General features: G+C 40.9%; 5 protein-coding genes across 16 annotated transcripts; 1 reads left to right on the top strand and 4 right to left on the bottom strand.

Moving 5' to 3' along the window:
* Nucleotides 1-34828: 34828 nt before the first annotated feature.
* Nucleotides 34829-56245, bottom strand: LOC141939482 (protein-lysine methyltransferase METTL21E-like). Of its 6 annotated transcripts, none has more exons than XM_074859311.1 (6): nucleotides 56068-56245; nucleotides 54319-54403; nucleotides 50125-50216; nucleotides 41668-41825; nucleotides 39048-39165; nucleotides 34829-38111 (listed from the first exon to the last, which is right to left on the bottom strand). In XM_074859311.1, the coding sequence occupies exons 3-6, from the start codon at nucleotides 50141-50143 to the stop codon at nucleotides 37687-37689; spliced, it is 720 nt and encodes a 239-aa protein (XP_074715412.1). In that variant the 5' UTR covers nucleotides 50144-50216; nucleotides 54319-54403; nucleotides 56068-56245; the 3' UTR covers nucleotides 34829-37686. The 6 variants fall into 6 exon arrangements, with proteins under 6 accessions (XP_074715412.1, XP_074715414.1, XP_074715410.1 ...); XM_074859313.1 differs by lacking the exon at nucleotides 50125-50216 and adding an exon at nucleotides 44742-44914 and having other exon boundaries at nucleotides 56068-56244; XM_074859309.1 differs by lacking the exon at nucleotides 50125-50216 and adding an exon at nucleotides 55286-55394 and having other exon boundaries at nucleotides 56068-56244.
* Nucleotides 56246-58012: 1767 nt separating this feature from the next.
* Nucleotides 58013-72300, bottom strand: ERCC5 (ERCC excision repair 5, endonuclease). The gene is made up of 16 exons (XM_074859315.1): nucleotides 72193-72300; nucleotides 71656-71771; nucleotides 70871-71046; nucleotides 70241-70356; nucleotides 70033-70125; nucleotides 69137-69197; nucleotides 68054-68197; nucleotides 66920-67127; nucleotides 65694-66644; nucleotides 65060-65292; nucleotides 64562-64681; nucleotides 63912-64125; nucleotides 62117-62261; nucleotides 61103-61305; nucleotides 59982-60064; nucleotides 58013-58669 (listed from the first exon to the last, which is right to left on the bottom strand). Exons 2-16 carry the CDS (start codon nucleotides 71741-71743, stop codon nucleotides 58124-58126), a joined length of 3381 nt encoding a protein of 1126 aa, XP_074715416.1. The 5' UTR covers nucleotides 71744-71771; nucleotides 72193-72300; the 3' UTR covers nucleotides 58013-58123.
* Nucleotides 72301-73289: 989 nt separating this feature from the next.
* BIVM (basic, immunoglobulin-like variable motif containing) lies at nucleotides 73290-89588 on the bottom strand. 4 transcript variants are annotated; one of them, XM_074859318.1, is made up of 11 exons: nucleotides 89572-89588; nucleotides 87573-88172; nucleotides 85989-86115; nucleotides 84977-85072; nucleotides 84765-84869; nucleotides 82821-82915; nucleotides 81431-81563; nucleotides 78691-78762; nucleotides 77738-77821; nucleotides 75719-75815; nucleotides 73290-74800 (listed from the first exon to the last, which is right to left on the bottom strand). In XM_074859318.1, the coding sequence occupies exons 2-11, from the start codon at nucleotides 88060-88062 to the stop codon at nucleotides 74510-74512; spliced, it is 1590 nt and encodes a 529-aa protein (XP_074715419.1). In that variant the 5' UTR covers nucleotides 88063-88172; nucleotides 89572-89588; the 3' UTR covers nucleotides 73290-74509. The 4 variants fall into 4 exon arrangements, with proteins under 4 accessions (XP_074715419.1, XP_074715417.1, XP_074715418.1 ...); XM_074859316.1 differs by lacking the exon at nucleotides 89572-89588 and adding an exon at nucleotides 89461-89571; XM_074859317.1 differs by lacking the exon at nucleotides 89572-89588 and adding an exon at nucleotides 88996-89261.
* Nucleotides 89589-92857: 3269 nt separating this feature from the next.
* POGLUT2 (protein O-glucosyltransferase 2) lies at nucleotides 92858-104580 on the top strand. Of its 3 annotated transcripts, XM_074859322.1 has the most exons (11): nucleotides 93133-93222; nucleotides 94014-94188; nucleotides 95383-95588; nucleotides 95994-96199; nucleotides 96950-97027; nucleotides 100827-100999; nucleotides 101986-102223; nucleotides 102809-103018; nucleotides 103379-103468; nucleotides 104007-104111; nucleotides 104330-104580. In XM_074859322.1, exons 3-11 carry the CDS (start codon nucleotides 95507-95509, stop codon nucleotides 104345-104347), a joined length of 1200 nt encoding a protein of 399 aa, XP_074715423.1. In that variant the 5' UTR covers nucleotides 93133-93222; nucleotides 94014-94188; nucleotides 95383-95506; the 3' UTR covers nucleotides 104348-104580. The 3 variants fall into 3 exon arrangements, with proteins under 3 accessions (XP_074715421.1, XP_074715422.1, XP_074715423.1); XM_074859320.1 differs by lacking the exon at nucleotides 94014-94188 and having other exon boundaries at nucleotides 92858-93222; XM_074859321.1 differs by lacking the exon at nucleotides 94014-94188 and having other exon boundaries at nucleotides 92858-93222; nucleotides 95417-95588.
* Nucleotides 104581-106608: 2028 nt separating this feature from the next.
* On the bottom strand, nucleotides 106609-113384 carry TEX30 (testis expressed 30). Of its 2 annotated transcripts, none has more exons than XM_074859324.1 (5): nucleotides 113356-113384; nucleotides 111309-111539; nucleotides 109843-109894; nucleotides 108155-108360; nucleotides 106609-106966 (listed from the first exon to the last, which is right to left on the bottom strand). In XM_074859324.1, exons 1-5 carry the CDS (start codon nucleotides 113371-113373, stop codon nucleotides 106793-106795), a joined length of 681 nt encoding a protein of 226 aa, XP_074715425.1. In that variant the 5' UTR covers nucleotides 113374-113384; the 3' UTR covers nucleotides 106609-106792. The 2 variants fall into 2 exon arrangements, with proteins under 2 accessions (XP_074715425.1, XP_074715426.1); XM_074859325.1 differs by lacking the exon at nucleotides 113356-113384 and adding an exon at nucleotides 112654-113341.
* Between the last annotated feature and the right edge of the window lie 27147 nt (nucleotides 113385-140531).

A 140531-nucleotide genomic window follows, 5' to 3' on the forward strand; every position in this document is an offset into this window, starting at 1 on the left:
CCAGTCTTACATAATTTTTTCCATTCTCTCTAGTGTGTTCTGGCACTCAACCACTTCTGTGTTTTCTCCCATGCTTTGAAATTTGCTGATGCCATATCAGGTGTAATTAGAAGATGTTTGCATATGACACAGTGCAACAGATTGACTTTCCCGTAAACCTTCCTCCTTCATGCTCTGAATTCTCAAACTGAATACATAGGACCTCCTTAATAATAGTGAGGCTGACAGTCATGTAGGTAATGAATCCTAGTACTTAGAAGAAGTACTAAATCGTTTTTAACTTGATAATACCTTTGTGAAAGGATATTCACTTTCTGATAAAATATAAAAAAGTTGAAGACTAACATTTAATGTATTATTTGTATATTTTGTGTGTCAAAAAAAGGAATATTAGATAGCAGTATTTATGCAGAGAAAACATGTCAGATTTAATCTTGATCTCCTACTGGTATGAAAGAGAAGACTATGTAACTACATTAAAACTGAAACCTTCACCTGCTATACCTCTATCTCACAGTAACTGTAACAGTTTACATCATCCCCCAAAATATCTCACTTGACAAAGATGACTCGTTTGATGTAACAATCTAGTTTTCTACAAAAAGAGGGCAAAATAATTACAAAAGGCTGCATTTACAAAAGTTCCATTTGTCAGGTATTGTTGCTCCTTTTAAAACTTGTACAGGGATGCACAAAGCATCAGATATTAGCAAAACAGGTATGGTACAAACACTTGCCTTGTCATTCTGGAAAATTACTAATCCACCATGAACATGGTGGAAGGTTTTCCCACAACCTGCTTTTAGGCACTCACTTAGCATTTCCAACCAAGTCTACTTTTCCTAAGCTCCCTATATGAACAATGGGGTGATAAAGTTATTGCCATGTTGAAGCTCACCCAGTTTCACTCCAGAGCCCTAGTTAGTGGGAGAAATACCTTCATTTCTGACTGCCACAGGCTTTGCTTCTGTACATGCCATGTAGCTCCGTCACTGAGGAAACAAGTCTTGTCAAGATACCATGAGACAGTTGTATTCCTGTATGCAACCTCAGAGCACTCTATATTTCTGCTTTATATCACACCCTAAAGTAGCCTCTCTCTCTAAAGGAAGTTTATACTTAGACTGAGAGGGAGACTGCTTCCTAAGCTAGGCTGAGTACCTAAAGTTTTAGTACCCAAAGTTAGAAAGTGTGAACTATCCCTGAGTTTCAAGAGAGATTTTCAGAGTCCATTCAGAAATTATATAGAGAAAGCATAGAATTAATTTGAAGCTTCATTCTACAAAATTATTCTTTACGTATTATTACTTCTTCCTCTCATGGATGCATGAAAAAAGAATACATTTTGGAGCAAATTTCTGACGTTCACTTTAAGGATATATTGTCAAGCTAATCATTACATGAGTTCCAGCAATACTGCCTGTGCTGTACTATTCTGATTTCATCAACTGTTAACTCTATAAAATCAAAAAGGGATAAAGTTCAAGATAATCACTGATAAATGAGTACTGCATTGTGAAATAAAATAGTACTATAGCTACTGTTCATTGGAATTTAGAGAATTTAGAGGTCAGAACTGCCCAAGGTTTACCTTCTCAGATACATTACAAGCATTGCCTTTGATCCAAGTAAAGTGCTTAGGGACTGTATCAGTTTGTACTATTCACAGTGGTAAGTAGATAAAAAGCATGAGAATCTTAATTTAGCCTCACTGCACATCAGGTAGTTACAAATACAACACCCCAGTGCCCTAACCTCATCAAAAAGTGCTTTAAATGAGCTAATTAAAAAAGAACAGTCCTACCTCATTTGTTGGCTTTCATACCCATGAGAAATGGAACTTGATGCATCAGCCCCTGGGATGAAAACTAACATTTTGTTGTGTGGATTCAATGAGACACAGCTGATGCCTGGGTCAGCTTGAAGCAGAACAAGGGAAGAGGAGGCAGCGTCTGGGTTCCCGGGCAACCATGGTGCCAGGTATTCATCTGGTTGCAGGTACATTGGTATATACTAAGAGGAACTAACAAGGAGTCTGTAATTCCAAATTAGTAAGAATAGGAGAAGGTAACCATTGCATGAGGTTTAAATGAGATGATCTGGAGTTTCTAGGGAAATCATTTTTCTGCCTATTGACCATGGTCCTTAACTGAGAAGTTCCTAGGTCTAGAAGCAAGCTTCAAAGTTCCTTCAAAATAAAAACTCAGAGTTTGGATTAAATCTGAGGTTTTAGAGGAAGTTATACAGAGTGTCTAAGGCATCTCTGATTTGCTGAGGAGTCAAGACCTCAGAGTTTTCATTTGGACAGGGGTAAGCAACAACCTTAGCGCATGTCAGAAATGTCTCTCTTCCTATAAGGCCTTAATATTCCTTCTTGTGACTTTCTTGACTTTTACTTTGAACCCAGATGCTTAAACAGTAGTTTGAGGTTATAAGACAGACATCTCTATGCTTGAGCTCTGACTCTACTTTCATCCCTGTAGTTTTTTATTATCACGGTAAAAATATCTAACAGTAACTGATGCCTATCAGGCACTCATTAGTAGCCAGTACAGAGGTCTGTGGCCCCTACAAATTATAAATGTACTAATCTGGGTATAGCGAATATTAACTTGCCTTTATCATGAATATAAGCACTAAAATAGTTTAACTGGCAACAATATTTAAGTGTTTTGTAACATGGTGATGGCATGGTCAGACACAATGTGGAACCATTTTACCTCAAGTATGCAAGCAAGATCACCACAGGGGCAAAGAAAGATAGAAGTTATTGAATGTAGGATGAATATGTGACAAAAAGCTCCTAGACAAAGAACAAGATAAGCACAAAGGACAGCAAGTAGGCAGGACATCCTCCCAAATACACAAGAAGGATAACTGGTAAAACCAAAAACGAGATAAACGGCATCAGGAGCAGAGAAGACCGCTTTCTGGGGGAAGAGAAGGGGCAATAGCAGAAAAACACGAGGCATAAGCAAAGCAAATTGTAGAAGACAAGCCCACCTTAACCCTGACATGTCTCATGGGTGAGATCTCAAGCCTGATTGATCACTTCAACCTTGGTGACAAAGGACCATCAGCGACCATAGCCATCCATATTAACTACATCGTATCAGCTTCCTGGTATTGCATAGTCACAGCTAATTCAGGATGGGTGTTAAAGACTAACAGGCTTGTATACAAAAAGATGATGATTTTTATTGTGTAAGATTTAGACATTATAGAGAAGTATGATGTTAATTAATTAATTTAGTAAATTTCAATGTTTAAAGCTGGCCTGATTTTTCAGTCTTCTAAACACTGCTACCACAGTGATCTTTAATTCCCTAATGGATATATGTTCATTTGCAATGCTGTCTTTGCCTTTGGCTTTATCCTATTCCATGAAGTAGGCAGGAATGTTACCATTAAACTAAATGGAAGCAGATCCAGACTGACATTGTTCTCCAGTATGTTAGGTAATGCTCACTTTTCCTTTACTTTAGCCATCTTCTCTCTCACACACATACTGATTCTCAGGCCTCTTTTTTTCTCACTTCTAAAAAGGATGTTCTTTTCTCTCACTCAAGTAAAAATTTCTCCATTTCTCTTTATTTTTTGAGTACATATATTTTTCATGAAAGACTTCAGAGAAGCCACCTATACACATGAGTACATTGATGTCTTTTATTTAGCCACAGATCCCATAGAAACAGGTGGGTGGAGTACAAACCCCAGCCAAGATGTATAAACCAGCAGAGATGAATCACACTGTGAAGGTGAAGATTTCTCCTCATTAACTGGAAAGGAAGTCCAGGCACTTAACTTTGAGGTGACTCAAGCTGGCGAAACAAGTGCTGCCCAGAGCAAAGAGCTGATGAACATTGCTTCATAATGCTGTCAGAAGTTCAAGGCTCCTGTTTAAGTGCAGGATAATGCAGGAACTGGAGTGAGCTGAGTAGGTTTATGATGGATCTCTTAATTTTCTCCCCAAGTTTCTTGCTTCCAGGAAACACTGGAGAACTGAACTTAATTGGTAATTGTAAATGGTAACTGAGTAATTGGTGCTGGAAAATATGAGACACTGAGACCGATAGATTGCATGACACTGATGATAAACAGCATGAAGCAAAATAATTTCCTGTTGGGTAGAAATGCCCTGATATCTTATATGTGACAAAAATCAACCGGGCCATATAATCTTGCTATCATTGCCACAGAAATGCATCTGAATTGCTTTGATACTACTCTGCTTTCATCACAAAGAGATTTGTCTGTTGTAAAAAACATGCATGTCTTTGTAGCAGAACTTCCTACTAGGGTTGTAAATTGCCTCTTCTAATTATATTTTTGTAGCTTGCCACAAACCCACATTTCACTTGACTTGAGAAACTAAGAAGTTTCAGTAAAATGCAATCCTTTTTTTCCTCTAAAGATGTAGAAACATATATCTAGCTCAGAAAAGCAGTAAACAGTACAGCATTTGTGTACCTGATAAAGGGTAAATAGGTGAACTAATTTCTCTTATTCTCCTTCAGCAGCATAATGACATAGCAAACGTGGTATTCAATTTCACTGAAATGCTAAACCATCTCATATTTCATGACCCTCAACTCTGCTTAAAGTATGCTCTATAAAACAAGCTTTTGCTGATACACACATCTAGAAGTGTAATGAAATGAAATTCTACACTGTATGCTCAGTTCTCTCCTCAAGGAAAATGACAAATTTTAATGCAGCAAGGGACAACTCTGGAATGGTGCAACATTTATCTGCTTAAAGTAGACTAAAAACAGAAAAGCTACTGTTATGCTTACCTCAGCAGAAAAGACAGGGCCAGAAGCAAATAACTTTTGGGTCTGATCAAAAGCACCCAAAGCAATAAGTATTGCCGTAATATACACACTCTGAAAAGCAAGAAGTCAGACATAGTGGGATTCATCCTAACCTGATTTTTCCAATGTCTACAATGTACATCTAAGCTAGTTATCCCAAGTGCCTAGTTAGCAGATATATTTTCAGACATGATTTGTCCAATCTCTGCTTGATGTCTTATTTAGGATAGGAGATGCTTGTTCCTCCCTTGTTTAGCCTGGATATGCTTGTTCCTCCCTGTTGCCTATAAAAGAAGTTGACCTGAGGAACTGTCATAGTTTAACCTCAGTCAGCACCTAAGCACCATGCAGATGCTTGCTCTCTCCTCCCCCCTCCCAGTGGGATGGGGAGGAGAATCAGAAAAAAAGTAAAACTCATGGGTTGAGATAAGAAATGTTTAATAACTAAAATAAAATAAATACAATAATAACAGTAACAATAAAAAATAAAATTATAATAATGATTGTAATGAAAAGGAATATAATAAAAAGAAGAGAGAAATAAAACCCGAGACAAGTGATTCACAATGTAATTTCTCACCACCCACTGGCCAATGCCCAAGCAGCGATCCGCCCCTCCTGGCCAACTCCTCCCAGTTTATATACTGAACATGATGTTCTATGGTATGGAATATCCCTTTGACTAGTTCAGGTCAGCTGTCCTGGCCATGCCCCCTCTCAGTTTCTTGTGCACCTGCTCGCTGGCAGAACGTGGGAAACTGAAAAATCCTTAACTTAGGATAAGCACTACTTAGCAACAACTAAAACATCAGTGTGTTATCAACATTGTTCTCCCACTGAATCCAAAACACAGCACTGCACCAGCTACTAGGAAGAAAATTAACTCTAGCCCAGATGAAGCTAGGACAGGAACCCAGCCATAGATGTCTCCACAGTACACATGTATACCTGATCCCCTCATGACACTGAAGTTACTCTGTATATTTTAATTTGTCATTCTTGCCTTCTCACAGGCAGTATTCTTGAAACAATGCAAAGTCCAGAGAGAATGGCAATTTGGGAAGGCATTTCATCTTGGATCATTGGTGACAATTAACCAGTGACACAGTCTGTCAGTGCAAAGTGGTTTACAGGATCACAAATCTCTTTACATACACTGCTCTCCAAGGACAGTGGAGGATCTGGAGCTCAGTGATGCTTACCATATGTTCATTCAAAATAAAGTTCAGAGTGACCATAAAACTAGCATGCCCTCTTTGGTGTTACCAGAGCGCTAAAATTAGTGCTGAGTTTCATCTTCTTAACAAATGTATAAATATTTATACACACCTCATCAGCATTTTTATCCCATCTGAGATTTTCTCTAAATGGCTTTTAGGTCACTTTTAAATACAATGTTGTATTTCAAGGGCTGTCTCATAATAGAAACACATTAACAAACAATCTGAGTGCTGTCTCTGTTCCACTGATACTAGGTGAGAATTGATCTATTAATACACAATACATGAAGCCAAATTTAAGTTTTAATTTGCTTTGTTCCTTAACAGGTAGAAGAGCACTCTGGAAGAGCCCACTAATCAATGCATTTTATGTTTACCAACAAAAACAAGAATGCATGAGTAGAGGGTCTTCAATTTCTAGAATTAGTGCCAACATCTCAGAGCTTCCAAGCTCTGAGAGTTGGTCTGTAGACTTGAAGCTCATGATTTACTTCCTTCTTAGGAACTAGGTACTACTAGCGACCTAGTAGTACTTCCTAGGCAGTACTAGGTACTACTTACTAGTACTACTACTAACACTAGTGCTACCTGGGTACTACTTACTGCAGGTAAGAAGTGCAGAAAACCAGGGGAGGCAACAACTGCATTATGTTGGGTCAGAGAGCTGGACGATATGTAGCACCTTTCAAGGGCATAAATTTCTCTGAGAGGACTCTGGGCAGGGTCTGATGATCATAAGAAGTTGTTAAGTCTGAAGAACAGCAGTGGAGGAGATTTTGCCTGGGAGTGGTGACCTCTTTTTGCAGAAGGTTCTCTATCAGGTTATTGTCCATAGAGCTTGTCTTCTGGGGGGTTGGTATCAAAGTAAATCCTGTGACAAGAAAGTATGCCTTGCTGGGATGAAATTTCCAACACACAAGAGAGAAGCAAGACAGAGGAAAGAATTCCTCAGCAGTCGTTATCTCTTCCCTTTCACACACTCCAGGTGGCCTTTTTCTCTGTTCAACTTTTTATTTTTTTCTTTTTAAACAATGAGACTATGTACTGAAGTTTCTGTCAGCTTTGTGCTACCATTACAGTGTCTAAAGTCCCAAGAGGGAATGGAGTGCCAAAAGTTAATTTATGCGAGTTCATTGGCCCAAGGTTTCTTCCCCTCTTGTATGCACAGGACTGACCTTTCCCAGAAGCTGGCTTGACTTACGCCTGGCCTGTTGTCACTACCTCCTTGATTTTCTGGTTCTCCATGCTGCAGCTGTATTTTTCACCACGTTTCTGGTTCCAGCAGCAGCCTCACCCCATGCACTAAATTCACAAGCAGTATCTTAGCATTCAGAAGGGTAAAGCATAAACGTCAGGTTGTCACATAAACTCAATAAATGCTTGTGGTTCAGCAGCAAAGGCCAGACGTGTAGACAGAACCTCAGTGGACAATGACTACTGTAACACCCTTCATGTTGGGATCATGTCAGGCCAGGGCAAGGTACAGCCCCCACAACATTGCAGTCATGAGGGTGCTGCTTGCTAGAGCATAGGAAGGGGTTTCTTTTCCCAGGACACGGTGGTAAAGGAGCATTAGTTTGCATGTGTCTCTCCATCATTGTGCAGTCAGGATATAACCATGACACACATTCAAATTGGCAAATAACACCAAAGCCACAGATATTTATGTCTTAAAGACAACAGCATGATCAAAATGCTTAAATAAAAACGTGTTTGCATCACGAGTCACCATGAAACAGCTTCCAAGCAGAGTGCACTAACTCTGTATAACTCCAGCAAAAAGATAGTTTCAGGGCCCAAGTTAGCAATCTGGCACCAGCTCAAGGTTGCCTTGAAAGTTATCTTTTCAGTGTTAATTTATCCCAAGCACATCCTTGAAGACAAGAGGGTTAAAATGTCAAAAGCCAGGGAACTCAAAAGGTGGCATTCTAGACCTCCTGCAAGTAAAGGATGTTTTATACAGATTTGCAAAGGGATATTCTGGGATTCCACTCTGAAAATTTCCACAGTTAAATGGAGAGGAAAAAAAGATGCAGAAAAACTTCCTTGACAAAAAGAAAGTATTTTGAAAAATGAGGACGTTGTGTGGTAGGAATATTCTTCTCTTCACACTCCTTTCTTTCTTTCACACCAACTTCTTACACATGCTTGTCAATTTATGTCTAAAATTATATAGTAAATATTGTATATCATGATTTTCTCTCCTTTATTCTTAAGTATCTGTCCCTCCTGTAGTTGCTGAATACATGTGTTGATAGTTACAAATAATTTTGTAAATGTCATTGTAATATAGACATTTAAATATCTGACTATTCTTTAGCTATAATAACCATCAAATAGCTATTTCAACTTTCCACCAAACTGAGTTTTAGTGTCCATACTTTTGTATATAAACGTCTGTACATCTGTTTTACATTTCAGGTTATTTATATGTATTAATAATAAATCCATTATAAAAATAATTCAAAACACAAGGCAATTTCACAAATAGTGGTTAGGTGTTTCTTAGTGATAAAATATCAATTACATCAAAATTAATAATAAGGAAATTGTTAATATACAGTAATAAACAGATGTGTACCTCAAAGTTAGAAGCTGATAGACTAGAAATTATTGAATATCTAAAATTAAAATGCCAAAGCTGGATCAACTAAATAATGAGAAATTGATTGACTCAATTACCTCAGAGGAAATGAGTTCAGCAGTATAGAAATAAGCAACTGGGTCGATAGGTATCAAATAGAATATTTTATAGATTTTTTGAGAGAGCGAGCAGTCGTTCAGATGAGGAGTACATCATGGAGTAATGCATGGCTGATGACATGAACACCTACAGTTGTGATTCATAAGATGAGTAAGCTAGAACCTTATTCAGAGTGACATTTGTCCTGCTTAATTAATTAATTATGCATCAAAATCCTATCAGGTAGCTTAAAACAGGTCACAGATAAACTAATTCATAGAGATCGGGTTGATTTCCTCCATGGCCAATTTATGGCTGATAATTGTGTAAATTTTCTAATTTAATACAGCAAGTAAATAAATTAAACATCCCCTCTACAGCAATCCCTGTTGATACACAGAACGCCTTTAAAAGGCAATTTACTCAAGTTCCCAAATGAATTGAATTCCCAAGGTCTCTTACTAATACTTTATTACTACAGTTTAATGTCACTGCATCTGTTTTTTCTAGTGTTTGCCAATTCATACAGCAAAGATGTGGGGAGACCATTTGTCCCTCCCTCTGTAGACATTCGTCTCGCAGCTAGATAGGATCAGCACTGAGGGAAGCAGTCCTTCCCCCCTAGACTCCTTGTTTATTCCCTGTGTAGCTAATGGAGAGAAATAGGTGATTCTTAAAGCCTCAGCAGTCCTGGCTGCTTAGGCTATCTTAGGTTACCCCTGCCTTTTGTCTGTGGAGCTGGGAAGCTCTACAATGACGGCTGCTCATTATTTCACACACAGACACATTCCTGAGGATGGAGCTGTGCTATGCGCCAATCCTTGTCAAAACAAGCCAGCAAAACAATACCTCTGAAAAATGTGCTGTCGTCCTGACATTTGCTCTCCAGAGGAAAAAAAAGGGAAAGGGAATAAAAACAAACAGCCAGACTTGCAAGCCTGCTGAAGGAGGTGGCGCATCTTGTGGCCAGCAGCCCGACAGTTACAGCCTCCACTTTAGGGGTGTGCAGATCCCACATAAGGGATCACCCTGCTTCGGGAGAGCTTCCTAATGACCAAGCCGTGGGCTGTTCTTGATGGTGTTGTAATCCCTCTTGTTGATGCCTCTCTGCTTTGTGTAATATTCTGAAATACTCAAAGCATAATGAGAATGACTCAGTAAAAAGGAAACTTAAGCCCAAATCCCCTCTCTAAACCAGTTTTTTCTTGGATTATATTTACAAAGGTAGTAGCATCAGCAGAAAAGGCTGAGGTAGCATTGTCAGAGGACTCTTGTGTTCACCCCACATCCCTGGGAAGGACAAGATCTTTAAGCAGGGGAAGAAGGTGAACCCTTGTCTGCAGCATCCTGAGCAAGGCAGAGGTGCAGCCCCAGCGCAGGGAGGCCAGCCCTGCCTCCAGCAAGCTGACATCTGCTCCAAGGCACTGAGTGAATAAAAAAAAAAAAAAAAAGCAGCAAAGAGAAGAAGTGTTAAGTGACATGGGATACGACAGCTTCAGTCTACCAGCCAACCCATCATCATCAGGGACAAACAGGCTTCTAATCAGGATTTGAAGAATAAAAAGAATAAGACTTTGAATGACTATCAACAGGCAAACCGCAGGGGTATGAGGAAGATGAGGCAGCACATTTCTCCTCTGGCAATGTGGTGTCTGTCCCCTTTTGCTCCTGTCATATGAAAACATCACCCAGCAGACAAATGTGGGAGCAACCATTTAAAAAAGATCAAAGTAAACTCCTCTGACTTTTCCTTAGAACTTCCTGTCATTTTTATGTAACCCAGTCTTTTGGCAAACTGAGACAAATATCCTGAATTATTTTCAGTCACCTTGAAACAGTAGGGGGTTTTTTGTAAATACGTTATTCAGAGAAAAACACTTTGCCTGGGTCTAATCAGAAACTAATTAGAATCAGCATATGCTTTTCTGCACAGTTACCGTGTCATCTGGAACAGTTAGATGTACAAACCCAGATCTAATCAAACTGAGATGCTTAACGTTGGGAGCATTATTATCTGAAGAGTCTTCCGCAGTCAACAGAAAAAGAAATAGCAACATGATTCAACTTACCTAGTATCCTGAACTATCCTCTAAAAATGGTTATTGGTCCCCCTTGATTATAGAGGGTGTGATTGAGAGAATGGTTATTGAGAGTGTGATTTAGTTGCCTGAGCACTGGTAGCCAGCACTATTTTGGATGCCCCAGAGTAGCCACCTGGCCTGCACCAGCCCCTTTGGAAGAGCACAGATCTCTCCTAAGTCCCGTGGCATATCTGCCAGGCCCAAGCAGGTGTCTCAGGTACCATGAAGTATCCCAAATGGCACTTATGAGTTGCACCTTAACCACTTCTGGGTGCTTCAGATAAGGCCTGAAGTCATAAAAGGTGAGCCTGGGTGGCTGGGACACTGCTGTATCTGCAAGTGAAAAGTAACAGGAGTGGCAAAAGCTGAAGCCATGGCTGGGCTGAGAGCCAAGGAGTGAGGAAGCTGCTACAGAGCAAGCCATGAGTGCAGAACTCCATTTGTTCTTGAGTGAGGGACTATGTGTTATGAGGAGATTGCTCAGACACTATCATTATAAAGCTTATGTGTGAAACTCTTTGCCTGAACCCACTCCTAATATACATGTCATGAAGCCATCACACACATATACACACAAATCCCACTTTTCTGCATCATTTTTTTATTCTACACCTATTTACATTATCACAGTTCTATAAATTACACTTAGAGAGACAAGGAACCAAAGCAAAAGCCAGAATTTGCAAAACTGAAAACTTTGGTCACCACAAAATTCTCTCTTAAATTTTCTTGCCCGTTTGATAAACTTCCCACTTGTCCTTTTGATGTTTTCTTCTGGATAGAGCTAAACATTTTCCTGTATCATAAAAAAAATTCTTCAGCTTTATCATTAATCATAGAACTAAGACATTCATATGAAACAATTCATTTTATGACAACACACTAGGCTTTTAAAAGGAGATATGAGAGGTTTTCCATCTTATGAGGATCAATGTTGTTGTACAACCAAGAGAAATTTCAGTCCATTTTTCAAACCATCTGAAGTCCCATGTATTGAAGAAAAATCATTCAGCAAATATAGTTTCAATTCAAGTGGTAATTTATGATTCTATATGACTGCAATGAAATTTGTAACACTGGCCACCAAAGTTTATCACCAAGACTTTTTCAAGCAAAATACAAGTCTCCCACCCTAACTGCAGGTTTTAATTTAAACAAATGTGCAAGATAGGACAGATTATTTTCACAACTGAAAACCGTTCACCTGATTTACACTCAGTAGATAATGATGCATAGCTGAACATGTTCAACCACTGAATAATTTCAAAGTGTACTGTGAACAGCCCCATCCTCCTGCAATACAATCCAGTTTAAGGAGTCTAAGGCAGGTTCCTGAGCTGGAAACCAAGGCTGTCTGCACAGAGAAGCAGCATCTCTTTCAATGGACTGTCCATGCTGATTCCTAATTTGAGCACCTATAGTAGATATCTAAAGTCAGATCCTGGAATAACCCCTACTTTGTGTAATTCTGAGGCCAAGCAAGAGTTGGATAAAGTGTTAATACTGAAATACCTGTAGGAAATAGCTGGAGGGCTGGAAACAAGCAAGAATAACAATAATTTTAAAGTATATAGCATGTCACTTACGGAGGTCAGATTATAAAAACCCAAGATGCAGAGATCTGTGCCAATATACTTCAAACCCTTTATCAAGACCTACCAAGACTGACAAGGAATTAAGAAGACAGACTGTGAAGACATTAGTTCATTTATATAATGTAAATATACTACTGTTTTGGTCTTCCATGTTCAGGAATACCAAAACACCACCCAGGTATAATGTTTAAAACAACTTCATTATTCAACAAATGCTCCAGCACGTTCTACTTGTTTGGACCACTATGTGGCTGATGAAGGTGAGTGCATTTTGATCACAAGGTGTATGGAAGATTGTTTGTGCATGATATTGGACAAGCAGAAGGAAAATCATTTGTGCATGATACTGACCAGGTGTAATCCGTGGAGCTGGCCAAAGAACAATGGGTTTGTAGAGGTCTGGTCATTTCAACCTTCAGTGAGTGATTAAAAAAAAAAGCTGCAGTGAACAATTGGTCTTAACAGAGAGACTGCTGGTAGGACTAGGAATAAATTTCACTCTTGATAAAGATGAGGGAGAAAGACACTGTTGAGAAATCTCAGAAAGAGCAACACTGTTGGAGTTCAAAAAAGAAGATATGATGTAAATCCTTGAAGATGTCAGACTGTATAATCTGAAAAAAGAAGGGTTTTGCAGATATTCTTTGCATGTGCACCCAAAAATCATCTAAACACATTGGACAGAAGCCCAGCTCCACACCCCAGGGCCTTGTCTAACCACCAAGCACATAGGCAACTGGATCAGGTTAACTGCAGAGGCTAAGAGAAAGCAAGTGAATGTATAAGTATCTGCTTGCATGAAGTTTCAGCCAATGAGAACACCAATGCTCTTCCCCTTGCAACAGCCACACCTAAATAAGACAAACCAAAAATTAAATATTAACCTGCTGAAAACATCTATATAAATGTATATATATACTTACAATATAACTGTATAACAGACCTTAATTTTCAGTTGGAGTATTTGTGCACCATGACATGAGATGGTCTAAGTAGATTTAGCTTTGTCTTTGTCAATGTTTATAAAATTACTCTAAAACTTGTCCCTCAAACAAACAAAAACTTAAAGGGAAGAAAGCAAGGTCAGTCGAAAGCTAACAACAGCACAGCAAAAAATCCTTTGAACAGACCTTGAAGCTGAATGATATGTTAGAGCTACTTACTAGTGAGATATGGAGTGCATGTGCTTGATGGCAATAATAATGCTGTTATCAACATGGAAATGCTAGGTTTAAACTTAATCTTTTCCCTGATAAACTCTCCCTTTATCCAGCCCAAGGATTTATAGCCTAGACTGCTAAAAGTATTTCAGACTCAGACTCAGGACCAAACTGTGTATCTGTTTGTCCCATTTCTGTAAGGATTGGAAGACAGTGCATTTTAAATGCAAATACTTGAAGTCCCAACACTAGAAGCTGAGTAGCAGAGCTGGCAGGTCTGAGGAGGTCCCTGGGGAGCCACGCAGTAAGTATAAACCACGTGCAGTCAGCTGTGCTGAGAGCTGGCCCAGGGCTCAGCAGCGCTCCACGCTAACAGAACAGTAGCTCAGGCAGCAAAAGTGGAGATGGCAGTACCCACCAGACTGCAGCAAAATAGGGGAAATAAAAGTAGTAAACAGATAGTTAGTGGTCACAAAATGTCTATAAGCTTGTAACGAAAATAAAAGTCTTGCAGTAAAATGACCAAAATGGACCTTTAACTTTTTTTTTCAGCAGTATGTGAAAAACCTTTTTGCTCTTCCTTGAGATGCGCATTTATTTTGAAAATCATGGATAATAAATATATTTATGTTTCAAACCTTTACAACATTGCAAAATTTTGGGTTAAATTAAAAATAATTATTGTAAGCAGTCATAGAAATGTCATTTTATATTTGCTGATAGAGAACACATTCAAAACAGCTGAAATCAGAAGTGTCGTTTCTGTACACATCCTTTTCAGTAGCTTTTCCATCATTTCAGAGTTTTTTCTGGACTTACTGAAGTGAAAGACTCCTGTGACCAACACTGGTGATTGCCATGGGGTGACAAAAGTCTAAGAGGTGAGCCAGAGCTATGGCAGGAGAAATGGAGGAACCAAGACAACTCTGCTTTCCACAAACTGAGAGAATCAGTCGTCAAGGGATCAGTCATCCTCGTGTAATGGCCGTTAATGCCTGAATATATGGTTTGCACAGAAGTACATAGGTACATGAGTTCTCTCTAATGTCCAGGAAAAGAAATGGCAGTGTCTTTCTGATCTGCTACTTTTGTCTAGCCTGTGATAAGAAGGAAAATTAATCCGTAACACTTAAAGAGCAGAATTCATTTTCTGATGGTAAGAACAGAATGTACAAATCATCACTTAGGTTTTGTTGATTTGCCAGTAGTAACATTTGGGTTGCAACATCCAGCTTTATAATACAATAAACTTTATTTCGTATAGTATCTTTTATTAAAAACTGCCTCCCAAGTTGCTTTGTTAAATAATGGACTAGTCTCAGTTGAACAATAAACACAGCTGCAGGAGAGGAGAGAGGTTCAGAGCAGTAAACAAGGAAAACATTGTTTCAGTGTGGTTTGAGCACCAAGGATGGCTTTCCTCCTTCAGATGTTATAAGCGGGGTCTCCTTTCAGTCCACTAGCAAGCAATTAGGATGAGTTCATTGGAATAAAAAGAGTTTTCTAAAGAGAATTTTGATTTCTGTGGCATTTAATTTGCTTTGCTTCAAAACAGCAGCTGTCATGTGTCACCGTCCATGTAACTTGGTTCAGGGCAGTCCTAAGGCACTAAGGAGGAATTTGGACCCTGCAACTGAGGACAGCAAACCCTAAACTTCACATGTCAGCTGCCAAGAGTCCATCAGTAACAGGGCAAAGGGGGAAGGATTAGTGCCCTCATTTTGTATCACTGCCTGGCAATCTGAGCACTTGCCCAAGATGTGGCATATTTGTCACCAGGCTGAACCCTTTGAGTTGTATCTTCCCTGTTCTTCTAGTAAGTATATCCCACATTAATGCTTGTGAAGAGAACTTCCCCTGAAGTAGAGATAGCAGGAGTAATGTCATGTTACTCCTGGGTGTATTTCAACTGGACACAAGAGAAAAATTTTTCACAATAAGAACAATCAGTCATTGGAATAATCTCCCCAGGGAAGTGGTGGATTCCCCAACATTGGACACTTTTAAGATTTAGCTGGACAGGATGCTGGGCCAGCTTGTCTAGACTGTGCTTTTGTCAAGAAAGTTTAGACCAGGTGATCCTTGAGATCCCTTCCAACCTGGTATTCTATGGCTTTATAAATATACAGTATAAATCTATGCAAATATAAATATAAAAAATCTCATGGAGCAGTTATGGACGGGTCAACAGATGTAACAAGTCTTGTAGAAACCAAAGAAACTTTCACTGTTACTCTCAAATTTGTCATTATACAGTACCTGCATATATATATGTAAAATTTTCAAATTAAAGCAGAATCCCTGTTGCATCCAGTGCCAGTCATCTCAGTATTAATTACTGTTATGTTAAGACAGAAAGCATCACATCCCCCTCTGTTTATGCACATGAAAAACCCACACCTACACAAGAAGACAGCCATTGCCACTAAGAGCTCACCATCAAGGTAGCAAAAGTCAAATAAAGGCAGCAAACAAGTGGGACCAAGAAGCACAACAAAAGAAAGAGGTCCTCAAAACCCCATCTTTCCAGATGCTTTTTTGCCCCTCTTCCTCCCTGGGGGAAGGGAAACCTTCTTCCCCATCTGCTCGTGCTTCCTTTTGACCACATTTTGCCACCGTCCTAGCCATGCACATGCTTACAGTGAGTTTTCAAAAGCATTTTGGCATGGAGGATAACCTTTTAAAAGGTAATCTTTACAAGCAAAATAGGTGGAATGGGAGAAAAAACTTGTTTAATGTCATGTCTTTCACAAAATACTGTGTTTTCAGTTAGATTAGAAAAATACCAGCAACATCTCCATTCAAGCCCATTCTTTTGGGGGGGTTATAACCCTTCAAGGTTTTTTGTTCTTTTTTTTTCCAGGGGGCAGGGCCAAGACAAAATTTAATAGAGCATCGTTTAGTTTAGTTTCAAGTGTGTAGTCCTAACAGGAGCCCATAATAAGCACATCTCATTCCAATTCCCCTTATAAGAATACCCTTGAGTAACACATTAAAAACAAACTAGGCAAAGTACTATATGTGATCAAAAGTGCTGTTTCTACATTGTAAAGCATCAAGGGATTCTTTACAACAAGGCTTAACATTTGAAACTGTTTATAAGGGTTCCTCATTTTTCCCTTTTTATTAAAAAATAATATAATTTAATGCATGTTTTGAGACTGCTAAGGAGAGTAAAATTAAGCATTTGAGCAAACAGTCACAAAAACAGGACCTCAGACTGTGAAGTCCTTGGACACACACTCCTGATGCCCCTGCTAAGGCCAGCCTGCATTTTCTGATGCCAACCACAGCAAAACAAGAACTTACAGTAGGAATAAATGGCAATCACTGGAGGATAGATTAATAGCTCTGTGGCACTTTGAAGTCTAGATCTAGGAGTGAAGATGAAGTGCAGTTAAATGCTGAGTATCATGGAAGTCACCAGACGTAATTTTTTCCCAGTTCTCTTCAAATGTGAGTTTAAAAGTTGAAGTGGGGAATTAACTTCAGACTGGAGGTCTGTATTTAGACCAAGCAAGAAATCATTGAAAAGAAAGAATGGCAAGCCTGAGACACAAATGAAATGAGCTGCCAAGCAGATTTTTCACAGTCATGATAATTATTTTTGAAATCTCACAGCTTGCTTTTCTCCAAGTAGAAAGTAATTCCCCTCACTATTCTCTTTCATGACAACTTGGGCATCAGCTCTCTCAAAACTGATTTTCACTTGCAGTGGTTTTGTTAATTATTACAATGAGATACGCAAGAATCTAAGGCTTTAAGAAAAAAAAAACAAATATGGTGCCTTATTGTCTATTTAATTAGAACACAATAAAGTGTAGAATTTATCCTTTTTAATGTTTTGCAGGCAATTTTCACACATGTGGTAAGTTTGTTAGAAATTTCATGCATAGTTAGGTTTAAAGCTTCCCTGATGTTTGTCAGATACAGCTGAAGCAGTGATTTTGTGTTGTAGATATAATTAGGTGGCACATTGCCATAAGTTTCCCTTTTTCCCCCTTCTTTTTACAACTCAGATGTCAAAGCAAATTATTGATCATCTGTAAGATGTGAGAGGGCTGGTTATAGGGAAAAAAATTAAGGCTACATTTTCATTAGTTTTTCACTGAAATTTGCAAGTTTGTGAAGCATATTCTCATCTGGATGGATTGTGTCTCCCACTCTGTTCGTGTTGCTCTCTTATCCTAAAGCAGCTTGTCATTGAAATGTTCTCACCTGGGAAATAATTGCTTGTTTCAGTCAGGATCTTGGTGACTGTGTGTCCTCCTCACAAGAACTATCACCCCTGTTGGGCTTTTTTGATTCTGCTGACAACAGAAAATCAACGAATTGAAAGAAGGAGAAATATGTCTGTGCAGTGTTTGAGAGCTGGCCTGCTGCCATGCTAAACCAAGAGCCAAAGCCTGCACAGGCAGGAGCTGCCAGCACTGCCTGGGTACAAGCAAAGGGCACCCCATGAGGAGAGAAGACTGTGAGATCACCACCACCCTGACAAGCTGCCTGCAGGCTCCATGCCCAAAAGTAGGCAAAGCTTTTGGGCACCAACAGGCACCTTGTGCTGGCAAATGCTCTCACAGCTGCTTGTCAGAGATCATGTAGACCTGGTTAGAGAAATTAAATCTCCCTTTCACCTCTTCTGCAAAGCTTTTCTAAATCAAGGGCAGGAGGAAGTGGTAGGGTACTTAGGAAATGTTCTGCTGCCATTTCCAACAGTGTCTGCTCTCTGGAGACTCAGATGAAAGATGAGCCGGGCTTGTCTGAACCTGCTGTGTCAGTTCCCTTCACTGCCAACAGCAAGGAACACGACTCACCTCATCCTTAGGTAGACAATTAAAGCAGGACAGGTGAACTGCATTTTCAAACATCTATTTTAAGGCTCTCAGGAAGTCTGCTATCTAGCAGAAAATGTAGAAGATGACAAAGTGTCTGAAACTGTGCAAGATAAATCCCAGTCCACAGTCCAGATAGTGATCTAACCCTTTCCTGCACACACTGTGCAAATGTTTTGGGAAATATATATTCATCAGCACCTCCCATAATGGCAGACATAAAATGGAAGTGAAAAATAATATATCTTTGATTTCATTTTAAACCCCTTTAATGTACTGGTTAAAGCTTTGGTTCTTTCATGCAGAAGCTGAATTCCCTTGGTGGTATAACCATCTTAATTCTTTAAACTGCCCATCCAACAGGGGAATTTTGCATTTCTTTTAATATCTAAATATTAAAATGTAAATGCTTCTTAATAACAAAATTATATTGTATTATTTCTTTATTAAGGTAATTACATCTATAATGTTCAATAGTAACAATTCCCTTAGTAATCTATACATTTCTGATTCCCAGCTCAGAGTACAATTTCTTCAGCAATTCTGGTCACATCTCAATTGCTGAGATAGTTACAGTATTGATAATTTGAAGATTTCAGCAGTACTAAATCAAGCCCTCACAACCTTGAGACTTGTCTAAAAAACCAGAAGTGGTCGTTCTTCTTCTTTTCTGCTTTTGATCATATTGACTCAGACTTGAACTCTTTCAAGTTGTATTGGGCCAAATTAAAGCCTACCTTCCTCTTTTCTTTGCAGTACCCATTCCTCTGGCGTGACTGCACCGACCAAATATCATGACCATTTTGCAAGGTGAAGGGCAGTAGGAAATAAATCCTAAGAAGAAAATCTTATCACAAAGTTATGTGATGTTTAAGCAGTTACAGTATGACAACACCATCTCCTTGAGCCACACAGCTGTTATTTCCTGCTCCAAACATGAACAGACTAATGATTTTCCTCCTTACCTATTTTTTCATAACTCTGTGTAACATTTCTAACATTACAGCCTTCTTGCTTTCAGTCTCCTGCCGAACAACATGTCAGTAGATTGCAACCCATGGCTCATTAAGGCAGTTCTGTGGTGCTAAATTCATAGCAAAATCTGGATTTACAGCTTTTTTCAGTGGACAATTTATTATTTTAATGACTTTTTCCACTGTCTGTTATACTGGGAATGATGGCGACTAGCAGTAATGTGTCTAAATCTAAATTTTACTGCAAATTGCCCAACTTTATGTTCTCTAAACTGTGGCCCACAGTCAAACATTATTATTCAACATGTACAATGTGTAGTGAAAGATGGGCTGGATATGTATGATCATGTGTTATTGTAGTATCTACCACAGGGAAGTGAAAATAGCAGTCCAGGATATGTCCCTCAGCAATTTTTTAGCAAAACAGGGAAAGATGTCTTTTGTTTGTTTGTTTTTGAGAAGGAATACAAATAAAAGATTGAATTCTTTTGTGATCTTTTAATTCCAAGAGAGGACCTTTCAGAAGCATGTCCAAAATTGTGCATGTTGCAACCAAAATCCCAACAGCTAAAAACAAACCCTGCTAATTGCCCACCCTCAGTGGCTTAAGAACACACATTGCCACGAGAAATCATAAAATGCCTGCATTGGCCATGCAAGATAAGTAAAGCAGGTAAGTGAGCTTCTATAAAAGCAATGGTACACATGACATAAGCACATGAATGATTGCATGTACGTGTCCATCTGCACCCTCTTTCTAGGTCTTTGTCACATGTACTGCTGCATGGCTGAATCTTGTCAAGCTGGGGGCAGGGAATGATGTGTCTTCACTGGTGGATAGCTCAGACCTGACAAACTGTTCATTTGGGAGTGATTTGGTTTTTTTAATTTACAATATTAAAAATAGTAATGTGCAATTTGCCACAGAGGATGGCCACATCTCTGAGCTCCCAACAGAAACAAGTTTCAGCAGAGCAAGGTCCAAATGTAAGAGCATTTACTGCTTGGGGAAAAGCCTGGACCCTCAGGACAGCTCCAGAAGGCAGAGAGAAGGGGGAGAACAGAGAGGTTGGCAGTCTGTCCTGGTATGTCTGTCCTGGCAGAAAGGGAGCTGGACTTGGAGATGAGAGACAGTTTCCCCTTCCCTTGTCTTGTACAGAGCTGCTCTGATAGACAGTGAGGGCAATCCTTTCACCTTTGCATGAGCATACAGCACAGAAACAGGTTCACTCTTACCACAGAGTTGTCCTGGTAAAGACCATTAGTGTTCCTGGCTTTGTTGGCAATGCTTTGAGAGTCTGCAGCAGCCAGCAGATAAGGCTCACCTGTTTTGATAAGAAGAGGACTTCATGCAGCCTGTGTGACTGTTGTGCCTGAGCCCTAAAGCTGAGTGGGGCTCTGACCATGACTTCTCCTGGACAACAGCGACACTCCCACAACCTGCCTGCACTTCAGAATCATTCTGGTGGAGACAACGTACTCTCAGAAAGCTCAGAGGAATAAAGGAAACAACAAAAGAGGTTAGACAGGACTGAGCCTACTAAAGGGGAAGAGAAAGTGAGAGACTGAATTGTTTCTCCAAAGGCAACCTGCCACAAAGGAGACAAGAAAGGACTTGGTGAAACTGTTGGCATGGATTGACAGATCCAGTTATCACTACCACCCCCCTCTCTTATGTTTCATGACCCATAATAGCATAAGCTTTGCACTGAACCAGGCTCACAAGTGTACACAAAGATGACTTGCTTAATCTGTTCATTCCCACCAGCTAGAGGTTGGGTAGAAGTTATAGATACCATTTCTTCAGTACTGGTATTGATAAAAAGAGCAGGGAGACCATGAGCAGGTTAAAACCACGAGCAGGTTAAAACCACAGACCCAGTAGGTTTTGGTTATTGTTCTCAGATGTGCTACTGTGGTGGACACGGGTCCATGGGAAACGGGAGGTGCCATACAACCTTACAGAGAGTGAGATGCATTATAGGTTCTATATGGAGATCTAGCAGGGGAAAGCAGCTTATGCCACGGCTGTTAGATATCTCTGTCAAACATATAGTAACAGGTCAAGAAGCAGTCCTGCAAAAACAGAGGGAGGAACTGGTAAACAGACTGGAAATACTGGAGTGCCTGAGAGAAGGTAGACATCATAACACTCAGCAGGAAAACCATATTTGACTGGTACGAAAACAGAGGCAGGAGCACAGAGGTTTGCCCAGAATCACTCAGGCAGTTACAGATAATTAGTGAAGTTGAGCTTCAGGTACATCACCCTGTGTTTGGTCTTGCTTCTCCCGGAGATGCTGATGTGGCGTTAAGGACAGACTGACGGATAATGTCTTTCAGATGCCAAGTCTCCTCTTTAGAGCATGGTTGGTTTTCATAGAGTTGTCAGCCACACTTTCTAATCAGGAGCTAGAGAGCTGATTTTCCAAATTACACTGGAGTTCAGGATCAAATGTCAAATTTTTTTAAAAAAGTTCCCTTTGAGAAGTTTTTCTATGGTGAAATCATTGCTCCATATCCCTTGGAAACTACCTTCTCTTCCTCTGAAATCCTTCTCTCTCTCTGATATTCAAATTGAATGGTAGAAAAAGGATGTAAACACAAAACATTTTGAAAACAACCAAGTTGGCTGATGGGTTGTTAAGTGCATGATTTCCTTCTTTCTGAAAAGGAGTGAAGGAGGTTTCTCAATAGTGAGTAGAGGCACCAGCGCCTGTGTCCCCTTGGGACTCTCCTTTCTGCACATGCCCCCCAGACCCATGCACGCACGTGCTCCCCGCTCCAGGGGTCATCACCACAACTGGTGGCTTCCTTGTCCCTTCTTCTCCAGGTCTGTCTGGAAAACCCAGGAAGAGCATCCAGACTCAGCCTGCATCCGCATCCGGCCCAGACCCCTTTTTCTGGCAGCCTTCGCCAGCCGCCTCGAGGCAAACCTGCTGCCACTGCTCTCTGCTTGTCTCTGGTATGACTCAAATGTAGGCTTGCACAGTGGAAGGAAAATTACAGCCCCAAATAAGGTTTCTTCCCACACTTGACTTTCAATGAAACAAGCCCAGAAGGCTAGTAAAGCAGATCAAACTTCAAAGTCAGCATTTTAAACTTCTCCAGTTTATGCCAGCTGGAAGTAGAACACACACCTTGACCCTCACATGGTGTCCTTTGTACCAGCCTCTCCCTTCTATAATCCCATCAAGACAAGCCTTGTGACAGGCAAGAATTTAGTAACCCCTTTGTGCCAGAGGGTCCATGCATCTTATGGTACCATTGCCCAACAATGACACCGGCCATAATCCCATTCCCCTGTTTTCCCATTTTCCCCAGATGTCTTCCTAGGTATTTTGACACTAGCAATCTTTTGTTCCTGGAAGACATGTAATGAACTGTCCTGGAGTAGCATTTCTCAATTCTCCTTCAAACTCCAGCTCAGGACTCAATTCTAATGACGTATTAATCACATTTATGCATATAGTGTAGTCACATATGTCAATATTAATGTCCTAACAGCTCCTTAGACAAGTAAGGGATGCTGTGTGAGTCCATGAAGACACCGAACAACTCTAACAGATAACATCAGCCTTAAAAATATGTGGCCTAAATGGCAATACTCCTAAGGGAGGGGTTGATGGGACACTCTTGAAGGCCCCGTTCATAATCATTTTGAACACCTCTAACAGGAAACAAATAGGGTCTTTTTGGACATTCTCTCACCAAGGAAAATGAGGTAACACACGATTTGAAATGGAAACATCAAAATCTTAAGCCCTTTCCAAATTTGTTGCCTCTTTATTGAGATATGCTGTGTCAAAGACATAAAACCAGCAGCTGCAGTACAGTAACAGGCATGTTACATACATACCCCACATAGCTTGCAGGGCTGTTCTTCTCTGCATGAGCCCATTACAAGAGTGACACGTTGACTGCATGCAGGCTAAGTATATGTACAGACAGATGAATCTATAAGCTTGAACTCCATGATTTTATCTTAAGCTACAACGTTCTTGTCTTCCAAACCTATTAGCCACACTTTGCATTATCAGTGTCCAGACACATGCATGAGGGTTATTTGCATAAACTATCAGACGTCAATACACATAATAAACAACCAACACTTAAGCATGCATGAATTATCTATTAAACTGGCTTGTTACCACCTCAGAGAAAGAGATGCAAGCAACCCTGGCTTCTCTCTGAAATGCACCACATTTGGGACCTTTTCTGACATTTGGTTTGCCAGCTTGCCTTTATTACAACAAGCCTCTTCCTGGTGAAACAGGCGCATTGCTCCAAGCCAAGTCTCTGGTGCTGCTGATAGTACAGCTGGTCTTACCACAGGGCATGACCATCACCTAAAGTGGGTACTTCTCTTCTGGGGAGGTGTCAACCCTCACTCACTCATATGCTGCTTTCTGCACAGTTCGAAGAAGGCAGAGGGGGAATCCCTTCAGAGCTAAATTATTAAAGGAAACTGAGGCTTGTACCTTGGGTAGGATGAACCTTGACACTGCTTTTAGCAGATCTGGATCAACTGGACCAGAATCTCATTTTCCCTCACTTGTACTTTTCATATGATGTTTTTTCTTTAGCTGAAGACTGTTCTGAGGCAAGATCTATGTCTTCCTATGAGAGATCTCCAAGGAGCAGCTGTTAGAGTACAAGAGACAGGAAGCTTCATAAGCACTCTAGTACAAGAACTTAACCAATTCTGTGTCTTTTAAAAAGTTTTTACATTCTCCAACCCTATTCTTATGCACCATTTGAAGTCAGGGACATAGCTATGCCTCAGCATGAGCATATGTTAAAGTGCTTTGCTGTAGGAAAGAACTTTGTGTATTACTGCCAAAATTTCATTCTCCCAAACTGGCTTTAAACTGGCTGGCTCAACAGCTGATGGCAGTATCACTGCAGCAGCAAGGAGCTCAGGGCCAGAAAGTCTAACCAACTTTTCAGATGGGTTTTGCAGCCTTCCTTGGTATCACTGCTATACATGCAGCAGGTAGCAAGTTTATGTCAAGGTAGTTCAGTGACAGAGCAGCTGCAGCCAGTTACCATGCTTGCTTACCAGGAGTAACAGGAGCTGCTTTTTTGGGTCCCACCCCAAGAGCCTGGATGCACCGGGACTTGCTGTGGCTGAGCACGTCATGGGCCTGCTGGAAGACAGATGTTGCACTTTATTGTCTGGAGAGGACAGAGAAGGACAAAGGTGAAATTCCAAGAAATCACAAAAACCAGTAATCTGTGTTTCCTGTATCCTCATCATTTAGGTCTCCCAAAGAGGTGACCAGCTAAGGGAAGCAGAGGCTTCAGATAACAGTCCACATAAGGCTGGAAAAACTTCTTGATAGGAAAATCCCTTCCCTATGTAAAGATAAGAGGATGGGCACTAGCCTGCTGCCTCTTCTCTCACACTGAGCACTTGAAATCTTCACAGCATGTAGAGAAGGAACATGTCAGAAGTGGACTCCTACACTATTTGCTCAAAATAAATCCTAAACATGCACAATTTTAAAAAATATATGTCAAAATATGTCACATTTTGCAATAGGATTTTATTGTTTTTATCCCACAGTTTTCACACCGTAAACACAGAAAGTCCCAGAACACTCAGTCTTTAAACCTTTCCCTAGTCTGTTGTTAATCAACGGGTCTCTTCTTTTTGTAGAGCTACAGTGACCTCGAGTGGCCAACATGAGCCTTTCATGTTTCTAAACTTATTTTAGGAAAGGTAAAACTATCTCTGATTATTATCTCTGTGTGACAGGTGAGTCTGGAAATGGAGACAGAAATTGAATCCGTGTACTTTTGGATCAAAGCTGAAGACTATGTTATCTCGAATTAAGTAACGAGAGAATTTTAAAGAATTCATTATCTAGCCATTTCTTTAGCTGGTATGCCTTTCATTAATCAAGGCTGGTTTATCTATCTATAAATCCTTCTAGTAGCATCTCTGCATTTAGAGTTTAGTGGGACAAATTTCATATCTCCTTAACAAACATGAAAAACATCACAAGTTGTTAAAAAATCAAGTACTGTAAAATAAGGAAAAGTATAATTCAAGTTAGAACAATGAACAGCTAATGTGCAACAGAAGAAGAATGCAGAAATGTGTACACTGAGCAACTAAATACTTTCTGATACTACAGTTCAACTACTTTATGTATCTCAGCTTCTGATGAGTGCAACAGCTCTGTTCAGGTGATAAACCTTACCCATGCTGGACTGATGAACATCCATGGGAGAAGGGATGTAACAGTATAGTTCCTTAAATAGCCCACAATATGGCAAATCCTAGTCTGTTAACAACCCCTGCCATGTACGTACACACACATTGCCAAGCCAGCAAGCTCAACCTCTTCAGATTTGGCTTGAGATAAGAGCTACCATCTTACCCAGCGCTAATTTTTGTAGATGGCACTCTTCGTTATGGTTTTCAAGCTACTAAAGTACTATCAGGCTAATGGTTTTCAAGGACATATACTGATATAGTCAGTAGTCTGATTGTTGATAGGCATAAATGCAAAAAGTGTGGTTTTAAGATGAGATCAAGTTGTGGAAAAGCAACCCTAACTGGTCTTTTTCAATGTGGTGCTATTGAGTTCACATACGTAGTCACAAGCAGTGATAGCACAAATTTTTTTCTTTTCTGCAATATCTGTGGGGGCAGACACAGGCTTCTACTCCCCTCCACAAAAGTACCTGCAACTCTTTCATGTCCCTCCATCTTAATGCCAGATTTCCAGGAAATCCTTCTAGGCCTTGGTAGGACAAGTATCAAAGTGCCTACAGAGATTATGTCTTTGAAAGGGTTAGATATTACTTCTTTCTGCTTCAAGAACTGGCCTATAGGTTTATTCACCATGTACGTGACTCACAGCAGCGCACACCCCTGAGAGATGAGGGGGTTCTTGGTTGAATAAAAGACTAAAGGACAAATGTAACAGACACAGCATCAAACTGAGACTTTCCAGTAATATCATAATGTTCCAAGTAGCAGCCCATAAATGCCCAAAAGGGAGGCAGTAAACTGCTGAAACAGTGACAGAATCTACTTCTAATTCTCACAGGATCTGGTCCCAGCTTTGCATCAAAATGTCAAGTCCTCTAGATCTTTCAGCTGTAGACAGGTACAATCAGAGACTTCCTGAACAGTCTGGCTCTCCCATTATTAAAAGCCAACTTTACATTTAATGCTTGTAAGATATTACCACAGTCTTTCCGTTCATCATTCAGCCCAGTCACTAACGTGGTCTTGGCTTTGGGAAAATACACTGGCGACAGACATACACACTGTTCGATGCTTTGGTCCCCCATGTGGACAGATCCCCGACCACTGGGAGGGAAGGCTCCAACCATGGTTGTGCTGTGCATCTCTACTGACACAAAGTGGCCCTGAACATGCGAAAACATTGTGCAATTCCTGCTACTTCACAGAGCTTCAGCACATTTATATAGGGATCGCATTTCACAGGAGAGAACAGGCTGTTAGCCAGTTGGAAATAACTTTCTGGCTGAAGGAAGAGACACCTGCCACTGTCAGCCTGGATGGCAAGGAACAGCAGAAGGGTGACATGAACTCCAAATACTGAGGCAAGGTCAAGTGAGATTTCTTGCACACCAAGTGAGGTATTGCCCTCCTGCTGCACTAAGCCCTCATAAGAAGAATCTCTGTAAAAAGAGGCTGGAGAATAGGGTTTGAGTTTCAGCAGAGACACAAATGACATTGTGCAACCTTGGGATACCACTCCAAGTGTAGCGTTTCTCTGTGATAATTCTCAGGCCTGCGAAAATCAAGATGCTTGTGCTCTGAAAAATTGTATCAGAGAAGGTTATGGGAGAGGAGAGGAGAGGAGAGGAGAGGAGAGGAGAGGAGAGGAGAGGAGAGGAGAGGAGAGGAGAGGAGAGGAGAGGAGAGGAGAGGAGAGGAGAGGAGAGGAGAGGAGAGGAGAGGAGAGGAGAGGAGAGGAGAGGAGAGGAGAGGAGAGGAGAGGAGAGGAGAGGAGAGGAGAGGAGAGGAGAGGAGAGGAGAGGAGAGGAGAGGAGAGGAGAGGAGAGGAGAGGAGAGGAGAGGAGAGGAGAGGAGAGGAGAGGAGAGGAGAGGAGAGGAGAGGAGAGGAGAGGGGAGGAGAGGGGAGGAGAGGAGAGGAGAGGGGAGGAGAGGGGAGGAGAGGGGAGGAGAGGGGAGGGGAGGGGAGGGGAGGGGAGGGGAGGGGAGGGGAGGGGAGGGGAGGGGAGGGGAGGGGAGGGGAGGGGAGGGGAGGGGAGGGGAGGGGAGGGGGAAGATTCACAATTCTTGATATATTAAAGTGCTTGTTTTAACTCAGATTACTGGTTGCTCAGGCAACACACCAATTTGAGTCTCTGTAGGAACTTCATGGCTTTCAGAAGACAAAGGAAGCATAAAAGACCTGATATGGTCTAGGGATCAGGTTAGCTGAAGTGAAATAAGGATGTCTGGAGATGAAAATATTGAATGGATGTTTTCTGTGGTGCACAAGCCTCCTCTGTGTGAAAATTAAATGGGTTTCTTCCTGAAAAATGAGTGATTAGCTTCACACTTTTTGGAAGATCAGAAGGATCCAGCCTAGAAAATTTAAGTATCACAGTAGGAACAAATTTGTAGACTGAAGGTGTTGGCTGCATCCAACAGGGCTTGCAACACTGCATGGAGTAGTAGTTAATCAGGGGTCAATGATCTATTTCATATGAATAAGGAATGTGCATCTCCTGTGGTCATCTGGTACTTGGCCCATTGATCACAGCAGACTGAACTCTAATAGCATGGGCTTATCTCTGAAGTGCTGTGTTACCTGGAGAGAAGATCCTCCTGGCAGAAAATACTAGTTATCAAATGAACCAGTGGAGTAAATTCTTCTAATGACTAAGAGAAATGTAACATAGATAGATAGATAGATAGATAGATAGATAGATAGATAGATAGATAGATCCTAATATACATACCTATCTTGCATTAGCTCAGTGAAATATTAGGTGTTTGCCTGAAGGTGCAAGGATAAATTCAGTCCCTTCAGTACTATCAAGACTCCCTAGACAATTAGCAGAGAGGCAATGCCTCCAGAGATCTGCTGAATCTTCAAATGATCAGTGCCTCCATCTCTCCATTTATATTAGATAAAATGTAAACACCTTGGCAATGAACTAGTCTGCTCAAATTAAGTATCTCCTTCTCCCACTAAAAGAAATGGTAGGTGTCTCTTGATCCAGACTGGGAAGTCATGGTGCATAATTTTATGTATTGTCTAGTGGTTACAGCACTTATTCAAAGAAATGAAGATTGAAGTTCAAAGTCTCTTCTCATCCTGGAGCTAGGTGGGAACAATCTCTGCTTTGTTTTTGAGTCTGGACTTCTCTGCATCCAGGAATGTAGGAGTTATGGGACCAGACCCCAAAGACCCCAAGGGTAAGGTTAACCCTGCATGAATGACAAAGCGTTTTCAGCTGGGAAGATGCAGCAAGGAGGCTTCAGGCCACTCTCTAAAATGCATATGCATTTTATATCAAACTTTTATGAGAAAGAAAAAAATGGATGATGCCCCATGCATGAAAAAGAAACTTAGATATATTCTTTCCTCCTCTTTCTATACTCTGACATCCCTTTTTTGCCCAACCATTACAACCTGTAAGGAAGAGATAAAAAAAATATGGGGCACCAACTACATTGATGGAGAAAGGGTAGAAACAGAATTTCTGTGTTTGGTGTTGATGTGAGACCAACAGTGAGAGACTCACAAAAAAAGATCTTTTTTCTCCCTGACTAGACCTTACTAAATTGCAGCTACACCACAGATAGTCTCTAAACATTCCATATACATAGTGGTGAGATTACCAGTGGGCATCCTTATATACTTACTAAAAGGCAAATTCCTCTTCACAGGCTGTGTCAGCAACATTTGTTATATAAACTTTTTCCTACCTCTATTATTCAGATACTTATGGCTACTATAAGGACTATCTGCTAGGAGTTTACTGAAAAATGGACACTAGACTGAAAAAGAGTATTGAATAAAGCTGGGTTATTTTACATAGCTCAGCAATAATTTATTTATGATTTCTTATCTCTGCAACCTTCTGCACAGCTTGTTCAACAGATTTTTTTTCCCACTGCATTTTCCTAATTAGAATTTGCTGGGACTCTTATGACAAAGTTAACTTACAGTATGAAACACTGGTTTTGCAGAACATATCAGCTTCAACAAACACACTTTGAAATTATTTATTTGCCTACGGTGCTGCTAGGACAACCAGATTTCAAGAGCTGAAGAGTCTATATCCGCCATGGAGTCAGATACTAAGCCTTTCAAGCACCTGTGCTAGAGCATGGGTACCACCCATCTTGGGAGACAGGGTACAGGGCTTCTCAGACATTCAGTCACCACTCAAATCCCAGAGGACTCTCTGAAACTGTGAGGTTTTTCATCTGAATTCAGACCAAAACACACCCCAAAAGCCTCCTTTCTTTGATGAAGGACTCCAGTCTGGAAAGAGGCAGACTGTGCTTTTGGAGCGCACTTTAAAGTATTTTAACAGTCATCCATATCAGGCAGAAATAGGCAAGAAAGTATTCTTTCTGCTCATGGTCTCTGATCCTCTAAATCAGACTTACCATCTATCTCCATCTATGTCTTCCCATTGTAAATCAAAGCGACACTGTCCAAGATTCAATAAACAGGAATGGAGCCACGTGTCTTTCTTACCTTTCACAGCAGCATGACAGCAGAGCCTTCCAGGGTTGCATTGTCAGGTCAGCAGGACCATGTTTTTTGATTGTTCGGGCCTCTTGGGGCACATTGCTAACAATTTTCTTTTGAGAAATCATGAGAAATCATGTGTTCCAAACAAAGATAGTCTCCACCATCAAGAAATCTGTTCAGCTACCCAGAGTGCCCATACACTTCTACCAATTAATACAGGAATGCTAATGCTACTATAAGCTGATTGACTCCTGTCAGAAACACAGCCAATATCTAACGCCAAGGCTGAGCATCTAGGAGTGCAACAGTCATTGCTGCACACATGGGTGTAATAATCATGGGCATCATGAGAGCAACAGTATTTTCTGTTTTCATGAACTACTTTCAAGCCTGAAAGGAATATGAGTAGAGTCAATAACACAGAGGACAGATGGCCTATAGCTAATTTGTAATAATAGTAATAATAATAATAATAATTTAATACGATATAATCTGGGTAATCCAATAATGCAATAATCTGATACTAGAGATTAATCATCTCTAACAGTCAATTAATAATGTACTGTAGAAAACTCATCTAATTATGGACCTCCTAGAACATGAACATTCAGGATTTCAGTGCATTTGGACTTTATGTCTAGATAGCTTCTAAGAGTCTGCAGCACCTCTTAAGTAATCCTGATTTACCAGTCTCTTGATTTCCAATTACCATTCTTCCTCAGAGATAGTAGTAGAGTCACACTGGTATATTTCAGAGCCTTGTCTTTCAGATAAATAGCACAACTGCAGTGCTGTGATCCACAGGTCTTTAAGAATGACCGAAAGAGAGGACAAAGATGGGGGGATTTGCACTCTATGTGAGGAAGAGGTTCAAATGCTTGGCACCTTGCTGTTGATGAGTCAGTGGACTACCCAAGAGTTTATGGGGAAGATCAGAGGGGAGACCAGCAGGGACATCTCCTACAGACAATCTGGTAGATCAGCAACCCTGAGATGGTGGTTGAAAAATCTGAGAAGAGTGAAGAAGGCAAGTAGCAGAATAAAGACATTAGATTTCAAGAGAGGTAACTTCAGTCTGCTCAAGGAACCAGTAGATGGGATGCCCTGAAGAGCAAGGGGGACAAGAGGCTGACTGATTTTCAGGAACAATATCTTCAAAGGAGATTGGTCTATCCCATCATGTAGAAAGTCCAGCAAGCTCTGAAGAAAGCATGTATGAAAAGAGATATACCCTGACTGAGCTAAAATGGAAAGAAAAAAAGGAAGTGTCCAGAAAGTGGAAGCAGGGATGGGTTACTCAGGGCAAATACAGAGCCGTTGATCAAACATGAAGTCATGGAGTTAGAAAAGCCAAGGCTCAGCTGGATTAGAAGATATGGGTCTGAAAGGTTTTATAGTTATGGCAACAGCAAAAGGAAGACACATCCTGCTGAATGTGGCAGGAAATTTAATGACAAAGGACATGAAAAATGCTGAGCTAATCCCTTCCTCCTTTGCCTTGGTCTTTACTGGCAATGTCAGCTCTCACGATTTCCATCTGTCTCTGTTCAGTGACACTTCGGTGACAGATTGAGGTAATAGTAGGGAAGGACAATGAAGCTGGGGGCCACTTAAGTAAACTGAGCATACAGAAGTCCATGGGACAGGGCAGAATTCGTCTGAGGATGTCAAGGGAGCTGCCTGATGCCACTGTAAGATTGCTGTCTATCAACTCTGACAGGTGGCAGTCAGAGACAGATCCCAATGACTGAGAAAAGGAAAATATTAGCCCATATTCAAAAAGAACTAGAGAGAGATTCAAGAGGACTATAGTCCAGTCTGCTTCATCCCAGTCTCCAGGAAGACCATGCAACAAACCCTCCTGGAAGACATTTCCAAGCATATATGTTTGCAAACAACCAATACAAATTTGCTAAGGACCTGAACACACTAATTGTAATCTATGACTGTTCCTGTGGATAAACAGAGCACAATGGCTATAATTTGTTTTTTCTTTGATAACGTTTATCACAGTTTTTCCTATAGAGGCTTTGTAGCTCAATTATAGAGATGCAGACTAGATGAATGGATTATGAAGTGGTTAAAACACTAAGTGGATCATTAGACTCAAAAGGTAGTGAGCAGAAGTTCAAAGTCCAGGTAGCAGCCTGTAGGAGTGATGCAGGGTGAGGTCAGGGTAGGGACTGATGTCATTTAGTGTTTCCATCTGTGACCTGAACAATGGATTAAATACATTGAAATGAAATGCTGTTAAGACACCAAACTGGGGTAAGGGCAGAGCAGTTGCTCAGAGGGACTTTGACAGGCTGAAGGACTAGGCTGACAAAAACCACATAAAGTCCAACAGAATAACACCATGCAACAGCACAGGTCATGAGTTGACTGGCTAGAGAACACCTCTGCAGAAAAGGACTTGGAGGTCCTGATGGAATGTGAACAAAGACAGTGCTGTAACCTTGCAGTTGGTGCAAGCTAGCTGCATTGGCAAGATGTAGCCAGCAGATCATTCAAAGTGATTTATCCCTCTACATGGCATCATGACGTCCCATCTGCAGTACCGTGTCTGGTTGTGGAGCCACTAATAGAAAAGATCTTAACAAACTACAGTGAATCCAGAGAATGAAGATTAAAATGGTTAAGGGGCTGGAGAAGGTAGAGGCTGAGAGTACTCAGTTCAGCCTGACGGGAAAATTAGGGGTGGATCTAATGGCTGTCTTCTACTACCTAACAAGAGGGTTATAGAGAAGATTAAGCCAGAGGTGCACTGCAAAATTCCAAAAGACAGATGGCCAGTTGCAGAAAGAGAAATTCCAGTTGGATGGCTGGGGGGGATGGGGAACTGAAACTGATGGGCTGCTCAGATATGCTGTGGAACCTCCTTTCTTGGAGATTTTCATATACCAACTGGAGAACCTGAGCAAGCTGTTCAGACTTTGAATGTAGCCCAGACTGAGCAGAAGGTAGGACTAGGTAACCTTCAGAGGTGCCTTCCAAACTGAATGATGCTGAAATTCCACAGTAGCCAATACAGTCTGTGTATTGTATGGTTGGTTGGCATAACCCTGTGAAAGGGAAATTTGAGATTTTATTCTTGCCTATTTCTGAGTGCTTATACGCTTAGGGGTTTTAAAATTTATTTACAGAGTGGCATGGATTTTTTTTTTTTATGAAATAAAATTAATTTAAATTTTTCCTTAATGTGTGCAAATTTGAACAAGATAGAGAACAGGAAATGTTATTTTTACTGTGAAAGAACCTTCATACTGGACTCTCCCCTGTGACTGAGGTTGAATCACTTGACATTTAGCTCAGCTCCCTCTTTGCTTTATACCTGTGTAACAATATTTCCCTGATGTCACAGAGCTATTATAAGAATGAACATATCAATTTCTGAAGTAAACCCATGGAGCAATGACATCTTGACATCATCTATCTTTCTTTCTCACTTATTCGACATCACCTCACAGTTACCAGTGCAGTATCAGTGGCTATGAGTGGGCAAAAATCTCGTACCTTTCCAGTCTCCAGATTTCAAAGGGTGTTTGCTGAATCTAGGTCTTCTAAACCCAGTCAGGTTTCAGGATCATCTGTGGTTTGGTAAATGTAGTATTTCTTCAGATGATTGTGCCACCTATGTTGGGATACTCAACAGATCTTTAATGCCAATCACCATTAAGGAGGACACATGGGGCACCTAGTCTTCTTTGCTCATCTAACACTGAATAGTGCTTGTGTAACAGCTAATATAAGTTGTTTAGCATTCAACTGCCATTTGTACCATGGGTAGTTATTTGAGTAATTTTTGGCAGTCGCATTTCTTAGGCTGGGCCTCCATTACTGCTTCTAAATGAAAACGAGGTTTGCACAGTAGATCTGTACTGTTATTTTAAGGCTTTTTCTTACAGCTGTTATAAAAGGCAAAAACCCAGGTCAGCAGGTTTAAGTAGTGCAAATGAAACCAGATCAGTAGGAGCTGCAACATCACAATTCAACAAGACAGAGCCAAAAACTCAATATGACCATATGGAAACCGTACAACGTTGAAAGTGTTTGTTACTTTGATGCTGAGAAGGAAAAGGCAATGATTTGTAAAAGACCTTGATGGAGATGTTACATAATAAGCAGCAAAGTAAATCACTATAATGATTTTTTATATACTTTATACAAAAAGAACCCTTCCTGAAAACATTAGCATTTGAAAAGCATATTGTTTGTGGAAAATCTAAAAAATACCATCAAGTTACTTAAATATATTGTTGCTCAATAAGTTATTCTTAGGTTGGAATACAGAAAATCCAAGGAATTGACTGAACCCATACCATACATCCCAATTTATCTCTTCAATTAATATGATTACCATGTCCTGGTTTTGACCAGGATGGAGTTAATTTTCATTGGAGTATTTCATACCATGTGATGTCATGCGGGGATTCAGGTGGGCGGGCTCTCGCTCTCTCTCTCTCTCTCTTTTTATTCAACCTACGAATTCTTTTCTTTTTGTCCCTCCCTTATTTCACCAGAGGGGGGAGAGGGGGAGATGAACGGCCGGCCTGTGGCGTCTGGCTGCCGGCTCAGTTCAAACCTCCAGAACCATAACCCTCTATAAGACATGGTAAAAACCTGCCAGTTTAGGCAGCCTCTCTGGCATTCCTCATAGGTGGAGCTCTTTCATCCACAAATTTAACTGACCTTTTTTTCGCTCTGCCTTTCACAAACTACAGATACAAATGCAGTGTGTATCAGCAACATAATGCACTTCATGAATGACAACTTGATTCTTTATTTGAAATATTGGAACAAAGTACAAGTGATTATTAAAATTATGACTGACTTTAGGAGTCAGTAATACTTGACATTCCTGTGAGACTTGTTCTCAAAGAGCAGAAATAAACTCCATAGGCAAATGCCACATAAAACTTCACCCTCCATTGGTCATGGCTAATAACCTGCCCATCATACCAGAGGACAAAAGGTGGCTGTACAATAGAGCAGCCAGTCACTAGAGTTTTCCCAGGAAGCTTCACACAGCGGTACTAGACAGACTTGTGAGAAAGAGGACTAATGTTACATTACAGTAAACATTAACAAGCTGTTGGGCCTAAAGGGCCCAACCCTGAATCTATTCTACAAACACATCTCCTGTTGACTTCAGCAGGAACTCGGGGGGGACAGCCTGTGGCCCAAATAGGAGGGATAATTGGCAGAACAACTATTTAAAAGTGATCACACTTAACTACTTTACTGTAGTCTTCCTTTTCCTCTTTAGCCTTCATCACTTTGTGGTTCACAAGATATTTTTGCTGTTACCCATTAATTACAGTGCCAATCCATTTATCCATGAAACATTTGTAAACAGAGATGTCCCTTGGGATGCAAGGATTAGAGTTTCAAGTACAGTGGATTTGATGGTTGTGAGTTACGAAGAAGGAAGCAGGAAGAGGAAATCTGGAAGTGGCAGAGATCCATGTTTGTTTCTTTATTTAAACTGAACTACTTCAGTTAAACAGTGTGGAAAAAAAATCTGTAGTTGTGCTTTTCTATAGGTGGATTGATCTAAGGACAAAAACATAATGACATCCATAAGTAGAGGTAATACTCCATACCAGCTGACAGAGTCTCATTTTCTTGCTATACTGGTTGATCCAATAAAAGATGCTACCTCTACCTACAAATCTTGTCACAGGAAACTAACAGATGAGGATTAGAAGATTTTCATTAATAACCTCCAAGCCAAAAGCTCACATGTGATCTCCCAGCAGGATTGCCAGAAAGTAGAGTCAATGTACTTGGCTTCCTTTCTTCTCATCTTGCTGTCCTGGGCTAAGACATACTGATTGCTCTGGTATTATTACAGAGTCATCCTCAGTGGCTCACCAAGGATGCCTCCCTTACAGTCAGTAGCAAGAAAGATGGTCTACCCTCGTGCTATGGTTCCTAACCCTTTTTGAAGTCAGTCTCACTGTTGCCACCTCTTCTCTTTCTCTTCCACCATCTCACCTTCTCCCTACAGCTACATTTTCTCTGCAATTCTCCCTCAAACTCCAGAACCCTCCTGTCACATCCTCCCCCCAAAATTCTCTTTACCACCTCATTTCACACATGGGAACCCCAGCTCCCACTGGAAAAGCTTGGCAGCTTAGACTCTCCTCTCTGTAACTCTTCATCTCTAATGCTGGGCACCTTTGTCCCAAACGTTTGGCTGGGAGTAAGAGTACATTCCAGTTATACCAGTCATTTTTATCATAGTTCAGTCCCATACTGTGCCAGGCAGCAAAGTAAGTAACCTGCATCTGTCACAGGAAGAGATACAAACACTAGTATGTTCTGGAAGTCATCATAAAAAATGCTCAAATCTGACAATATATAAAAAACTTCTGGAGAGACTACAAATAGGAGCTAAAAAATAAAGACTGACAGCCTTTAGAGCTCTCATATTCCTCGAGAAATTGTCTGATACAGCAGAGGTAGTAAAACTCTGCCTGGACATTAGCACATTTCTTCTCTAACCTGCAAGGGACTTGAAGGTCTCTCACACTCAATTACAAACAGAAATCAGAAAATATGGGGTGTGCAAAGCATCATCTTTTTAACCTTTCCAAAACAAAGTTTTCTGATAGGCTTTCAAGGACATTGAGCTGACCACTGAAAACAGGAACACGCAGTACTGAGCGGCTAGGAGAAAAGTATTTTGTTTGCCCTTACTACAAAAACAAAAAGAAAATTTAAGCCTGCCCATGCCTCAGCCACACTGTGTCAGGCTGGTTTAGTTTTCTACCTCCAGTCACCACCAGCTGGCAGGACAAAACTCCTCTCTTGATGGCCACTATCATTTTTCCATTGTTGTTCCCTGAGGTCCAGATAACCGTCTATTTTTGGAGGAGCAAACCTCCAAGAATGTAAGGTCTTTGCAAAGGGCAGCTGGTGATATGCTGTACTCTTCTTATCCAAGACCTCTGTTCAAGCAACAAAACATTTAGCTTCCTCTTGCCTCATGTATGCAGCTGTCTGTTGAAGAATCCCTGAATCTAAATAAAAAATGGAAGGGGAAGAAAGCATAATCATTAAATCAAAGGGTAACTAATATTTTCTGTCCCTTTATTATGACAGTATATTTCCCAGGTGTGTGTGGGGGGGTGGGTCAGCTCATTTAGTGTCCTATCAAGGCTATTCAAAGGAAGGATTTACACAATAGTGAGAATAGGGAAAGATCAGATTTAACACCACAACTTTTAAATACAAATATTTATCATAGTCTTAAGTTTTAAACGATTAGTTGATCTTTTAAGACACCACTCAAAGCTGCAGTTGAAAGCTATTGGAAATATTAATTACATGACCCATAACAATAATGGATGGTAAGAATTCTGAAAGCTATTAGTGTTGTCAGCTTAGCACATAAAATTCAAGAAAACATCAAAGATACATTTCTTCTGTGTATAAAACTATTGACAAATTGAATTTTGGAATTTGTTAGGGATGCACTAAGAATCTGATGTTTTGTTTTAGCTATCTCTAAAAATGTCATTCATGCAGGTGGTAGCAGCTACTAACATGGAAATTATTAAAAAGAGAACAAGCTGCAAAACAGCTGAAATTGTCACCTCCTTGTATCTCTCTTTCAGACTGTCAGTTTAGAAGGTCTGGCTTTCATCCTGCCTTTCCTCATTGCTTTATACAATGTTATGTTCAAACTGGGGAAATTAGAAATCACCTCTAAGTCAAACAGTGTCTGAAATCTACCCACAAATTGGTTCTCTTTGTCCAACCTAAATCTCATAGCCCACAGAATAACAGTGTCATTCTTGCACAAGTGATCAAAAGTTAGGAGGAGTTCATCCAGGAAGGGGTGGTGGTAAACTACATCAGCAGCCATAATGTAGTCAAAGTGACAGGAAGACCTAGGAAAGTTCTTTTCCAGATCAATTCCCCAAGACAATTCCTTAACATGAGGCTGGTTCTTGCATTTCAGCTTTGTATTTTGAAGAACATTGTGCTGAAGGTTTCCCAGCAGTTCTGGCAAATCAGTGGCAGTCACAAGTGCACCTGTGGCAGAGAGAAAACCAACATAATCTTTGAATATACTTCAAGACATGAGTAAAATCCCATTCAAAAAATCCATTGCACAAGGAACTGATTTTACCAGGTAGCCCTCACTGAAGGGAACAGAACAATGTAAACACTTCCAATAGCTCTTAGCCATTGTGCTTAAAATAAATATTTTTGGTTCCAAATAGTTCTACTTTACAGATTGCTATCTAAATGCAGCTGGGGATGGGTGAGGAGAAATCAGCTACCTACTCCATCTTGATATCATATAGGTTAAAGTACAGTGAGCAACTAGATATTGAAGAATACCCGTTACTGACTCCAAGAAGTCAGCTTGAGATTTAAGCATGGCTTCAGGTTCTTTCCTTTTCACATAGGAAAAAGCTTTCTCAGACTACAGAAAGCTAAAATTCTGATACAATGCAGAAGTCACTGATCTGGATTACTCTTGAGGAAGAATAGGCTACCATGACAGAAAACACAACAGTGTCTGTAGCAGAAATATCAAGTTGTTGGCCAGTTGCTGAAAGAAACTGCTGAACACAAATGGAAAGAAAGTGACCTGGCATCCAAGAGCTGTTTGGTCAATGGAAGGTGATGCATTGGTCATACCTACATCTGGCTTCATCTGGTTGCCACTCACACCCTGTGAGGCCATTAGTTTTTTATTTTGGTCCCCTGTTTAACACTGTTAATGACAACATCATTTACTGGGACCTCCTTTATTGCATCAATACACTCACAGCTTTACAGAAAAAAAAATAACAGACCTCGTTTCCAAACAAGCCTTTTGGAATTTACTTTTTTTTGCTCTTGGAAGCTTTCAAACAATAGTCTTTTAGTAGACTTCCTTTAGAAGAGCTACTTCCTTTGTCATCCAGTATTTATCTGAGAGATGTTTCCAAGAGCATAAGAGCAACGGCATGTACTCACCCAGTAAACTGGCTACTATGGAGACCAACCCAGTTCCAGCTCCAATTTCAATCACATTTTTGTCAACCAAATTGTATTGTTTAGAATTAGTTTCCAAAAAATAACACAGAACAAGAGCCTGTAGGGGAGGGAATCCATGAACATACTGAACAAATAAATGAAATAAATCCCTTCACTAAATATGCATTGTCATTTAAAAGCATGCAAAAAAATTCTTGTCTGTTCAAAAATTCATGTTTGTTAAAATGAGCAATACTCACTCATTCAAGCACTCTCCCTAAAGGATCACAGCTCACTATGATCTTTGAGCTCCATAGGCTGACAAAATAAATGCCACAACATGGCTCAGTATAGGCTTGCAAAGCATTACAGCCAGAAGGAACAACTGCAATTATCTAATCTGTCATGCTGCATAACATGAGCTATAAAATTCCAGTCAGCAATTCCTGCTTATAACTGCATCTACTTCTGGTTGAGTTAAAACGAGTCCTTCACAAAGACATCTTGATATAAGGACTGTTTGAGAGAGAAAATTCACAACAACCCTTGTTAAGCCCTTCCAATAGTTAATTATTCCTAACAATAATTAATTACCATCAAGATTCAAAAAGTACCAATAGATTTACCCCTTCTCTTAATTTTCAGTTTCTGTGTGCTTACCTTGTTAAGTTTAGCAAACTTTTATAGCAAACAAAGCCACAAAGAGCCCTCAACAACTGTATATATGCATTTATAAACTGTGATTAAGAAGCTTCTTCATCTTTTCTGCCCTGTCTCATCCTGACCAGTGAGTTTTAGTTCACTGTTGAAATAGAAATTGCTAATTTTATTTCTCTGGCAAAGATAGTTTCCAGCTTGTCTCCCGCATTTTTTCCCAGACTTCGATAATTATATAGTCTCCATTGACAAATACAGATGATGGTTGTCACATCTTCCTGCAATACAGATGACCACTTGGAAAGGCAATTATTAGTGGCTTAGTCTGGCACAGCAAAATTATGCTCTTATTTTTGCTTTTAACCAATTAAGAAGTAGAAGGAAAGGAAGAGAAAGACTGTTGACCCAATGTTGACATACCAGAAATCTAAACAAAGTTTTTTTCTTTCTACTTCTTATTTCAGAGCAAAAAGGGCAGGGTTTTTTCATGCAAACTTACATATATCTCATAATCAACAAAGCTTTGATGTACAATTAAGTCTGTGAGCACCAGGACTAATTAAAGCCAGGTTCCTAAAGATTGTGTCTGATGTTTGACTGACACTTAAAAACACATTACAGTAAGATTTTCTTAGTTCCATATATTCCTATAATTTCTTCCCTCAGAGTTTTGACATACTCTGTTGTATAAACTGGCTGGCAGTATCAAAATTTCTGTGGATTACATTAGGGAAACTTTGAAATCTGGTTTCCTTTCCACAAAACGTGCAGAAACTTTATTTTCCTTAAAGTTTCTGCCCTCTCAACAAATTTGGCTGACGTTTTTCAGAAGAGTTCAAATACTGCTGGATGGAATAGGAAGGGAGAGCATGAAGAGACACAGACAGAAGGGTTGCCTTCATTCCACCGCAAAACTGGCTAAAATCCTTCCAGAATAAAGATATACTTTTCAGTACAGTCCATGATTTTGTGAGAATAATTGGCAGCCAGCCAAATTTTCCTTGAAGACATGCACTGAGGCTACAAAGAGATACAGTATAAATAACTTGTCCAGGTCTGCTAAGACAAGGAAAATTTTTTGGAGTTCAAAAGAGTAGAGTACACTAACTCTCCTCCGCTGAACTATGGCTGTACTTCTTAAAAATAGTATGATACTAGGAGGTTGATACCGTTGGGACAGAAATGGAGTCTCCTGGGTTTTAGTCCTCTCCCTCCTGGAGATGGTTCTGTTTCAGGGATGTTCTCTGAATGCTACAAGTGTCAATGGTGCATCATGGCACCTCCCTGACCACAGTGGTTCCCTTCACTCTTAATTATTTCAGAACAGTCGGCTGCACTGCACAGATTCAAAACCTTGAAGAAGGCTTTTTGTATGATGGGCATGTTGATGGTTCTTATACCAAGAGCCAAGGACAGTGGTTCTCTCTGACTAGATTTCTGGCTGTTTAAGAAACTGAAAGCTCCAGGTGAACCTTTTCCCATGTCTGTATATTTACAAGGTAAATTTATTTCAACCTACATGAGTAGCTTCTATGAGTGCTAATACCTCGGTGAGCTCATACCACGGCTACTTCTGCAACCTGGATCTGCCTGCTATACAGCTGTCTGTATTTATAAACTGTACAGAAATGTAATCATTATGACTGCCATATTTCCTTCAAAATATGCTTGTAATGGGTCAATAGGATCAAAAGTTACTGGTAGGTGAGGAAGGGACACAAGATCATACATCTTGTGTCATGAGGCACAAGCAAGAAGTACCATTTAAGCTTTGAGAACTGGGAATCTATATGAAATTAGACTACATCCAGGTTTGGGATTTGCGGAACAGAGACAGAAGAGCACAGAATGTTTTCCTTGGCTTTACAGGATGCAACAAAATGTATTTATCATGCAAAACAAATTAAAAGTTCTAGAAGACTCCAAAACTAAAAAAAATAACAATACTGCATAAATATTGTACCGATGGCCAGACGACTGCCCCATAACAATCAGTGGCTTCTGTAATTCTTATCTCATGGCCAGCAAAGTGAAAGCCTTCCCAGGCCTTATGAGTTATAAGAGCAGGGAAAAAACGCCTTCTCATGATTTCTGCAACTATCTGTTCATCTTCTTTTTCCCCTGGAAGCAAAAGTAGAAAAGGTCAAACAGGCTGAGTGAACTCATAATGAAACTACCACTTTATATTGAAAAGCTGATTTAGAAGCAAGAATGTGAATTACATCTGTGAGTAAAAATACATTTCATCATTAATGGTTAGCATGATACACAGGAAGTCTCCTGAATTTTAACTGAAGTTTTCAGTTTATGACCAAGTAATTTCTTTCCTGTTTTGCTGAAGAAGCCAAGTTCATAAAAAGTAAAGAAGAGGAATGTTACCGTATATTGCTTTCCATTTCAGCAATCCAAAAAAATTTTTAACTTCTTTTTCTTTCAAAAACAGCTGTTCTAGTATAGACACTCACTGTCTTATGCACCTGGATTTTTTATTATTTTCCATATCCTTTCACTGTTCATTTTCCCCACATTATGGGTTTTTTTGACAGTAAACAAAAGGAGTCACAGTATCACTTATAAGTCTGTCACAAAACTTGTGAAACAGATCCTAGCAACACAAATTGTGACAGAGAGAGCAAAAGCACTGGTGTTGTCAGGAAAGCTTATCCACCCACCCCCACAGAGCCCTGTCAGAGGGATTCTTTCCAGTTGGCTTGATATCCTGAATGCCATCCCTGTTGCTAAGCAAAGGATATTTATGATAGCTAACCTAATCCCAGATAACTCTTCTAACAGGAGAGGATTCACTCTTTTTTAGCTGAATACCAAGCCAGTTTCAGTTTTGTCATCATCACACAAAGATGCACCACAATGTTACAAAAAAAATATGTAAGTGAAGTTGTCCAGACCATTTTCTTAGCAAAGTCTAAAATCATTCCAACTTTTCATAGGAAATTTGCTTTCACAGCCAACTATGATCTCTTGGCAAATTAGCTAAAGCAAAACATGTTTACAAGGTACACCTCCTAGAAAGCAAACCAGAGATTTAGATAACTGGGTTACCATCTTGTCCAAAGCAGAGTTTCTATATCAAGCCTACAGTTACCATCAAAATCACAGATATCAATATCAGGATCTGAACAGAAGCTGCAGGCCCAATGGCTATTAAAAATGAAAACATTTATGTTTTAATCAGCATAAAACACATTGGTCTACTGAAGATTCTTCACAGTTTCTTCCCCCTCAAATCACTGCAGTCACAGGACATGATGGCCTCAAGTGTTGTGATTTGCTCTGCCATGTGCCTCAGTATTTTTATTGCCATAACCTATTGACAAAATCTCTGTCCCTTCCTTGCCATAGAAGGACCAAGGAACAAAATCAGGGGTGAACAAAGAGAGAGAAAATATCAAACAAAAATACATCAGAAAGATGCTCAGGTTCATTAGTCAGTGCTTTAAGCTTGTAACTCAACTTACTCTGAGCATCAGAGGAAATTAGAGAATAGCAACAAACAAGGAAGAAAAAGCTAAAACATTCATGTTCAATCTTAGTATGTTGACACTAAGACATAGTCTGAAAGTTAAACAAATAAACAAAACCCAGCAACAAAAAACAGCTAACCAACCCATGGTACTCCAAGAATTTACTGGGGGGGGGAACCCTAATCATGGTATACAGCAAAATTAAAAATAATGTAGCACATACACTACTGGAAAAAATATAAACAGTATAATTCTATAAAGGTAACTTAAATAAAATAGTCAACATTGAAACTATGATATTTTAAGATGTTAGGAAATGAGTGGTATGTGGCAGTCCATTAAATCTTCTGCAAGCCTCTAATGTTAAGTGGAGATAAAACACATGCGTCATTGTGCCTGCAAGCAGGGAACTGTGCACAAACATGAATTAAGTGCCAGAGAAATGCTGCTCCAGGGCAAAATTAATCTTTTCTTATGAAAGAATTAATATGAAGCTGTCTTATTATACATATTGTAAGTGCATTTAAGATATCCTGTTTCCAGACATACCAGATATAGCCTGCTTTTAATCTTCTCTGATTGCTTAGAGCAGTCTGATCTTGTTCTGTGATCAGTGCTAGCTGTGGAAGTAAAAAGCTGTTCCTTCTATTACCTCCCAATTACAACCATTTTTCTTGATTCTTCCTTCCTTGACATTTGTTTTGGATTTAATTTTGTCAAAAAGCTGTAACTTATTAAGTTTTACCTTATAAAGCTTCTGTCAGAAGATCTGTAAAACTTTAGCAGTATTAAAGCTACCCCTCTAGTGCTCAATAAACATTTCTCACCTATTCCCTACATTATCAGCAATCTTTCTACTTAAGGCTTGCATAGCACCTATGCTAACAGAGTTTGTAGGCCACTGTTCCCTACCTGAGCTAAATTGTCCACACACTGGAAAGAAGAATCCCAAATCTGCTGATTAATAACAGCACTTAGATCTTTGGCCATTTTATCCCTTCGGTAATTCCACAGGTGGATTATCTGGAGAAGTTTACATAATTTTTATATTTTTGTCTTCCCCTTAAGATCTTACTATTGTGGAGAATCAAAAAGAGTGTATGTTTCATCAGAGGCATCACGTGGTAGACAGACTTGAAAACCCTAATGAGAAATTTTATCAGGACCAGGATGCTAATGATTTTGACGAAGAGTACTGACAAAACAAGGAGTGCAGACTTTTAGTCAGATTTTCTTACTTACACAGGTTCCCCTTCATACTGCAAAAGTCACTCTTCTATTTTCTGCTTTATCTCTTTCAGAATAACTAAACTTCTTGGGGGACAAAGGAAAGAAGTTAAATTTTCTGTAACTGCCTTCAGAGCAGTTAGAACAGAAAAATAACAAAGTAGGGGTAAATCTTTCAAGCAACAAGAAAATTGTTAGCAGAGTAAGCAAAAACCAAGCAAGAGCAAGTCTTTTAAATACTTGCAAACACTGAGAAAGTTCTGCTGGTACTTTGATCAAAGTAGTTTCTTGATAACAGCTGCAAAAAGCTGATTAGGAAGTTATTCACCTGGAACTGTTTATCTCTGTGTTAGTCCATATTCTCTTGTTCAAGAAGAAAAAATCTTGGAATTATAACTCAATTAATCACTGCTTCTTGTGAACAGGGAAGAGCTTGTGGGGGAAGTAAAGGTTGGAGGCCGTCTAGGGTGCAGTGATCATGAGATGATTGAGTTTTCGATCCTTGGAGAAACAAAGAGAGGGGTTAGTAAAACTGCCACCTTAGACTTCCGGAGGGCAAACTTTGACCTGTTCAAAAGACTGATTAACAAAATCCCTTGGGAGGCTGCCCTGAAGGAAATGGGAGTCCAGGAAGGCTGGACATACTTCAAGAGAGAAGTCTTAAAGGCACAGGAGCAGGTTGTTCCCATCTGCCAAAAAACAAGCAGGCAGGGAAGGAGACTGGCCTGGCTAAACAGGGACCTTTGGCTGGATCTCAAGAACAAAAGGAGAATCTATGACCTTTGGAAGAGGGGCCAGGTCTCTCATGAAGACTATGAAGACGTAGTGAATCTATGCAGGGTGAACATTAGGAGAGCCAAAGCGCAGCTAGAGCTCAACTTGGCTACAGCTGTTAAGGATAACAAAAAATGTTTCTATAAATTCGTTAACAGCAAAAGGAGGATTAGGGAAAATCTCCCTCCTTTATTGGATCCAGAGGGAAACATGGTAACTAAGGATGAGGAAAAGGCTGAGGTGCTCAACGCCTACTTTGCCTCAGTCTTTAGCAGTGGAACTGGCTGTTCCCTGGACACCCAGCCTCATGAGCTGGGAGATGGGGAGGGGAAGCAGAATGAGGTCAGCACAATTAAAGAGGAAGTGGTCAGAAACCTGCTACACCACTTGGATGCACACAAGTCTGTGGGACCGGATGGGTTACACCCAAGGGTGCTGAGGGAGTTGGCAGATGTGCTCACCAAGCCGCTGTCCATGATTTACCTGAAGTCATGGCTAACTGGGGAGGTCCCATTGGACTGGAGGGTAGCAAATGTGACACCCATCTACAAGAGAGGCAGGAAGGAGGATCCAGGAAATTATAGACCTGTCAGTCTGACCTCGGTGCCAGGGAAGGTCATGGAGCAGGTCATCTCGAGTGCCATTAAAAGTCATATAATGGACAACCAGGGGATCAGGCCTAGTCAGCATGGGTTTATGAAAGGCAGGTCCTGCCTGACAAACCTGATCTCCTTCTATGACAGGATGACCCAACTATTGGATGAGGGAAACGCTGTGGATGTTATCTACCTGGATTTTTTAAAAGCATTCAACACAGTTCCCCATGGGATTCTCATAGAAAAACTGGCTGCCCATGGCCTGGATGAGCAAACGGTCTGCTGGGTCAAGCACTGGCTGGATGGATGGTCCCAGAGAGTGGTGGTCAATGGAGCTAAATCCAGCTGGAGGCCGGTCACAAGTGGTGTTCCTCAGGGCTTGGTGTTGGGACCATTTCCGTTTAACATCTTTATTGATGATCTTGACAAGGACATAGAGTGTATCATCAGTAAATTCGCAGATGACACCAAGTTAAGCATGAGTGTCAATCTGCATGAGGATAGGGAGGGTCTACAGAGAGACTTGTATAGATTGGATCGGTGGGCCAACGTTAACGGGATGAGCTTCAACAAGGCCAAGTGCCAGGTCATGCACTTGGGCCACAACAACCCCATGCATGGCTACAGGCTTGGGGAGGTGTGGCTGGAGAGCTGTCTGGAAGAGGAGGATCTGGGGGTTCTAATTGACAAGCAGCTGAACATGAGCCCAAGTGGCCAAGAAAGCCAACGGCATCCTGGCTTGTATTAGAAATAGTGCGACCAGCAGAAGTAGGGAGGTGATAGTCCCCCTGTACTCTGCACTGGTGAGGCCACACCTGGAGTATTGTGTTCAGTTTCAGGCACCTCAATACGAGAGAGATATCGAGGTGCTGGAACGAGTGCAGAGGAGGGCAACGAAGATGGTGAAGGTCCTGGAGAACAGATCCTATGAGGAGAGATTAAAGGAGCTGGGACTGTTCAGTTTGAGGAGGAGAAGGCTAAGGGGAGACCTCATCACTCTCTACAACTACCTCAAAGGACATGGTAGAGAGGTTAGTGCTGGTCTCTTCTCACAGGTGATTAGTGACAGAACAAGAGGGAATGGCCTTAAACTCCAACAGGGGAGGTTTAGACTGGACATTAGGAAAAAAATTTTTCACAGAAAGAGGGGTTAGACAGGGAACAGGCTGCCCAGGGAGGTGGTGGAGTCACCATCCCTGGATGTGTTTAAGGGTCATTTGGATGAGATGTTGCAGGATATGGTGTAGGGGACAACTTTGTAGAATAGGGCTGATGGTTGGACTCGATGATCCCAAGGGTCTTTTCCAACCTGAATGATCCTGTGATTCTATGAATGGATTTTAATGACATTTAAAGACAACCGATCTGACTCATCAGTAGAATTGGGTCAGACAATAGAAGAGGAGACCTGACAGACCTGGCTCTCAATTCTTGTAAGAATGGAAGTGCATAATAGGCATTTCCAGCAATACTACTTGAGTACTTGACTAAACTGTCAGAACTTAAAGGTCTACTAAGACTGCTTCGTCCCTTCTTCATTTGTCTGGATATGACCAGGTAGGTTTGCCCTCACCCCTCTTCTGTGATTTGGAGAGGCATGGAAGTGGTATATACATAGAATGGCTTTCTTCAGCCTATTCATCTCTTTGCACAGGCATGTATACATAGAAACCACTGGAGTTTCAGATGCTAGAACTGTATTTACATTAAGATCAAACAGTCTGACCCTGTTCAGGTAACATATAGAAATAGACATAATTTTTGTTGGTGAAACAGATAGTGATCCTTTGGTCTTGAACTTGTATTCACAAAGAAGTTTCTGTCTACAGATGCCTCAAATTCTTCTTGATACAGAGTTTTAATATCTTCAAATTTCTTAAGACTTTCTGCCTAATAGGTTAATTTGTTACTGCGTTCTTTGAAATATTGCAGGTCAAGTATTGTTTATGATAAATGTCTAACACCTTTGGAGCATGTTCTTTGAACTCCTCTGATTTTAAGTCAATAACAGAGCTGAGGGAGAAAAGTTGTATACTGCTGACACATCTTGCACTATATCAACCACATCATTAAGAGAACAGCATAAATACCATTCTCAAAGGCAAAGCAATCATCATTATTACAACTGAAATGTGAACATAGTTTTCCAAAGAGACATACTAAATCATGTGGAAGACTGCAGTTGTGAAGTCAGTGGCAGGTTAGTTAGAGAATGCATGTCAAGCTGCAAAATCTTGTGTAGGGAACCAGAGGATTTTGCTGACACATTCAAATGTCAGATGAAATGTTTTGTATTAGGACAAAACCTAAAGAAAGAAAAGGACATGAGTTCTGCTGAGACAGAATAGGTAGAAATAGTACCTGTTTACAAATGTGCTATATGATCAGCTGTTTTCTTTACACCAATTGTCATAAAATCATGCTTGGGAGTATACAGCTCCATCAGGAAACAGTAAACTCATAATTCAGTTGGGTATCTTTCATCAATTAATAGCATATGTTAAATCTCTTACTGCATAACTAATGATACTGCCTACATTAATGCATTCTCTACTGAATAAAAAGGGAATAGAAACAGGCACTGTTAAACAGCACTTAAAATGCAGGAAAAACAGCAAAGACAAGAGGGCTAAATTAAAATTATATTTTTTAAAAAAAAAAGATACCACTGTCTAGATACCTGAATTAAAATGAGACTAAAAAAGAAAGTGAAATGACCTTTCCACACAAAAGCTGTGAAGAATATACTAGCAGTCAATATCTCCATTTTCAGACTCATTCACAAATAGCACACAGAGTAACATCCTTCGAGTACTTCGCTAATGGCTTAGGACAGCGTTAATTCAGAAACAGTCATTTCACCCAATGATTCATGAAAACAACCTACAGTGGAAAAAATACAGATTAGTCTCAAGTGCTGGCTTGACCCTGTTTAATCTCTTGAGGTCAAATGGTGTCACATCTTATGGTGATAAGGAAATAAGATCCAACCATCTTCTGCTTCTCTTCTGCTTTGATGGATCTTCTCCAACTGGCAAAAAGAATGAAATCCAAGCCTTCAGCATGAACTTGACCTGACAAAGTTCAGCCCTACAGCAACATATTCTCCCTTCTTCAGAAGCAGTATACTCTCACCTCTAGAGTTTAGATTTAAAATTTACCATTTAGACTTGTACTTACAAATATTTTAAGAACCATGTATCAACAGTTGTGAAGACACACATGGTTCCTCTAAGACTTCTCAGCAACTGCCTCTGAGTCTGATGAACACAATAGGACTACCTGTGCTGACATTACTGATAGAGTAATTCATGAGAGAAAGTCCCAAGAATTCACAATAGCCAGGAATCTTCAGATCTCCCCACTCTGGGCACAGAACCGGGGTCATTCAAAGCAAAGATTCAAGATGTAATTTTTATATATACAATATATATAAAATATGTCATATACATCACATATATACATATATATATATATATATATAAAATAGCTATCTATATATCCCAACATCAAGAAGATACCTGCAGAAAGATCAGTAAAGGAACAGATCTGCAACCAGTTCTGTAACTGTAAGAGATGACTGGAGAAGAATTACATTACTACACTGATAGGAAACAACAGAAGGTAGCCCTATGAACCCATCCAGGTTCTTCCAATGGCTCAGAATTTTACCCCAAATCCACATGAGGTCCCAATTCTAAGGGACTCTGGAGTCTCACAATTTTTACTGAGCTACTGACATCTCAGGAGCAGACCCCTGGTCTGGCAAGCATTACAGATGGCTCCATGGAAACATAAACAATCCCGAATCACAGAATAGTCCCCAAACTGCAGGTGGCATCACTTAAGTATATTTATTTCATTATATATACTTATTTTTATTTCATTCTATTCCATTACAGCCTACAGACCCTTAAAGGAAGGGGTTAGGAGTGAAATCTTATCATGCCCTTGACTTTTCAGAAGTCAAGATGTAACCTACACCTTTCTAAGTACTGTTCCAGTACTTATCTAAACTTCACAGTGAATTTTTCCTTACTTCATCCCTACCTACTAAAAGGCAAATGATCATGTAATCGAGCATAGGTATTCAAGTACATGAATTACAAGCTCAACCTGCTGAAGTGACGGCAATGACAAGGTATATTATATTGATTAATCTGAGATACTACGTCAGGGTAATATAATGCTTGAAATTTTATACTTTGAAATGCAGAAATACAAAACTGCTGCCCACAGGCAGCCTTTTCTCAGCCAAGAGACAAGGTGCACTTAGCTCAGAGCATGAGGAGACAAGAATAGGAGAGGGGTATGCTCACAGTATCCAGTCTTTGTATTTACCCAGGCTTGAGAGGCACATTTTCAATTTGAAATTCACATCACTGATATCCCAGCCCCATCCAAGTCACCAGTCATCCAAAACAATTAGAAGGCTGAAAAATAGAAGTACTGTAGTCAGATTATCTCACGAACACATAATGAATTCAAACGTGTCAGGTACTTCCCTTGTTACTTCCTCATGTTTGTCTGTCATTGAAAACATCTACAGGTCTAGGCTCAGCAGCTATTTAATCTCTAAAGATAACTAAATGATTTGACTATAAAAGCAGACTGTTTTCTTAAATTAGAAGGTCTAATGTACGTTATAAAAGGCCAACAGCTAATTTCCTGATGGATAGGAAGGCTCTGGATGAGTAATTTAGACACTGTAAGCCATCTTTTACCTTGCCGGGTCAAGAGGGCTTTGTGACATTGAAAGCTCTTACTTCCTTGTAACAACATGCCAGAACACACCAGGTGCCACAGCCAGCGGAACAGAAGGAACTCAATAAAATGCCTGCCAATTTTCCCTACCAATAATTCTGGATTTCTAAAATATTCCTTTGAGGAAAGGACGTGAAAGTAACCTAACAACCAATCCATGCAAACATACCATCTTTCTTGTGTGGTAGTTGAGAAATATTTAATTTATTGTTGAAATGCAGCTACTACAAAGGGGAAAGATGTGAAAACAGAAAAGACGGGCACATGGCTGAGAGGGGAGAATATGTTACAGAATTCTCTACAGAGTTAACGCACACTTTGATTATCTGAGTGTTGCCTCCAGTTTCTGTTCTATCCATACATAAGAAGTTTCCATTTATGTTTAGCAATGTCTTCAGCAAAAGCAGGTCTACTTGATGGGAGGAGAGAAAAGGAACAGAGAAGAATTAATTCATCAAATTAGTACACCTGATTTTTACTATGATATTGGAATGCTGCCACTTTCAAACAAAAGAGCTCAGACATTCAGAGAAGATGTATTTTTAGACTGTTCTGATTTGCTGTGAAGGTGCAGTTTAGCTCTAGTCACTCCTTAATTGTTTTATACTCATGTCTTATTCCACACTACCTCTTTTAGTCTTTCTGTGGAGACAGTTTGTTGCCTAGGAGGAGTAGAATTTGAGTTCTGATATTTCAGGTCAATCCTGCAGTGAAGAAAACATACGTAGGTAAATAATGGTGTGACTTCCATGAGTTTGGGGATTTCTTTTTAATGTTTTTGAGATGAGAATTAATGGAATAGGTTGTTTGGTTGTCTTTTTTTTTTTTTTTTTTTTTTTTAAGATAGAAGCATAATTCAAAGCTAAGAGACAAAAAAGAGGAAGATGAAAGAAGGGAAGGCAGGTGGTAGGAAGATATAGCAAAAGTGCCATTTATATATGGTATAAATAGGCTCATTTTTTAACCAGCACTGTTAATTATAAAGTCTGCTATATAAAGAATGGTTCATCAATTTAAGCACTCATAAAATGGGAGGAACTGGGTGCTGGACCTTCCTCAGAAGGCTTCAAATTTGCAACTCGCTCACCCAAGGAGTGTGTTCCAAGCCACCCCACAGAAGCAGGTGCTTCCCCTCCCCTCCATCACCACCAGAGGAGGGCTATCAGAAAACCAGGATTGCAAGAATCATGTTACAAGGACAACAACCAAGGAAAAGGCCAGCTATGAATTGGGCATTCCGTTGTGAAGAAGCAGACTTGGGCTCCATGCTCTGGTCCCAGGCTGGTTTTCACATTTTATAGCAAAGTCTCTGAAGTCAATGGAAAAGTGTCAGTGGGGAAGGATGTGAGAAAGGTAAGAAGTGTCTTTAGAAGTAACCCAGGAAATAGGAATGAGACACTAAGTCACTCCCTCTTCCCAGCTGAATATCTTAACTTCTAAGTTACAGGGTCAAGCTGCTTTACACTTGCCTCCATTCCAACTATGTCCCATCTAAGGCATCTTTCTGGACTCCACCTAGAGACCTGAAATGATGGCACGAATTGCTATCAATTAGGACATCTGTCAAGCAGGGTAAGTAAGGAGGAGTGTGTCCCTTCTAAAATGCTGGCAGATATGTGAAGGCTACCAGGTCAGCATTTTCTCAGGATATTTATGGATTAAAAACTGAGCCCTGGCCAAGTGAAGTGAGATAATGGAGTGTCAAGGACAAGTACAGTTTGCAAACTTACTCTCCTCCTTTTGTCTCAGAGATAAAATTATTCTGGTGTGAGTTTAAATAATGCAACTGTGGTAAAGTAATTTAGTCTCAAGAAATCAAGACAGGAGTGGAAGAATCTGATCTTAGAAAAGTTTAGCCAAGGAGAGTTAAAGCTAGTGATCAAGAGAAATCATGAGAGGAAAGAAAAGATGCAGGTGTGATGGAGAACTGATTGGATAGAGGCACCAGAGGAAAGATGAGGATGGATGAGGACCTACCTGTGAGCTGAGAACCAGGAGTAATGGGAATCATGAACAAGAACAAAGAGTTTTAACCTGGAGAACTTGTGACAAGCCAATTAAGAAGGAAAGGGGAAGGCACGAAATATAAAGAGCTCAGACTGGAACTTGCAGAGAAACTGAACTGGAGGAAGAACCTTCAGAAACAGAGATTGAGACTGGGTAGGTGGAGTCAAATGAAATGAGAATGGAGAAGGTGGTAGAGGAAAAGGATGAGAACAAGGAAGGCACAGGCTCAGGGTGACTGAGCAGATAAGTCTCCATGCAGCATATTCAGCACTCTTCCACCTGGCATGGAATTTAATATGCCTGGTGTCAGATGAAACTGTAAAGATAATCCATTTTCCATTCATGTCTCCTCATCCTCTTAAACTAGTGTTTCTAGACATGGAAGAGAGCTACCTGCTATTGCTGTCAACACAGTTACTCTGTTAGCTAAGTGGAATATATTTCTGCATTTCATCTAAAGATTCTGCCCTACCAACTAATTTTCAATACATTGACCTAATGTCCCAGAACTCAATTTATTTTCATAGTTCAAAATCTTAAAAAATTACATGCAGACTCACTCCTCCCCACCCTGAATCCTGCATGAAGAGAGCATCAATAGTAGAGAGCCAAGCTTGCAGAAGCATAGAAATGCCTGCGCAACTTTACCTCAGTCCTCAGGTACTACAGAATACATAATAACAGTCATCAATATTTCAGTCTTTAGCAGCTCTATCTTTAATATTTATACTTCTAGCTCTTTCTTCCCCCAACAATCATGCTTCATAGGATCAACTTGAGCTCTTTGTTCAAGTTAGAATTACACAATAAGAAAGGGAATTGCATTAAAGAAAATCTCCAGATAAAAGCACTTGAACAGTGTTTTGTGGAACAGAATCTATGCCAATCTCTATCAGCCATCTTCTTGTGCAATGTCCGCTTTCCAGAGAAGGTCATCAATTTGGGGTACTTTAAAAAAAGCATTCAAAAGCAAAATAACAAACATTAGCTTCATTAATCAAATAATTAGTTTTCAGTATTGAAGTCAGGTCCAGAGCTCCACCTTGCCTCACTGAACAGGTAGCAAAGCAAAACCAGACACTGAGCTCTCTTGAAAAAGCAGAAGCCCAAAAGTCTGGCTTTACATGCACCAAGACTCAGCTGAGATTTTAAACAAAAATATTATGAAAAATAAAATAATTTTTTTAAAAAACCCTCCTTTCACATTCAGCTGTAGAATGTAACTAGACCACATCCCAAAACAACACTCGCACTTGCCCTAAAACCTTGTTTACTCCTGGTGACCCCTAAAAGGAGACTGCTCATGATGCTTTAGGATCTTGAAAGATGTGCAGCCATGAACTTGCTTAAGAGAAAAAGCTGCCAACAGCCCCTGAAGGTATTTGAAGATTAGATTTGAGGCTGCCTAGACAGAAACCAAGCTTGTAATGACCAATTCTCCCTAATTGACACCCCGCTAACAAACGTCTCCTGAATAGCTTGATCGTAATCACGGCTTCATTCCCTGGAACCAGTCGCAGGCAAGATGCCAGGCACTGGTAGGAAACGGCCGGGACCAGAGTATGCGGGCATAGCAGATACTTACTGCATAGGTAGAATACTACAACAGTGCTATCTGTTGTATTTTCTGTACAAGTGCCATAAACACAGAAAAAAAAAAATGAATGAGAAGATAGCTCATTGTCAGCAAGACACTTTGTTCCTTATAGTTAACAATATTCCTAAGTGCAATAAGAAAATGTAGTGAAGTAAGAAACATTTTACCTTCTTTTCTTTCCAATTCTCTTATCAGTTCATTTTGTAGATTATTATGTTGTGATGATGTCAAATCCATACTGTGCCACAAAATCTGGGACAGAGAAACACAAGCATGCCTGAATAAAGGCTTTAATTCTTTTTCCCCACATAACCTTCACAAAAAAAAAAATTTTTACATGTATTATGCTATAATTTACTTCTATTGATAATAAAGACATGTAGACACATAAATATCAGTATTCAAAGCATAAAGAAACCAGAAGCAGCAAACTAGTTCAACTGTTCTACTCTCAAAGAGGTGAAAAAGCAAGTAGATTTTTTTTAAAAAAAAAAAAAAAAAGAGCTTTGATAAACATTTAAAACTATTTTATGAAATTTTAAAATTAGAATCAATTCAAATCAGGGTTGGTAGACTTACAAACAATTGAAAGGTAGCAACAAAAGTCTGAATGAGAAAAAATGCACTAAAAGGGTCTAATCTTGTTTGAATTAATTGGCTTGGAAGGGAAGGAAACAACCTATTAATAAAAGTTGCACATGAGAATAAGTGGGAAGCAGGAGCTAACATGCAGAACAGAATGAGTATGTGCCTATAAAAAAAGACACAGAACATGCAGACTTGGGAGAAAAAATTAATAGGGAAAGTATGACAGAGTAAAATACAATTTTCTGCTGTCTGCAGACAACCAACAGTCTCCAATTCTTGGTATTTTACATTCAGGAAAACACTGAGTTCACAGAAAAAAAAAAAAATCAGTGCTCTGATAATTTTTAAAGCTCTTATGCTGTCATACGGAAATCTCACTGATTTTTGCAGAAATGGTTGAAGGCAGAATACAGTTAATCTACAGACATCTAAAAACCCAATAGGGATGCAATTAAACAATGCAATGGGTGAAGGAGTACCTCTATCTAGTTAAAAAAAAAAAAAAAGAGTGAAAACATACACTGAATACCAAGAAAAATTCCTCACAGTGCAAAGCCTTAGGCAGGTTTTCCTCTCAAGGCTTCAGACAAAGGAGGACAGCATAGAACAGGCCTGTCTTCCTAGAAAGGATGCACCATACTTTCTTGACTTCACACTACAAAAGGCATACAGGTTTAATGTTTAACCTTATCATCATGATGCCAGCAGCCATTAACCTATCTGAAGGTGAAAAATAACTCTGGGGGCTTCTACACACCACTGTAACTTGTAGAACAAAACTACTGCTATTATATTTATGTCTATCTATGAACTTAGCAATAGTAACATCATTACAGGGGTACAGAAAACAGGTTCAACAGGATTCAAAGTCTTTGTATGCATCTTCAGAATAACAAGTAGTATTAGAAACTACTGGGATATTAAGTAGTAAATGTTAACACACATCTATCAGCTTGTCATCTACCTCGGAAGCCTAAAAAAGACCTTTTTTTTTTCCTCATTAGAATAAAAATAACAGGTTAATAATCAGTCCCTTTGCATTCTGAAGGACAATGTTGCACTATAAAATCACCCATAAAGGGAAAACCTTTGTACTTTGTGGTCCTCTACTTTTTTTTTTTTTTCCTTCTAAAAATATCCTTTGAGGTACACTGAACCACATAACAACCTGTCTGACATATAGAAATTCAGGAGTACTACAAGCAACTAAAGAGTGCAGAACAGCTCGGTTGCTGAGTTATGCTGTTTAAAGTAAATGATACAAAGCAGTTTAAAGACACAGGCAAGTGAAATACCACTGGCATCTGCTGCATTTCAGTCAACCTTACCTGAATCTCCTGTGGCTTTCCGAAGATGGTACTCAAACAGAAAAGTCCCTATCTGCCCGGTTGTTTCCCTGGCAGGCAGAAGTGCACTCCAAGGCATGTGTCACACACTGCCTACACCTCCACACACCAGCAGCAATAATAAATCCTGACAGCTGCGGCACAAGCACAAAGTGGGCACCACACACACCGCGTCCCTTGCGTCAGGGAGCTGGTTTCGTAACAGCAGCAGGCACCCGGTCAAGGGAGCTCCAACCAGCAAAGCAACCAACTTCGGAGTACTTTTTTACAAAAATGAGATAGCGGTGTAGCGTTAGTAACCACTCACTGTTCCTAAAAAGTAACCAAAGAGCTAAATATCATTCTTCAGAGTCAAAGGGGTCTTCCAAGCACCAAGGGCAATTTACAAAGGGGCGGGGGTGCATTTGTGGCAGGGGTATATAAATGCGCGCTCATGTTGGAATGCGGAACTCTAACAAGGCACACAACCCCCAAAATCCTAGCACACTTTACCCCATAAGACAGCTGTCAATGTGCATAAATATACACATACCACTCCTCTTTTGTACATACAAGTGGCACATTCACTGAATGGATCACAACCACTTACTGTCATGGGAACAAATACTTTAAGTATCTTTAAGACTTCCCTTATTTAGCCTATAATCAATTCAAGACAGGAACTGCCTCTTACTTTACACAGTTTTTAGCAAAATTAGACTTCAACCTCAATTTGGGTTTCTAGGTGCCATTGAAAAAGAGTAAATTATTGTACAAGAATACTAAACAAGCCCTACAGAGAACTGAAGGTCTCTGTACTTTACCATACTTGGTAGAAGTTAGTAGGAGCTCTTTTACATTTAGAAACTATCAAACAAATCACCAAGACCTAATCTACACTTTTAAAGCAAAATTCAGTAATACTAATGATTTACAAAACACTGCTGTAAACTGGCTGTCCAGGTTGAGAATTTGCTTAAAAAGTGATGATCTTTTATAAAAGTGGTATCAAAAGGAATAGTTTTTGCCCAGTAAACACTGTACATGAACTCTCTGCAACTACAAGGGCCAAATCCTACCCAGTTCACCTCAGCCCTTCATCCTTTTAGAGGAGGCTAACGTTTCATACAAAACTTATTTGTATGGACTTGGACTTTCAAACAATGAAACAATAAGAAATGAAGTAAAATATTAAATGAGAAAACAAAAAAAGCAAGAAGGGGGACTAAAATGTAATGTAAAAACCCACGTATGACTGGCAGCATTCAGTGATTTTCCGTCTTAATCCACAGGAGCTACAAATAAATTCTACAATCATTCAGCAAGACAGGTGAGGTGGAGGGAAGTCTGAGCTTAACACATTGTTTCTCTCACAACTTAATCCAACATGAGTGCTGCAACCAGTGGGTACCTCTGAACGCCACTTTTGCAGACAAATTCTTTGGACATGGTCACATAACTCCAAGTCTAGAAACATGACATTTACATTCAGAACATCAACAATTATGGCACCTCAGATTATATAAGGACTTACTATACCGTATGATTTTCCGTGACATTTTACAAGGGCTTACATTGTCTCATGAATGGGTCGCTAAGCAACATAACTTCAAGCACAAAACTTTTGAGACAGGCATAGTGAAGGGAATAAGGAAAACAACACTAACTAAACTGATTTTCCTTCTCTCGGCATCTAGAAATAATCCAAGTTGCTTTCAAAATTTCATTTAAATTTGAAGTTAAGGAAGCAACAGATTGCATGCGATTTTTAACATCTCACCTCAGAACGCAAATGAATGGGCATAACATTTTGGCTTAATTTAAAAATCTCAAAACAGAGAACTTATCACGTCTAATCTAGGTCTTTATGAGTAAATGTGCTAAAATTTCTTTTTCATCATTTAAGATCCCTCCTGTTTAAGTTCTGGACACAAAATGACATGAAAAATACATGAGAAATCGGGATAATTTATTATTTATCAAAAATTCATTAGAATATTTACAAAGCTTAAGTCATAAAAAACCATGCACACACAGTCTCTTTTAAGACTTTTTTTCTTTAAGACTTCTTTTTTCTTCCTCTCTTACTCTGCAATTTCTTTTTTCTGCCCTCAAACACAGGTTTGGCAGTCACCATGACTACATTTCCCAGTTCTTCATCCTCACCACTTGAGCTGCTGCACCCCTTTTTCTCTTTATGGTCTGCTGTCTCCCTTGCAGAGACATTTTTCTTTTTGCTTTTGCCTAAATCTCTGCTTTCCAATTCCTCTACTGAGGAGTCACTAGAAGTTTCTGAAAGATGCAAATTCCCAATAAAACCACCTCCATATAAATGTTCTTTTCCGGAATCTGAATGTTTTCTTCTCTTTCTACTTTGGACTTCTGTTGCCACAGCTTGATTTCCACAGCCTGCAGCACCTTCCCCTTTCCTTTCCTCACGCTGTTTAAGTTCAATCTCCGTAACAGCAGTGGCCTCCTGAATTTCATCAGCTGCTTCTTTTTCCTTTCTCTTCAGACAAGTCACAGCTCTGCGTAGTCTCTGACTTTTAATAGCTTGTTTTTCATACTGTGCTAGTCTGAAGAATGAATCAATTCGAAGCTGAGTCTATCAAAAATAAAAAATAAAAACAACTTTGGATGCTTTTGTGATGGGAATTCAGTTATCTCAGCTATACTATAAAGCATCCCAAATTAAAGCAAGACAAAGCACTAATGAAATTAATATGCATGCAAATAGGTCTGAACAATAAGATGCATTATTATATACATACCTATACCTTATTATAAATTATGCAACAAGAACTTTCAAAGAAACTAAATAATAAGCAAACCAAACTCCAGTGAAATTATATAAACATTGTGCTGCTGCTGCTTAGACATATGTTGCTAATTTCAACCCTAATACACAGAATCTTTGTAGTGCTCTCAAGTATGTCCTTACGAACACACCCTTAGCTTCAAGCTGTTAAAACAACAGAATGTTTACTAAGCAAATTTTGTAAGTGCACTTTACATTTGCCTACGCTAGTGCAACAAAATGCGGTCATTTGACTCAAGTTCATTGTAACACATGCTGCTACAGTATAACCATTTAAGAGTAGAACTAGAAGTAGTCACACACAATGGGTCTGTGTTATTCAACCACAGCCAGGCTTGCTGTATAGAATAAATTAGTCCTCTGTACTCTCCCTAAAATTGTCTGAGACAGACGCTTCCAAAGAATGTTCCAGTCAACCTGAAAGTGTACGGATTTAACTACAGGTCTTGATACCTTTCACTCCTTCGAGTGACAGAGAGACCCCAGAACACTGGTTTAGACTACCTATCTATTTTGCTTATGGCAAAAGGAGAAAATAATCTGACCTTGGGTGATCAGTTTTACAACATTCACAGTATCACAGCATGCACCACTACTGACTTTTAAGTTTTATTAAAGTTGACAGAACATTTATTTGGAAATTAAAGTAATATTATTAATAGGCACTTGCTCAATGGTTCACTCTGAGCTCCTCTTCAAAGGATATGGATGATACCAAACGGTCAGTCTCACTTCACCAAAATGTCAGGAGCATTTTCATAAATCATTTTTAGAGACAGCACGCTGTCTTTTAAAAGTACTAAAGGTGCTTGAGGTACCTGTAGTTTCAGTTACATCCAAAACAAACAGCAGCCTGGACTTGAGAGAGGTGCTTGATAGATAACAAAATTTGAAACCACAGCACACCCAAAACATACAGAAATGAAGTCTAGAGAATTTAATTACTTTTAAAAATATATATATATATAAAGATTTTAAAAAAGGCCAAATCCCAGTTTCTGAGAAATGTATTTTAGATTAAAGCCCTGCTGTTCATTTTAAAATGCTTCTCTTAAAATTTTCCAGTTACCCTTAAACTATACAGAGTTTTATACTCTACCTGCTGCAAGTTCAGCTGTTTCATCACAGGCAAAAGGATTTCATCTATCTTTGTTCTAGTCCAGCCAAAGTGATTCTGACAGAATGTGCAGAAAATTAAGGAACTTTACAAAATAGCTATTACTAGTATTTTGTAAACACCTAAAATGAAAATTCCTCAAATAAAAAAATGCCTGGAGGAAAGTGACTCCAATGCTTTTTCTACTACAAAAACAGAGAAAATACTGTTATTATAGCTGAGTTATGTGCATGGTTCCAGTATTGTGCTGTGTATCTTAATCATGCTGTTACATCTCTATTAGTTACAGAACTTTTTCTCTAATATCAACATTTCCAAAAGCATGTCTCAGTGAAGACAACTCATTTTGGCTATACAGTACTGCCATAAGACAAAACACCTATAAATAAACCTATAAATAAACCTTATTTTTACACTTGCACACACTGGAAATTTTATTTACTGCTTAAAACACTTATTAGCTCTGCATGCATTGCCACCTACTTTTCAACAATTCACTGCAAGAAATAGATATTACAAGAAATGCAGTGAATAACTAGGGATAAAGCACAGGCTGAATCACCATTTCTGACTAGGTTTTGAAACTTATTTGTGAAAGATTGGTAAACATACATCAGGAGTGTGCAAACAATCCCCACTCTAAGTCTAGAAATAAGCACAGCACAGTTACAGAAACATAACAACACAAACTAGTCAGTCCAGCCACGAGACTGACTCTGCACGGGAAGTGAAGCAGCCCACTCAGGAGGGCAGAGCAGCCCCGAGTGCCACAGATGCATGGCTGCATTCCTTTCCATTCCAGAGCTGGCATCATTGTAGGAGAGCACATGCAGACGGGGCAGGGGGCCCCTCACACTAATGAGATGTTAAGAACTTGACACTTCGTTATTGACTCAATTAAGCTTTATGAATTTTAATCTGAGTACTTTTAGCTAACACGTCCTGCCATATTGTATCACATAATCACAGAATCATCCAGGTTGGAAAGGACCTTGAAGATCATCTAGCCCAATCGTTAACCTAGCACTGACAGTTCCCAACTACACCAGATCCCTAAGCGCTATGTTGACCCTGAAAAATTTAAATAGGAGTTGTAAAAGGATATTCTCTGATCTGCTCCACATCAGGCTTCCCCCAGGTGAATGAACCCCTTGTCTCATCCACCACAGGCTTCAGGTATGCTTCTGCCACTGCTGGATTTGGGAAACCTGAAGAAAGCTGTAGCTCCCGCAGTTTCTTCTTGACTTTGGTATCATGTGGATTAGGTCTCAATTTCTTATTCTTCTGAGCCTCATTCCACCACTCACTGAAAAACAGAGGAAAGTATTCCTTTGCCTCCATAAAACATAATTTGGAATATCAAGAGCTACCATCCTAATTTCAATAGCCTTAATCTCCATACTTCAGTTACTACATGAGATGAGGTAGGAAATTTGCAACTAAAAAATGGCCAAAGGGACATATAATCTGAAAGTAGAATAGACAATACACAGTAAATGCAGCCATTGCAAGCCACAGTAGCAAATATCACCTGGATGCCCCATAAGCTGCTAAACAGAAGGCCCTAAATTCAGCCTCACTTGGGGAGGATGTTAGTTTTTGGAGGTTTTTTGGTAGGCAAGGTAAAAAAAAAAAAAAAATAAAAAAAATAAAGACTTCTAATCATTCTCGCCATTGCCAATACAACTGGCTTGGCCCTCTTCAAATCTTGTTCTTCCCCACTGCCTACCTGTCTGTCTCTTTACAGGTCATCCCTTCCTCACTCATCAAGCCTCTTTTCTCTACGACCATGCTACAGCACATTCTCACAAACTCAGGGAGAATAAACTGCCACTCCATTACGGATCCAGCTCTGCAATGAACTCAAAGGCAGTCACACAGCTCTACACCTGTTCTATTGTCTTCATTAGTCTCCCTGTAATTGCTGTATCAACATGTCACCTTATTTACCTGCCATCTCAAATAGTGATATAAGAGAGTCACATATTTTACAGTTAACTTAAGTCTCCTTAATGATGGTAGTCATATGTTTTGTTGTATGCTTACGCAGCAGCAAAGTACATTCACTAATATTCATATTATGGAGAAACAGAAAAGCAAAATATAACGAGGCATACGCAAATTTTAAGAGAGGTTCCAAGCCATGCCCAGGAAATTCATTTAAAATCTCCATCGCTGTCACAAAGCCAACATTTGGGATGCCCTCAGTGTAGTCACTTCCAAGCAAGTATGCCAAATTAATTAGCTTGCTTCGATCCAACCCTGTAAAATAAAGTGCATAAACCAAATAAAACCAGTGGATTCAGCATCTTTTCTCTTACAAATTAAAAAATATATTATCTGAAAGGCAAATAACAGAAGGAACACAAAGGCATTAACTCTGTAAAATTACATTTAATTCAACATCAGAATTTGCTAAATTATATTCTGGAGCAGTGTCAATACGCTACTGCTAGCTCAAGCACCAGTAGTTGTGCTAACCTGGCAAATACATCCTGCCAGAATTAAAATGTTACAACGTCAAGACCGTTGGGAAATTCTGGGTTCCTAAGAGCTGTTATTTTACCTGTATTTTTCCAGTTACTGTGCGGTTCTCATCTAATGCTGACCTGAATTTAATAACCCCCAAACCAGAAATAAAAACATTCAGTTTGAATTCTAGTCCATAATATCAATGCCTCTGCTTCTTAAAAGTGTTCCCAAACTGGAAGCCTTTTGCTCTGTGCTAGTGCAGTTACTAACTAGATCAAAAGAGCCTGTGAAACAGACATAAAAAAAGGAATAACTCAGCTGACCACTTCTACTTAGTGCACTATAAGATGTGAGACAACCAGACTGATTTTCAGTGACTAGCTGCAGGAGTTTAGATTTTAAAAAATAGAAAAATAATAAAAAATGTAAAAATTCAGTGGAGAAAAGGAGGGATGTGTTTCTAAGCGCACAAAGCAAGACCATCGGCATGCTAGTCAGGATATCCAGCAACTGTCAAGAAAGATTTGTGCAACACGTGGAAAAGAAGCACAAGACTGCAGAGGAATGTGACATGAAGCCCGATGGTGACTATTTTTCCCCAATAAATAAATAAACAAAGGCTCTGGTTTATTACATTAATAACAGCTAAAAATCACACACATGCTTTTACAGCCATCCTTCCCAACTAAGCTACAGTAGCATACTTAAGTAGGTACAAGTAGGGGAAAAAAATATTTCATTCAATTTGCCGGGAGAAGAAACCAAAGACATATTTTTCACCACACAGAAATATGAAATTTTACATGCTGAAGACATTAAAATATTATTTCAAAGTCTATTGCCTCTCTCAACTTTGAAAACATCAAAACTAATTTTAAGAGTTCTGCTTAAACAAGGCATAATAAAAAGTAAAAAATGGCTCATATTTTCCTTAATACACTATGCGACACTGAAGTTTAGCACTTCAACATAATTAGCAACAATTTGATTAGACTGGTACAAGAGCAATCTGAAAGAAGAAAAAGCTGTATTAACTAAATGAAAAACCTTTTACAGATCCTCTTTTAATACTTTGTGTCAGTATGTCCAAAATTAACTCTCATTTCCACAAGACTATAAATCTGATGACATCAGAATATACTTTTCCCACCATGTCAGAAAAGTCATGCTGACGTTTACCCAGAAACTGGTACCATAGTTCATACTGCCAGCCTTGATGACCACACTAAGCCAGTGTATTAAACGCAGGTGTCTGCAAATTCAGGGTGTTCATCACACAGTAAAAATAGCAACCTAACTGAATGTCTGTAGAGAGTCTCCAAAGAACAGGCATTGTAGTAATAGACACGCAAAATTCTGTAGAAAATAAAACTTCAAAAAGAGACATGGCATACTGTCTTATTGAAGACTGTATTTAACAAATCAGTACCTGAGGCTTACCTAGCTGGTTTTGAAAATCAACATACTGATAATATTCCACGTATTTGTTTTGACTGAAGAAATTTTTATAAACATGTCGAGCGCCAAATAACCAAACATCACTATCATCAGTGATTGTCCCAGAGGTCTGATCAGTAAGGTCCAGGATAGCACACTGTGCCTCTGCCTCCATCGGAGCTTCAACATACGGAATGCCAAACAGACGGAGAAGCTCCTGTAGGATGGAGAGAAAACAGTTAATATTTCACCTGAAAAATGAACTTCTACTATACTTCTGCTTGACTTGGAACTACTAGATTCACACTTGGGAAGTATTTAATATTTCACAGCAAATCTTAATTTCCCCTAAAAAGTACCAACCACAGTTAAGTCAAGGGGGAAATCCCACTTACTCATCTCAGGCAGATAGCATAATTTTATTATTATTTTATAATAACAGTTATTTAATCTTGAATTCCATCGATTTTATCTCAATATTTTCAATATTTTAAATCAAGCAGACTGAAGAAAACAAGCTCCTAAGAGGAAAAAAGGTGACCTATAATTAAGCAAAATTACTAACAGCTTTTGAGAAAATGTTTGACTGGGGTGGAGGGGAAGGACCACATCAGGCTGTATCAATCAAATCAAAATGATTCAACAAATACTACCTGGCTCTCCAAGAACATCTGTCCTGTTACAGAAGCAGCAACACGTTCCTGCTGCTGTTTTTGAGCCTGAAGTGTATTCTGCTCAGCAGAAAGGTCATTTTCTAATTCTTCTAGTTCTTCCTAAAAATAAAACAAGCCATTAATTACTTCAGCAATTCAGGTATATTTAAGTAAAGCACTAAGTCTCCAGCTATAATTATTCTAGTAGTATATGCTTCATTAATTCACACTTGGAAGTTGTCATAGCTTCTCTAATGCAGTAAATTATAAGACCAGAGATAGGCCTATTCATCAGAGTGCTAAAACCTTAAAGTTTCCCTCTGATTTCAGGGAGAATATGGTTAACCATCATCTTTAAATAAAAATCAGTTCCCATGGAATTAGATACATATCTGAGAAAGCAATTAAACAGTAAGAAGCTGACCAATAGTTTTCCTTAAAAACTGCTTGGGAACAGAGCACTTCATTACTAGCTCAAAACAAGTTACCACGAGTTACCAAATTGATGTCTTGCCACTCATCTGCTGCATCTTCACCATAATTTTCTCTTTCAACATTCTGATCGTTTGCCAGCTGCACTTCATCAGACTCCTTCAGCAAGTCCTGTGTGACAATATCATGTTTGTCTGCCTCCACTTCTGGAATTGCTGTTTCAACACACAGTTTTTCAGCATACTTAGAAGGAAACTCAGTCTTATTACTGACTTCAGTATCCACTTCAATAAAGCTTCCTGTTAAAGGAAAATAAAGAATTCAACTTCCTGCTGCTTCTTTGAAAGGAAGTATTCGTATGCATTTTTAACTTGGGCAGTGATTTATTTTTTTCTATCTGCAGTAAATAGATATAAGGTTTGTGAAATTACAGAAACCAAGTGGTTGACCATTAATACACCAGTTAAGTTCAGTGTACACAACAGCGTGCTTTCCTGACTCTCTGTATTGTATACTCAGGTTTCCATGACAAAACATAACACCAAGGGGAAAAACATAGCTCAGATTTTCTTCCCACCTCCTACATACGTAGGAATAGATGTATTTTAAAGTATTTTTTACTAGGAGAAAAGGTTAACTGACTACAAATACAATAAGGTCCTATTTTCTTAGCTTTTTACACAATTGAAAAAACACATACCGTCAGAGTCACTGTCTTCAGAGTGTGATATTCCTTCTCTTTCCTCCTCAGGACCTTTTGCTTCTGGAAAAAATCTAATATCCTTTTGTACCTCAGATACATTCTCTTCTGTTTGCAAAAGTGCTTCCTCTATATTTTCAGCAATTTTCAAGTATTCCTCATTTTTAGAAAGGTCTGTTGTTTCAGCATGAATCAAAGCCACTATACTAGTTTGTACAGGGGAACAGCTTGGCTTCTGCGGGCACAAGTTTATATCCTTATCTCCCAAAGAATTTAAGTCCATTTTGGAACCATTTTCTTCTTGGTCTAAATCTTCTTTGCCTTTTCTAGTATTGTCAATACAAGAATAATTTTCAGCTCTAGATATACTGGTATCCTTGGGTGTAATATGATTTTTTTCTGACTCCTGACACTTTTTTTCAAATTCAAGGTCTTGCATAATCACTTGGTTTGAGGAATGAATTGTAGATGTAGGTATTGTTTTTCCCTCCTTAACTTCAGGAATCTGATCTTCCTCATCTGAGCTACTAAGCAGAAAATCCTTCACTTCTGATCTTTCTGGTAGCACTCCATCAGTTCTAACAGTAACCACTTCCTCCCTTTTGTCATCATCCCTCAGAGCTTGCTGAATTGCCTGCAGTGTTCTTGGAGACACGCTGCCTCCCTCTGTTACATACTGGTCCACGTTCAATTGTCCTGTGTCTTCATCCACCACTTCTTCTTCTGAGCTGCTTTCTACCAAAGCTGCCTGGATAGCAAGCAAAGTCCGAGGAGAGGGTGGTGCTGTCACCACATTGTTATCTTTCTCTGTTTGCAATTTGTCAGATGTAACTAGCTTTGCATTAGTGGGAGATTCATTGATTTTATTTGATTTAGTAAATTCAAGCATTTTTGATGAGGGTCCTGCAGTAGCTTCCAAGTCTCTACTTGTGGCTTCTTTTGCTTGAATACCTGAAAGAAAGGTTTTTTGTTGATTTTTTTTTTCAGTAAAAAAACTGCTTTATACTAACATTCCATTTTACATAATGAGCATCATTATATAAAGATTAATAAACCAGTTTTCTGCACATCTATAGATCACAGTTAATTACATATAACAGTAATACACATTTCATACAAAGTACTGCCTTCACGCACCTGTACACAATATTCAGGTTTTTCTTAAAACTGACAGCTGCAGACTGCACACACCAAATAAGGTTTTGCAAAATCAAGACCTGACATACCCTTTATTAGGATATAGTGAGAAGAATCTTCAGAGACTACCCTCCTAGATTCCACTTCTTTCACAAAACCACCTTCATTTTCATATTGTGTTTGGATTTCACCTGAGTGCTGCTGATTCAATTCTTTTTGTACATTTTCTATGCACCGATTGAGGTTGCTTTTCTTAAGCAAACCCCTAAGCTGGTACTGGGAAAAGTCATTGGACTCCTTTAAAAAAAAAAAAAAAAACAAACAAAAAAAACAACAAAACAACCAAGTCAATTTAAATAAAATGCCACTAGCTGCACCTTTAAGCAAGTTCATTTACCATGCTCTGGAGAGCCTTTTAAGAGTTTCCTTTAAGCAGATAACATTTGTCTTTGACTGACTGCTGCACTCCCAAGTGACAGCAACACTAGACCAGTAACACACAACAATTCTAAATGGCGCCATTAAGTAGTTCTGAATGCTGGCTAAACACAATGAGATCTCAATGATGTGACCAACAAAACTTAGCTGGCTAATGGAGCTGGTCCCATCTTAAAAATAGTGCAATTGTAACAGAATCCACAGGTGGATGGTTTTAAGATGACAGTTCTTAGTTTACACCTGAACACAATCTACAATTTAATCTGACATATATTGTACTTTTAAAATCTAACTGCTCTGAAAAGCTATTGTAGAAGTGGCACTATAGGATACCCCATTTCTCCCTGAATGGCTTCAGTAACACATCTGCTTAAGTTACAAAAGCCTCTTCCCAGCTGCCAGCTCCCCTAACGACCTGAGGGTTTGGAATCCAAGCTGTGTTCATTCTGCCTGGCTTGTCCACACCAGTAGTATGTTCTTACAGTTGAAATTTTGGGCTAACACTGATGAGGCATGAGACACTGCATGATTTTTTTCCATTCTTGCCAAACTGAATTAGCTCTGCCAATTTTAGTGGAAATCAAGAGATAGTGCTCTGAACAGACACATGGGAGGGCTCTGTTCAGAGTTGTTATTTCACTTTTTTTTTCCCCCCTCAATGTAACATATCATATTAAATAAGCTTGGGGGTAAAGCTCTCCAGATGTGCTACTCATATGTAGTCTTTATCTGCATTTATGGCAATAGCTCTATTTCGATGACTTGTAAACAATTTTAAATATTACCTCTGGCATCACTTCAAATAATGTTCTTTTTCGCTTTGTAAATTCTTTCATATCAGTCAAGATCTCATGTTTTATTTCTGGAGGCAGCTTGTTGAAATCTTCTGATTCAATATCTACAGAATGAGGATTTTCACATAATTCTTCCTATAAAAATGGAAAACAACATAAACATGTATTTTATGTTACAGCACAGCAAGAACAATAAAATATTTAGAACATCATTCCAAACAACAAAAAAACCAACACCCCACAAAATCTTTGTTGCTATTTCTTATACCATGAAGAAAACAGTTAAGAAAAAAAAAGGTAACTACTACCTACTAAAATAACGTACATAATTACTGATGTACACTATATGGAGAAACTTGGTTTTACACTTTTTACAAAAAAATGTTTAGTATAAATCATAGAAGCAGGTCCTATAGCCTCAGCTAGTCTGATTTTATCCTTCCAAAGAGGTTCTCCTTCTGAATGCGAAGTACTTCAGAGATAAACAGTATTTCCAAGAGGTTGGTTTTTGGGTTTTGGTTTGTTTTTTTTTTTTTTTTTTTTCACTTTGATGAAAGCAGAGATAATTTCATTATACATTATGAGTACTTATGTTATATATTTCTTTTCTCCTCTTTCCATGAGATCGGCACACCAGAAGGGAATACAGAATTTATCTGTGAAAACTCAAGAAGCAAAGTGCTTCAACATCAATTCATATTTGGAGAAGCAAGGGAATTTAGTTAAATACGTTGTCTTGTATGTACATACACATGCACAAATGCATACATTTCACTTATCATTAGAAAAAAATATTTATTCTACACATGTCCAGAGAAAGTAGTCAAAAGAAAAAAAAAAGATACCATAAGAAATTCCTATTCTGATGTATTCTAGTGGAGAAAATTACATTTGTATTTCCTCCTTAGTAGGAATTCATAGAATACTTAAAATTAACTTTTTGCTTGATAAATAATGCTATAGTAAGGCCTATACCACCAAACGCTTTTTAAAAAATGTTTTTGTTTGTCTTTTAAGCATAGCACATGAATGATAGGATTGTTCTCAGTAACAGGGCAATTAGGACGCACTTACCTGCAACATCTTTCTTTGACTCATTCTCACTTCCCATTCTTTTTCATCTTCTTCCTCTGAGCTAAAAAACACAAACAGAAAAAAAAAAAAGATGTAGATATTTACCTAGGAAAATAAAAGTTCCTATTTCAAGCAAAAGGACATTAGTCATCCCTTCACTGATAAGTACACAAATTCACACACAACATCAAAGTAGACACACATATATATGCATACACATACAAACACACATACACATATATATAAATACACACACAAGTCGAAAAGATCTGAACAGAAAGCAAGAAGGCAGACTTATCTCAGTTAAAACTAAATTGAGGCAACTGTTGCCGTTTAAATCATTACCTGATTCTTATTTGGGCAGCATTTAAAGTACATAAGAGTATATATAAGATGTGCAAAAAGTAATCGAATGGATAGCTTCACATTCCCACTTAGTGTTGTATAAGAAGATGTCACAAGTTTGACGAGTACAATCAAAGCCCTACTTCTGCTGAACACACCTACACTACTGAATGAGGGGACGCAAACTGGAATCAAGCTGCCACACATCAGCTACCCAAGCTCAAACAATCAGCTCCATTTAGTCATATGGGTATGGCCACAGAGACCGAGGTAGCACTTTCATCCTTACACATGAATCCAGTGTAGAAATTTAATTTGCGGGCTGAAAGCTTCTTCTGTTACTTTCCCCATAAATAACTGCAAGGCTTCTGTATTCAGAGCTATAAACTAAACTCCCCAAAAACAAACTGAAATAAAATATAAAGAAATAAACTTTATATATTATGGAGTCTCATGGGTCAAAAGCCTTTCAGCAGTGTCAAAAAGTGCAGTTTATACGGTTATCTGAGTTTAATATAGCCATCTAAGCTATTTTTCTTAATTCTACCTACCTGTTCTTCTCTTCATCCTCTAAAGAGGGCAATACATATATATCATCAATCTCTTCTCGTCGAACTTGGGTAATACTGGGCAAAGCTTCATTGCTTAGGGAAACAAAAAAAAGAAAACACAACAGTAATTAATACAATTTTTGTGTAATAGCTACATAAAAACTTACCTGCCACGTATAAACAAGGAGAAAATATTTTTTATTCTTGCCTTTTGCCTGTAAGCACAGTTTTGATAACTTGTCTCTTCAAAAGTGTTTTTAAGAGTTTCTCTGTAGTTTTCCTGGAATCACTGATGGCAAATTCCTTTCTTTGTCTTCTCTTAGCCTGTGAAAATAAGATTAACACCAATAAGATTTTGCTGAATGCTGAGGATACATATCCAGTGAATTAGTGTTATAACCCTGTATGCTGAATCTACGAGCAACTCCTAACCCATCCTACATCAATGGGGACATAGCCTTCAGATCCTCTAAATCTCTATATTCATTTCCTCTGTGGGACCTGGGAACAGTTTTCAGCTTCTGGGTACAGACGCTTGCAAGAGTTACATTCAAATCCAATGCGGAGCAAAACCCAGGCTTATGCTATCACCCACCCCTCTGCAATCTGGTTTCTACACAAACCAAACCTGAATATATCAAAAGGGAGCTGCTGCACACTCCAACAGCTAACCCAGACTGGGACTACAAAGAACACCTGCACAGCAGTGCACTTCAAGCTCCCCCATCCTCGTGACTCAGAATCATAAGCAGAGTAAGAAGGGAATTGAAAATGGATACTTACTATCAGTGGGCATACATCCTATTCTGCATTGCAATGACTCGGCAAAGGTACTTACCAAGGTTTGTCTCTTCAGAAGCGGTGCCTCTCCATCAAAAACAAAGACAGGTCGAATTCGGAAAAACAGTAACTTGCAGAGTCGATGAAACAGAGTGAGGAGGTGAGCATTTTGTATGGAGTTACCACCACGATCCCTGGCTCCCTTTATTGCTTGGTTCAACCAAATACTGATATCTTAAAGAACCGTTAAGAGGAAAAAATGTGCTGTCTTACACATATACCATACTAATAGTTTCTATAAAGTGCACATATTTGACTGAGTGGCTTTTGCCCACTGTTCCAGGCTTGGCTTACCAAAGCCAAGGTTATCCAAATACTTGTGAACTTCAGAAAATAAATTCTTGCCCCTATCACCCTGGTCAAAAAGCAGAGTTGAAACAACTGTGCAGCAAGCAGCAACTCCGCCGTTATTTTCACAAATAAATGAAGGGTACCTTCTTTCCACATCTTTGTAGCATTTAACCAAGTATAATTATAGGAAAGTTGATGTGAAAGTATTTCAACTTTTTAATCTTAAGAGTCCTACTGAGAGCAGCTCATTTATTTATAAAGCACAAAATCCTATAGCCTGACACTTGTGTAAGGCACCTATTAAAAAATTCTTCTTTTTAAAAGATTAAAAAAAGTAGAGCTTAGTATTCCACATATTACAAAGCATAAAATCTACTTATCAAAATGTTGTCACGATTTAAAATTTTTTCAAAAGCTAATCATGTAGAAACAAGAGAGTTAAAATAATCTCCCTCACAAATTTGGTTCCTCAGCTTTAGTTTTAAAGGATACCAACAGCAAGAATTTTTCCTTCTAGTGTTTCTGGGTTTATAGGTCTCCCGGCGCTTTCAAGAAGTTTCCAAAGTCCTTGAACTCCCATTGTCCTTCCTTAGCTACTTTAAGAGAATCTTGAGGAGGAACAAAAGGAGGAATAACCCAAGGATTATACGATCTACGTATGCTTTATTAAAGCGAACGCGTTATTACTGCAAACAGAAATACGGCGGCGTGCTGGACTCGGGAGGGGCGGGCGCCCCGCCGCCCCGGCAACCGCTCGGGCCGGTTCCGCACGATTCCCCCAGCCCGCGATACGTGAAAAGCCTTTCAAAAACCCAGCGCAGAGTTACAGCTGCTCACCCGCCGGCCGGCCGGCCATCAGCCGGGCAGCTCCAGGGGAGCCTCGCCCCCCCCCCTCTGCAGAGACCGACACGGTCCCGGACAACCGTTCCCTGCCCCGGAGACACGCTGAGGCGCGGCGGACCGGCCCGAAGGGACAGGCGCGGGGGCAGGGGCAGGCGGGTGCCCGCTGGAGGGCGCGGCGGGGCTCACCTGCGGCGGGGCCGGGGGTCGCAGCCCGGGGCGGGGGGCGGAGCCCGGCGCGGGGCCGGGGAAGGGCCGCCTCAAGCGGAGAAGCCCCTCGCAGTCCCGCGGCCACCCCGCGCGGCGTGCGCATGCGCCGCGCGCGCCCTGCCCCGCTGCCCGCCGGGAAGGGCAGCTGGCGGGGCGGGGTTTGGCGCCATGGCAGCCGTGGGTGGAGCTGCGTCCCGCCGGGTCTGCGGCCTTTTCCGCTTGCCCCTCGCACGTCCCGGCACCATCCCCTGCGGTTCTGGCGGCTGCCTCCGCCCTTTCCGCTGGGCCCCCGCGGCGGCAGCCACCCGCGGGGAAGAAAGCCCAGGCGCAGGGACTTCCAGCGAGGAGGCCGGCAGCAGCCCGCGGTGTCCTCGCCTGGCCGGAGGAGAGCGAAGTACCCAACAGCCCGGAGCCTGTGCTCTCTCCACCGCATCCCCGGTGCCCCTGGCTGCACCCACCTCCCACCCGGGGATCCCTACGGAAAGCTTCCAGCAGCAGGTCCCCAAGGACGCACATCTTCCTTCTGCTGATGCTGGAAGACTCAAATACACTACGTACTTTATTGATGAAGCGTGACAGTCTCCAACCCAATAGCAAAATAAAGTAACAAAAGTCCATCACAATGCACTTACTTAAGAATAGAAACAGGCTACTGGTCAGAGAGGAGGTTCCTTGTTCCTCAGAGCAACAATCATTATGCAAAACTTGAGACATTTATAAAACTCATTGAAACCTGAAGTACCCTAAAGAACACAGCTCAAGTATTCTAAAGATATTTGAATCCTCAGCCACAATTCAACTTGCAAAAATAAAAGTCCAGAAATAGTTCATCTGGAAAATAAATTTTCAAAATCTATGGGTTTTGTTCAGTCAGCAGCCTGCAGACTTCGGGAAATTAAATATTAGAAGTTAAGTCACAGTGGCTGGACAGGCTTGTGAGCAAAGAGATCCTATCTCCAGGATTACTTTGCTTAGCAGGGGTTGCAATTCTGATCCTTCGCTTACCTACTCTCCTGAAAACCTTCACTAAACATAGGGTCACCATTCCCAAGACAAATGAAAAGCAAACAGCAAAATAGAAAACAAATTTTATTGAATGAACAAAAGTCTAAAAGTCTCCCATTTTTGGTTAACAAAAGCAGCAACCTACAAAACCCCTGCATTCCATGACAAATCTTTTTATGTCAAAAAAATCCTTAAGCAGGTATGAACATTTGTACACAGAAAGTTACAACTGTTGAGACATGTTTGGGCAAACAATTGGATACACTTCAAATTAGGTGGGGGAAAAAAGATAAAGAGACCGCACATGGGACACCTGAAAAAGCTTGAATTGTGTGCCGGCTGAGAGGTATATAGTATCATCAGGGCTGCCAGCAGTTTTCGGCACTTGCATCCCCTTCATACAAAATGAAAAGAGCAGCAGAAAAATGACAGAGGTTTTAAGACTGAACAAGAAAAAGAACTGCCAACAGAACGCAGTGTTCAGCTAGCTCATTTGGCTAATGGGAAATGCAGCTTTTTAACAGTGAATTTCACAAGCTTGTGTTAAGCGAGTCCGTGCTCTCAGGTTCCAGGATAAGAATTCAGCTGTTGTACCCACAGAGCAAAAGCAATAAAGAAGGTCTGTCCTTGAACTCTCCCTGCCACAGGCAATTCCTCTCAGTCTAACGCAGGCATCCAGCTAAGGGAAAAGTAACTGAGACCTGCTTGATAAAATATGATTATCTGACTGACAGAAGTCTACTGGGAACTAAACAGAGAATGTACATTCACTTTGTAAATCTGACAAGGTCTTCTGACCTATGTGATTTTTTTTTTCCCTTTCCACTGGATATGGGCAGCCTTAATAAAATGGAGTGTTTAAAAAGGAAGGCAATTTTCACTTTTATCCTTACACCATTTGCAGAATAACCCTTTTTATAAAGTCATATCATAAATTTTCATGCTTTTGAATACTAAGTATTTTCAATGAAGTCCGTTTATTACATTGACTAATTTCAATCTGCTCTTTTGTTTTCACAGATCAGAACACAGTACAATTATTTCAAAAGAAATGATTGATTTTGCTGTCATATTTACTTTTGATTGCAAAAGTACAGTAATCTGTGCTTATCTGTCAGTTTATACATCAGATCTCATCCATTACAACCATATCATCAGATTTATTTAATAATTATGAAGCTGTATCTTATACTATAATTTCTATTCATATGTATTCTAGGACTAATAGATCCCTAATATGCCTTGATTAAAACTAACTTTAATATATCAACTCTATTATCTAAAGTTAATTTTAATCATTTCCATCATAATCATTATAACTCTGATACCCACTGTTCCTCCTCTCACGAAGATTAGATTTCTTCCATGTAGATTCTTGATGAAAGCCAGCACTGAAAGATCGACCCAGTCGTCCATGTTGTTTCTTAGAGATATTGTCTTCACTCTCAGATTTGGAAATTCCTTGTCCTTGTGTTTGGGATTGTTTATCCTGTCTAACATTTCCAAATGGAAAATTCCAAGGACCAAATCTTTGCCAGTTAAGTCTCTGAAAGGCAATGATGCAATGAAGATTTCCTCCAACCTGATTGAAGTAAAAAGGTTCTTTGTTAAATGCCCACAGGCACATTTCTAGCATACATAGGTATCTGAAATTAACATCTTGGCAAGTACTGAATTCTTTAAAAAAACAAACAAAAAAAGCAACAACACACAAACAAAAAACCCCACAAAACCATATCCACAAACAAACAACTCAGTTCAATCAATTTTGATTGTTTCCTAGACTCAATTACTGCCTTCTTTCTCATCTTTTTAAGCTATCCTTTTTATCATTCATGGGCTAGTATAACATCTTCTGCTAGTCTTTTTCATTCTCCAGCTACTTTCACACAAATTATCTGTTCTGGTCCCTTCTCATCTTGCCGACATGGTCTTCCATAGGGTCTCCACATTTGAAATCATCTCTTCAGCCTATTATTTCTCATAGACTTTCCATCTGAAAATCAAAAATACATCCCCCACCCATGAGATATAGCCCTATCTATAGGAAAGCAAGCTATGTGTATTGACAGTAAGTCCACACAAGAGAGACACGTGCATTCTTTTATGTGTGATCCTACTTGACTGTACTTTCTTTCCTGCTTACGTGCAGCTAGAAGTTCATGCACCAAAAGGATCTGTCTGTAATTCATCTGTAAAGTATTTCTGTGCTTGCTGCAGCTACATTTTAGCCAACAAGGTTAAATACTGCAACGAAATACCTTGTATATGCAGATAGCCTGGTTCATCCTAGCATATGCCAGGCTACTGCTGTATTGTATCTTGTCCTGCAAGTAAATATCAATGACTCTGGTGTTAAGTATCCACGTTTGACTTTGTCTTCAGGAACACTTCACATAACAAATTTCTTTTAGTGAAGTTATCTTACATTGCTGAAGTATGAATAAGTTCGCAAAAAATCTACCTTGAATTTCCTCCCATCGTAGTAAGTTTACCTTACCTTCTTTGTTTTTCGATGCTGCAATCCTCTCTCTAGGTGTCGAATATCTAGATATTCTGGATTTTGTGTGTTTAGGTCAGTGACAATATCTGCCCACCTACAGAATAAGATTATTACTACTCAGCGGCATTTACAAAACCTCAGCACCAATACTCATGTACACACACATGCAAATAGAGATCTGCAGATTTAAATAGTCTCACCAGTGACTTAAAGATAAACAAACATATAAAGATATAAAAGCCTCAGTGTTAGAGACATGAAGCTAGATATAAAAGCGTCACATTTAATCAAAGCATTCACAGTGATTATTCCTGCTCTTTGGAAACACTTTCCAAAATGACTAAAAGCACCATGAGTCATTAGTTGCATTGCTTACCCTTACCAATTCATCAGTTTGTGAAACAAAGCAGCAAAGTGCGGTTTAGTCAAAGAGAAACATTAGCTTTTACTTTATTTAATCTCCTCTTACCCTTTTATATTATTTTGTTCAAACTCGTTTGGTTTTTCGCCCACTAAATCTGCTTTTACCAGACAGCTCCCAACATAACTCACTCCTCCATTTCATTTAAATCCCATCTGTAATAAGCTATCAATTTAATCATTCCCTGTTCACTCGGCTCTTCAGTTTCATAGCTCCTTCTAGCCCAACTGAATAAAATATCCCCATATTCCAGACCTCTTTAAGCCTGCACACTGTCTTTTCATTTCTATCAATGTCTAATTGTCTGCTTCTCTCTAAAACCACCCTCCATTTCTACCCCAACCTTTGCCCTCCTACCTTAAGCACAGAACTTTCCGCTAGCTCTCACTGGGACTGTAGCAGGAGGAAGAATGTCTCCACAATCAAAAATAATATTACAAAGGTTTGTATTCTGTATTCCGAAACCTCTTCCTGTGCCATTTGTAGCTTCCATACCACAGAACATAATTCTGTCAGTGGGATGTATAGTACATTTCTCAGCACAGCAACCACATGCATAATGTGATTTTTATTTTGCTGCACTTAATTTCATTAGTCCAAACTATCCAGCTATTGACAGTTATTGACACAGTCACATCACTGACAAAACAAAAAAAAAAGATATCTGGGTTTTAGATACTGGGTTAGATCTGACTGGCTATGAAACTGTCAGATAAGTACTTTCAAACATTTTTTCAAAATAGAGAATAAAAGGAAACAAAGCAGAAGTTGTGTGATTTTTTTTTTTCCAACAGCTCTTTTCCTAAGGTATCAAGAAAAAAAAAAATCACTCCATAATTAACCTGGGGGGTGGTAGGGAAGCTATTTGCTAAAATTTATGTTTTGGCCATGGAATCGGTTTCTTGAGAAATACGCTCTTCTGCACAGTTCCCTCATTTCAGAAGTTAATATTAAGCAATATGAACTAGTATGTCAAGTAAAGCTGAGAAAGCTGTTCTATTAATTTATCAGGACAAATATAACTAATCAACAAAATTTCTACATAGCACCCTCTCGCCCTCCTAGTCTCTATGTCTAGTTTAGACACCGACTTTGTATGAGCCAGATCTACCACAAATGTATTGTTTTAATACATAGATAAGCTAATAACACAACAGAGTACAGGCTGTACCTGCACCTGAGTTAGATCTTGGTAGCAACGTAATATCCTGTGCACGCCCCAGACACAGCCTGTCTACATCCTCAACTGCAGCATAAACTCCTCCAAGGTTTGTACAGCCTGTAAACCACAAATGGCATGATCGCAGACAGCTGAAGTGTGTTTTCTTCCTGGCTAATATGAGCTGTGTCACACTCAAACAAGAGGAACAGGTTTTGGCTTTCAGCAGCCCACATGTGTCCTGCCACATGATATAAAACTGCAGAGCCAGCCTTGAGGTCAAAACACGAAGTTTCTCACTAAAGCACCTGTTTCTGTTAACACTATAGTATGTTTGTTTAAAAGAACTAAAAATTCACTTGGTCACCCTTAGTAGAGAAATACAAATGGTTTTGAAAGAAAACATATTGTCTTACATTCTTACCAAGTAACGTACCTTTTACAGTGTATTGTTGGATGTTTTCTGCTCGGCTCTCCAATTAAGATCCAATATTCTACTTCCTGCTGTAAGACACGATCTCTGTTCAACAGAAGATACAATCCTAGTAAGATTTATTGTGCATACTAAAAAGAAAAAGAGAGATTAACATTCTATTGTTCTTTTTAGGATTTTCCAACATTTAAAATTGTTTCCTCAGCCAAACTAAAAACCAGCTGCTGTGCTACAGTGTTTGCAATTGCCTACAGGGAAACTGTTTCACAAGGTCTGGAACCAAGATAGAAGCTAGTGCTTATTATTTAGGAAAAAAGACAGGCAGAACTTCATAAAAAATAGTGTTACTTGGATGAAAGGCAGCCTAGTAAAAAATCCAAATGTAAATATATACGTAACAATGGAAATAAGAATTGTGGAAAGCCACACAAATGTGGAACAAACATCTTCCTCACTATCTGTGATGCCTAAAGAGTCACGAAAGAGCCCCTTCTGCTATTTTTAAACTATACCCCAGCTGAGAGTTGTTACAAACAGTGGTAGGGTAACCTATATGAAAACAACTGGTAACTTCAACTGTTCCTCCTAAGCATCCGATACCACATATTAAAAACCAAAAGCCCTCACCCAATACTAGTTCGAATTTGTGAGCAACTTCCAAGAAACTCAAAGCCTGCAATAACCTCATCAGGGAAAATTTGTGACAGACATCAGAGCAGACTGATGAGATACAGATGACTGTTCTGTGACTTCCTGTGTATAATTATCCCATGAAAAACTACTTCAGTTTCAACTGTGACAAAACCTGAGATTTTTCTGCCTAGGGTATTAGACGGCATATGGCCTTACTGCTTGCAGTAATTTGTTTACTTATAAAAAATTCCCTGTAAAATAAAAATGTATGTCATCATTGTACAGATGGGAAATCAAGACACAGGACAGATTAATTGACTTACCTAAAGTCACACTGGAAGTCTGTGGTTGAACTGGGAACTGAACCCAGGTCTCCCGAGTCCAAATCCAGCAACCTAAGATCATACAGGAAGTCTGTGGGTGACCTAAAAACTGCCTCCTAAGCTCAGCCTAGCAACCTATCTACCCATTTCTTTTGGAATTTAAACGTTTCTTAGCTTGATTTTTAAAGAAAAGCTTTCCTTTGTTACTAGAATGTAGAAACGGGTAAACAAGAACTGCTGCAGAATCTATTGATAGTGCTTCTGGAACCTAAACATATTGTTTTCCAGTAAGGCGTTAGAAGATATGAAGGATGAGCTTTCTGGTTGACCTCCAGCCTAAAATAAGGCTATAAAAGCTCCCTGAACTCATTACCTCATGTTACATTGTTAGAGATCTGTTGTTAGGAAGAAAATCTAATATTGCCTTAAAAATAACATCACTAGTGACTGAGAATTCATTTTGACTACAGATAAAGTATTGAAATTGTTGTTCTTGCTTATTACTAAACAATATAAATTCAAAGTAGATATAAGGCATGTTAAGTTTCCACTGGACCATATTATTTCTCAAACTCCATTTTTGATCTATTAAACAATTTTTTTTTACTTTGCTCTTCCACTGCAGATTCTTAGTAACTGATCAAGTAAGCAAGCCATTAACCTTTCAGTAGACTTAAGCAGACTGATGTGTTGGACTTCTATTTGGGGTGTATCTTCCACACTCTCTCACTCACATGGCATGTCAGTGAACGCAGTCTTAATAAAAAAAACTTCTGTATTCTTTTGTTCATATACCAAAAGCTTTCATTAACCCTATGGTCAGATTCACACTGGGAACAAATCAGATTCAGATGATTATGCTTTATTGCCTCCAAACAATCACCATTTTGAACTCTAAAAGTAAAGCTGGCATTCTCCATTCCTTGATCACAGAATCACAGAATCAACTAGGTTGGAAAGGACCTTGAAGATCATCTAGTCCAACCATTAACCTAGCACTGCCAGTTCCCATCTACACCATATCACCCAGCGCTATATCGACCCTACTCTTAAACACCTCCAGGGATGGGGATTCCACCACCTCCCTGGGCAATCCATTCCACTGCCTAATAACCCGTTCTGTAAAGAAATACTTCCTGACATCTAGTCTAAACCTTCCCTGGCGCAATTTGAGGCCATGCCCTCTTGTCCTATCACTTGTTACTTGGTTAAAGAGACTCATCCCCAGCTCTCTGCAACCTCCTTTCAGGTAGTTGTAGAGGGCGATGAGGTCTCCCCTCAGCCTCCTCTTCTCCAGACTAAACAACCCCAGTTCCCTCAGCCGCTCCTCGTATGACCTGTGCTCCAGACCCTTCACCAGCTTCGTTGCCGAGTTGTAGAGTTATGTCACTCTACATCTTCAACATAGTCAAAGGCAGACTGCTTGCTAAGCCAAGTGCAAGACTGAGGCTCACCTTACACCAGTGACCTACCCTTTTCATCATTTACCATTCCCCACTCTTGATATCTGCTAATTTTGTAAGGGATTGTCTTCTTATGCTCAGTGATAGTACTAATAAATACTGACCAACAGTTGAACCTTGAGAAAGTCCAACAGAAACATCCAATTGTGTTTGTAACTACTTTGAGAGAGGAAAAACAATTTAATATTATTCTGTGAATGAGGTAAAACGAACTACTCTCAGCATATCATACAGCCTTACAAAAGCTAAGACAAATTGCCTCAAGATTATGAAATATTTCAAACTTAAAGTTTTGGTTTTAATGCGAGACTTTCCCTAAATTCAGTATGAGCAACAATGCTATTATCCTCTTTTAAAACCTATGTTTAATTGTAACCTACATCAGCTATTCCATTATTTTATCCTGAGTAATGTCACCCTGACAAATCTGAAATTATTTGGCTAATTGTAATTTTATTCTAAAACAACTGGCATATTAAGTTTCTCCTGGTCTTTATGAAGTGCTCCAGCATTCCAAGTATTGTTTAAAAAAGCCAAACATACTGTGATAGTGCAGAGATCTCTTCCAGCTTCTCTCCCCTGCCCTCCGCCAATTCTTGGTAACAAATTATTCAGATATCTTTACTTTTCTAAGCCTTGCACTCCAGTAGTTGCAGTTTATCACTGTTAGTCAACACTGCAAAAAAAGTTCCTAACCACCATCCTGCAATACCTACATATACCCTATTCTCACCATACACAAACACTGGTTTCTGTAAGTGCAGATTTTATCACGTCTGCTTCATAATGGATTAATATCACAGTAGGCTTTTTTCTTCTAGTTTATAAAGAAAAGTCCCAACACCCACACAGACACTTACTTCTTGTTTCCCCCCAAGTTCTCTGGGAACAGACTCTTCCCATAATTAGCTGGCTTTTTACTGTTTTTCTTTAAAAATACCTGGCTTTTTTCAGTCCATATTGTTTTATTTTTCAGACTAGTTACTATCACTTGTCCTTCAAGTAATTAAGTACCCTCTCTATATCTGGCTCAAATGTCTTTAAACAATTTAGTACCATTCATAGTTTTCTGATTAAGTTCTCTCAATATAGTCTGCTTAGTTCTGTTTAATTTTAAGCAGTCCTTTCAAATTACACAGTAGTGTTTTGCTAGTTCAGACATAAATGCTTTCATAACATATGCTGAAATGTTATTTAGAGAGAAAAATTGTATCAACTTGTAGTAAATTTTTCCATACGCTTCCTCCACTAAAATAAGCATGAACACAATACCTTACCTATAGGCTTTACTAGCTTTTACTGGGGTTGCTTCAAATCCAATTGGGCAAAAATAATGGTTTTGGCAATGGTAGATGTAGGCCATTGATTCATCTTTCAGTCCACGTGTTAGCTTTGCAAGGGCCCCTGCAGCTACAAAGAAAGATCAGGTTTCAGTTCAGAGTGCTTTGGATCCTGCGTAACATATTCAGCAAAAGAGATCTATTTGATAACATAAAATAGTTACACTGCCTTTTACATTAGAGGACATGACCTGACAGGCATGCACAAAATACAGTTTTGATTTCAAACTTCTTAGTATTTAATTTCCTGCCTGGTACAGAAAAATAATATCTGTCACACAGTGTGTACTAGGAAAATGCAATAAAAAGTATGCATTGTATTTAGATCAAAGTCACATTAAAAATTACTCGTTCTGCAAAAAAAAGAACCAAAAGTATCTCTTAACCTAGGAAATACACACTGCCACACAATGCAGTCCCACTGCCCCGCCCAAGTAACACACATCAATGATACTACTGAAACCCCAGAAAGCTTTCAAACGTTTTGGTATCATGAGCTTCTTGAAGCTTCCTAATCTCCTCAGAAACACATTCCACATCTGGGCATACAATATTTTGTAATGTGACTGCAGTGTTCAGTTTCAGACAAAGACTAGAAAAGGCACTGAAACATGACAGAATTTTCAAATGGGATACCAAGAACAGAAAAATTATTCCCATTTTAATAATCTCCCCCAAAACTTTTCAGCATGGTTTTATTCTTTTAAAGAATCTACCAAAGGCTAACAAACTGTGTATGAAAGTATAATATTTCTTTAGGTAGCACACTTAAAAGTAGACATAAAAATGCAGCTTCATAAGCTAATCGAGAATAATCACTTAACTTTTAGAGACAGACATTAGCCAAAGCCAGGCAGAATGGATGAGTTCACTAACTTTAAAATTGCTTTTTTTTAAAGTATAAAACATATATTAAAGACATTAATACTTTTGTGCTGTACGTTCTGAATTTTTATACAGCACAAATTTCTAAAACACTGAAATAAAAAAAATAAAAAAATGTGTTGCTCCCCCAGTGTATTGCAGCAAACATCTTCCAGGACACCAACACAGAACTGGAAGTCCTCCTGGATACCTTAAAATTCCAGTTCTATGATAGCAGAATACATAGCACAGAATATATTTTATCAAAATAAAAGTACAAATTAAAGTTTTAGCAAAATAAGAGAAAAAGTAAAACCAGAAAAATCAGGCAACTTGGAGCTATTCAATAGCTTATCTCAAACTGGACATACTACTTACAGAACTTGTCCTGTCAAATGCTACACGTTGCAGGATTTTTCAGTTTACATACTATAAGATAAACGCTTTAGGATTAGCTACGTACCAGTTTCTCCAGCTGTCTTGTTCTTCCCATGAGGTTTATACAGAACATATGAGCATCCCTTGATATGGAAGTGATCATTTATTTGCCTAAACCATCTGAAACAATAAGCTTAAAGATTGTAGTAACTCAAGAGTTATTAAAAGCAATTTTCTTTCCTTCCACTTTTCCTCTGCTTGACAGTTTAGAAAAAAGTCTCTGTGTGCTACTAAGTAACTACCACACTAGTATATAGATTGTAGATGACCATGGTACCCTAATACAAACAAATCGTAACGTATCCTAGAGAGATAAATAAATACTCAAAGCCTTTTCCTTCCTTTTGCTTTTTCAGACCCGACATAGAACCATAATAACCAAAGGGCTGGATGTGAAATGTTGGTCCTATTGTGTTCAGTCCAGTCACCTCTAACTTTGAGTTACTCAGCTTTTAGAAAGACACTCAGATTCTGAAGTGCCAAGCTTCAACCATGATTTGTAAGCTACACAAAGGGAATCTTCTAAGACACCAGAAGGCAGGACCCTTCTAGTGAGACTTTCTGCATATCATGTTGGGCTTCTGCCACATAAGCATCACAATGCCCAAGCCTTACAGGAGTCCCGTGCTGCAATTCCTCACAGCAACAGTAAGTGAGGACAGGTCTGCAAAGAAGATTTTTGTCTCAGATATTCACTTTTCCACATTAGAAGATTCAAATTCACATCTCTGAAGATAATATCTCAATCATAAAGCTATGTTGTGTGATGGGGTTGGCTCTCAGCCCTCCTGCTTTCCAGTCTGCTGAGTACTTAAAAATGATTTGACCAAACAGAAATAAAACCTACTAAGGGCAACTTTTCTGCGTGGCATAGGGCACTCACAGGGGAAAAGGAAGAATTACAGGTTTAACTTTCGTCTTATAGACTGTTGACATAAAGAGGCAGAACATTTTATCAGCTTGGTCTATGAGGGTTGTTACACCCTGACATACTCCTAAAGAGATACAGAATCTAGATCTGAGTCTCCTAAGGCAAAGAAGGAAGTTTTCATGACACTCGTCAATGATCTAGCTGCTATGCTACCATTAAAGAACAGACTGCTGCCACATTTTCAAATTCAGCACCCACATTCTGTGCCAAACTTTATATGTTGCCTTCAAAAAATACTAATTAGATCAAATGCAACTCATGAAACAGGCAAGAACACTGCAAAATTTTTGAATTTCATGGAAGGGTAACATACCAAAGTCCTGTCAAGATGTTCAATACTCAAGTACAATATGCTCCTAGCCCTGTTTAATCCTAAAATTCCTTATGAGTTTAACAAAAAAAAAAAAAAGACAAAGATTTTAGACCCAATTTATCAAGATCAGGAAACAGCAGAGCAGAAGTGAAACAGAATTTGAAAGTTTGAGTGTTTCGTGACTCAAGACCCATCTTTTTTTTTTTCCCCTCCTCTTCCTGAACAGCTCCATTGCAACAAAGGTGAAGCACTCACTATCTCATTTTCAATTCTTAAATTATTTTTTACATTAAGTTACTAGTATATCAATTGCCTTCTCAGGCTGTTTCAGGGACATTACAAGCATTTAACATGCATTTTCAAAACAGGAAAACGAGGGTAAAGAAAAAAGTTTCTAACCAGAAGACAGGATTCATTACAGTATTATACAACCATTAAAGAAACTGAACCAAAAAATCAAACTTCATGTTCACCTGATCTGTGTACCAACATCGCACTATACAAAATGGCTAGTGCAAAAAACTCTTTGAAAAGTTTCTTTGGGCACTGTCAGAATACCCAAGTATGCTTCATTATTCTAAAACTTAAGAGGACTAACTTGTGTCAGACACATTTTTTTTTTAAATAAATTAACAACTACTGTATTTTTAAAGGTTCTCTCTCTTAGTTTTATGTTATTTTTCAATACATTAACAATTCAGCTGCATCAAAGGAACCAAACATACCTCATTAAAGTTGTATTTCCAGTGAAGGGACCAAACCTAATCTCCTCAAATGGGGGCTGAAAGCCCAGTATATGCAAAGCTTCTTCTTGAGTAATAGGTGGTAAACTAAAAAAAAACCCAAAAAACCAAACCACAAAGAAAAAAAGAAATAAAAGTATTGTTTAATAAAGTAATAAGCAACATATTTTAGACTCTCTAGAAGCAAAGCATACCTCCCAGCTCCCAGTGTACTATACAGGAAATTCCAGCAAGACACTAAGGATGAAATTCCACAGGAAGTCTTGTATTGAGGTCGGCTAACACAATACCTAAAACAAAAAACCCCAAACACATTAGTAAGCATTCTTGATTTAGTTACAGGAGCAACCTGAACTACTTTTCTGTGTGCCAGGCCATTGAAGTGCCATGTTACATTAAATGCTTTTATGTTGCCTGTATTAAAAAAAAAAAAACAAAACAACACAAAAATCACAAAACACAGTGCATTCTTTAAAAAAAAATGAGCAAGTACGTTAACCAATTTATTTTAAGTTTGTCAGATACTACTACCCTATTTCATACAAATAAGCACCATGGGAATTCTGTACAAATAATCCTGTAGGAAAAAGATGATTCTGTACTAATATAATTCCAGTTTGATCCAGTCTCTTCTACACATGAACCTGTAGTAAACTTGTATCTCTACCAATTTACTAATGAATGTCATTCCAGGTCACAGATTCCCTAGGCTAAGTTTCTGATGTCACAGAGATACAGTAAGAACCAGACAGATTCATTAAACTGTGTGAATTTAGTGAACTATATTCATATGATATAGGTTGTATAGAACTGACAGATTCTGATCAAGTATTGCCCAGTGAAAAGAAAAATCAGGAGTAAGACATATCAGTACTATGTTTAAGGTTACTTTTTGCCTGACCATAATAATGAACATGCATTTTCTTTAGCAATAAATCCCCACATAAGTTTTTTCCTTACTGAAAGAAAAAAAAATGTTTAGAAAGAAGAATGCTTTTAGAATTTCAACAAATGGGAAGGAAGCTCTCATTCTTCTTGTAGAAAGTATGAGATTATAGTGCATATAGATATGCTTAACATATCCCCATTTCTACTAAAAAAAAAAGTATGAAGACATTATTAATTATTGTGAAATCAGATAATCAGCAATAGTGTTTACTGACAAACTGTATGAGGATAATCTTAAATACAATTCATAAATAGTACCATCTTCGGAGGTCCAACACTTTCCTCTCCTTCACATCTTCAAGAGAAGAACGCTGAGGACACTCCCTGTATTGTTTGCTTTTTTTGTCTACAGATTTCTTCTTTGTTACTTGTTTCTTCATGTTGCCTGCAAAACAGATTTCAGAAACAAATGCATGCCTACTTTACCTTTCATATATTTCTTCTTAAATATTTTTAGTAATAGCATATGCCTTAGACACACTGGTTGTACTAGTAAGTGCAAACTGAGACCAAACTTTAATTGAAAGAAAAAGCTCAAATACATAATCAAGATTGTCAACAGGTTTGTAAAGCTGCTATCAGCTCAGTAAACAACATCATGTTTTTCTGAATAGAATTAATGATGACCTGCCCAACTGTTTAGAAAGAGCAGTCAATCTGATTATTCTAATGTGTTAAATCAGCCTTCCCAGAAATAAGACTCTTGGACCAACAGGGACTTCCCATCTCCTAACATTAAATGCACAGGAAAATATAATGAAACACTTGTTTTTCACAGTTAAGCTCTGTAACCAGCTACGCCTTCTGATGAAAGCTTACATGCAAATCCAGTAAGAATAATATACACCCAAGATCTTTTCCTTTTTAAGCCACTGAGGCAGTGGAAAGCAAAGAGTTGGGCCACATGCTAGAGCAGGAGTCTTTCTGTCCCATTTTGAAGCCATCACAACCCAGTGAAATATGCCACGTACATTTTAGTAAAAATGACAGTCCTGTGGGATGTTATCATTTGTTTCTTATTTCAGGACACTACATGCACACCCGAAAAGGCAACTTGCCAAACACGTTTTTAAGCACTGCTAAACCAGTTTCATACTAAGGTAGAGAAAACAGCAATTTGACCAGCTAGCCAAGCCATTAAGAAAAAAATCTACAGCCCACTCTAGATAAACAGAGGGATTATAGGACAAAGAAAGCCAAGTGTGTATGCAAGTGCTTGATTCACAGTTGCAATCTGTGACTACGCAGAGAATGAACATAGGAGGCAGCAAAGAAGCCAGTTTTGAAGAAATGGGCTCCCAAACACTGTATACATATAGCAAATCAAAATAAATACAATTCTGTTACAGAAACCAACTGCTTTCCTAGGTAATTGTAATGATTTCATTTACTTCTTGTCACAAATAAACCACATCTTTAATTTCAAAATACATTTCTGAAGTACCTTGAAACAGTTCTGCAAGTGACAAACATGTACTTAACACGTAAAAGTAATCACTGCACAATGCACTACGTCCCACTAAAAGGAAAGAAAAAAACATCCCCAAACCCCAGGGAAGAAAAGCAAACCAAATCCAAACCAGAAGCCACCCCAAACAATACCCAAAAACCCCACACACAGTTAAGCAGAAGCCAGCCTTGTTTTAGTCACTTCCCCAGGCAGCCACACTTGACTTCCACTCCTTCTATCTCACTCTCTCCTTTCCCGGTGAGCAGGTTGAAATGATGTACAGGCTCTTCTAAAGCACTTCCTCAAGAGATACATGTGCTGACCAGCCCCCTCCACAAAGTTGTAAACATGAAGCCTTTTTCTATCACAACATCAAACCTTCACCAGCTCACCTGCTTTGTTCTTCAGATTTGTGGTCACGCCATTGAACTCCGATTTGTCGATTTCCCATGCCAGTGGAAGCTTTCCAAGATCGCCAGCCAAGCTTTCCAAGTTAGTGTCTTCGCTGTAGATTATCTCTGAAGCACCAGTTTGAATGCTGAGTAAGCCAGGTGTGTTATTTCCAACATTTAAGGCAGCACTGCCTGACAGGCAGGCACTAACTGAAGCACTTGGGCTTTTACAAATAGATGTTACTCTGTTTAAAAAAGCATAGTCTGAGCAGATGGTATAAAATTTCTCTCGTGTATGAGTCACAGGACATCCCCATGGATAATGCCCATCAGCCCTGGACACCAAGGATGCAGTGGAGGCGTCTGACATGCAGTATGGCTTCACAGGATCATGAAGAGAAGCTTCTGGGGATTCTTTCCCAAGTTTGTTTTCAGTGTTTCCATTATTTCCAGAACCATTCTCCTTTTCATCTTCTGAAATGTTAGGCATTGAATGATAGTGCAAAAGTATTGTAGAGCTAAGAATATTTTTTTATGTTTTAATTACAACAGAGTTTGCATCACTGCCTCCATTGCCTCTGCAAGGTATTAACGAGGTACCTGAAAGAAAATGAGAAGTTAATACAGGTGTCTAAATCAAAATAAAATATACACAAAGCTTATCTTTGAACTCATATCCAATAAAAGCTGAGGTACCCCTCAAGATACATCATAACATACACCGTGTCTTTTCCTAAGCATCTCTAGAATTTTACCATCAGCGCTTTTTATTATTTGTGAGATGCCAACAGCATACACCATAGTGATACCATGATAAAGTACAGAGTGATTACACTTATAACATAGCACATGACTAAAACAATAAAATTATAAAAAAAAAAATGAAAAGCTTCCAAAATTTTTGTAGCTGTGGTTGTTCACTTCTATTCCTTACAGTCACAATACCTTGAGTATGTGGAGTACAAAATAATTTATACAAATTAATAAATGACAGAAACAGCAACTTAAGGTCACTTGATTCTGAAGAATCCTGGACACATTTGCTGCAAGTGAAGTTCAAGCTTACAGAAAATTACAGTAACTATTACTTCTGTTGACTGTAAATTGAGAACACTACCCTCAATCTGTTTCACTGCTTTCCCTGTATGGCTGTTAGGGGTTCCCTTTTATTTTTATGCACCTCCTATTCTTCAAGATGTGAGAAAGAAAAGCATCAGGTTTTATTTACAGTAGCTAAGAACTACCAAAAACAAGTTTGGAGGGCTGGGGCTTCCTTTTAACGATCTTTTTTAAAAAGCAAATTGACAGTATGTGTTATCCCTCATCTCGGCAGTTGCGCGTCTGCGGAGCGAAGACTCTCGCCGCAGATGGGAAACCTGGCAGGCAGGAGTTCCACCCGAAAGCAGGCTCCTGCGGCACCAACCTCGGGTCACCGAGCTGAGCCAACAGAGTCCCCCTCTTCCAGAAGCGGGTCTTGCGACCACACACAAGCAGGGCTCTGCCTGAAAGATGACACGGAAACGTCAGAGCACACGCACGGACCGCAGCCACAGGGCGCCCAGCCCCGGCAGGCTCCACTCTCACCACCTCCGTGGGGGCTCATCCCCCCCGGGACGCCCGCACTCCCCCCCGCGGGGTGGGGGACACCCGGCCTTAGCACCGGGGAGGGGCGGGAGGGCTGGGGCGCCGCCAATCGGGGCCTCGGCGCGGCTCTGCGGCCCCGCCCCCCCGCGCTGCCGCCGGTCGGTTCCGGAGTGAACAGCCCCGGGCGGGGGGAACGGGCCGCGGCTCGGCGGCAGCGGGGCCCGACGGGAGGGTGGGGCGGGGGGGCAGAGGGGAAGGGCGGCTGCTCGACGGCGCGGCGCGGCCCGCGCTCCCAGCCCGTTACCTGCGCGGCGCCCGCCTGCGTCGCCTCCCCCGGCCGCGGCGGAGCGGGGACGCGAGCGCGCCGGAAACAGACACGGCGCGCGGGGGGGAGGGCGCGGCGCCGCGGGCTCACCTGCGCCCCCGCCGCCCCCCGCCTCCGCAGCGCCGCCGCCGCCGCCGGCCGGCACCAACTCCCGCCGCCGGCCGGGGGGAGGCGCGGGGCTGCCCGGCGGCGGCGGCCGCGCTCCCCCTGCGGGCCCTCACGGTGTCTCAGAAACCAGCTGCGCGTCTCCCGGCTGGGCCGCGACTGTGCCTCGGCGCCGGAAAAGATACGGCCGCAGAGGTGCCCCCCACCCCCCCCCCCAGTATGCGCCCTCATGGTCTCGTCCGCCGCTGCCCCACGGGCGGGCGGGGGAGGGGAGGAGCCGCTCGGGGATGGTGACGCGGGGGGGCGGCCGCCGCCTCCGCGGGGCCTCGGCAGCGGGCCGGGCTGCGGGAGCTGCTGAGCGCGCCCCGGGATGGCGGCTGCGCTCTTCCCTGGCCTCCGCGGGGTAGGGAAGAGCTCTGGCCCGCCCGCCCGCCGAGGAGAGGCTGCGGGCGCTGCGCGGGAGGTGGGCCGGCGGGCGGGAGAGGCGCGGGGCGGGAGCGGAGCGCGGCTGACCGGCTCCGGAGCAGCCGAGCACCGAGACGCCGACCTCGGCGGGCTGGGGGTCACCCCTGGTCCTCACCGCAGCCCCTTCGAGTGCCGGCGCCCCGGCGTACCTGGGCCCAGCGGGGGGGCGCCCGGTTCCTCCCGGGGAAGGAGGGACGGACATCCGGACCTTTTCCTTGCAGCGGGTTTCTCTTAGTCCCCCTGACCGTAGTAAGAATGCGTGTAACAAAAGTGCTTCCAGAAAACTGTATAAAGGAACAAAATATTATCTCGGGTAACAGTGTCTGGAACTGCTGACAGTATCTCCCGCCTCATTTTCACTGCACTCAGCATATTTTCAACATGAACAAACACAGTGACACACTGAAGATATAAGTGGAGCGCTTCCAGTACTGCCGCAATTATTTAAAATTTATTTATTTTTAAATATTTAGATTTGTAATATTAAATGGTTGCTTTTATAACAACGTATTTATAAAATTTAAAATAAAAACCAGAGAAAGATCAAAAAGTTACATGGTGGTGTGCTGACCGAGGATTCAGTGCTAGCGATTACAGCATGGTGCCCTCAGCCCACACAGCCCCCATTCCCAGCAATAGTTTCTGTGAGAGGTGCTGCAAATAGTGGAAAGAAGAATCAAATTTCTCCTCAAATGTTGAGGGTTACTTGGTAGTTTTCAGTGGTTAGGCAGAGCAAAGTAGCAAAAGTCCTCTGACGCTTGTGGGCACAGCTAAGTTTGCCATCCCCTGGACATGAATAAGACAAGACCAGGTCAGATTCAGAATTTGATGTGGCTTCATCGCAAGGCAACCTGCCTCTCGTTATGGAGAGCGTCCCTCATGCCTTTGCCAGCTGGAAGCCTGCGGAGCCTTCGTTGGCCAACAGCCTTTGAAGTAATTAAACAATTCTGCCTCCAAAGTGTTTTTCTCTGAGCCAAATTACAGGCGTTAGGATAGCAGCAATGTTGGCTTTGCCAGCCAGGACTAAAATTAGGTTGCATGGCTTATTTTACAACTTGTTTGGGTGCTGACAAATGGTGCCAAATCTGTACAGAGATTCTCTGAGCCGCACTTATGTGGGGAGGAAAAGCTGGAGGAGAGAACAGCAGGAGGGTAGAAGTGTGTCACCTTTACTTCATTGCTGCTGTGCTTTTTAATGTGCCAATGCCGCCCTGCTAGGAAGAGGACGGATGTTCTGTGAATTCTATAGCTATGAAATTTCTTTTTAAATAAAAGTTCTCTTCCAGTAAAGAGACTAGCTTGTCTCATACAACAAAACATAAGCTGAGAAGGAGTGTGATTTCAGCCTGTGAAATACATCAGGACAGTAAAGATGAGGAAGGGAGAGGAGCTAAGGGGTCATGGATATAAAATAGGACCTGTATGAATTTTTAGACTGGAAGTTGCAAGTCTTCTAACTGCTGAATATCCTGAAATACCACGTCAAGGGGAACAGCAGGAGACAAAAACTATGCCTTTAAAAGTTGATTTTTTAAGGCATTTTGTGATGAGGTTGCTGGCTGGAAAAGACTAAGTTCATTGACCTAAGTGGTCCTTTCTCAGCTTGCAATTTTCTCAAAGCAAGTGATGTTTTGTGTGCTTTTCTGTAAACATATTTGCAGTATTTCAAAATGCAAAATACAAAATCTCTTCAAAATTCATGACTCCTTGATAATGAGGTTCAATTTTCTGTATTGTTTGCCTTAACAAGAGAAAAGCAATGAAGAGCAAAACTGAAAGTGTCCTTTAGGATTGAAGTTCTCCCATGAAGAACCCTTAATTTTGGTGAGGTTTCTGCAGCTAAATGACAAAGAAAAGCATTTGGATATGTGTGTGTACAATCTACCTGAAAGGAGGTTGTAGGGAGGCAGGTGTCAAGTCTCTTCTCCCAAGTAACAAGTGATAGGACAAGAGGAAATGGCCTCAAGTTGCGCCAGGAGAAGGTTAGATTGGATATTAGGAAAAATTTCTTCACCAAAAGCATTGTCAAAGCATTGGAACAGGCTGCCCAGGGAAGTGGTTGAGTCACCATCCCTGGAGGTATTTAAAAGACATGTAGATGTGGCACTTGGGGACATGGTTTAGTGGTGGACTTGGCAGTGTTAACAGTTGGACTGATGACCTTAAGGATCTTTTCCAACCTAAATGATTCTTGGTTCTGTATGTAATTAAGAACAGCATCAGTGTTCCACACGAGCTTTCTGCGACCTGCGGTTGGATCATTTCACAGCCAAAGGGCCATTGAACCACCCAAGGCGCACGCTGGGCAGGGGGCTGGTGAGGTGCTCCTTCACCTCAGCTCCAGGCAATCCAGGACGGCAACCTCAGCTACCGGACGTCACGCGCCTGCTTCTGCTGCTCTGGGGAGGATTTTGAAAACCCGATTATAACCTCTTTATTTCTCACCCTAACGTTACGGGGAACGGAGGGAACTTGAGCTCATGACACGGAGAAAACGGCAACACTGAGGCGCTCGAAGACGTGAGTCACAGACACAGGCAGAGCCGGCCTTCCCCAGCCCCCTTCCTTTGAGGCGGGTCTCAGCAAAGCCCCGGGGCCGCGCCGGGGCTGAAGCAGCCTGGGGCTAACGCAGCCCGGGGCTAACCCGGCGCGGGCCGCCAACCGCCTCTCAGTGGCCGCCAACGGCCTCTCAACGGCCGCACCGCACTACGCCTCCCAGCAGCGGCGGGCAGCGCGGGCCCCGCCCCCGCGGACGCGGGTGGGTGTGGCGGCCGCCCGCCCCGCCCCGCTCCCCTTAGCCGCCGCGGGGACCGTGCGCGGAGCAGCCGGGCCGGCAGCAGGGACGTGGCGGTAGCGGTCCCGCGATCCCCCGCTCCATGCAGCCGCGCCGAGGGCCGGCCTCCCCGGTGCCGCGGTGAGGGAGGGAGGAAGGTCCCGGCTGCGCTGCCTCCCGCGCCTCGGCGGTGTTTCTCCGTCGGGGGAAGCGCTGTAAATGCGTGGCCTGTGGCCGCTCTGCGTCGCCCTGGGAGCCGTTGCGGCGGGGGCCGCCGCGGGCGAGGGCGGCCGGCTGAGCCCTGAGCGCAGCGCGGTATGGGGGCCCGGGCTGCGGGCGGAGGCTGCCCTCCCCGCTCGCTATTTTTATCTGCAGGCCGTGGACGCCGAAGGGCAGAGGTAAGCGCGGCGGCGGCTGCTTTTCACGGAGGCTGTGGGCAGAAAAAAAATCCGAGAGATTGGGTTAAAAAAATCGCATTCCCTGCCCGCCGACCCCCTTCCCGGTCAGAAGGGTGAAGGGAGTTAGGCGGGGAGCGGCAGAGCTACCCCAGGCATCGGCTGCGCCCCCCCCCCCCCCCCCACGTTGGGCAGCCGCTTAAATATTTGCCTCGGGTTCAAATCGTAATTGCTGGATTTCTTGTGAGGGAGGGAAGCGTACTGCCCGCCCCCCCCCCCCCGCCCATTGAATCGCAGCAGTGCCCCATCCTCGGCGAGGCTGGCTTTCCCTGCCCATGTCCCACCTGAACCACTTGCACCTTTTAGGCAAAAATTTACTTGGGATTTTCCTGAAGAAAGGAAAGGCTGAAGGCTCCCTACATGACTTTTTCTTTATATCACTCAGAGCTAACTAATCTTTTTAGGAGTATCAATCAAGTAGCACAAGGGCATGAGAGGAGAAAAGATTAAAATGTTCAATAGCAAAACACATATATTAGTCCAGCCAACAATTTATGATTTATTCTGCTTTGTCAAAACCTTAACAATAACTAATATACTTAATTTATGATATACCTGCTCAGGTGTCCTGCGTGTTTCCACTGTTAGGAACATCAGTGTTTCTCCTAAACACGTAGGCACAAAATCAGTAGAGTCATTTAGGAATTACTCTATAGGCCATTAGGTAAACTTTATAGGAATGAAATAGGTAACCTTAGTTTTCAGAGGATACTCATGGCTTTCTGTTTCTACAGGAAATAAACCCTGACTGTACAAGCCAGATAGGAGCTCAGAGTGCTCCAATCAGGTTGTCCAGATTAGATGCACAGTGGCACGTGCGAGTCTGGAAGCTGCCAGTTCATCTTATCTTGGAGAATAAATATTTCCTGCATTTAATTGAACTGTCAGCTCTCTCATATGTCTGGACAGGTAACCAGGTGCTGTGCTGTAATCCATTAGTCCAGCCACTCCCACCACACTCTTATCTCAAACTCTCCCTACATATTTGGGACTGTGTTTAAAGAGGTAGAAGAAAGTTGGCAGATGCAGCATTTTGACTGTGCCAACTTTGTTAATACCTCAGTGATATGTGATGACTTCACGATTTTTCAAATTACTTTATTTGGTTTTACGGAGAGTTTTCTATGATTGGTGTATGGTGAATTTTACTAAAACATTCTAAGTACACACTGACTTACGTGATCCCGCTATAATGTTTTTTCCGTAACAAGACACTGGCATTTGTAATAACCTTTTTTTTTCCTCCTGTATGATCTACCATAATGATTAAGGAGTTTAACTTTGGTTTTTTACTTCCTTAAATAACACTTGGAAAATAAAGTAATCTGGAAACATTTTGCTTCTGTATGTAAAATAACAGACTACTTAAGCTGCTAAAGTGAAGCTTGTTCTAGTATTTTTTTTATAAAATCACAGAATGGTTTGGGTTGGAAGAGACTTTTAATGATCATCTACTGACCCCCCTGCCATGGGCAGGGCCACCTTCCACTAGACCAGGTTGCTCAAAGCCCTGTCCAACTTGGCTTGAGCACTTCCATCCACAACTTCTCTGGGCAACCTGTTCCCATGTCTCACCAGTCTCACAGTAAAGAATTTCTTCCTTATCTAATCTAAATCTGCCCTCTTTCAGTTTAAAACCGTTACCCCTTGTCCTGTCCCTACAGGACAGGACACCAAGATATATCTAACAAGATCCATTTATCTCCATGCTCTTTACCTTCCTGTCGTTTCACACTTGAGCTACTACTAATCGAGAGCTATGCTAAATTTTTAAAGGTGCTCTGTTCCCATATAATCAAAGACCATATTTCCAACACTGTTCAATATGTAGGGCACCAGGTGATTTTGGAGGTTCATGAGTATTTGAGTGGAATCTTCTTGATACCTAATGCTTCTGGCAGCATGAGATGTTTTAGGTAGCCTAACAAACTTCCGTCTGCAAAAATCATGTCTTGCTTGTGAACATTAGGATGTGCTCAATAAAGACCTAGCGTGGCTTAGTGAAGTCACTGGAAATCAGGCAACTTGAAAAGGAATGGATCAGACTAAGAAAGCTGTTGTGTGTTTCCTTTTTAATTCAGCTCACACTTACTTTCTGGGTAGGTTCACTTCATCACCGGGTGAAAATGCATTCCAGGTGAAGATCACTGCTCCTGATGAACAGTTCACTCGGGTTGGTGTGCAAGTATTAGACAGGAAAGATGGTTCCTTCCTTGTGAGATACAGGATGTATGCAAGCTACAAAAACCTGAAGATAGAAGTCAAAACTGGAGATAAACATGTTGCAAAGTCTCCATATATTTTAAAAGGTAAGAAGCAGCACTACACATAGATTTCCTATCATGGCTTTTTCTCACAAACTGTGTCCCAGAATGTCTTCTAGAATTAGCATAGGATTCTGCAAGGCCTCAGCACTTCTCTGGACTACCAAATGTCCTTGGAATCATGGATTCATTATAAGTGTCCTGCATATACTATTCAAAATAATAAAAAGAAACAAATGCAGTGAAGCTGTTGCCTAGCAAATACACGTAGAGGGCTCACACAGAAGCTGGTGTAGCTTAGCATGATTCCATTGGGGTCAAAAAAAGTTCAGACACATCCATGTAGAGTTGCTGAAGGTTTGGCCCCAAGTAATAAATGCTCAGTGCCTGACCCTCTTCTGTGATCTCAACAGCATGACTTATTAAAAGTAATAATTGTGTTCCTGATAGGACCTGTTTACCATGAAAACTGTGACTGCCCTCAGGAAGAGAGCAGTGTGTGGCTGGAAGAGATGAACTGCCCTCAAATCATTCCACAGATTCAAAGAGACCTAGCAAATTTTCCCATCGTTGATCCAGATAAGATTGCAAAAGAAATTCCACAGAGGTTTGGACAAAGACAGAGTTTGTGTCATTACACCATCAAAGATAATGAGGTACAGAGTGGGTTGATCTGAAGTTCATACGGGGCAAGTCACACAACTAGGCTGTTTGACTGCTCCCAGTTGACAGGCTTCTTGTAATCTGTTCTTTAAGAAACTTCCTTTGCTTGCTTCTCTGTCCTCGAATACTTTGCAGTTTGTATATGAGCTCAACAATATCTGTCCTACTTTGTAAAGTGCTTTTTATCCACACTACAACTGAAGCACAGTGAAGGAAAATTACTTTCCAAAGCCATCAATATGAGTACTGGGCACAGACCCAAGTCTCTTAAACGCTAATTCAGTTTCCTGTTCTCTGAGTAATATTGCCGTGGAGTGTCACGGTCATCTAATTTGACATACATCACTAAATTACATTGTGCATAATTCTGAGGTAAAGAAGTACCACTTTTAGCTCCACTGAGGATCAGAGCTACAATTCTTTTTAACAAAACTGTACCAACGTCAGTAGAGTTTCATATGGAAATTAGAATAGAACACAACAGAAACAGGCAACCAGTTTCTGTTTCCATGAGACAGACCTAAAACGTCTGCAAAAGCAAGCAAATCTTGTCCTTTTTTTTGGTCACTTTTCTGTGATAGGTTAGAGAGATGAGATTTCTAAAGCTTCCCAGCTGATCCATAAATCTATACAGCCATACAATCTGTCTGACTAGTTACTAAGGGATTAAAAGAGCTCTAAATTGTGCCAGCCGTTCTCTGAAATGAAAACACCAGACTAGTAAAACCTTTGTTTATTTTCAGGTTTATATAAAGACATATGGGGAACATGTTGGCTTCAGGATTTTCATGGATGCCATACTGCTTTCTTTGACAAGAAAAGTGAGTACATGTGTACAGTCATACATCTCCTAATTTATAGAAGCCTGGGCTTAACAAATATACTTCATCATATTTGTTGCTATTTCTGTTAAGAAGCTCTTCTTGTTCTTTGATGAATAATGGAAAGGTCAGATAGATTTTCCTTGTCTGAAGTTGGCATGTTCTAGATTGCTATCTGATCAGTGTGTGGAGTATCACAAATGTTAATTGAATAGCAGGCTTTTAGAGGAGAGTTTGATAGATTTGGACAAAGTGCGAGTTTTTTTCCATAGACTAAATAAATAATCCTGTAGCATCTAATAGAAAATACTGTCTCTGCTAGTACATTTTACAGAATGACTGAAAATAAAAGTGAATGTATATTGTTCTCCATTAAATTCCATATGTTGAAAACAAGACAGGGCTGAGAAAGAGTACCAAAAGCCTCACAGGTGGCCTGTGGGGAAGCTCCCTTGATGTACAAGCAAAAAACACCACACAGACTCTTTCCTAGGGAAACACTGGGAAAAAAACTGACATTGTGTACATAGTGACAGAATACAGCAGGGCTGAAGTTTCAGCACATACTAATATGTGATTATTACATAAAGAGCGTAGTAAGAGAAATACAAAGATATCTGAGTTAATATCTATTTTTGACTGTAAAAAGACAAAGCACTTTGTCTTTTACAAAGGAAAGAAAGAAGAGAGAAGAGCTACTGAAGTATGGAGTTGTTCAGCTAAAAAAAAAATCCTTAAAAATCTAATAAAAAATAAACACATAAAAATAAGGTAATTGGTATGAAACAACATGGATTTATGATAAAAAAATAAGTCATAACTATGTAATTTCTTTTTATAACAAGGTAATAGGCTTCCTGCACAGATCTCGAGTATCTTAATTTTAGTTAGGCTTTTGAGGGTAAGTTTCACAAATTTCTTGCAAACAAGATAGGAAAACTTTGCCTAGAAGAAACTACTGTAACCTGCTTGGAAAGCCTGACTTAAATAATAGTTGCCAATATTTCCAGAGAGACAAAAGGTGTCACAAATGTATTCTTCAGAGATTTCACCTAGGTTCAGTCCCCATTTAATAATGTCGTTATATTTTGACTGAATGATGGACAGGAGAATATGCTCATTGAATTTCCAGATAACAAAAATGAGAGAACGGTACAGCATCATAATTAAAAATTTTCTTAACAAGTAAGAGAAATTGTTTGGAAAAATTGATAAAGTGACAAGGGCAGGATACAACACAAAGGCTGGATTAAGTCATATAGTTATGACACCTATTTAAAACAGGGAGCAAGTGGTTATTTTCTGCAGAAAAGTGTGAAGGTTACAGTGTCACAAATTCAACATGAGTCAACAGTGGCACACTGTTGTGAAAAGCTAAACATACACATTAACAGAACAAACACAGAAAGAAATGTAATGCAACCTTTCCACTATACTCAGGATTAGTAATGGATTAAGTTATGCTACCGTGTCTGCCTTTGGGTGTCATGCGTGAAGACAGATTGTTCAATTACTGACATTGCACTGAAAAGTGGTAAGAATGACTAAACACACAAATTAAGTAGGGATTGTTTCATCTAACAGTGTCTAAGGGAAGACATGAATGTAGCCTTTAATTATCTGAAAGTTGCTCTATGGAAGATGGAAGTAAGCTGTTCTCGGTGTCAGTAGTGTTGGACAAGAAATAATGGAATTAAATTGCATCAAAGGTATTTCGGCTAAATGTTAGAAAAGATTTGCTAACTTCAAAGAAAAACTGTTTACAGATCTAGAAAACAGAGTTTGTCTCATGCCCATTAAATACTTCAGTAATTTCTGTTAAGATGGTGTCACTGAAAGACAATAGATCCGTTGGGTTGAAGAAGAAGATTTAACCTGTTGAATGATTCTGCCATGTAGGATGTAGGGAAAATAGTTTGTAGCTTGTCTATGTCCATTACAACCATTAGATGGCACTGTGCTAATAAAGTTTAGTGCTGAAGATTAGAACGTGTGGCCAAACCCCCTTTGAAATGAAGGTACACGGTAAAACCCTTTCTGTTCATCTGTATACTGAAGACAAAAAGTACTACATTGGGTCTCCGTCTTTAGAATTTATGGATGTCGCTGCCAAAGGTTTTCCCATGTCAAATTAAAGAGTATCTTCAACCATTTAGGAGGGTGTTTGATACTTGGCAAATTATTAATTTCTGTCTCTGTCCATAAAGATAAATTACATTAGAAACTTAATGAAACCTATTTGGGCCACAGAAGAATCCTGAAATGTGAGCCTGTGACCAGCCATTCTGATCTAAAGAATAAAGGAGTGTGAGAGGAGAAATGCTTTGATGTATATATATAATGAGGAGTCAGCAATATATTTTAATTCTATTTTTATATGTATATATATATTTTAATTTGAGAATTATTAACATTCATAATTTTCCTTTCTTCAGAGAAGATATTTTCTCGTGTAGATATTAAGATAGTTGATGATAACACTTGAACAAAATGTCCTAATCACACGCATACAATCATGATCTCCAAATTATCTGTTGGTAGTGAGGACAGAGATCTTGGAGCTATTCCAACAGTTTTTTAAAAATGCCAGTATAATAATGAGATGTTAGTAATAGTCAGATACCCAATTAAGACTTATTAAGGAGGGAGGCAAAAACAAAAGAAAAAAAGATTATGTCCCAGTATAATACCTGTGACATGCCTATCTTGTGAAAACAGTGCAGTTCTCATTTCACTTTCTCCTGAAGAACTACACAGCAAGAAGGCTGTTTGGGCATGGAAAGACCAGCTAATCTGACTTTTCAAAATTCTTTTGCTTTGAAGGAGGCAGTTGAGGGGGATGTAGTGAAGATTTACATTTTAAAAAAAAAGTTAATGTCATGAAGAGGGTGAACTAAGAACAGATACGACATCAGTTCTTCACTGACATTATACATGCCTTCAGGGTTCTGTAAAACTCAACCATATGTCGCCTTCAGCCTTATGCTCTCCGCACTGATGAGTCCCACCATCTTCAGTTTCTCTTCGCAAGGCAGCTGGTCCATCCCTATCACAGTAGCCACCTTTCTGTCTCTTACTTCATTCGCACATATCAGAACCACACACAACACTCAAGACGGGGGTGCATCAAAGTTTCATATAGCAGCACAATTACGCCCTCTCACCTGTTGTTACAACGTTTCCTGCCCATCAATGGTATTTTGCCTGGTTTTTGGCTGTGACAGTGATTTCAGATATGGTTCCACACTACCAACTATTTTAAAGTTCTGCTTAATAATAAACCCCAGTGCTGACTAAATGTGGTCTCCCTGTCATGACTGTTCACTTCTGTTACTTCTGTTGGATTTAGTCATTGTGCAGACACAGGGCAAATCAGTTCACTGATGTGACAGACCACCCAACAGCGATTTTCCGTACAGTCAACAAGGTGGTTCAACTTGCCTTGGAACTATACGATTGGTTACTAGATCCCAGTGCTAGCCTGGTCCAAAGATTGTGTGGCCAATCATGTACGGTATAACAAGAAACCATCCTCTAAACCGGGGTGTTCCTATCCCTTAAATAAAAGAGAGATCATTTATGTGACTGCAAATCTTAATAATAAAAAATTATAGACTTTACTCTGTGGTTTCTGTACTTCTAACGTGATCCTAAACTTCAATGATTTATTACAGGTACATTAAGTATATTAGCGACCTGGCTATTTTTTCTCTTAGTGAGATTGTTTTCAAAATGCAAGATGCCAGCAGAATACTGCTTTGTATTAAAATGCACTTGTGCCTGCTTTGCTTCTGTTTAGGTGAAAATGCCAGATGTAGAATTTTTTGTTAATTTGGGGGACTGGCCTCTGGAGAAGAAGAAGTCCCCACAGAACCTGCACCCCATCTTCTCATGGTGTGGGTCCAGTGAGTCAAAAGACATTGTCATGCCAACATATGACTTAACAGACTCAGTTTTGGAGACTATGGGACGGTAAGAAATTGCTTAAAATTTTCACAAAATTCACAGTGAATGATCTTCCAAAAAGATACTTGTATTAGCAGTATATTAACTGTTTTTATTTATTCATTGAGACATTGACACCCTGTACATAGGCAGTAACTGTAGTCAAATTCTTAACATTAGCCAAGTTACGTATTATAACATAAATGACATATATTAAAATACTTCACTGTTCTAAAAAATCAAAATTAATCTAAACGTGATCAAGTCACTGAAAACAGCACTTAGAGGGAATGTTTCAAGGGTAGGTATTTTGTTTGCTTTGTTTCCCCCCGCTCCATGAACATGTTGACAACTGGCCAGGTCTCTTTTTTCCTGAATTTCTTAGAATCTTTCCTCTGTACCTTTTAAAGCCCAATGTAGCCAGAATTCTTGACCTAGGACCTACCATCTCCCACTTTGATTACCGAGCATAACTGGCCTTGGCAACTGCTCTGTTACTGTCTTGAAACACCACAAAGCCACCTTCTAAGAGATCTTTGTAATCCATTTTGAACCTGTTTATCAGTTCACTGCATTTAGTTCAGGTTCCTTGTCTTTATTATCAAGACTTTTCCGAAATTCGCTCCCCACTGCTTCCCCAATGTATGTGTTTTAATTTAGCAAAGTTTTTAAGGAAGTGAAATATGTTGTATTAAGCTAGTTATGTTACCATGCATCACCTTCATCTGTCTGGCAACCATACCCACTTCTAGCGACTTTTTTCCATGACAACTGACAGGTACTATTTCCACACGCCAGGTTGTCATTGAACTGATGCTGTCTTGCCACAGGCCTGTGAGCTTGACATTCCTTATCTATTTTTATTGCTGCAGTAAACAATACATATACGGGTGTGCTCATGATTTACCTTCATCCTTGGTATTTCCCTATTGGTACTGCAAACTCTTTTAAGTAATTGCACTTCAAAAAATTTCCAGTAGGCTTCACTATTAAATCACTTCTTTCTCCTTCAGAGTCAGTCTGGATATGATGTCAGTTCAAGCAAATACTGGCCCATCATGGGAAGACAAGAATACCACAGCATTCTGGAGAGGACGTGACAGCCGCAAAGAGAGGCTTGAACTTGTAAAACTCAGCAGAAAATACCCAGAGATCATAGATGCTGCTTTCACAAACTTCTTTTTTTTTAAACATGATGAAAGCCTCTATGGCCCCATTGTTAAGCACATTTCATTTTTTGATTTTTTTAAGGTAAGCCACTAACCATTTTTCATGGAACTAGGTTCTCAGTGTTTCCCATTACCAAATGACTTTGTGTATATTACTGGTAATAAAGTGATACTCAGTTTTTCAGCACACCACCAGTAACAAGCATGAATAGGCATCCCTCCAGTGGATAACTGCTATGTAGCTCTTACACTGAGGCTAATAATGTTTGATATACATCTGAAGGTTCTGTAGAACCTTGTGTAATCTATGTAACTCCAAGTTCCTTTTTATTTCTTTTTCCTGATTCAGCGATCAGGACTACTAACATAACTAACATAGTGGGAAAATCAGTGGATGAAGTGGCACACCTTCCCTCACATCCGAGGATGAGCGTCTAAGAGTTTCCGGAGAACTTAATTGATGAAGAGGGCATCTCTGTGTACCCTGCACTGTGATGAATTCCAAACTAAATTATAAAAGCTACTTAAACATTGATGCTTGCCTAGCCAATCCTACATTTCTCAATATCGGCAAGTCAGTAATACCAGTGCCCTCAGAATAATATAACCTAACCCAAGCCACTTGGATCTGCTGTTTGTTAATAACTTACGGTCATTTTCTTTCCAGTATAAATATCAAATTAATATTGATGGCACAGTGGCAGCATACAGATTGCCTTATCTGCTAGCAGGAAACAGTGTGGTGCTGAAGCAAGACTCCATCTACTATGAGCACTTTTATAATGAGTTGCAGCCATGGAAACATTATATTCCATTTAAAAGTGACCTGAGTGATCTGCTAGAAAAACTACAGTGGGCAAAAGAGCATGATGCAGAGGTAAATATATGTTTAGATGTACTTGGCCATGTTTCTAGACAAAATAGAGCAAAAAGTACATTTCTGTAAAACAAAAAAATCTGTTGCAAGGACTTAAAAATTGTCATCCCTTCTACAAATAAGAAAAACACTTTTAAAAAAATACATAATACTGCCCTTAATTTGAAATTAAATTGAACTTTGGAAAAATTAAAGAGCATTTTCATAAGAATGCCTCACTTTTAAAGTTAAGAATGCTTAAATAAAAATAAGTTATCCTGAACTGCCAACACTATATTTAACTCCAGAATCAATACTGGCATCTTGAAACAACTACTATTTTTTTGAGAATTTAAAAGAAGCTTTTATTTTCTTTGACAGGCAAAAAATATTGCAAAATCTGGACAAGAATTTGCAAGAAACAATCTCATGGGAGACCACATTTTTTGTTACTATTTCAAACTTTTCCAGGTTAGTATACTTTTAATGGCTACTACCACAAAAATAGAAATCCCACAGAAAGAATTCAGGGCAACGGAGCTGCTGGAAATTGGCCAGTCCAGTACTTGAAGCCATAAAGCAAGCAGCAGCAGTTAAAAACTTCAGCTGGTTTACAGACGCTGTATGCAGTTATTTACTATGAAACCCCTTAAGACTATGCTGGCGCTTTGAGAGAAGCAATCAGATTCCATAAATCTTGATCTAATCTGCAAGAATATGTTGCCCACAATGATCAAAGAATTCCACATCAGACACACACCCTGTGAACCACAGCTGAAAATATCTGTGCATTAGCACCGAGGTCTCAAAACTCCAGGGAGGCACCCGCAGGGGCTCCTGTCTGCAGTCAAGTATCTGCTTACCCTGCCTGTGGCACGGTATGGAGGAGCAGACTCTGTAGCCCCAGAGGTTTTACAGAACTACTCAGCTGAGTTGGTGCAGTATTTACAACCAGATGTACAGTCTGACAAGTTAATGAATTAACAATACCTTCTTTTTTTAAAACTAGGAATATGCCAGCTTGCAAGTGAGTGAGCCAAAAATCAGAGATGGGATGGAGAAAGTGCAGCAGCCTGAAGACGACCTTTTTCCATGTACTTGCCACAGAAAAAAGGTACAGTACATACAGCGTTAAACGTAAAGTGCTGAGTGTCTTCAGTTGTTCAGCCACACTGGAACAGGCGTTGCTCAGTACCCCGTGGCGCCAGTTGCCAGACCGGACCATTAATGTCTGTTGAACTTAGAAACATTTCTTGATATATTTGCAGGACTAGACAGTTAAAAATTGAATTTCCAATTAACTGAAAAATGTTTCTTCTTTTTTGACTGCAGGCCAAAGATGAACTCTGACAGAAAGAAATAAAATATTTTTTTGAATATTTACCTACATTCAGACTGTCTTCTTAAGGAAAGAAGAAAAATTTGGATTAAAATGCCAGTGGATAGTGTCAATGGGTATTACAAAGTTTACTGTATCATGATCTACATATGGAAGAAAACCAAGCACCCCCTATTTCCTTTTTATCATGCCTTGTTCAAAAACATTTTTATAATTTTTTTAAATAAAACCCATATTTCTATCAGTCATGTGTTACTGTCTAGAGACACCTTGGAAATGCAGACACTTTTTACTCATGCTTGTTACACTGAGTCTATTCACAAGTATTCTGCAGAAAAGGGCAGATGAGAATTGTAAATGTACCCCACCCCATGTGTCTATCCAAAGTCATCTTTTTCAGACCATAACTTTGTTCAGAGATAATCAGTATTCTCAAAGACAATTATGTGGGGTTTATAATGTATCTTTTTAACCTGAAGGGAAAACATGGTGCTATTGGACACTTCAGGAATATTAGATAAAAGTTTTAAGTTCCGTACAATTTTTCACGGATGCTTTGTCTGTGAAACTCAGTCTCTGGAAATAATGAAAAGAATTAAATAGCACTGAGGAGTGACTACTGAAACTAAACCAATCATTGTTTCAACAGTCTAGTCTATTTTTAAAGCTTTCCACTGATACTAAGTAATTCAGCTGTTACTTTTGAGCATATCAACATCATCTGGAAATGATCCAGAGGTTGATTTAAAGTCAAGTCTAAATTCATCAAATTCTGAAGTTAACGCACATTCCCAGTCCAAAGTGAGGATTTATCTTCTCTGTAACAGCCAATCAATTTAAAACCCATATAGCTATTTTCTTTGCAAACATTTAGATGTGTGTTATTGCTTATTGAGCAACATTACTGCTGGGAGATCGGCATTCTTGAGGCATCTTGTGAGAAACAATGGAAGAATATTGGATCTGATTAACATTTTTAACTTTCACCTGCCTATTATTTTTACTATAGTAAAAGCAAGCCTAAGGAACAGTTGTTGATCGCACAGTAAACAATGTAAGATCTAATTTAACTATACTAACCTATAGTCTTGAATAGTTTTTTTAATACAGTACATCAGCAAAATGAAGCTCTCTGATCTAAGCACCTGACCCAACCACCACAGAAGTCCCCTGGGCTCACTGGGGCTGACGGGTACATTAAAGCAGCTCTGTGCTGTCACCTACAACAGCTCCTCCCAAGAAGAGCCTCCAGGCCAAAGCCACCTGCTCACCCTCAGTTAGCTGCAAGCCCTCAGAGTGCAGAATGCGCGGAGCAGGTTTCAGGGAACTCCTGGCCACGGAGGTGAGCACCGTCCCAGCAGAGAATGCCAAGATGCTTTTCTCAGGGCCAACCAGCCACTTCCTCTCATCATTCAGCTGATGCTTGCTGATGACCTGCCTGAAAGCGATTAATATATTGCTGTAACCTTTGGTTATACCAACAGGTTCCTCACAGCCCGTCATGGGGAAGCTGCGTGTGCAGCTGCGAGCACACACAAAGGATTTCATCCACCCTGCACTGTCAGAGCTCTGCTGAAGACCAAAGTGCCTCCTGCTCATGGCCAGACCCCACCTGCCTCTTCTGAGCCACCCTGACAGAAGCCTTGTGCAGCATCTCACACCTGCTTCCTCCTCCAGGAGTTTCAAATTATAAACATAATCTGTCTTTTATCAGTTTGTATTTAATAGTCTTCAATGCCCATCTCTCCGAATGGCCTCTGTGACCCGTCCTTTAGGCAAAGGAAGTTGCTGGAGGGTGACTTTTCAAAACTGTGACCCATGTTCTTTGCTCCTCATGCACAACAGCACCTGCATTACCTCCCCCTCTTCCTCCTCCACACACAGGCCCAGAATCCGGCTCCATGGGGTAGTGACACTGTAAATGATGAGAGATTCCTCTCCCTGCATCATCTGTTTTGAAGCGCCAGGGTACAGCACCAAGGCAGAGTACCACCACCCCATCCCAGCCAGCCTCGGGGGATGTGTTCACAGAATTCCACAAATCAGCAGGTTTTCATTTCAAGCACGTACCGCATCAGTAATATACTCAGAAGTGAAAGGTGCCTAAAGATTTGCCGTCAGAATAGATTTTTTTTCCAGTATATTACTTCAAATATTAGTCAAAAGCATTTAGTTAGTGCTCTGCATTAGTAAGGGTTGTATACAGTTATTTGCACAGAAACACAGAAAACAATGCTGCCATGATATTAAGGATTCTGTAAATTTTCTGTCCTTCCTTTAAAAAAGTTCTTTATTGTTTTTTCTATTTTTTCATTCATACAAAAAAGTTTTATTTGCACTTACACTTAGACCTCTGAAAATATCTGTTTAAAAAGATATGCCTCTCAGAAATAACAAACTCTAACTTGCCACATTTAGGAAAAGCTAAATGAAGACACTGCTTAAAACACTGCAAATCATTTGTGCTCCAGTTCAATATTCTCTCTAAACCAAGAAAAAACTTGAGAGTTTATTTCTTCCATGACATTGTCTGTTGTTCGTCCTTTGACTGCCAGCCCATGGTTTGCTTTATCAATCCAGTGGATTTTTTTAGGTGCTTTCATTTTGCTTGCCACACCTTCTAGCAATTGCTACAGAGAAAATAAGAATGAAAAAGTTAAAGAGAATCAGCTGCTAAAAACTGTGCAACTCCTAGATGTCTCCTACTCCACCTGTGCAACACGGAATAAGAAGCTCTTAACAAAATGGATCTGTGTGCACATTAAAAACACCTTGCTAGAAAAGATGTGATGATACTACATTCAGTAATGGAATCTGCTCAAAGGTTTGCCCTCACTCAAACACAGAATAGCAGAAAATTCGAACTTCAAAAACTGCAAAGGTCACAACCCCGTACAGGCTCCTTCCCCACACTGACAAAGGAATCCACTTTTACTGCCACAGGGTAGTACTAGCAATAAAATGACAGAACTTCTTAAGTCAGATTTGTCTACCATGGCAGAGTAGCAATATAATTCCCTAGAGACTGGCTTTGACTCCATTCAGCTTTCTCAGCAAACAGATCTAAGACCCAGCTGAGAAAATCTCAATGGTTTCCCCATTAAGAGGGCACTGATCAAGGATCTGCTGGTTGCTAGCCTGACTGACTTTGGTGACAACTCCTCACAAAAGCATTATGACTCCTTAGAAACTGTCCGCGCATGGAAAAAGCCAATTGCATACAGTCCCAAATTCAAGCTAAGCAGTTCAAGAACAAGAGATACCTAACTTTGCAAGAAAACAAGGCAAGAAAACAATACAAAACTGTATTCTCATCTCTGCACACCTGTTCTTCATTTCTACAAGAATGTCACTTTCTACCACATCTGACTTGTGGGTAGACCTGCTGTGCTAGAATTTGTCATGAAAATGTTTCGAATGTGAAATTAGTAGCCCAGCACAGTGTTTGTGTTTTGTAACCTGAAATGGTTAAAACAAAATAGCAAATAACCCTCCTTCCATAGGCACCTTTTAATTTGTACATTCCTATCAAAAAAAAAAAACATTTAAATCAGCCGTATTTTAGTGCCCCAAAGATGAGTTTGCTGAAGTGGATGATCAAGCATGATCCAGAAGTTTTAAGCAGCAAAAGAAAACACCTCCAGGCTTCCTTATTTCCAATGAAGTTTCCTACCCAAGGCTTCCTTCAGAAGACAGATATATATATATATTTAGAAAAAACAAAGTCACAGCTGTGTGACTACCACTACAGACATCACTCAGACTCATTCCTATTCCTCCATACTGCCCTTCACAGCAGGATTTACAAGGGTACTCACTTTTTCACACATCTCATCTGCTGATCCCGACACAAACAGCACCGGACACCTGATAAACAACAAATCTTCATCCCGGAGCTTGGACTGAAGTTTTGGTCGATGCAATGGGTAAGATAAACATACTAGACCTTGAATGAAGTCATCATCATCATCCTGGCTAAGCTGACGTATCACAGAGGCAGCAGCTCGTGAGCCCATGGAACGGCCTTTCTCCCATGTTAAAATAAAGAAAAAAAGTGTATTTGCTGTTACCTCACCTACATTCTGTTTGAGTAAACAACTCCTAAAAACAATCCAACTGAGTGTATTTCAGCATACCAGTAGTAGAAGATGCTAGGGATGCTTTCATTCATCTACTCCATGAAAAAAAAAAATCCTAATTTCAACATTTTGTGCTAAAATATTTGTCTGGTTATATTATGATTCCCCATCCCCATTTAAAAAAATAAGGAGAAAAAAAAAAAGAGAAGGATCCTTTGCAATATTGGAAGGAACAACAGCCCATCCTGGGGGCAGGGGGGGAAAGAGGGGACAGGTCCTGTGCTCCAGACCCTTAAAATTCCAGATAGCAATGCTATTATCTTGTATCATTTTTTTCATGCAACCCTAATCTGCTCAAATTAAATTAAAAACAAAGTTCTATGCTTCATACTCCCCAAACAAATCCAACAACTGTTTATGCACACCTCAAACTTCAGCCTAGGAGTAAAAGTAGAAGGGGGAGGAGGGAAGGAGTGTGAACTTATAGCGTGAGGTCAGTCAGTAACAGCTAGCAGATATCAAAATACCTCCTCAAAGAAGAGGCATATGAGCTGACAATGCTCTGTAATTGAGTGTGAGAAGTGGCTGATTCCAGTGGGATTAACTTGCATCAGCACAGATTTGGTTTCGCTCAGTGAGAGAACATTCAGTGTTTCCCACATCAAGTTATTCCTAATCATACCCATCTACTTTCCTTTTTCACATAATATAACTGATTTTCTACCTGCTGCTAAGTTTTATCTACCAAAACCTGCTTTGGGAAATGGTCTTCCATTTGCCAGTAACCAGAATTCTTCAAGAACTGCAGTTAAAAAGTACAAATGGATTACCAGAGAACTCATGCCCTGTCACTTACAAGTGACAAGGAAGTTTTCTCCCAAAGTACCTAGAAAACATGCTCTATTGCAATTTCCTTCCTCCTTCTGGAGAGAGATCTGTGGCACCACGCGGAGGGTGAATCCATCTGGACAGCCATGCTCCCAAGAGGATCCGATGAAAGCGGCAGGCTGAGTGTTCCCGTTTGCGACCTGAGAAGCTGTGCTGCCCCAGCCAGCCGCGGCAGAGCCGAGCCAAACACCCGCCAGCTACAGGGCTGGTAGAGTCCAGCCACCTGAAGGCAGATCTGTAAGTGGGCTCCCACGGCAGTCACCAGGCTGCTGATCAATTAACGAAGGCTACAGAGCATTCACCTGTCAGCAGATAGCTGAATTGCTCTCCCAAGGCAATACTGCCTAGTGGGAGTTTATTCAGCTTGTTCCCACGTTAGGCAGCAAGCTTTTAGTGCCCACTTAAATGGAAACCTGGCATCCACATCTGTTCATTCACTTCTCACCAAAGTGGGACAGGCTTACAAAAATGGAGCAATTACAGACTGCTATCATTAGAGGCAGTATAAGAGATAAAATTATAGGTAATAAAAACAATACCTGCAAGGAAGACACCCGAAAGTTTATAATCATCAGAAAGCTTTAAGTATTCCTAAAGAAATAAGATAAAGAGAAGCATTGCAAATCAGAATTAGGACAGCTGGGAAACTGGGGATTAAACACTAAACAGGAAACTCAGGCACTGCAGATTAAACAACAGGTACATACAAGTTGCTCTCATTCACAGAAATGCTTTCATAATGTTTTGCAGCAACAACATAATAAACATAAGCAATTTCACATTAGTTCTCAACAAGTCGAAAATTTCAGATGCACTATCAAGTTACCAAAACATAAATAATTACTCTATATCAACTCAGTTATAACAACAGACCACATTCACACTCTTAGCCCATCAAAAGACAAAATAAGTTAGCAAAGATGCCCTTCACTGAGGCTGAGGTCATGTATTTCCAATCAAAATTTTAAGACACAATCAGTTATGTCTGACAGAAAAGATAAAATTTAGCAACAAATTTTTCAGTTTTGGAGATAACTAATCAGATCCTGTCTTATCGGAGGCCTTTAAATTACCTTTACACAGCAGTATATTAATATAAACTCACTAACAACATTATGCTCATTAAAGCTAACAAAGTCTAACTTCAAATTAATGTACATATAATCACAATGACATCATATAAATTAATCCCTTAAGAACTGGACTTAGTTCCCTGATAAAAATGTCTGATGTTCAATACAAAGTGCTCAAGCTACCTTCCCATACCCCAGTAATAGCTACGTAATCAGGAGAAAATTTCCACTCTTTCCTACACATAGAGGAAGATACTCTAACCTGACATTATTATAACAGAAGGCTGCTCATATTAACAAAATCTACATATGTAAGAACATCTTAAATAATGTCGCAGCAGCAGAAAGAGTTAAGCACATGTATGTAACAGTTTAAACTGATTTTGAAATCGAAGACTATTTAGGTTCCAGGGCTCCCATATGCTCTAACTCCCAATCTCTCTTGCTTCAATGCCTCCTGGGACCCAAAGGCCCCTACCCTTTCCCCAAAGTCTTGCTCTCCCACCCACCAACCCTCAGGGACCCAGCACAATTCCCTGGCCAGCTGCTTTCCTCTCAAAGCTGTATCCCTTAATCCTCCCCTTCCCCTCACCAAGCCCTCCCAAAACACCTACCTCTTGTTTCCATCCTAAGTACTTCCATTTTTCCCAGATGTAAGCTTTTCCACAAAACACCCTTGCTTTCTTCACATCCTTTTCTCAAGCTTTTCTTTCTCTCCCTGAACTCAAACCCACGTACTTGCCACAGCTGTTCCAGCTACTGCCCATATAGAAACTGTTCCTGCTGTTTCTGTTCACGGGTAGTGCTCCATTTAGCTAACCATCACTTCTAATTTTCCCACTGTTGCTCGACTAATCTCTGGTCATAATTTAAGAAACTCAGAAGATGACACCCATGGATCTAAGCTTTGGCAGAATTTGGTCACTTCTTACCACAACTGTTTTGAAGGCCTTAGTCCTATACGCAATGTTAAGGCCTTTACAAGTAAACCGCAGGCACAGAACTCCATGCGATGCAAGATAGGCTGCCAAAGACACTAAGTGAGGGAAATTCATATCTCCTCCAGCTCCATGGGTAAGAATCACTCCATATGTTGATTTCTTCTCTGGGACAGAGAAGATAGCATCAAGATATTTGTTTCCGAAAGGTATTTTCACTTTAACCTAGAAACAAAACAAAAACCCAATACAATTAAAAAAACCCACCATGTTCCCAGTCCACACGTTACAGTGAAGAAGAATCAGACAATTAACATAGAAACCAAAATTGCAAGTCCACTTTTATTTCTTTTGTTTAAGAGTACTAAATGAGAACTCTAACCCTGGCTCAAAGATTTTCCATGCAATAATGGGCATGGACTTTATCACTCCACACCTTATTTTCTCCATTAGAAAATGAAGCATCCCTAGCTTCAAAGCATAAACTAAAATGCTTCTTACCTTCTCTATATATCTAGATCTAGCTATTTGAGAGCTAGCTGCCATACTTGACTTGAATATTCAAGTCTTCCATAGTAAGAAAAATTAACTCTTCTGTAAGACTTAAAAATAAATAGGAAATATGAACTCTTCTATAATTACAGGTTCCTACAGTGGAAGAAGTATTCTTATCTCCCATCTCTCACAGACATTATTAAATAAAAGAATTAAGGAAGCCCTTAAACATCTATTACAACCAATTTATTTTGAGTCTGTAAAGCCATATAGAGCACATAGGATTAAGAGAACTCCATGCCGGCAGCAAATATTTAATGCTGTAGCTGTAGGAGCCATGTACAAGCTTCATCACAGAGGGAAAGACCAAAAATTAGTATTATGAAAAATGGATTTGAATACACTGGTTTTAAATATTATATGCAACTACAAGAAAAAAACCCACAGGTATTAGTTTTTCCATTACATGCTCAATAATAACTGATGGAAGATGTCATAAGATAGATATTTCATGTATGTGCATAATTTATATTCTAAGGTAAGCAAGACACTTACTCTCTATAGCTGCCAAACCCACAGAAATATAAGACATGAAGACACAGCCCAGCAAAAGTTTCCAAATCAGACAGCCCTAACTGCTTAGTGGAATGGCAGCCTGCGTATAGTCCAAGACTGAACTTTCCCCAGGGACAAAAGAGGCACAGCACAGGTTCAGGAAAAGCCAGTGCCGGGCTGGTGGGGGGCCTCCAGCTGTGACAGACATCTGGAGGAGCTGAAAGGGCCACACAGCCAACTGACGTTGAGCTGAATGACAGGGGACAGGCCAGCATGCGTGCTCCCGTACCTGCTGCAGCTTCTGAAAGCTGAAAGGAAATCACCCCGAGGCCGGGATGAAACAGAGTTTCACGGCTCCGCTGTCTCCCTCGAGAGGCACCGCGCAGGGAAGGATGCGGCCGGCAGCTGCCACCTCCCCAGCTGAAAGGGATGCAGGGTGCCAGACACGGGACGGCAGCGGGGCAGCCGGCAGCCACGCGTGTGTACAGAGACGAGCAGAAGGCCGAACAGCCACGGCTGCTGCTGCCTGACCACCGGGCCGTTGCTCAGTAAGGACACCCGGCCGGCCAGGGCTCAGCCGGCCAGCAGCCACGTTCTCTCCCATCCCAGGAGGGCAGCGGGGGCAGCACGCCCACCCCACCCCCCAGAAGGGAACGGCAGTTGCCACAGCCCGCTGGACCTCACATATCCGGGCACAAAACAGGCACACGGGCCCTCCGGCGGTTGCTCCGCCGTCGGCCGCAGCTGCTGGGCCAGACCGAGCACTGCCACCTCCCCACAGCAGCCCGGGGACGCCCCGAGCGCCGGTGACCCCGCGGGGCTCCCCCCGGGCTCGGGGCCTCACGATCCCCTAGCCAGGCTTCGGCCGAGCAAGAGCCGCCCTTTAACCACCGGCCTCCTCCACGGGTGGCCCCAGGACAGGAACCGCTGACTTCAGCTCGCCCCGGGCGGAGCGGGGTGAACCCGGCACCTAGGACGACGGCGGCCATACCTCTGCCTGCCCGCTCATGCCGGTGACCACCCCGTGACGTCACGCGAATGACACCCCTCCCCTCCACCGCCGCTTGAGAGGGCCTGCCCGCCGCGTGCTTGATTGGTCCACAGGTGTGATAGGCCCCGCCCCCGAAGGGCGGGGTTAGGCAGCAGGTCTGCGCGGAGGGGTTTGGGGCGAGGTAAAATGGCGGAGGGGGCGGGGAGGGGAGGGCGAAGCCCGGTGGGGTGTGAGAGGAGGGGTCGTGGCTGCAGCCGGCCTGGCCAGGGGCACCGATCCCGGCAGCAGCAGGAGCTGCGCTGGAGGGAGGTTTGAGTGGGTTGAGCCGTGCGGGGAGGCGGTGGCACCTGGCAGAGAGGCACCTTTGAAGTAGGCCTCGGGAGAAGCCGGAGCGCTTGGGGCGCGGCTGGAGAGCGCTTGGTACCTGCGGGGTGTCGGCAGCGCCCGAGGGGTCGCCTGTGCCCCCCTGACATGCTTCAGTGCCTGTCATGTGGGTGTCAGGCACTAATAACTGTATTTTAAAATGCTGTTGACTTACCAAGAAGCAAAATGTTGTAGTAATCATAGTAACTAGAGAGAATTTTAAAAATAATGGTTATTTGGTTGCTGAATTAATTACATCTGAGTTATGCTGTTTGGAGAGTTCACACCACTCCATAATTTTTATTTATTTATGCATGGAAAATACAGACTGCTAGTGATAATTCAGAAGAAATAAAGTCAGTTATTTAGGAATCGCTTGCAAAGTCAGGTTCTCACCGACTTCAAGGGCTACAAATATGATCCTTACTATGAGTTAGGTGTCTGCAGTGACATCAGGTGATTTTTCTGGTAGCTATTGGAGCACCAGATCTACATGGTGTTCACAAACATGGCAAGTGTTTTAGGTACAAACATAGAGCTATCCCCTGGGCTGTGCTTTACTGTACAATAAAAAAACCTTGTGTGTTCAATAGCATGTTCAAAACGCAGCCTTAAACTGATGGAAGACAGCACCAATATTCTGCAATAATGCTTGTGGTATTTATATATTGGGTATTTCACAGATAATGTAAAAAAATAAATTTCTAAAATCCTCCATGGCAAGGTATTTAGTTAGAGATCACGTTTTCTTCCATTATTGGTGTATAAAACTCATACGAATTAGGATACCCTATTAGCTGATTGAAGATACCATCACCAAGTGGAACTTTGTTTTTCACGTGTTCCCCTGCTGGAAAATAAGCGTGGTCCGGCTTTGTGTTCTGAGTCTCTTGCTGTCGCTCTGCCTGATAGATGTCAAACGCTGGGATCCAAATATTGCAGCCCTCTGATAAGTGAACCTGGCAGGCCGGCTCGGATGTACCTGCCACCTTGTTACCCAAAAAGTGTATTCATGCCCAGTGTGCAATAAACCCATCTTAACATGCTCAGGAGAGATACTGTATTTATTCAGGCCTGGGTGCTCAGTGGACTTTTCCACAAATCAAGCACCCAAACAGCAGGTTTTCATGCTCCTTTTATACACAAAAATCAGAAGTTATTACTTTTCCATAACACACCTATTGATTACTGATTGGTTAGTAATTAACATACAATTATAATACAGCTTACCTAACACTTCTAATACTACGCACACTCAGGGGAAGGTTCTTAACCTGGGCAGGGGTATTTTTGACCTGTGGGTGTGTTTTTTAGTATTATAATGCTGGTAGTTCACTTTCAGGACACTCAAAAGTTGGTTGCATTGCCAGGTTAACTGATCGATTAATCACTTTGTCAGGTTGTCAAATAACTCATTCTCAACACAATTCTATACATTGTCTTTATGGTCCAAGCTGTTCTAGTTATTTTCTAGGGTACAGAGAAAAAAGCCTATTCTTTATAAATTTCAGTGTCTCACCTGACCGATCTTATGATTATCCCCAGGTGTGTAGTAACTGTAGCTACTAGCATAATCATTAGCCATGGCTATTAGTAAATCTGGAGTATACTGTATCAACCTCAGTGACCACCCCTGCCCTCAGGACTGCCAGCCTCACAGGCAGATTCCTGGCCCAGGCATTATTATATTAAGGGCAGAAATGAGGTTCAGCGGTAATCAAGGTGAAAAAGACAGGGAGCTTTGTCTAAATTTCCACCTTGCCTAAAAAATGTCAAGCTGAAGCAAGATGTGGAAACATAAAGCTGAGTGAAAGGCACCAGCACAGCCCACCCACGTGAGTTGTATGTCTTTCACTGGGAGCTGAACTGCAGGCGGTGTTGACGTAGCGGCTCCTTGAGCCATGGCTCACATTCAAGGAGTCTAGCAGACTAGGGGAAAGAGTAATGCGAGATTAATTTGTCTTGGGTGGAGATCGCAGTATTCCAATTTATACTTAACACCAATTAACTCTTTATAAATGAGATACTTAGCAAAAAGGGACTGAGATTTGCTATCCTGAAGCTGTTACAACCTCAACCTCAACCTGAGCCTCAATGCAGAACATGGGAATGCAAGAAAGAAGAGAGTTAAGAAAACTTCATAGTAATTTTCTAGTTTTTTTCTTCTTCATTGCTTTCTTTCCTGGTATAGTTTATCTTTTTAGTGGTGTTTTGCTTCTTTCTTGATCTGATTTTTGCATTTGCTCATAATTTTTTTTTAGTCCCCGCCCCCCCCCCCTCCCCCCTTCAGTTCACCTGCTGTATTTCTCCTGCTTTATTCACATAATGCAGTCGTTGAGGAACATGTATCCCATTACATCTGTCCATGTGTAGCCCCTTCCCACTGGACAACTCTTGCATACAGCAAGCTGCTATCAGTTTCCTTCCTATTTTCTCTGTTCATTTTCTTAGCCCCAATCTCTTTTCAATACTTAAAACTCTTCTCTGCGTAAGGACAGTGTTTGAGGTAGGCTAGCTAGTACCTATTGGAGTCCAGAGCAATGCAAATGAATGTGTGGATGTGTGGAAGAAAGAGAGACTCTGTTGTCTTTTAATCCTCTGGTCCATGGGAATAGGGTCAGACCAGTCTATTTTTGCCGCACTTTTCCTGCAATAGCTTTCCTCCTGGAAGGTAACGGTCCTTTATAGTGGCCCAAGTTTTGCTAATATATCAAAGGCTAGGAACTTTAGATATATATATATTAGATTGCAACTCATGGGTGTATTTTTCGTGATGGATAAATTCTGGGTTTATTTCTGCATATGTAATGAAATCTGTTGATTTAAATGTGAAGGAATTGATTTTTAATTTTACAACATAAGGCAACTCTCATATCTAGCTACTCAAAATCAGGTTTCTATGGTTTTAGGGGGACATTTAAGTAGATTCTGGTTGATTTTTCAAGTGTGCTGAGTAATTATTCTGAAATTCAGAAGTATTCACTGCCAGGAGTTATTAAAAATCATAATGCTTTTCTTTACATGCTTAAATATGAATTAAGATTCTAAGTTTAAGCTCCCACCTTTGGAAATACTGATTATAAATATTTTATGAGCTTCTGAATTAATGTTTTTAATTAAACATCTAAGAAAACATGGTTTCTTAGATGCATGGCATCATTTTATAACTTTAACCTTACATCACTCCTGGAAATAGAAGTTTATTCTGAAAACAGTGTATGGTGCATAATAATCTAAATTTACCATCAAATATGAAAATTATGAAAGGTATGTGATTTGACATGTCTCAGTGAGAATATATGTTGTGTGTTAGAATAATATATACACTGCTATAAGCACCTCTGACAGATTTGATATGCTGAAGACAGCTGGGTTTGAAGAAACAGTGGCTCTTTATCAAGGAATGACATTATCCCCAATCTAATCTTGGGACCTCTTAGCTTTCAGTAGCGCATCAGACAATCCCGACCACCAGCAAGGTCAGTCTTAACTGTAACTTCCTGTGGGATCTTAGGCTTAGTCAGAAGGTGAATTACTCAAACCAAACTGAAACCATTTCTATCAGTGGTAATTCTGTAAATCAGTCTGATAAAATGTATTTATTAGGCAATTTGTTCATTTCACATTGAAAACAATATTATTATTTTATTATTCTGTCTTCTCCTATGATTTCAGCTTTCTCGCTGTGTCCATCCATCATTAATTACCCTATTCAGACAGTAATATATCAATAACACACCTACTGTAATGTTATTTGTTAGATACTGATTTTTATGAAGCTGTGACATGTATAAAGAACTGGTGTCATCTGTAGCATATTGGTCACAAACTCTGGGAGCACATAATGACAGGTAATGAACATGCAATGCCTAAAAACTGTCCCTTTCAAACTGCACAAGACTCTTTGGGAACATTTTTGGCTTTGTAACTGTACTAAATGGAAGGTCCTTACTTCAATTAAGGAAGGTGTCATCATAACGTGTGCTTCTGGATGGCAACTTTTGGATGCTATACATTTCTCAGGGTCTTTATTAGGGATTTTGTATTCCCTTATTGTTCTTGATAAATGCAACCACTTTGTTTTCCAGTGGCAGCTGTTACAATTCATTTGTGTGCTGGGTCTGCACAGGGGACTGCTGGCGGGAGGTTGCTCTGGTGTCTTCCCTTGGCTGATGGTGAACTGACCTGGCCAAGAGCCAGTGGAACAAACCTTTCTGCTCCCACTGCTGCAAGGAAAGAATTAATAGTTTTGGCATGTTTGTACAATTTTTGAATGCTGAACTCAATTCCACAAATGTTTTCACTCTGAAGTTTCACTCTGTTTCTATCCGTTGCTTCTTCAAAAGATTAACATGATTAGGGATGGTAAAGAACATTATTGCTGTTGCCAGGATTACCTTTATTGTGAACATTGTGTTAAGATCTGAGACTCTGACATTTAATTCCCAGTCCAAAAAACTGATACCCTCTGCAGTCATATCATCAGTAATCCAAGTGAGTTGTTATCTGGAGATTATTGCTATTTATGATTATAAACACCGTTACAGCCCCTAAATATGGGAACTCGTTACATGTTGCATTTTGTTGCAAGCTCCTAGGCCATTTTCACTTCCATTAATAAGATTATTCATTCTAAGATGCAGAAAATGACATTGCAACTCTCTTTACCTTTAACTCACACAGATTCAACAAATTAGAAAATGAAGCCCTTTGTTAATCCATAAATTGTCAGAGCACAGGCAACTGCAGAGTAACCCTGAGGCTCTGCAGATATTGGTTGTACCTTCCTCAGTTATCATTTCTCTACATCATCTCTTATTTACGCAGATGTTTGCCTTCTAGCCCCATTCTCCAAAGCACTCCAGCAGTCCCTCTCAGCCTCACATTACCTGCATATTTAAGAAGTATCTACTCTGTAATCCAAGATATTTCTAAACCTAGTGAGTTCCAGAAGGGAATGCATGGAACTCTCTTTGATTTTTTTCTTCTGATAGAATATCACTTGCATCACTGAGAAGTGTTTTCTGGCTTTTCACGTGTGCTACTGGAAGTTTTTATGATTCTCTAGTCTGATAGAAAGAAGCAATGGCAAAGTTTACTAACGTCAACATTTACTGCTGTTCACAAAATCTGCTACACTGGGGCAGGAGGAAGAATAATTTGGTTTGACACAATTTAGCAAATCCATTCTGGATACTGTTTATCTTCAAGTAGATTTCAGCGTGCACAAAGAATGTGTATTTGCTTTCATAGTGCCCAGGAACTGAAGTTAAACTGGAAGGTCTAATTATTGGCTTCTCCTTATTTTCCTCTTTTACTGTATACATTGCCTTGATTTTACATAAGTAACAGGATCTAGTTTGCTACCAGCTATATACTTTTGAATATAAACATCCATACTCATACATACACACATGCACACTAAAAGTGTTAGCGAGCAAGGAAACAAGTCTGTAAATGTCTGAAAACTGACAGATGTGGCTATGGATGGCCCCAGGCAGAATTTTAAAAAGTACTGGTACTGCCCAGAGCTGTCTTGTAGCTCACAGTGTGCCCAAAGGACAGTCCAGACATCACCTGAATGTGCTTGATGAGTCTTAGGTGGTGGAATGCTTACATGGCTATTGCGAGCTATTTCAAATCCTCCTGGTGTCATGCAGAGCTACACTCTGTGCTCAGCAAACTAGTGAACTCACCTCAGTGCACGTGCTCGGTGCATCAGTGCTTTCAGGAGTCTTGCTGCACTTGTAATCCAAGTAGATTCCAAGTAGAATGCCAAGGGCATTCTTGAAGTCTTGCATTTACTGCCATATTTAAAACCAATCTGAGCATATCTAGAGAGATGACATTTGTCTTGGAGTCAAAGTATCTTTGGTGCAAATTTCTTTATTTACAAGACCTGCTCTTCTGATCACAGGAGAAGTCAACTGTAGAGAGATGATGTCCAGCCTTACAGCCCTCCTGCGTTCCCAGATGCATCACTAGCTGAAAAAGCCTTTCCCTTACCCTTTTCTTGAGTCCATACTCTCAATTGAGCAGAAGCTCCTCAGTTTCTGTATACTGTATTTTTTTCATCTTGTTTGTCCTACAGTCACTCTCCTTTCTTTCCCACAATCTCCCTCCCAAAGAAAGGCCAGCCAGAGACGATGTTGTTCAGGAGCTTCCAATCCCGATCAGGTGTACTGTCACCTCAGTTCTTACAAGTGTGTTTCCCATCTTCTACAGCTACCTGCAAAGCAATGGTTAAGTATGGTGTCAGTGATATCTACCTGACCTGGTTTTGCTCTTCAGTTTTGGTTGTAAAATTTACAAGAGTTGCATAGAAACTTGAACATTCTATGGTGACCAAACTAAGAACGCTCTTTGAGTAAGGCTGAAAGACCTGTTCTGACTGTGCTGTTTTTCTCTTGTGCTGGGGTCAGTCACCTGGAACTCAGCTGAAATTAATGGATCAAAGCTGTTATAAAACTATATAGGAATGGCTCTTGCAGCCATTGCAAAGGCTTTGGTAGGCTGGAAGAAAAGATTTGGGAATGGTGCAGGTAGTAATACTCACATTGTACATGTGACTCATTTAAAATCCAGATTTTAAATAAAGCTCCTCTTTATAATAGCTCCTTTGATACACCATTAAATGTGACCTGACCTATTTCCTCTCTGACTTTCTTGCTATGTGCAGTTAACCATGTCAGGTATCCTGACCTCCACTTGAAATTATGGGTTGCACGTCACAAAATCTGCCTTCCTTTTACAAGGACTTGTTTATTGCCAGGTGGAAAATCTTCCATGAGATGCTGCAAGGGAAACAAATTACTGGAGTCCACATGACAGCTTTTAGCCCCAGACATGTTTGGCACTTCTCTTCCTCAGCACTTGTAAATCAATAGATTATATGACACGAGTAAGTTTAGAAGAAAGATGAAGCAGAGGACTCCATCCATGGTGAGTACTTCAAAGATCCTGTAGCATCACACGACTTTTATTTATGTGGGACTGGTCATCCCAGTTTTAACCTTTGAACTTTTAGACATGCAGGCTTGCCTTGATCACCTGGTTACTTCAACAAGCAAAGCCCAACCGTTTACTTCGGAGATTGGATATAAGATCACAGGTCTCTCACATGTCTGTTCTGCAATTAATCCCATTAGCTGAAAAACAACCACAAAAATAAAAGCTCGTTGCACTTTAGCCTTCTGGGAAAACGCTAAGGATAGTAACATTACACTCAGAAGTTGGAGGACTCGTTTCCATAGGGAATTTGTAGGTCTCTGCCAATGGCAGCAAATCAGACTGAGGATGTCAGAGCAATGACATCAGGCACACCGTCCCTGGAGTCAAGAGACAAATTGGTGATAAAGTCAGAAGGAGGCAGGCTTGGCAAACTGCATCACCCCCATGCCAGCTTGCACCAGTGCACACAGCAAGGTTTTGGCCTTGCGCTTTATAGCATGATGGGCAGGGGCAGAGCTAATGAAAAGGATGGTGAAAAGGGGATCTAGGGAAAGATCGTCTGCAGGATGGAATTTATGGCACTATTTGTTTTGTGGTTTAATTGCTGCTTTAAGTCCTTCCAATTTTGTACACTACCAAGGGAATATTTGCTCCCTGTGGTTTTTCTTTTGATTTTGGTTTTGTGAATTGTTGGTTTGGTTTGTTGATTTTTTTTTTTTTTTTCCAAATGGAATAACTGCAACGTTTCTGGGCAGTAAGTTTAGAATTTTGACCCTTATGAAAATGAATCACTTCCAGATTAAGGGAGATCTATCAGCCCTCAGCTGGGATTAAGATCAGATGTAGCCCAGTGTTGTACTGTGGACAAATCAGTCTTAGGACCCAGTGGTGGCAAACCATGTTTATAAACTTGTCATTCTCTTGGATGCTCTGTTTGCTCTGAGCTCTTGGCCTTGTCCAAATGCTGGGCTGAGATTATAGACTCTCATGTGGTCTGTACCCTATCTAAACCAGAAGTCAGGTATGAATTTGTATCAGCAAAGAAGGAGGTCAGATGAGTTGATTGGTGAGATCAGTCAGTTGATTTGTCAGAGAAGAGTTGGAAGAAACTAATGGTTGGGCATCAACTTTCCGTCAATGCATCAATCTATGAAAATTCTTAAAATCTTTCTTTCAGTATATATTAGTGGGATCCCACAGCAGGATTGTCATGGTTTGAGCTCAGAGGGAAACTGAGCACCATGCAGCTGCTCACTCCCCTCTTCCCCCCAGCGTTGAGGAGAAAATAAAGCAAAAGGCTCGGGAATCGAGATAAGGACAGAGAGGGATGATTCACCCATTATGGTTATGGGCAAAAGACAGACTTATTAGGGGAAGAAAGAAAGAACATAAATTTAATACAGACACTAACAACAACAACACTTAACAGAGTAGGACCGTGAGAAGCATTACCACATCTTGAAGACCCCTCCCTTCTTCCCAGGCTTAACTTTGCTCCTGATATCTCTACCTACTCCCCCCCCTGGTGCCATAGGGGGCAGGGAATGGGGGGTGCGGTCAGTCCTGCCACTTCTTCAACCTTGGGGGGACATGGAACTTTTGACATTCTCCCCTGTTCCAGCATGATTCCCGTCTCATGGGAGACAGTCCTTCACAAACTTTCTCCAATACGAGTTCCTCCCTTGGGCCACAGTGTTTCCTTAGATGCTCCAGCATGGGTCACCCCCACATGTTGCAGTCCTCCCAGTGCTGAACTGCAACAGTGGGGGTTCTTCTTCCCACAGGGTCCCAGCCTTCTTCAGGCGCAGTCTCCTGCTCCAGCATGGGGTCCTCCACGGGCTGCAGGTGGGCATCTGCTCCACCATAGACCTCCATGGGTGGCAGGGAGGGCAGCCCTGCTATCTCATCATGGGATACAGGGGGGCTCTGCACTGGCACACCTTCCCCCCTTCTCCTCCTTTCTTCCACTGACCTCGGTGTTCACACAGTTGTTCTCCTCACAACCTCTCCTCATAATGCCAACTCCTCCTCCCAGGTTCTCTTTAAATATGTTGTCGCAGAGGTGCAGCTAATTGGCCCAGTCTTGGTGCAAAGGCGGGTCCGACTCGGAGCTGGGACAGCTTTGAGAAGCTTCTCACAGGGGCCACTGCTGTAGCCCCCTCCCCTGCTACCCAAAACCCCTGCCACTCAAACCCAAGGAGATGCAGCAGAAATGTATCTCAGTAGATGCTTTGACATCACTGCAGTTAAATACCTTTTAAGTGTTAGAACATTTTCCTAGGACCATAGAAATGAGAGTTGCCAGTGCAACGTTGTATGACATTCACTGTGGTAGCTGTCAGGAACTTTTAAGACTACATTGTGGCAGCAGTCCTTGTGTTTGCAGTGACACAGCCCCAAATAGGGGAAAGAAGAGGCTGGGCCAGTACAAACACATCAGGTAATCTGTTTAGTCCCTTCAGCCCTCTCACTCCCTGTAAGCTTATACCTCTATTAAAGAATATAATTAACATCAGATATTTGTCCTATCCCCCTCTGCCTAGGGAAAATGTGCAACCAACTGACTATCTTCTTTTGAAATTGATTGCTTGTTTTCTCTTTGCACAGACAGTGCAGGTTAGTGTGTATTTATTTTAATGTTCATATGACAAAGTATTTATGTGCAAAGTCCCAGTTGCAGGGCTTGCCTGTATAATACTGAATACTGTCTCATAATGTTAAATACTGAACTACATTTACAGTTTCATACTGTGTTTACTCAACTCCCAAGAACATTTCTCCTTCCTTTTGGCAGGGCAGGCAAATTTTCTGCAGACTGGCACAGTTTGTGGGCACCCCAAATGGCCTGGACTGAGCAGATTTTGCTGACTTGTGATCAGGCAGGGCTCTCTGGTAACTACAGGTGAATCCATCAAGAAGAAGCTGGAGGATGTTACATGCCATGCTGGGGCCTTCTCTTTCCTGGACTGACTTCTCTTTGTCCTTCTCTCTGTCCTCTTTCTGATTTGGTTCGGTGGAGGATTGTAGACAAGAGTTTGTTTTCTGCAACTCTACCGTTCTTTGACTCTTGCAGACCCACCTCCACATTTTGGGGTAGCAGAGTGGTCAGAAATGCCACATTGTCATCACTCAGATATGTCTCAATGTTGTTTGTTACCAAAGTGGTGAAACTAGATAGCTGGTAGTCGATTAATTAACATCCAAGTGTCTCTTCTGCCAGCCTGCTCTACTGGATACAGGCATAACTGTGTGAAACCGAGTGGTGATTTGCAGACCTTGCTGAGAGGTCTCATCACCAGCCCGCTGGTCAAACACCCAGAGACTCTAGGGAACCTGAAGACAGAGACTTCACAGTTTCATGAAGATGTTACTCCTTTAAGTTCCTGTGCTTATGGTTCTTGTTCCATCCACCTTTCACAAGTTTCCTAGTTTATTTTTTGAGGCTGATAATATCTCCTTCCTTCCTTCCTTCCTTCCTTCCTAGCCTTAAATTCTCCAGTGGCAGTTGCTTTTTTTTTTTTTGTTATCATCAACTTGAGGAAGGTGTAGTTGTGTGTTACTTGTGCTAACAGTTTCTCATACTAAATGCAGGCAGCTTGGCCTACACTGTACCTGCACATACCATGGGATATTGGTTTAGCAGCGGGAGCACTGAAGCCACCAAAGTAGTCACTGTGCTGGTAAAGCTAATACGTGCTGCAAGTTAGGTGTTCATCCATATGGATGGCCTGTTGCTGGCTCTGCACGCCATGGTCCTCCTGGAGGCTACTGCATTCCTGTCTTATCCAGAACTGCAGGAGCATCACAAGCATAGGCTTCCTCCTTCTGCATCTTAGAGATGGTGAGAAACTGCTGAGAAAAGCAAAGGAAGAAAATGACAGAAATGTTGGTGAAAAAGGTCTTCTATTTCCCAGTTTACTTTTCCCAGTCCCAAAGCAGTTGTGAAAATAAGACCACATCTTTGGAAGATACTTATATGTTTATTACACCATTTATATGACAGCAGGTCTTTTAACTAACCTGCAGGCAATTGATAAAAGGGTTTTCCAAGCCACAAGGACTGGTTAGAGCATCTTGAACCTCAAGGGACCACAGGGATCATCGTTAATGCTTTCATTTCTGTGCAGTGTGGGTACAGATGGAGACTTGCAATACGTACACATCAGTGGGCTACGTTCACAGTCTTGGAGCTTCCCATTCTTCATCTGCAGTGCTAGTGTCATGCTTATTGCAGACAATAAAATATATCAGAAAAAAACCCCACTCTTCTCTCGTTTATACCAGAAACTTCATGGAGTGCATTTTCAAATATCAGCACATGGGAATACCTGCAAAAATACACAGATATGCTTAAGCACCTGTTAAACACCACTTTTTTTTTTTTTTTTTTTTTTTTTTTTACTTATAACAGTTGCTTTGGCCTGCAGGATGAAATAAACTTCTCTCTGGAAGGTCTAGCATAAACTCAGCATTTAAGCCTCATTAAAGCCCTATTTTGAGAGCTTAAATGGTATTAAATGTTGCAGGAACCTCATGCCATGTCTCTGCAAAGGGAGTGGGTTGAGTTCATTCACTGTGAAGTAATGCTTGTGTTAATAGTTACAGGTAGGGTGACTGAGAATCTGTGCCTGGAAAACCTGTGATCTTGCTGATTTCGGTGCCCTCTCTGGCATCCTGTGAAAAATCTCACATGACAGCTTTGAGGGCAGCTGGATCCCTTGCCAGTCAGCTGCTCCCTTCAGAAAATTCTTCTCCAGATATTCCCCAGATGGCAGAAATCACCATCAAAACACCCATCAGAAGGGAAAGAGCAGTGGTGCTGTGAAAACAGCCTGAGGTATGTCTGTAAGTGCCCTCATTTCAGATAAGCCCGTCAAAAACACTTCTAGGTTGATAGCAGCAAACCAGTAAAACATTGTGGCATGAAGCTCAGATTACGCTGTTTTGTTCATTTGTGGGGTAGGGTAGACTGAACCCCACAGTGCTGTGGGAAGCTACCCACCAGTGCTTAGGGTAGTGAGCTTGAAGGTGCATCCACGGGGCAGAAGCACGTACTGAGTGTGTCCCTGACATCCTGGTCCTTTGGGATCAATTGGTTAGCAATATATAAATAAATAAGTCTTTGTGCGAGGGACACCATGTTTATGGAAGGCATCTGGTGTGCAGCTTAGGCAAAATGTGCATGGCTAATGCCATGGAGGTGAGGCAGCACCTTCCCACCTGTGCTGTGGGGCTTACGGATAACCTTGCAAAATGCCTGCATCTGGGCAGGGCTGTGTGTGTTGGTGGCAGCATCCCCCCTGCTTTCAGCATTCAGACACTGAAAGATCAATGTCCCCCAGGGAACATGATATTTTAGATATTCTCCTCAGGCCATGCTTGATATACACAGCATTAGTAGGCAGCCCATGAGGCAGCTCTGTGAGCAAGAGGTAGGCAAGTCAGAGAGTTCGCTCTGCTGATGTGAGACTGTCTGAGGCTCTTTTTGAGACAGGAGTGGCCTGAGTGTAGCACAACGCTCTTCTCAGGGCCCTCTTCCCTAACCGCTTGCAATGTCTAGCTCTGGAGGAGCCTCCCACCCTACTGTCACCATGTCCCACACAGTAATTTCAGGCTGCCTGGTCTAAACAGAATAGTAGGCTTCAAAATGATGCCAGGATATGATCAATAAATTGCAGGGTGCCTGCAGGCAGGGCAAGGAAAGCAGTGCTGGGAATGGTTGTGGAGGAGATTGCCAAAAGCATGAGGTGACCTCCATCATGGCTATGCCCAGGTGACCCTGCTGGCAGCAGAGAGGTACCTGCAAAAGCCTGAGTGGGTCGTACCCCACAGTTTCTGTTGCCTGGATGGACCTTCCTTTTCTGGGCAAGTGAGCACCACTGTCTTGTCCTCACCAGCCCAGAATGCCATTACTGGTCACTCAGGAGGTGACAAACCTCTTGGCGGCAGGAGGCAGCCCTGGTGTGCCTAGAGGTCTCCAGGACGGGCTGTGGGGGAAGAGGTGATGGCTGGTTTTAAGTCACTGGAGAGGAAGGATGGACTGCCTGCACCCTCCTGGGGACTGGGCAGCGAATTCACAGAGGGGCCGTGAGCAGGGCTAGACTCCTGATGCTGAAGTAAATCTTCAAAGGTTCATCCTTTCATTTTCTTCTGACTGCCAGAAGTCACAAGCATGTGGTTCAGCACCTGCTATGAGACAAGGTGTCCACATCCCATTGGAAGGTGGACGTGTGAGGTTATACTCCCTTTAACTTTGCTCCTTCCCCCATTAATGTCTGCCCAGCCCTCCTCTCGCTCTCTCCTGTATTCTTTCAGTGAGTTGTTTTACAATGCTCCAGTAGAAAGTCTTGCTGCATTCAGGAAGCTGAATGGGCCAAAAGCTAGAGAAAATTATTCCGTTTTGCACCTATGGGGTTAGTTTCCTGGCCACCCCATTCTCTGCATCAGCTCCTTGTGAGGTGACAGGAGCAGGAGGGAGCGATGGGAGCAGCATGGCCCTGCAGGTGGCACTTTGCCATCTCCTTGCTGTAGCTGCAAAAGGACAGCACAGCCTCCAGCACCCTTGGGGAGCATGTCTCAAGACAGCTTCTCGCAGTTCCTGCTGCGATGATGGAAGGAACCGCAGCTTGCTGAGGCAGGGACACCCCAAATATATGTGAGAGAGTGAAGGGAGCAGCTGTGGCTGCAGGTGCACATGGCAGATTTTCTTTCATTGCTGCTTATTATGAAAAGTTGGGAAGTGGACTGTCCCCAGGGTATTTTTGACCATGAAGGCCTTCTTGCTCACTGGTAACCTAATCCCCACAGAGGCAGGGGGATCCTAAATACTGATGTGCAGAGGGTAACATCTGGTGCCATTCTTTGCCTCAAGGCTTTTTAACTCACATTACAGCTTGCCATGGACTTTGAAAACTGCAAGCATAAAAAACCATGCCAATGGACATGTAAAATAAACAGAGTAAAAATGGAGGAAGGTAAATTGTGTTTCTGAAACTTAAGGAGGTCTCAAATGTTGATCAAGATAGCTTTAGTCTTTGATAGTGCTAGACAGTTTAATTTCCCCACTCTCATACATTAGCAAAATATTTCTGTATATAATGTCCCTTGTACTTTGAAAGAATAGCTACACATTAAAAGAAGCCCTCATTTTCAATTTAATGGAGACTCATCTCACAGTGGTTTTATTTATTTCCTAGTTGACAAAAATATCCTCTCTCCCAGGAACAAAAATCTCCCAGATTATAGAAAAGCAGCGTCAGCTTTGCCCTTGGTTGCAGAGCTCATTTTTTCCTGTAATTGGATGTTAACACCTCTGACACTATGACAGATATCAGAGGCAACGCTCTGGCACCATCCCCGTGGGTCGGTAGTTGAGGCAACAGCAGGGCTGTAACATGTGCTTCTGACTTCAGGTTTCAGTTTCCTGGGGAAGGACCATGCCAGGGTATTTCCTCTTTCCTCAGAGGTGTGGGGAGCAGAATCAGGACGGCGCTGGCCTGATGGTGCCTGGCCGTGTCAGGTGTCCAGCTTCAGTGTATTGCCCAGTGCTGCAGGGATCCAGCTGCAGAGGTGGAGATCCAGATGAGTTTGGGGGTGCTTGAAGTGAGATGTGTTCACCTGCGTTCAAAAAGCTCATTGCAGGTTTTTAAATAGGTGTATGTCAAAGGCTTTATGAGTTCTTTTTTTAAGGAAATGTGTGTATGCATGTATGTATATACAGTCCATGGACATACATGTATTTCAACCTAAACTTGATTTCTCTTAGGTGTATGTATAGTCAGGAGCATTGAATGGGATAGTGGGGCTATTCCAGGAGGGTTATACATCTTAAGTGCACTGAGATAAGGAAACAGATTATTTCCAACACTTTCAGGATCCATCTATACAGTAAAGTCACAGGATTTTAGGACAAGTTGCTGAGGGAGGCTGGGAAGCTCCAGGATGCAAGAATAATTACTTGTGAGGAGTTGCACCCTCTGATAGAAATAAACACTCCCAGGATCTTTTAAAATAGGAAGTAACCTTAAATATGAACACCACTGAATGCATCTGCAGCTTATTTAGCAGCTGCTTTCTACGCCCTATTGAACTGAATAAGGGATTACTTACAACTACGTCACATCCACATCAGATCCAAAGGAGCTTGCTCTTGGGGACCAAGGTCAAGCATAAGCTTTTAAGCAGATCCATAACCTGAGCATGCCATGCGTTACTTGATGCTTAGAGCTACACGTGCCCGCGTGATAGGCCACATCTGTGCCACTGTGAACTTTGTTGAAATAGAATTTGGAGTGCTGGCTTAGAGAAATAAAATCATTGAATTAGGAGGCTTAGTTTGTATAGTGAACTTTATTCTAACAGGACTGTGTTTTCATTCCAGCACAAACGTGTCCCATTGTGCTGGACGGTTTTGAATCAGAGACATTTCAGCGCATGTATATTAAAGTCTGTAATTCAAAGGATTCATCGCCTCCCTACTCTCCTTCTCTGTGTCTGAAGGAGGAGGTCAAATCCCTGTCCAGATGGGACACCTGCAACTGCATAGGATGAAAGGACATGTGGCCATGGAAAGCTCACTAGGCAAACTAGTGCATTATAGGCAAACAGACATGGTCCCCACTCTGGAAAACTCAACACTACTTGAGTCAAAAAGAGAAAGGAACTGACAGTAGAAAGGTGAAAATAAATAATGCAATTGCTTAGGTACCAATTCAGCAGGCTTGGAAGGGCCAGAGTTTCTGGTCTGCTGAGGCCATGTTACATTACAGATGCAATAAGTACTGCACGTGGGAACTTCTTAGGTGCGTTTAAATTCTATTTTGACTAGTTCTTGGTCACAGATTTCCATCAGGGAACCACAGTTCCTTTTCCATAGGGAGTGAATAAGCCTGGTGCCTGGAGTCTCAAGCCACCTGACAGAGGTGCCTGAGTGAGGTGGTGTGAGTGTTCCTCTCCATGGTCCAGCAGCCCAGCAGAAAAGGCAGCCTGAGTTACTCACTGTCCTCTTGAAGTAGAAATGCCATAATAGCCATGACAACTAATTAGGCACCTGGTCAGAGGTCTAAATGCAGGTCTTTAAAGCAGGGAGAGGACAAGATTAGGAAAGCTCCTATTTCTGTGAAAGGAGTCTTTGCTCATGTAAAACTGTGCCAGTGGACTTTTCTAGCCACGAAGTGAGGAGAGTGTCATGGAAACACAGCAGGGTAGAAGGGAGGATGGGGAAAGAAGTGGGCAAGAGAAGTGACTTCTCAACATCTCTGTTGCTATCCACATACGCTGCAAATGTGCTGGATCCAGGTACTCCTGAATCTGGCTGGAGAAGTGGCTGCAGCGCTCCTGCAGAAGGCAAGCCCTCAAAACACAGGCTTCATTCCCAGTGTCCAAGTACCCCACTGAGTTGATTTAAACAAGTCAGCTGCAGGACTCTTGGCAGAGTGGGAGCCTCCGTGCCAGCACAGGACAGTGAATGGAAGCAAGAATGTGGCTCTGCTTCCTCCTCCTTCACTTCTGTTTCTCTTCCCACTGTTTCCCAGCACACAGTGCCACTGTCTCCTTGCCCTCACTCAGGTGTTTGTTGACCACCATGGCACATGCAAACCTTCTCCATAAGGAGAAGACCCCCCATCCTGTGGGGTGAGGGTTACAAAGCTCAGTGGTGTCACAGCCAGGGAGTGCCAGGGCCACCTAAAGGCTGGGAGCCGGCTGGGGCTGTAGGCACAGCAGTGGGGAGAAAAACCTCCTGCTTGCAATGGCAGGGAGCTGCTGGCCGGATGCACCAAGGGTATTCGTTTCTTGAGGTGGAGGTGGGTGCTACGCTGCCAAGCTCCCCACGCCCTGGCTTGCTGGTGGCCCCTCTCTTGGAGAACCCCTCGACCTGCTTGGAACCAGATCAGTTGCCCATGGAGGCTGTCCCCTCCCACCCCACAGAGGGTTGAGTAGGTCAGACCTAGGATCGAGTGATCAGTGTTGTGGTGCTTGACTCGGGAGGGTCTCATGACTCATTTGAAACTAAACCTGAGCTAATTAGGCCTTGAAGACAGCAGGTCAGAAATATCCTGTTTGGCTCAAGGTGGCCATGGCAGGAGATCAGGACCAGGAAAGCTCACCTCTCCCCCTTCTGCACTTGGGCAGCTCCTCACCTGGCACTCACTGCGAGGTTTGTGTTAGTTGGCTCAAACCCCGGCCAGGCATCCCCCTGCCCAACCCTGCCTCGTCTGCCGAGGGGTGACAGAGGAAGGATTTCCTGAATGCTTTTTCCTGCTTTATTTTCGTTTTGCCAAGAAGCCTGTTGCTTTGTGTTTGGCTCTCGTCATGTCATTGTTCCTCTGGATTAATCACCCGAGCAGGTTCTCCCTGCAGGTGCTGGGCACCATTTGGGTTAACCCTACGTGCTCAGCCAAGTCAGCTCTGGCAGCAAGGGCAGAGCCTGCAGGGTCAGAGCCGTGTCCTTCGTATCACCAATGAGGACACAAAGCGAGACAGCCCCTGGCCCTTGCTTCTTTTCTGTCCCACCTTTCAGCAATGCTGCAAAGCCCAAATTATATCCTTTCTGAAGACGGGGGACACCAGTCATTTAAATCTTTCCAATAAATTGGTAAAAATTAGTAATCACAATGGAAAAACTGAATAACACATTTCTATTCAGAGATCAAAGCAATGGAACAAGCACAGAGGCTCTCTTATTAAACAGTCATCAGCCCAATGTTATAATTAGCATTATATATATTATATAAAACATTATACTTATAGAACATTATTTTTTCTTCTCTGGATGAGGCAGGCTGTTGCTATCATACTATCTTTATGATTTCTAACTTGGCTTCTGCAATGAAATAAAAAACCAGTCCTCACTTTGCAAACATGTGGTCATGCTTCTTAAATGAAATGGTGTGATGCTCAGAGTAGCGAGGCTGTAATTCAAGTTGCTGATCACAAACTGCCAAAGTCATTTTTCTTTCAGGATATTGCCTTGCACTGAACCTGAAGATTGACTTACAATTTGTTGGACCATGCAGGATATCTGTTACTGTTAGGAAGAGCGATTAGCAAACACTGGCAAGGCGTTCTCCTAAATAATAGGTTACTATTACTCACTGGTGAATTTAAATGAAAAGGTAAATATTACACACAACAAGCTTATCTGTATGCATGTTTTTCCTCTGTTGTTTATTATATATTTCTTAGTAGCAGATAAGAATTTTGAAGTTCTGTGAGCTGTAATTTAGAACCAACAAATCAAAGATCCTTATTAAAGGAGCTTCTGAGCATAGAAGCAGGTCTTCTCCTATTCAGAGCAGCATAGCCAGATGTTAAATTAGAAGGGCAGAAGTTTAAAACACTGAGTTAAATAGTATGTTTGCAGAAATTGTCCCCTTCAACTGAGATTGTATTTGTCTCGTCAATCATTTAAAAAAATTGAAAGTGCTATTTTTTTAAAGGGATTTTATGCTGCTTTGGCTACTTCCAGTTGACTCTCGTGGCTTCGGCTGTTGCTGTCCTGGTCCTGGATAGCAGCTGACTGAAAAGAGCTGTGCTATGATGCTCAAAATAGTCATGCCAGCATTGCTCTTTGAAGATGTATTTTATCACCATGAACTAAGGCAATGACTAACTGGTCCCAAATTCTCCCATCAGTTGAGAAGCAGAGAAATGTTTGAGAATTGTTTTTCTAGTCAGACAATACACAAACTGGTGACATGGCTTTCTACAGAAGAGTGGCAGATGCCACAGAGAATGCTCTTAGACAAGTCGTCTTGCTTTTACAGGTGTACTACAGCACATGAGACCTGTTAGATGGTAGCCTTTAGAAAAGAGCCCTTAGCAGTTTGGCATTGAAGGGGAGGGCTTGAAATGATGGCATAGCTTGAATGTGCATGGGGGGAGTTGATAAGAGGTGGTGGAGACAACCTTACACTCATTAGCAACATCTCAAACCATGAAGAGAGAATGTCCTTTCTCATGTTTCCTGCACAGATGCTAGAGATAATTCTGAGTCTATAAAACTTTGCTGGATATAGCTCTGTTTGCAGGATCTCATTCCAGGTTTGAGGAGTGAGTACCTTCTTGTCCAATCTTCAGACTGATGCAGTTTGGAAAAAAAAACCATGCCAAAGCAAAATTTCCTTCCATGTGGTCCTCTGTCAGCATAGATGTCTGCACCAGTGGGTGACATACACAATATTCAGTTTAGAAATAGTTTTGAAATTTAGTGCGGGTGGGAGTAATGTATCTGTCTACCTATGCTATTTATTCTCTTTAAATGAGCACTTGCCCTGTAATCTCGCTAAGAAGCACAGTTTAACTCAGCGGACACTCAACACTTACTGCTCCCTGTGAAACTTGTTGGCTCATAAGGGGCTGGAGCAACTTTTTGCTGTATAAATCTGAGTCTAGCGAGGCACCAAGTGATACGGTAAAGTGGGAAGTAATCCCAGCTCATGCTCAAACACATTTGCAGTTGTCATTCAGCAAAGTGCTTACATATTTTTTTCAATTTAACCTTATTGGATTTAATGGCATTTGGAATGTTCTTAATGACTGTGCTAGAGCTGAGCAATCTTATGACTTAGAGCTTCAACCAAAGCTGCACAAAGACAAACCATGCAAACCTGCTCTCACCCTTGCACCCAGGCCCTGCATCTGCAATCCACGGCTCATCACAGACCTCAGTAAATGAGGACTGCACCTCTCTGGTGGTCTTGAAAAGCAGGTTAGACAAACGTCTGCCAGGAATGGTTTAGGTATAGTTGCTCCTGCCTTGGCCTGGAAGAATGGCCTTCTACAAGCAATCGCAACTCAATTTTCTGAGACTTCTCGGAAATTATGCTACATGGTGGTTAGACTATTACATGGATGACAAGTACAGCTACTAGTTAGTAGTCAAAACCAATCATATTAATTATGCAGATTTTTCTGTAGCATTTAAACCTTTCTAAATTTACCTAGATATCTTTCCCAAGAAGAGAAGACTGGAGGAAAGAGAATGTTTTCCTATTGGGAAGAGAAGAATCCTTTTCAACTTATTCAGAGGACATACTTTCCATTCCATTTTTACCCGTTATTTCTCCCAAGGGTTGACACAGACAGAACAAAAGTCTAAATCACAAATAGCAATTGTAAGCCCCGCTTGGGCAGCTAAAAGTCAAAAATGTATATCTTGTGCATACCACCCTAAGCCGCCACTTGGCTCTGGTGAAATTTACCCTGCAGTTCTGTTTCCATGGTAAAATCTCCATCTCATCAGCTGCTGGCCATAGTTATAGTCAGTCAAATCCAAATGCTTTTGTCCAAGCACCAGACCTGGTGGATTTCCCACAGAGACGCTTTCCCATCTATTTCACCTTGCAAGGAGAAGACCTAAGATTAAGCCTACCCCTTGCCTCACGTCCTACTTTGCTGCTGAACGCCTAGTTGAACTCATCTATGGCACCCTTCTCTAGGTAATAGTGGATGCTCAAGCCTCTTCACACCAGGGGTACAGTTACAACACGAGGGACTGTGAAAAACTGACTTAACCATCAGTCTGTAAGCTGGAATGACATTTTGGGAGGTAAGAGAAGGGTGGCACAGAGAGAGTTGCACCCATAAATCATCTAACTGCAGATAAAAAGGGGCTTTCAGCATGCCAAATCTTGTGATTTTGTCAGTGAGATAGCTTTAGTTTGGAGTCAAGCTTATATCACCTCTTAAAATTTATTATCTTGGCTCCTACTATAATCAGCAGAAATTTTGTTGATGCAGTCAAGAGGGCCTGGAGGATGATTCAGATGCCCTGCCAGCATGGGTGGGCTTCAGTTCACTTAATGTTGGTTCCTCCTGCCATTTGATACTCTGGGGCAGATGAGACATCTGCAGGGGCCTGGCAGACATGATGCAAGACAGAGGAAGCCCATGTTCTCTTTGGTGCAGCAACGGGATGCCAACCGAGATATTCCACAATACCTAAAATAGCATTAGACACCTGCTTTTAGGCAACTCAATCCTGCTTTTAGAGAGATTAATTATTTCTAGATTCATCAATTATGCACGCTATATCTCCATGAACTGGAGTGAACCGAACTCTCACGTTGATGCCTGGATCTAGGTGTTCTCACCTGGAATTGAATTTCCTTCCCCAGCAGGATTAAGTGGCTGCTGCAGGAGGGTGAGGGTCTCCCAGCAGTGCCGTGTCTTCTGTCAGCCCCATGTGATTACTCTGGATGTGCTGAGCTGTACTTAGGCCACTGTGCCCTGCCCGTAGTGTCTTGAAGATGGCTGGTAGGACGGTGTCAGTATGGTCAGTGCCAGGGGCACTCTGATGTCTCTGGGAAGGGGAGAGCCAGAGTCTGCACTGATGTTGTTTGCAAGACTTGTCACATCTGATGGCTGCGGTGGCTTCACCGCTGGTTCGCAGGGGCAGCACTGATTTGCTCTGTGCTGTTTTTGCACTACATACTGCTTTGCAGCTTGAAAAGTGTATCGGTAGCTGACGCTGAAATTTCCATTTTTTATCTTACAGTTCTCTGACCTGGTGATCCTGTCAAAGGAATACGAGCTGCGTCTGCTGATACTAACAGCACCCGTCACAGATCCCCCAGCCCTTTCTTACTAGTTAGAGCTGGGTTGCTAGGTTTTTGTATTTTTACTACCAACCCAGTCTCTCCAAGAGAGATTTGTCAATTTTATTTCAATATTCAGTGGTTTGAAATTCTTTTTTTGGTATCAGCATAGACTTTGCAGCGTGGCACCCTGTGCACCAAGAGTCTGTATAATTCAGATAAAATTTATCATTGGAGTACACAGGCTTTGTCTGTCAGTCTTTTTGGGTGAAAGCAAACTCTACCACGCTTCTGTGCATAGTAGTAAAGGGGTAGGGACAGCAGACAGCAAGAGAAATCTTGACCTGCACTAGAGTCCTGACAGGCAGGGCTAAACTGAAGAAATTAATGGACTTCTTCCCCAGGCAAACTTAATTGTTTACTGTGTCTTCTCTCACTTTGCAAAGAGATTCACTTGACAAATATACAGAATTGTCTTTTCATGTAAGTACTCTGAAATACTCTATGTGAGCTTGTATTTCCATTAGGAGACAGCCATTCACATAGTTCCGATCTCTTAATTTATCTCAGTGAGCAGGTGTAAGGATAACAAACTCCCTTCAATAAACCCCTAATGCCATGTTGCCATTTCATGTCAGGCGAGGAGCAGCAGGGATAAAAGGAAACCTTGGTGCCAAGATGATGAAAGCTTTCCATTGTCAGCTCCAGACACAACCATGTGAACAGTACAGGAGAGCAAAGACTACACAAACTCAGATGGGTTTGGGTAAACTTGTTATTTGAGATCCCTGAACCTCATCCCAGCTGTTTCAAAAATGGAAGCTTTAAATTAACAGTTATATATATATATATTAACAGGCAATAAACATCTAGAGCATTTTTGTATTTGCAGATAAATGCAAACTTATCTTCTCTCACTAAAATAATCCTTTAATTTAAGGGGATAAATTCCGCTCCCCGTTAGCCAGTTTTCAAACTCAACTCACCAGGTATAATACAAGGGATTCCCTGGCATCAAAATTCAGAAGCATAATTTAAAAGAGCAGTTATAGTGCAAACCAGGAAGCTAAAAGCACAGAAACACTCTGGATATGTGCAGGCTTTCCAGGACAGCAAATTTTCTTCCCCTGGTACTTGATTCCTTTGAACCAATTCACAAGTTAACACTGGTTGGAGAAGAAAGAAGTAGCAACTCCTTTAGAAAAAAAAAATAAAAAAATCCTTCATTTGGTGTTTCAGAAGATTCTATAGCTATAGTGAGATTCTCGTAAAGAACTCCCCCTTCAGTCTGTAGAAAGGAGATGGGGACAGAAGGGTTCATACACGGACAGTGTAAGGGTATGGATCCTTCCAGAGCCCCAGGCACAAGTCCGGACCATCTTCATTCCCTGGCTCTCAGCTTCTCGACAACACTTAACTATCCATGTTCAGCACATACTTAACTTCCAGTGGGATGAGTCTGCTCATGGTGTTAAGATATTGAATTTCTTTGTTGGTGGCACTTAAATATAGGTTTAAGATTTAGAGCACCATGTACTGCCCTGAGGCCAGTTGGGGTGGTCCCTCAAGAGCATCCAGTTCCTCCCATCACTGTGAGTTACCAACAAATGTCTAAGAAAAGGGCCTGCCAGGGGGGACACGAGCAGCCACTCCTGTCACTGACCTGCAAACCTGGCACAGAATCAGTAAGGTGTGAACATCACCATGCTCTCGCGACACCCCCAGCGCCTGTGTGACATTGCAGGATCTGTCCAGCAAGGACTCAAAAAAAAAAATATTGCAAGTGCCTTTGTGATAGACACCTCTGTGCGTGCACGGCAGGAGGACCCACAGCTGGGTGAGAATTACATCCATCAGCAATGGGCAGGCATGCCAGGCTGCTCGCCACCTCCCAAAACCTGCAGATACAGGAGGAAGCCTCGGCTTCCAGCAGCGGAAGACCTTTACTGATGGGGACATGCAGGGTCCAGCACTGACCATGTTCAAATCCAAGTGATAAATCAGTGATGCCCCAAACACCCACCTACAAACATCTCACTCAGCATGGGAACAACAGGAAACTGCGGTCAAAGAGGATACAGCTGCCTGAACTCACACAGACATTGGATATACCCACAGTAACTAATATTACAGAAATAATGTGTTTAAAAGCCAGTGTTACCACACAGAGTTATGCAAGTTACAATTACCCATTTTGCAAAAAGTTGAGCCATAATTATTACAAGTCTTGTCCATAGTAGATGATGTCTCTTGTCTCTGCTCCTGTCTTTTCCTTTTGGCTAGATCATGTTTTAGACAGACTTTGCTGAAGATCGAGCTGCTACCAACTGAACCAAGATGACTGTCTGGAGTTGCTGAAATGTTAGATCAAGGACCTGGGCCAAATAATACATATTATAAACAAACCTAATACTACAAAGCTCAGTACTTGTTTATTTATTTTTTAAAGTCTTTATAGTTGGCAGTTGTTGTAGGGAAAAACAGCTCGGCTCACATGGTACTACCACTAACCACATTCTTTAGAAGAGCTGCGTTGCAGAACAGCTGATAATTAAAACCAAAATAAGACTATTATTCTTCCAAGTGAATTTCATAACTTGTGCATGGATAACTGCATAGGAAAGCATTTATTATATAGCACCCACAATGACATTTTCCATGTGAAACAGCTGGAGAAGGCTCCTTGCAATCTTAGCAATACATTTCAGTATTTGACCAGAAAGAGAAATAACACAAAAGCGTCCATACAATGGCATAACATTCTTCTGGAGATAGCCAAGTAATAATTTCCCCACAGAAAGCATCACTCAGAGCAGGTCACCTCCATGCACGCAGGGATGAGCATCACTCTCTACCACCCAAGCATACGAGAGCAGAAAGCCAGTGCACCTGCCAGCAACAACAAGCTTGCAGACAGGCAGGTTAGAGCTCTGGGACAGAGGAGAGCATGAGTAAGGGACACAAAACCGGGTTTGTAACACCACATGTAATTGCCCGGGATTGCTACCGCTGTAGTGCTGGATTAGCCTGTGTTGTGTGGCAGTATACAGTTACACATGCTACACATTTCACTTGATAATTTCCTACACAGCACAGCCACCCCTCCTCTGAGCTTCTGTCTGCACTGAAATGCTGTAATCGTGGTCCTTAAACAGCTTTTAAAATAATTGTCTTTTTTCCTAAGGAAGCTTGAATACCGAGACCCCAGCTCTCCACCTGGGACCACATCCTCAGAGGGGAGCAGACCAACAGAGGAGTTGCAGGGCCCATCACGGCTTAAAATGCATGATGTGATCCCTCTTCTTTTTGGTGGTGCTGGCGTGGAATAGTTTTAACCTTGCTGTGATAGTTGTCCTGAAATATCTTTTCTGAGTAGCCTTACAAAAGCTGCCAGGCAAATCTTTATAGCTTTAAGTATTACTGGTACTTTCCAGATAACGTAATTCTGCTTTCTCTGGGCCATTCCTAACAATCACACGCATGCTGCATGACTGCAGAGGCAGCAGGACAACAAAAACTTTGCCAAGATCAACTATGTCCCTGAAGCCAAGATCCTGGGACTTCTTGCCTCTCACCTCCACAAAACATTCTGATACAGTAGGTGAAATTAAGGAAATGTGTCAAGATTCAAGTATCCCTCTGACAAAAAAAATGCCAAAACTCTCCCTTCAAGCAGTCAAACTTTGCTTTACCTCCCCAAAAGGCAGCAAAGCCCAATTTGTGCTTCTGCAGACCAAGACCAGGAACACTTTTTGATGTCCTAAAGATATCATGAGGGGTACATTGCCAGCAGCTCCCTCTTTAGTGAGCTAGGAAGGACTGAACGATGACTTCTGACTGGAAGAAAACTGTTTGTTAAATATCCAGATTGCAATCCTTTTAGACTTTTACAGAGCAAAGTCAGTACCCTATTCCTACCTGAGAGACAGGCAGCACAGGTTTGCCTGTGAAGCAGGTGCCTATCAGATAGAGCAGGTAAATCAGCACTGAATTAACAGCTCATTTATAGCTCTGGACAGCAGTTACAAAGATGTGATGATAGATGTGGGAGCTGAATAGATTATTTTTTTTTTTTTTTACAAATAAATATTGCTAGTGACTCAGGATTAAATTCTGCAGTTTTTGCTTAGACAAACCTGCTGAGCTTTCAAACATATTGCAGCATGCAGATGTTGATTAAATCCAAGCAAAACTTGAGGCTTCAGACTATCCCTTTCACTCCCAAACTCATTCTATAAATGAAAAAAGAAAAAAGCAAAAGCAGAATACCAAATTCACAAGAGCCCTCTTACAGCTAAACCTGGAGAAATGATAAAATATTATATTTCTCACAGTCAAAGGCAAAAATCCCACTGACTCAAACAACATAGAAATTTACCTTATGGTCACTATTTGACATTTAAACTATGATTTCAATAAAGTCATCAAGAGTCTGTGGACTAATTCAGGCACAGAGCTGCTTTGATTTGCATTAGATTTTTGATTTTCATGCACAATAGTTAAGGAAACAGACATTGTACTGCCCTTTGTATTTGCACAGTTAAGTTCATACAAGGCCAGGTTTGTTAAAAACCACAGTGTTTAGTGGTGGACTTGGCAGTGTTAGGTTAACGGTTGGACCCAGTGATCTTAAGGGTCTTTTCCAACCTAAATGATCCTATGATTCTAAGGTGGCTTACAAGTCAATAGAGACTCTTCCATTGGCTGTTTTTAATAAGGTCAATTTATTTCTAATAATAGTCTGCAAAGACTAATTTCTAAATACTTAATTCCTGTTGCAAAACGAATTGCTTAACTGTAATATTGCTTGAGCTACTCAATAGTCATTCCTTTGAAATTACTTCAAATCCATTTTTATCTTCCTTCTAGAGAGACACCTGATTTTTCACAAGTGGAAGAGAAGCAAGGAGACTCTAATCAGACCTTGCATTCAAGTTATTCAGGCATTTAATCATCCTTCACCATGACAAAACTCTCTCTGGCTTCAGCAGCTTTACCTGAACAAAAACTCACAGGATTTAATCCTGGGCAAATACTATTACAATGGGATAAAACTAAGTGTCCCACAAAACAAACAAACAAACAAAGCTGTTAAAAAAGCCCTGCCAGTTTTATCTCTGTATGGTGGTAACTAGTCAACCAAAGTCTGTAGCACTGGGAGTGGTGTGTTTATCCTTAACAAAGCCAGCCTGAGTTGGTCCCTCATTTGTGTGTATAGTAACCAGCCCCAAACAGATTGAGTAAAGGCAGCCCTGCTGTAAAACGTCTAGTTCAGTAAATTAAGACCATCACATTCTTTGCTCTATAAAAAGCCCCATGGAATTA

This window comes from Strix uralensis, chromosome 2 (assembly GCF_047716275.1).
Source record: "Strix uralensis isolate ZFMK-TIS-50842 chromosome 2, bStrUra1, whole genome shotgun sequence".
NCBI lineage: Eukaryota > Metazoa > Chordata > Aves > Strigiformes > Strigidae > Strix > Strix uralensis.

Coding starts and splice junctions, on each gene's coding strand:
- LOC141939482 (XM_074859309.1), bottom strand. CDS start 54,388: ATGGATTTGACATCATCACAACATAATAATCTACAAAATGAACTGATA. Junction 41,826..54,318: donor AGAATTGGAAAGAAAAGAAG/GTAAAATGTTTC, acceptor TTTTGCTTCCAG/GGGAAAAAGAAGATGAACAG. Junction 38,112..39,047: donor CATAGTAGCCAGTTTACTGG/GTGAGTACATGC, acceptor TCTCTGCCACAG/GTGCACTTGTGACTGCCACT.
- ERCC5 (XM_074859315.1), bottom strand. CDS start 71,743: ATGGGAGTTCAAGGACTTTGGAAACTTCTTGAAAGCGCCGGGAGACCT. Junction 66,645..66,919: donor TCACTATATCCTAATAAAGG/GTATGTCAGGTC, acceptor CCTTTCTTTCAG/GTATTCAAGCAAAAGAAGCC. Junction 62,262..63,911: donor TGATTTTCAAAACCAGCTAG/GTAAGCCTCAGG, acceptor TTTATTTTACAG/GGTTGGATCGAAGCAAGCTA.
- BIVM (XM_074859318.1), bottom strand. CDS start 88,062: ATGCCTAACATTTCAGAAGATGAAAAGGAGAATGGTTCTGGAAATAAT. Junction 81,564..82,820: donor CAAGACAGCTGGAGAAACTG/GTACGTAGCTAA, acceptor CTTTCTTTGTAG/CTGCAGGGGCCCTTGCAAAG. Junction 78,763..81,430: donor AAAGCTAGTAAAGCCTATAG/GTAAGGTATTGT, acceptor GTATGATCTTAG/GTTGCTGGATTTGGACTCGG.
- POGLUT2 (XM_074859320.1), top strand. CDS start 93,044: ATGCGTGGCCTGTGGCCGCTCTGCGTCGCCCTGGGAGCCGTTGCGGCG. Junction 95,589..95,993: donor GTCTCCATATATTTTAAAAG/GTAAGAAGCAGC, acceptor TGTTCCTGATAG/GACCTGTTTACCATGAAAAC. Junction 103,469..104,006: donor ACTATTTCAAACTTTTCCAG/GTTAGTATACTT, acceptor TTTTAAAACTAG/GAATATGCCAGCTTGCAAGT.
- TEX30 (XM_074859324.1), bottom strand. Junction 109,895..111,308: donor AGGCCTTCAAAACAGTTGTG/GTAAGAAGTGAC, acceptor TTATTTCTTTAG/GAATACTTAAAGCTTTCTGA. Junction 108,361..109,842: donor TTCGGGTGTCTTCCTTGCAG/GTATTGTTTTTA, acceptor CATGGGAGAAAG/GCCGTTCCATGGGCTCACGA.